Source organism: Castor canadensis, chromosome 1 (assembly GCF_047511655.1).
Source record: "Castor canadensis chromosome 1, mCasCan1.hap1v2, whole genome shotgun sequence".
Lineage (NCBI taxonomy): Eukaryota > Metazoa > Chordata > Mammalia > Rodentia > Castoridae > Castor > Castor canadensis.
The window spans coordinates 170,104,216-170,248,394 of record NC_133386.1 but is presented as its reverse complement, the minus strand read 5'-3'; the positions used below and the strand labels follow the sequence as shown (position 1 = coordinate 170,248,394).

At 37.7% G+C, this 144,179-nt stretch overlaps 2 protein-coding genes and 2 non-coding genes across 6 annotated transcripts; 1 reads left to right on the top strand and 3 right to left on the bottom strand.

The window, feature by feature from the left end:
• Positions 1–34,264: 34,264 nt before the first annotated feature.
• On the top strand, positions 34,265–108,232 carry Cstf3 (cleavage stimulation factor subunit 3). Of its 2 annotated transcripts, none has more exons than XM_020157343.2 (21): positions 34,265–34,480; positions 50,919–51,020; positions 51,143–51,238; positions 88,876–88,908; positions 89,779–89,876; positions 90,769–90,835; positions 90,916–90,950; positions 91,035–91,161; positions 92,874–92,951; positions 93,977–94,139; positions 95,947–96,056; positions 96,497–96,613; positions 97,007–97,081; positions 99,062–99,205; positions 99,859–99,961; positions 102,357–102,426; positions 103,621–103,816; positions 105,958–106,111; positions 106,784–106,878; positions 107,020–107,080; positions 107,516–108,232. In XM_020157343.2, exons 1-21 carry the CDS (start codon positions 34,454–34,456, stop codon positions 107,716–107,718), a joined length of 2,154 nt encoding a protein of 717 aa, XP_020012932.1. In that variant the 5' UTR covers positions 34,265–34,453; the 3' UTR covers positions 107,719–108,232. The 2 variants fall into 2 exon arrangements, with proteins under 2 accessions (XP_020012932.1, XP_073900115.1); XM_074044014.1 differs by adding an exon at positions 50,223–50,399 and having other exon boundaries at positions 50,919–51,238.
• LOC141415882 (U6 spliceosomal RNA) lies at positions 77,867–77,973 on the bottom strand. Its single transcript, XR_012440839.1, has one exon. It is a non-coding gene; the product is annotated as a U6 spliceosomal RNA (small nuclear RNA).
• Positions 97,109–97,237, bottom strand: LOC141416686 (small nucleolar RNA SNORA51). The gene has a single exon (XR_012441301.1). It is a non-coding gene; the product is annotated as a small nucleolar RNA SNORA51 (small nucleolar RNA).
• Positions 108,233–109,578: 1,346 nt separating the features above from the next.
• Positions 109,579–139,294, bottom strand: Tcp11l1 (t-complex 11 like 1). 2 transcript variants are annotated; one of them, XM_020157338.2, is made up of 10 exons: positions 139,013–139,294; positions 135,220–135,406; positions 131,745–131,877; positions 129,752–129,872; positions 128,568–128,788; positions 124,635–124,771; positions 121,687–121,883; positions 118,076–118,257; positions 116,297–116,469; positions 109,579–113,410 (listed from the first exon to the last, which is right to left on the bottom strand). In XM_020157338.2, exons 2-10 carry the CDS (start codon positions 135,380–135,382, stop codon positions 113,208–113,210), a joined length of 1,530 nt encoding a protein of 509 aa, XP_020012927.2. In that variant the 5' UTR covers positions 135,383–135,406; positions 139,013–139,294; the 3' UTR covers positions 109,579–113,207. The 2 variants fall into 2 exon arrangements, with proteins under 2 accessions (XP_020012927.2, XP_073900129.1); XM_074044028.1 differs by lacking the exon at positions 139,013–139,294 and adding an exon at positions 137,329–137,892.
• Positions 139,295–144,179: the final 4,885 nt, after the last annotated feature.

The window sequence follows — 144,179 nt, the reverse complement described above, 5'->3', positions numbered from 1 at the left end:
ATCACAATACAGCTGGGTGGCTCTTCCAATTTAAATTTACCGCATTCTTTTAAATAGCTGCATAAAATGGATGTACAATGATTTATTTTAACTGCCCCTTTTTTAAGGTATTAATTAAGTCATAATTTGTAAAAATAAATGTATGAAAAATAGAAAACAGCTGGAAGGGATGGTACGCACTTATAATCCCACCGTGGGGGAGTACAAGAGTTCCAGGCACTATAGAGTAAGACTCTGTCTCAAAACTATATTTATGAGTGTGTGTGTGTGTGTGTGTGTGTGTGTGTGTATGTACACTGTGCTTTAACACATACTTTCTAACATATCTTTATGTGAAAGAAATTTGCATTTTAGCGGAATTCTGTATAAATGAAAGACTCATTGCTAACCTTGAAAGCAATCTACATATTTAATTATCCCATTAAATTATCATTAGTGACTGGCAGCTGAAACTGAAAGCTTTCAATATTAACCAGCACAATTGTAATTAAATTAAATTCCATTCTGGAACTCTGGCTGGACATGTGAAAGTATTTTTCACAAGTTCCAAATAGTAATATTTTGCTAGTACCTAAGAAGGTATATGTAGATCAGCTATTTATTTTTAAATTAGCTTCTTACCTGTTTAACAAACATTTTTGTTCTTACTAAGAGGCAGATACTGTTCTGAGTTCATTATTAATGTTAATCTTTATAATCCTAGGAAATAAGTACTGTCTTCATCTCCAATTTACACATGGGGAAACTGAGGCCAAAAGAAATAAGTAACATGGCCAAGATCACATAGCTATAAACTGACAGAGCAAGGATTTGAAAACAAGAAATCTGGCTCCAGAGTCCACAATCATAGTCACTTACACCATGGAGTCCCCTCTCTGATTATAGTCTATCACATCTCTGCAAAGATGAAGACCTTTGGTGTGCTTCTTACAGAAGAGCTAGTCACCAAAGCCATAGTCTTCACATCTCCATCATTAACAAGAAAATTTGATGATGTGCACACACCACTTAGAGGACACCATTCTGGCACTGGAGATAGGAGAAATACAACATGGCCTCTGCCCTTGAAGGGGCTTAATCTAATTTCCCTGTTAGGTGAAAGAAAATCACCAGAGACAGCATTCTGTGGAGTCACCAGGTCAGTTCCAAGGAAAAAAGAATCCAAATGGAGTAAATAAGAAAAATTCAAGATGCAAATTCAATCATCCTGGAACTGGAGGACAGCTTATATATGAGATGGTTCAAAGCAGCCTAAAGGAAAGAGATCTTGGCCATGGATGACTACCATTGGTCTCTGCAGTAGGTATGATGTGAAAAATTAAAAGAGCTCATTTGGAAAGGATGACACACTTGACCTTCTAACTCATAGGCGGTCCAAGATTCAAATATGCTACTTTAGGTAGTACTCTTTTAAGAGCACACATGAAATTTACAAGCATGATTGGTGGTTTTGGATAAGCATTCAGCCAAGACAGAAAGGGGAAACTCAGATGCCTACAGAGGCCAACCTGGGGATTATAAATGAGGGTAGTAGGTCAGGATAGCAGAACTCAAGATTTTCCTGCCCTGGCCTCCCCAGTGCTGGGATTACAGGTGACGTTCTTGTTTTCACACTATTCAACAACCCTTCTGGTTGCTTAATAGTTTAACTATTCCACTCCACAATCATTGTGCTCGCAGGAATCAACTACACTAGGAAAGGGTACTAGATGAGAATACTTACAGAAAAGATAAATAAACATACTGGGTTTATTCTTGTGGATTATATGGGGACCATGAGGCACCTGAGGGTGGACCATTCTCCCACAAAGGATACATTTCTGACAATGACAGAGATGGCTGGATTGTAGATTCATCCCAATACCCTACTCCTTCCATGTATAAACAGCCTTCATGCTTATTTTCAGTGACAGAAAGGAAGTCAGGGGAGCTAAGCAAACTGGGTCAGACCATAACCAGTTTTGGGTGGGATGAAGTGGAGGAGGAACCCCAGGAAATACAGCAGGTGGTGACAGCTGTGAGGCACAGAAAAATGAATGCTGATCTCTTAGGAGCCAGCTCAAAGCAAGACACTAACTCTGAGGGAGGTGACCCAGAAGTGGGACTGGCACTGGGGTTTCTTAGCCTTGCCTGTGGGATTCTGAGATGGGGCCCAGTGGTAACATTTTTAAAGTAATCAAATCGGAGAAATGATGAAATCCTGCCTGATTGAATAAAAGTAAAATAACAATCAAAATCAGGTAGCCGGTTTAAATGTTTAGGTCATTTGGTTTGATTCACCCAAATTAACTCTCCAAAAGTTATGCTATTTAATATAAAATCATATTTCACTTTTCTTGTCAGTATACTTGCAGACAACTAAAAAATTGCATGAGAATAGCTTACCCACTATTTCCTTTCTTGGAGACATTGGTCCTAAATTTATTTTCTTCCTCTGCTACATATCTTAAATTTTTGCCTTCATCTTAATCATGCCCAAAATAAGCTTCTAAAAATAACACAATGAGAAGTCTTAGGGAAGAAAAGAAAGAAGTCAATAAATTTTATTAGCTTTACAAATAAGAGTCTTTTCAACTTGTAATAGAAGAAGGTTAAAAATTTATACTTCAATACTTTATACCTATTTCATAGTGTTTTGTTTATTTGTTTGAAAAATTCTACATGTAAATTCTAGGAAAAGAAGACTATATGGTTACCATATTTTACTTCATACCCACAATTTTGGAAAAAGTTTTATTATTTTTAGAGCAATTCAAGAAAGAATTTCAGACAGTGAATGATGTCACATAGTTCTTTCTATTGCATATAAATTTAATCTATCATGCATCTAACAAATTCAAATAAATGATAGACATTTCCAGTGGGAAAGAAGATATTCTGCAGTTTTCATCAGTGAAAAAATACACTGGGCCTCCAGGTAACAGTTACTTACATGTAAGGAGATTTGCCAATAAATCCTCTGCATTAGAGTTATCTAGAAGCTTTTATCCAAATTCCTTATTAGGTCACTTAAATGCACAGTAAGGTTTATTAAGTAATTCAAGTTTTCTAAAAAGAAGTTTAATATATTGTAACATGCTACCAAATTAATATAAATGGAACTACAATTTCAAAATGTTTCTGTTTGAAGAATTCATAAATTATTTGTTACCAAAAGCCTCTCTAACTATAATTAAAAATAAAACTTTAAAAGTCAGCAGTGGAAATAAATAACTTGATAATTTTCTTTTGAAATAAATGTAAGCAGTACCTTTTTTTTAGCAAATTATGATTTATGTATTACAAATAGATTATGCTTTAAAAAATAAGTATACTTCATTGAAATGTAGATATTCCTTAAAGACTTTTTTTCTCCCCTTGGATAAATTTAAAAGATTCCAGAATGTGGCAGGTGGGTAACGCATGCAGTCTTACAGTGCAAGCAAAGCAAACTTAGGACCAGATTTTAAAAAATAGATTAAGTGTTTTCTAAGCTACTGCTTGCCTACTCCAGCCAGCTGAAGGCTTTAAATAATTTAATCCCTACAACAACTGCCAGCTCCAACTGGAAGCCTTAAACAGGGACTGGATTCACTGAGACTGCAACAGGTGCAAGTCTAATAGTGATTCCCTAAATCTGCCACTGATCTATGTTTGTACATTCATAGGACACCACATTCTTAAATTCAACAGAGCACTAATTAAATTAATCCAAGTGCCTTTTGTTTTGTTCTATTTTCCACTATCGTATTACTTAAGACATTCTTCTATTTTTCTCTGGAGGAGTACTTAGCACAGTGTGAAGCATATGAGTTTGTTTTCAATGTTGCTTTTCTTAGCAAAAGCACTCTTACTACACTTTTAGTTTTGGAAAGCAAATTAATAAATTGTTTTCTTCCTATTATTGTTGATTTTTAAAATCCAGCTGATTTTCACTTACTGAGAACCATTTCTTTCTAGGGTTGCCTAGAAAGAAATTTCTCTTTGCTTTTTTCACATCATGTATAAGAATGTATTGGTCATTGATTTATTCAAAGATATTTACAGAGAAAATCACACATACTTAACTTTCATATAATCAAAATGAGATAGCTTTCCCCATAAAGTTAAATTTTCAAAGCCAAACAAGAAAAAACTGCTATTATGTCTTCAGTGATGAACATAATATGATATTGTGTTAAGACCTTTGTCAGACATGCAGTAAACAGTTTAAAAACCAATAGTTGACTGGATATCCACATGCAAATGGATGAAGTTGGCTTCTTACCTTACATTGCACACAAAAATCAACTCACAATAGATTAAAGACCTAAAAATAAAGCCCAGAGCAGACACTTGTAGTCCCAGCTACTCGGGAGGCTGAGGCACAAGGATCACTGAAGTTCACAAGTTGAAGACCAGCTTGGGCAACACAGCAAAAATTCATCTAAAAAAAAAAAAGACTTAAACAGAAGATATAAAATATAAAACTCCTAGAAGAAAGCGTGAGGAAACTAGGATATTAGATTTTGGCAATAATTTTCTGGAGATGACACCAAAAGTATGAATGACTAAAGCAAAAATAGATAAATAGGCCTACATCAAACTTTAATACTTGTATGTATCAAAGAATAGTATTGGAGCAGGAGATGTGACTCACGCTATAGAGCGCCTGCCTATCAAGCATGAGGCCCTGAGTTCAAACCCCAGTGTCAACCAAAAAAAAAGAAGTAGAAATATCATATGATCCAACAATTCCACTTCTGGGTATATGTGCAAAATAACTGAAAACAGGGTCTTGAAGAGATATATTTGTACATCCATGTTCATCCTGGTAGGGATGGAAGCAACCCAAATGTTAATCAACAGATAAATGGAAGAAGAAAATGTGATGCTAACCAGGCAAAGTGATGCACACCAGTAACCTCAGTATCCAGCATACTGAAGCAGGAGGATTTTGAGTTCAAGGCCAAACTTGACTTTATAGAGAGAACCTATCTTTAAAAAAAATAAAAAGAATAAAGATTAAGGAAATGTGGTATATACATAATATGGAGTATTATACAGAATCCTATCTTATGAAGGATTAAACATATAAAAGAAAAAAATGAGGAACTGTCCTTGGTTAAGGGAGACCACTAAAAGTCTTGTCACAATCCTTCAGCACCTCCTTCTTTTTTGATACAATGAAGATGCTTCAAACATACCTTGTCTTTGCATGCTTAGTCTTGGAATCACCATTTTCTCTATATAGTTCTTGCACTTTTTACTTTCTTTGAGCACTAATTCCGGAAAAAAATCACCTGCCACCATTAGGTGTGGTGAATAGAAAACAGGGTAAATTAGCTTACTAAGAGACTAGGAAAAAATTCCAAACTACCTTGATCTTTAAGAATCCCTGTTTGGGGGGCTGGTGGTGGGGAAAGGGTATAGGAGGGTGAATATGGTGCAAACACTTTGCACACATGCATATAAATGGAAAAAGAGACCTGTTGAAACTATTCCAGGAAAGGGGGAGAATAATGGAGAAGACATATATCATTCTTGATATATTTGATACATTGTAAGAACTTCTGCAAATGCCACAATGTACCCCCAACCAGTGGAACAATAAAAAAAAGAGTAAAGTACTGATACCTGCAACAAAAGGAATGCACCCTGAAAAATATTATGTTTTATGAAAGAAGCCAGATACAGAAGGCCTTTAAATTGTGTGTTCTGTTTATGTGAAATGACCAGAAGAGGCAAATTCATAGAGGCGGGGAGTAGATTAGTGGTTGCCGTTGAATGAGGGGAGGGAAAAGCAGGGAGTAACTGCTACCACATATGACTTTTGAAGGAAGAGGATGACATAATTGTTCTGGAAATACATTGTAGTGATGGTGAGTTTAATAAAATCACTGATATTTTTATAGTGTCAAAAAAAAAAAGAGTCCCTGATTATAGATGAATCTTTAGATAGTTCCCTCAAGAAAACCTTAGACGTGTGTTTTCATGCAATCTTCCATTGGAAAGGCAAACATGTTAAATGTTGATACAACCTCCTTTGCATTCATCTCCTAACATTCTGAGAATGTTGCCTAACACTGTAATAAGGACATTTTGGTCCAGATCCAAAGAATTCAAACTGAGGCCTAGCATGGTAGTACATACTTATAATCTCAACTGCACAGGAGGTAGAGGTAGGAGGATAACGGCCTAAGCAAAACAAGACCCTATCTGAAAAAATAAACTAAAAGCAAAAAGGGAGGCCTGGCTCAAGTGGTAGACCAATTGCTTATCAAGCACGAGGCCCTGAGTTCAATCCCCAGTACCACCAAACAAAGAAGGAAAAGAAGTAGAAGGAGGAGGATGTGGGAGGAAGAGAAGAAGACTTCAGATTGTTTTTTTTCTAAGAAGCCAACATCTTCTGATCTTCCTACAGACACCTGCTAGGGTTACAGTGGCTGGCCCTGCATCTGCCCAAGTGTTTCAGTTCAGGGATTGAGGGTCCAATCTCCCCTCTTTCAAGCAGTGGGGCAGCCCATGTGTGGGATTCGGTTTAATTCTGCATGGAATGGGGAATGTCTGAAGAGTTTGAGCAATAGAGTGACAGGTCCTGGTGACATTTTAGCAGGATTACTCTGACTATTGTGCAGAGAATAGACTACAGGGATGTGCGTGGTTGTCACTGGAAAGCACTCCGAATGACTAAGGCAGGAGGCATAACTGACTGCAGGATCCCATGGTGGGGACTGACACCATGCCTTCTAAGGCTGCTCCCAGCCAATGATGGAGCCCAGTGAGAATAAATACTGAGACAGGCTGCTCCCAGGAATCACAGAATTCCTCTGATCGATGACTTTGTCTCAGAACTCCCAGTTCTGAGTTACTGAATTTATCAGTAACTACGCACAGAGCAGCCTACCTCTACTCCACCCAACCTTCCTTCTCGCCTTCATTTATGCGTCACAGTCTGGCAGCTCTACAAGCCTCTCCTAATTCCCTGCCATTTTCTCTCACAGGGGTTTTCCATAAGAAATTTCTTGTCCATTAATCCTGCCAGGATGAACACTGAGATCAAAGGCAGAAGCAGGGAGACCGGTTAGAAAGCAACCATAACTATCCAGGTGAGAGGGCTATAGTTTGGAGAAGAGTGGGGATGACAGGAGTGGACAGAAATGATCAAATTTTTGTTTTCTTTAGGAGTTGGGGATACAGCTCAGTAGTAGAGCACTTGCCTAGCATGTCTGACACCATAATTCAATCTCCAGCAACACACACACACACACACACACACACACAACAAAAAAAGAACAAAATAGAAAAAACATAAAATAAAAACAAATAAAGATGAAATTTACTGGATTTGCTGTTAGGATGGAATATGAGAGAAAGGGATAGGTCAAAGATGACTCCATTGTTTTTGGCCTAAGCAACTGGAAAGTTGGAGTTGCCATTGCTTTTTTTTTTTTTTCCATTAATTTTTTTTATTAGGATATATTTCTGTACAGGGGAAATTCATTGTGATAATTCCAAATAGACTTTTATTGTACATTGGTTAGCTCATTCTCAGCATCTCTTCCCTTAACCCCTTCCCAGATCTACTTAACCAACCCTATTGCAAGAGGTTTCTTTATTCATTTCATATAAATATATGCAGTCCATCCACCATATTCCCTCAAGTTAATCTCCTTCATTCACCCTCCCCTCTGAGTTAGCATTTTCTGAAATGGTAAAGCCTGGGAGAAGAGCATGTTTGGGGAATACGAGTAAAACCTTGCTTTTGGACCTGTTAAATTCGAGATGCTCTTAGATACCCAAGTGGAGATATCCTGGAGTTCAGGGTAGAGGTATTGCTGAAGACTTGGAAGCTGGTATCTAAAGACTACAACTGAATGTGATCACCAAGAAAAAGACTGTGCTAAAAAAAGTTCCAAGAACTGAGTCCCAGCGGCATTCTAAATTTGGAGGTGAGGAGTATTCATCAAAAGAGACAAAGAAGGAAGGTCATACAAATTTAGAATGGCCATAACTGCCTGGTGAAATTAACATTTTAACATAGAGTGAACTCCTTTAAGAGTAATAGTTTTTTTGTCTTAAAGTAGGCTCTGTGTGACTTAAAAATAGCTACCTCAGGATCTTTCCCATAATAGTCAGTATGTATTTCCCCATGACTTCATCCCAATCTTTCTATGTCTTTGTTTTGGATGTGACCACTCACACAGGTTAATTTGCTTCTTAAAAATATAGTTTGAAAAAAAAATATGGTTTGACAATTTTTGTTTTTTATATCAAGGGATAGAATAACTTACAGTGATTATTGGTTTATTTGAATTTGATTCTTCCAATTTATTTTATTTGTTCTGTCATTTTTGTTTTTTTCCTACATTCTCCTTTCTTCCCTTTCTCCCATCTTGTTCCCTCTACTTAATTCTCATTTTCTATTATCCCTCTTACTTAAATTTCTTTTTTTTAATGCAATTCTGGGGTTTGAACTCAGGGCTTCACACTTGCTAGGCAGGCTCTCTGCCACTTGAGCCACTCTGCCAGCCCTTTTGGGTGAAAGATATTTTCAAGATAGAGTCTCATGAACTATTTGCCCAGGGCTGACTTCGGGCTGTGACCCTCCTGATCTCTGCCTCCAAGGTAGCTAGGATTACAGGCACAAGACACCAGAGTCTGCATTAAATTTTCCGTATCTTCCCTTTTAATGATTACCCTTCGTATTTTAACACATCTTCTCAACAAAATCTAGACTTAGCATTTAACTCCTTTAACTTCGTTGACCATAGTGCTAATTGAAATGCTGCTGTGCCCAATATCTTAGTTCTGGCCTTTCCTCCCAAAGTCAAATACCATGTTATTGAATGTTTCTGTCACAAACTCACTACTATCATTGCTCAATAGTCCCACTTACATCTCAGACTTTCTATATAGAATAATTTCCCTCTTCTTGAGACAATTTTTTTCCTTGGCTTTTCTTTGGCGGTACTGAGGTTTGAACTCAAGAGTCTCCTCGCACTTGCTAGGCAGGCACTCTACCATTTGAACCACTTTCCAGCCTGAGATATTCTTGAGAACTTTTGTGGATAAACTATCCTGTTTTTATTTGGTTAAAGTGTGTGTGGTTTTTTTGTTTTGCTTTGTTTTGTTTTGGTAATCTGCCATATGTATTTTTTTTTAATTTTTTAAATCATTTTTATGTACACTTACTTACAGGTATATACATTATTTGGGTCACCTCTCCCTTTCCTTCATTCTTGAAAAATAGCTTTTCTGGATATAAAATGTTAGATTGGTAGTAAATTTCTTTCAGGTGATTGGAGGACATTATTTGTCTTCTAGCTGTCTCTTTACTTCCTTTAAATATAGTAGCTTTATAGTCAGTGTCTGACTTCCAGGGATTGAGTTTTATTTATTTATTTGTTTGTATGTTTACTTATTTATTATTTACTTTGGCATTATTGGTGTTTGAACTCAGGGCCTCATGCTGCTAGGCAGGCACTTTACCTCATGAGCCACTCTGCAAACCCTTCCCAGGATTTAAATACTGAGCAGGCCACCTTGGTCAAATGACCATAACTAGCATTGAATGTAATGACCTGACGTTATTTGCCTCATGATGGGATAGGATGGGGTCCCATTATGATGGGATGATGGGATGTAGTACAAAGAATCCAACAATATCACCTATCAGATGTTGTTGTCAACCCTCTAGAGTTAACTTCCATCTTAGGACAAACAAGAATGGAGGTGCAAATCAAATGATACCATGAGGAAATAATAAGATACATTCAGAAAGCAGGATGCTTTTAAAAACTAAATGGCCTGAATATTTCAAAAAATAAATACCATAAAGAAAAAAGTGAAAAGACTGAATTTTCATATGAATCAAACAAAGCACATCTTGAAACAACAGATGAAATTTGATTATGAGTTGCATATGAGATGAGATTACCAAATTAAACTGAGATATCAGAAAGTCATCAACTGCTTTTCAAAAATATTAACATAAGTTGGGTGTGGTGATACAAACCTGTAATCCCACCATGCAGGAGGCTGATGCAGGAGGATCATGAATTCAAGGTCAGCCTGGGCTACATAGTGAGACCTTATCTCAAAAAAACAAGCAGGCAAACAAAATATGCCAGGTGCCAGTGACTCATGCCTGTAATCCTAGCTACTTCAGAGGCTGAGATAGGCCAGCTCAAGCAAACAGTTCACGAGACCCCATGTCCAAAAAAAATCATAGCAAAATGGACTAGGCTCAACTGGTAGAGTGCTTGCTTTGCAAGTGCAAAGCCCTGAGTTCAAACCCTAATCCCCCCACAATAAATAAAATACAAAGAAAAGAAAAAATGAAATGCATATGCCCACATATAGAATATAAGAGGAAGTATGGCAAAATATTTATAATAGTTCAATGTAGGGAGGGGAGAATAATAGTATTATACAATTATTTTTGTTTTCTTTCCTTTTTTTTTTTTTTTTTTGGTGGAACTTTTGATCTTAGGGCTTCATGCTTGCAAAGCAGCAGGTGCTCTACCACTTGAGGCACACCTCAGTCCACTTTCTCTGGTTATTTTGTGGTCTTGAGAACTACTTCCCAGGCTGGCCTCAAACCCCAATCCTCACCCTCCCAAGAAGCTAGGATTATAGGATGAGCTACTGGTGCCTGGCCCCTTAATTCTTTTTAGTTTTATCTGAGTCAGGGGCTCACTAAGTTGCTCAGGCTGAAATTATTATTGTTATTAGCAGTACTGGGATTTGAACTCAGGGCTTCATGCTTGCTAGGCACCACTTGAGCCACTCTGCCAACCCAATCCAGGCTGATCTTGAACTCTTGTCTCTCCTGCCTCAGCCTCCCAAGTAACTTGCAATTAAAGGCATGCCCCACCATGCCTGGATGTACTCTTCTTTTACCTGATCTGTGTATTTGAACATTTCTATAATTTAAAAAAGCTCTTAGGGAAAAAACAAACAAGTAATTTTATATCTAAGGGTCAAATGACTGATGTTAATAGGGATTGTTCATTTCAGCAACAGTATCCTAAAGAGACTATCTCAAACTTCTCTGTATCTCTCTCTATTTAAATTAGTCACAGTAGGCTTCTGATACTACCACCAAAGAAACCTTGTTATACAGTGGTTATTTTCCATTTGCCTCACCAGAGCCATGTTCCACCACTCTTTGGGATTTCATATTCTAGCTCCCTGACTCTAGCCTCTTGTTTGCTTCTGACCTGTAGGTTAGGCAATGACTGCATTCCTCTACCCCTGGGCACAGCTTCTGTTGAATGTCCTTTCACCCCATATCCCCCATAGTTCTTGCCAGAATCTGGTTTACTGGTTGCATCCTCTTACTCTCTGGCTGATGAGTTCTTGTGTGTTCCAAGCTATGGAACACATAGCTTATGTTCTCTTAACCCTGTCCACACTTCTACTCGTAGCCATCTCTTATTAAACTTCCTTCAGTTGACTGTTCTTTGTATTTTTATGGCAGTAAAAAGCACACAGGATTAAAAATACTACTGAACCATTTTGAGTGTGCAGTTCAGTAGTGTTAAGTATATTCATATTGTTGTGCAAGAGATCTCAAGAGCTTTTTCATCTTGCAAAACTGAAACTCTACATGTGTTAAACAGTAATTCGTCTTTCCTGCTCCCCTCAACCCTTAGCAACTACCTTTCTACCTTCTCTTTCTATTTTTTAAACTATTTTAGAACTTCATGTGAGTGGAATTGTTCAGTATTTATCCTTTTGTGATTTGCTTATTATACTTACAGTAAATCCTGAAACTTTATCCATGTAGCCTATGATGAGAATTTCTTCTTTTTGGACTAGGGGAGTGTGGTTCAGTGATAGAGTACCTGCCCAGTATTTGAGAGGTCCTAGGTTTGATCCCCAGCACAACAAAAAAAAAATCCTTCTTTTAAAAGGCTGCATAATACTCCATTGTGTCCATGTACCACATTTTCTCTTTCCATTCATCTGTTGATGGACATTTTGGTTCTTTGTATTGTTAAAGTTATATACATTACAATTCAGTCTTTTTTTTTATTTTGGTGTGTGGCCCTGACTTTGACAGGTGCATAGAATCATGTAAACACCATCTAAATTGCCATACCATCTAAAACCTTCCTCATATTACCCCTGTGTAGTGAAATAGTCCCTCCACCATTGCCTACTAATCTGGTCTCCAGCCCTACAGATTTTCCTTTTCTGGAATGTGACATAAATAGACTCAAGAAATATATAGTCTTTTGAATCTGGCTTCTTTCACTGAGCACAATGCATTTGAGATTCATCCACATGTACCAAATAGTATTTCGTTATTTAAAGGTTGCCACAGTATTTATTCAGCATTGGTTGGAGATCATTTGATTTGTTTTAAGATTATGAATAAAACTGCTACAAATATTTGTGTATGGGTCCTTAGAGGAACATATATTTTTGTTGTCTTGAGAAAATACTTATGAGTGTAATTGTGAGATCACACAGTGGATGTAGGTATTAATCATGTTCTCCAGAGAGATACAGCCAATAAGATATTTATATAAATATAGGAAAGGGGAATTTCTTAGAGAGTTGGCTCCTGCAGTTATGGTGGCTGAGAAGTCCCACAGCAAGTCATCTGCAGGCTAGAGACACTGGCATGTTGACACCTTAGCTCAGTCCACTTGAGTCCTAGACCTAAGAATCATGGAAGCTAAAGGTATAACTCACTTCAGAGCCAAAACCCTGAGAAGCCAGGGAGGGTCTGCTGGTACAAATTCTGGAGTTCAAAGGATGGAGATCCTCACTTCCAAGGCAGGAGGCAAGCATGCGTTAGCTCTCAGTGGAAAGGGAAGACTAATTTACCTTCTGTGTTTATTCCCTTCCAAATCCCAGCCAATGAGATGATGTCCACCCACACCCAGGGCGGGTCTTCCTCGTCTACTCAGACTCACATGCTGACTCCTCTGAAAACACCCACACAGACGCTCCTAATTCTTCTCCAGGTTTCTAGTATCCCTGATCTGTTGACACCTAAAAATTAACCATGGTAGCAGATGTTTAACATTATTAGAGACTGCCAAACTGTTGTGCAAGTGCCCGAGCCATTTTGCACTCCTACCAGTAGTGTGTGAAGATGGTCTGCATCCTCACCAGCTCTTGGTACTGTCAGGTGTTTTTGTTTTGTTTTGTTGTCATTCTAATAGATGTGTAGTCATATCCTGTCTGGTATTAATTGGCCTTTCCTTGATGGCTAATGATATTGAGGACCTTCTCATGTGTTTATTTGCTATCTGTGTATATTCTTTGGTATGTCTGTTCTTATGTGTTTGCCTATTGTTAAGTCAACTTATTTCCCTATTGTTATATATATATGTTCTGTATATATTCTGTATGTAACTCCTTTGCCAGGTTTATCTTTTCTTAATGATGTCTTCCAAAGAACAAAAAGGTTTTAATTTAACAAGGTCCAATTTATCAGTACTTTTCTTTATGGATTAAAGTCCTGTTTGGCATCATATCTAAGAATTCGTGCCTAATCCAAGGTAAGAAATTTTTTTCTTTCCTTTTTATTATCCCTAACTATGTTACAATTTTTCTTAGTTGTGTGATCCCTTTTTGAGTTAATTTTGTGTAAAGCATGAGGGCCAAGATTTACTGTTTTGCATGTGGATTTTCAATTGTTCTAGTACCTTATGCTGGAAAAGCTATCCCTTTACTTACCTTTACACTTTGGTCAAAAATTATTGACTATATTTCTGGACTCTATTCTGTCTCATTTGTTTTTGCATCTTTGCTTTTCTTAATACCAAATGATTTTAAATAAGTCTTGAAATCAGTAATATAAGATTTACAATTTTGTTCTTTTTTTCTATATAAATTTAATTTATTATTCTTTTTTTTTTCTGAGACAGGGTCTCACTATGTATTCTAGGCTGGCTTCAAACTCAGGATCCTCCTGCCTCAGCCACCTGAGTGCTGAGATTACAGATGTGTACCACCATGCCCGCCTCCATATAAATTTTTAAATTAGCTCATCAATATCCTCAAAAATATGCTGGTCATTCTGATAATATTTGCTTTGAGAGATGAATTTGGTATAGATAAAGTTGGGACAATTGGCAGCTTTGTATTTAGTAAGTCTAACATTGTCAGCAAGCTTACTGTCATCATTTTTTCTGTGTGTGTGTGGGAGAACTTGGGGCTTAAACCCAGGGCCTTGTGCATGTTAAGCAAGTGCTCCTGCATGGAGCTATACCTCCAGTCCTAAAATTGGGTTTTATCATTTTATTTTATTTTTTTGAGACAGGGGACATTAGTTGCCAAGACTGGTCTCCAACTGATGAGTCAAATGACCTACCACCTCAGCCTCCCAAGTAGCTTTGATTACAAGTGTGTGCCACCATGCCTGGTTCATCATTTTCTTTTTGGCAGGACTGAGATTTTTAAACTCAGGGCTTCATGATGGCAAAGCAGGTGCTCTACCACTTGAGCCAAACCTCCAATCCATTTTTCTTTGACTATTTTGGAGATGGGAGGGTCTCACAAATTATTTCCCCAGGCTGGCCTCAAACCTTGAATCTCCTGATCTCAGCGCCCCAAGTAACTAAGATTATAGGTGTGAGCCACTGATGCCCAGCTCTGTCACATCATTTTTATAGTTGCATCCTAATGTTCAAATACCTTAGTGCAATTTAAATTTATTTGTATTTTTTGGGGGGGAGGTGGTACTGAGATTTGAGCTCAGGGCCTCACGGTTATTTGGCAGACACTCTACCACTTGAGCAACTCCACTAGTTTAAGATAGTTTTTTTGAGATAGGGTCTCATGAACTATTTGCCCAGGCTGTCTTCAAACTACGATCCTCCTGATCTCTGCCTTCCAAGTAGCTAGGATTATAGGTGTGAGCCACTGACACCTGGCCATGTTTTATATTCTTAAAGGACATTTAACCTTAAACTATGACTCACTAACAAAGACTTCCAAAATAAACAGCACCTTGTAAGCATTTTAAAAATCTGTAAGTTTCTAGAAGTAAGAGATTGTTTGCCACTTATCTTTTATATACAGAAAATCTAAAGTATAGAGTAGGGCCTCAAAAAAGGTTTGTGAGTTATTTAAACATGAAGCTTTGCGTATAAAAATTTTTAAAGAAAAACTAAATTAAAAAAGTTAAGAAAGGAGGATGGGGACAAGGCTCAAGTGGCAGTGCACATGCCTAGCAAACTCGAGGTCCTGAGTTCAATCCCCAGTACCAACAACAGCGAAAAATTGTTCATGGTGATAAATTTTCTCTGGGGCATGGCTGAAGCAGTAAGCCCCCACCTAGCAAGAGTGAAGCCCAGAGTTCAAACTCCATTCCTCCAAGGTGGGAGGATAGCAGTTCAAGGCCAGCTTGGGCCTTGAACCCCCCCCCCATTTCAACCAACAGCTGGGTGCAGTGGTTCATGCCTGCCATCCCAAGCTACACAAGAAGCTGAGACCAGGAGGATCATCATGCTAAGTCAGCTCAGGCAAAAAAAAAAAAAAAGTTTGTGAGGCATGATGGAGCGTGTCTGTCATTCCAGCGTCTGTGGGAAGCATAAAACTGATAGAGGTCCAGGCCAACCTAGGCAAATAGCAAGACCCTATCTCCAAATAACCAGAGCAAAAAGGGCTGGAGGTATGGCTCAGTTGGTAGAGCCCCTGCTTAGCAAGCATGATGTTGTAAGTTCAAATTCCAGTACCACCAAAAAAAAATGGGATTTTAAAATAATTCTTCTTATATCTTCAGACACAATAAGAGAGCGAGCATATGGAAATTTCCATGGTGCAAAAAGAAACAACTAGGCTGGGCATGGGAGCTCATACCTGTAATCACAGCTACTTGGGAGGCAGAGATCTGGAGGATCACACTTCCAGACCAGCTTGGGCAAAAAATTAGCAAGACCCCAGTTCTTTAAAGAAGCCAAGTGTGGTGGTGCACATATGTGGTCCTAACTAGACAAGAGGCCGACGTAGAGCATATTGGTCAGAGGCCAGCCCCAAGCAAAAAAAATAAGACCCTATCTGGAAAAATAACCAAAAGCATATTTGCTGAAGAGTGGCTCAAGTGGTGGAGCCCCTGCCCAACAAGTACAAGGACCTGAATTCAAACCTCAGTGCCACACACATACACACACAAAAAAACTACTCTTTCTTTTTAAAATAAAATGAAATAACCACAGTAATGGGCCATAGTGAAAGAATGAAGAATAGTAGAAACTATCCTAAAACTTTTCACCCATTAAAAGACTTACATTCTCAAAATATGAAGACAAATTATTTGATAGGTGAAACTTAAACAGTGACACATTGTACCTAACATCTTGTATGTCAATGTGCACCTGCACAAATTTTTTTTTTTTTTTTGCAGTACTGGGGCTTGAACTCAGAGCCTTTACCTTGAGCCCTCCACCAGCCCTCTTTTTTCTTTCTTTTTTTTTTTTTTTTGAGCTAGGGTATCATGAGCTATTTGCCAGGGCTGGCTTCAAACTGTGATCCTCTCTTATCTCTGCCTCCTGAGTAGCTAGGATTACAGGAGTGAGCCACTGGCACCTGGCCTGCACAAAAATTTGATAGAACAGGGTAAGTTTGTCATTCATTTAAAAATTACACATTCCTTTATTTGATTCCCTTAGTGAATTTATTTTTAAGATTTCACTTTAAAAGAAAACTCATTGCATAATTATTTCACTAAAAACCTTATATTTCACTTTTATTGTTGAATGATACAATGACAGTCTTCACATAGTTGTAGTTCCAAGTTAGGTGCTAAGGAATATGTCATATCCTTTCTGACACACAGATGATACCAAATTATTTTAGTAGTAATTATGTGACTGAGGTAGCCAAAGGAGTAAAAAAAAAAAAATAGAGCTCAATCTTCATTTTTTTTCCTGCTGCTATTTCATTTAATGTTTTTCAAATTAATGGTTTTGAGATGAAAGTAGAGTACTTGGATTCTTAATCATTTAAAATCTTTCTGGTTTTTTTTTTCTGGGCTCTGAACTCAGGGATTCATGCATGTTGGCAAGGGCTCTACCACTGGACTATATTCCCAGCCATAGCACTGTCTTTTTAATAAGGCTCTGTCTATACATTGATCCATACCCCATGAAATGTATTTGGGAAATCTCACCATCATTAAGATGGATCAATTCATTATTCATCTGAGAATCACTTAGAAATTGTTTCATCAAAACAGTGCCTTTGTAGCTACTACTAATTAAAGTCTAGATGAAATGGTAACCCTACTAACAAGTGTTTTAAATTTTTTTCCAATTATAGTGGCAGATTTGCATAGATTTTTAAAATTCTCTTTGTAAGGCCCCCTTTTGCCCAAGAAAAGACATTTGTCAAGCAGTTGGCTCGGGTTAGGATGCATGCTATAATTAAGGAAGCTAGTAGAAATAAATGACACATCCTAGGACAAAAAGTATGACCTCACTGATAAAGAGTTCCAACAAAGCAACAGAGAGATAATAAGTACATACTTCTTGGAACTGGTCTTCTCTCTTTTCCACAAGTGTTTTCTTTTTAGTCACTGAAGTCTGAAGACATTTTATTCTCTCTAAACTTCCGCAGAACTCTTCATGCCAGGGACAGCACATTCCATCCTCTGTGTACTATCACTAGTAAGCAATGGCCATCAGGGAGTCTAAGAATTTCTTGCCTCACACAAGGAATTTTGAAGCATCTTTGAATGAAAGTCACCACACACAGTAAAGTAGTGGTATTGTACTATGTGCACAGTCTTATCACAATAAGATATGAGGCACACATACTTTACTGAGAGTCCTTTGTGTGTCAAACTTATGTGCTGAAAACAGACACGGCATTTTAAATAATGTAAATTTATGGAGATTATAGATTTTTTTCCTCCCAGAAAATGAATAAATCCTTTATATAATTTCCATGGCAAAGGATAACAATGAAACTTGTGGAAGCAAAGTTCTAAAATATTCATTATTTTTAAACAATACCAAGTTGTTTCCAGAGAAGTGAAAAATCTGCTTTAAAAAAATTACTTCTACCTCAAATGAATCATTAGGTGAACAGGTTCACATAAAAGGCAAAGGAACCCAGAAAAAGAGGATATAAATTGATGACCTATCAAAATTGATTACATCACACTTCAGTTTGCAAAGAAAAGTGTATTCCAGTTTAAGGAGTGAGGAAGTTAATTAAGGATCTGTGTGTTTTGATAGTTATAAACAACCTCATAACCAAAGGAATTACTGAACTGATCACATTAGTGTCTATATTCTCTCTCTCTCTCCCTCTCTCTTTCTCTCCTTTGAGTAGCAACCTTTCAAGTGGGGAGCATAGGATTGGATTGTTTAATTCATCAGTGTGAAGTGTATGTATTGAATGGATTCTGAATTAGGTACTCATTCCTGACCAAACCATTTAGCTTCTTTCTTAGGAGGCAATAGGAGACAGTATAAAGTCTGTGTCATACTGGTTAGTGTAGGCCCCAATCTTTTAAAACCAAAAATAACCCTCCACATACATCAAAATGGTATTGTGTCCAATGTCTACTACAATGGGAAAAACATATGATTGAATACAAAAAGGGACTGCAGAAAATAAAAATAGTTTTCAAAGTAGTGAGATTATGATTGTTTTGTTTTTCCTCTCAATTTTCTTTTTTCTTTTTTTTTCTTTTTTGTGGTACTGGGGCTTGACCTCAGGGCCTTCATCTTGAGCCACTCCAAAAACCCTTGTGAAGGGTTTTTTGAGATAGGGTCTCACAAACTATCTGCCTGGGACTGGCTTCAAGCCACGATCCTCCTGATCTCTGCCTTCTGAGTAGCTAGGATTACAGATGTGAGCCACCAACGCCTGGCTCCTCTCAGTTTTCTTTAATATTGTAGTTCTAGTGCTTTGATTTAATTTTTTGTTTTTGGTACTGGAGGTCAAATCCAAAGCCTTGTACATACTGAGCAAGTACTCTACCTCGAGCTACAACCCCAGCCCAAATTTAAATTTTTGTGTGTGCTTTGATTAATTTAGCAAAGGTTTAAAGTACTTAGAATAAATAAAATTTAATAACACCCAGATGCTTTTAAAACTGATTGTCTCTAGTTATTTTCATTTCGAATCATTTTAAAGTCAAGCAAGAGAGTTAGATTAAATTTCGGAAGGGTGTAAAAGATGTGTTTAATCAACATTCCAATTTAAGATGAGTCAGTAATAGTCATTCTAGTAAATTCCATCATGTACATGGAGAATTCATTACTTGGAAGTGCTACACTTACTTTAAAAATAAAATTCCAGCTATATCTGTGTTCCTCTCACACAGGCTTTTAAAATATTTGCCCATCCTTCTACATAGCTGAAGTCATGTGCCTGTCAATCTTTTCTGTAAAATAAATCAAAATAAAAAAGGAAATTTTAGGAAAATATAGCTGAGAGAGGGAAGAGGTGGGCGTACATGATGCATTTGTAGCAAGTGTGTAGATTGTAGCAAATATAACACATTTTCTGCATTTTAGGACCAACTTTTATTATATGAGTTTTAACTTAGAAATAACTGTAGGAATCCTCAAAGGATTTTATTTTTTTTTCCTTTTTCTTTTATTATTCATATGTGCATACAAGGCTTGGTTCATTTCTCCCCCCTGCCCCCACCCCCTCCCTTACCACTCACTCCGCCCCCTCCCTCTCCCCCCCAATACCCAGCAGAAACTATTTTGCCCTTATTTCTAATTTTGTTGTAGAGAGAGTATAAGCAATAATAGGAAGGAACAAGGGTTGTTGCTGGTTGAGATAAGGATAGCTATACAGGGCATTGACTCACATTGATTTCCTGTGCATGTGTGTTACCTTCTAGGTTAATTCTTTTTGATCTCACCTTTCCTCTAGTACCTGTTCCCCTTTTCCTATTGGCCTCAGTTGCTTTAAGGTATCTGCTTTAGTTTCTCTGCGTTAAGGGCAACAAATGCTAGCTAGTTTTTTAGGTGTCTTACCTATCCTCACCCCTCCCTTGTGTGCTCTCGCTTTTATCATGTGCTCATAGTCCAATCCCCTTGTTGTGTTTGCCCTTGATCTAATGTCCACATATGAGGGAGAACATATGATTTTTGGTCTTTTGGGCCAGGCTAACCTCACTCAGAATGTTGTTCTCCAATTCCATCCATTTACCAGTGAATGATAACATTTTGTTCTTCTTCATGGCTGCATAGAATTCCATTGTGTATAGATACCACATTTTCTTAATCCATTCGTCAGTGGTGGGGCATCTTGGCTGTTTCCATAACTTGGCTATTGTGAATAGTGCCGCAATAAACATGGGTGTGCAGGTGCCTCTGGAGTAACAGTCTTTTGGGTATATCCCCAAGAGTGGTATTGCTGGATCAAATGGTAGATCGATGTCTAGCTTTTTAAGTAGCCTCCAAATTTTTTTCCAGAGTGGTTGTACTAGTCTACATTCCCACCAACAGTGTAAGAGGGTTCCTTTTTCCCTGCATCCTCGCCAACACCTGTTGTTGGTGGTGTTGCTGATGATGGCTATTCTAACAGGGGTGAGGTGGAATCTTAGCGTGGTTTTAATTTGCATTTCCTTTATTGCTAGAGATGGTGAGCATTTTTTCATGTGTTTGTTGGCCATTTGAATTTCTTCTTTTGAGAAAGTTCTGTTCAGTTCACTTGCCCATTTCTTTATTGGTTCATTAGTTTTGGGAGAATTTAGTGTTTTAAGTTCCCTATATATTCTGGTTATCAGTCCTTTGTCTGATGTATAGTTGGCAAATATTTTCTCCCACTCTGTGGGTGTTCTCTTCAGTTTAGAGACCATTTCTTTTGATGAACAGAAGCTTTTTAGCTTTATGAGGTCCCATTTATCTATGCTATCTCTTAGTTGCTGTGCTGCTGGGGTTTCATTGAGAAAGTTCTTACCTATACCTACTAACTCCAGAGTATTTCCTACTCTTTCCTGTATCAACTTAAGAGTTTGGGGTCTGATATTAAGATCCTTGATCCATTTTGAGTTAATCTTGGTATAGGGTGATATACGTGGATCTAGTTTCAGTTTTTTGCAGACTGCTAACCAGTTTTCCCAGCAGTTCTTGTTGAAGAGGCTGCTATTTCTCCATCGTATATTTTTAGCTCCCCTCAAAGGATTTTAAAAATCCAGTCAGTTGGTTAACAGATTTTTCTTGATCAGTGATAATTTATTTTGTTTTTCAGATCCCAAGAAAAGACCAAAACTAGTCTTCATGACCAGAGACACATTTATAATTGTGTGTGTGTGTGTGTGTGTGTGTGTGTGTGTGTGTGTGTGTGTGTGTGTGTGTGTGTGTGTGTGGTGTGTGGTTTCTATGCAGTACTGGGATTTGGACTCTGGGTCTACACTTTGAGCCACTCCACCAGTCTTTTTTTGTGATGGTCTTTTTTTTGTTATAGGGTCTCAGGAACTATTTGTCCCGGCTGGCTTCCAATCTTCATCCTCCTGATCTGTGCCTCCTGAGTGGCTAGGATTACGGGCATGAGTCATGGGCACCTGGCTATAATTGTTTAGGGTAATGGAAGACAAAGATATTTATTTTTAGAATGCTTAATTGCAATGTTGCTCAGCAGTTTAACAATTGCCATGTATGCTTCTAATAAAATTCTTATGTAAATTTTTAGAAGTTAGTTATTTAACTGTATAGTAAATATACTTGGAGTATACTTTAGAATTCTGATTAGCATTTCTGATTTTCAACAAGGAAGCAATGGTCTTACCAAGTTTGTTTAATCATTCGGTGTAAATTGTGATTGTCTGCCACCTGGGGGATTCATGGAACCATTGCAAGTAGCAAAGTTCATAGGAATAAAAATACTGGGACGTATGTGCTAATGGTTTTCTTCTCTTACAATGTTGGCTGATACACACACATTAACATACTTATGGCCAATGAGATGGTAAAGAAACTGTGGATTGGTGTTGGAGGATGAACTGGGAGTAGTGGCTCGTGTCTGGAGTCTCAGCTACTCAGAAGGCCGAAATAGAATTGTTTGAGCCCAGGAGTTTGAGATGAGCCTGAACTACATAATGAGACAAATAAATATATTATAAACAAAATAATATAATATAAATAAATAAACATAAATGAAAGTGAAACATAGAATATATGCATGCACACACACTTCTGATATAATGCAATTTATACTTTGCTAAAATAACTTCACCTTCTGCAAATTTGCCTGCTTAAAATGAGAGGACATATGGTAAAAAGGTAGAGGCATCATAAACACCTTAAAACTCTCTTCCGCCTGGTCATGGGCATAGTTTAGTGACAGCCCCTTGATTCAATATCTAAATGCACAAAAACAAAACCGTATGTAAAAATATCAGCAACAATGGCTTACACCCATAATCCCAGCTACTTGGGAGGCAGAGGAAGGAGGATAATTATTCAAGATCTGCTGAGACAAAAATTGAAAGACCCTATATGAAAAGTAACTAAAGTAAGTACAGGCCCTGAGTTCAAAACCTAGTTTTGCCAAATAAATGAATAAATACCAGCAACAGCTGGGTATGAGAGCCCATGTCTGTAATCCTAGCACTTAGGAGGCTTAGGAAAGAGTAAAGGCTTAAATGTAAAGGATATATATATATATATATATGCAACTTTTTGTGGTACTGGGGTTTGAACTCAGGGCCTATAACTTGAGCCACTCTGCCAGCCCTTATTTTTGTGATGGGTTTTTTCAAGATAGTATCTCATGAACTGTTTGCCTGGGATGGCTTCGAGCTGTGATCCTCTTGATCTCTGCCTCCTGAATTGCTAGGATAACAGGCATGAGCCACTGGCAACCAGCTTCAACATTTTAATTTTAATTTTAATTAAATCAGGACTTGTGGGTGCTGAGACAATGCGGACTGAAGAGGAGCTCTGAATGTGTGGGGCTTTTATTAAGATGTGGGACTAACTGGGTATAGAGAGCACTTCACATGAGAGAGGACTGGGGTTCGATCCCCAGCACCTGGCAAAAGCAGTTATTAAGGATAGATCTAGAGGACACTGTGTCTTGCTATAGGAATGTCTAAATTTCTCTCTGGGTGTGTAGAAAGTCACAATATTTCACGTGCTTCTCCAATCCTTTTCTCACTCTCATTCTCTCATGAGTGTACAGTGGAGTTTTCCAGAGGCCACATAACATGTGAACATAATAAATTCAGAGGGAGGATAAGAATCTAGCCAAACATAAAGAAATTTTCAAAATGCCATTTTTAGTAATTTTTTTATTTTGAGAAATACAGTTGTCTTTCATAAAAATGTTATTTATGTTAGCTTGTAATTATTTCATATTTAATAAATTGGTTAACATTTAGTAAAGTTTAATTTCCAATATAATGCTCAATAATTTCCAGGAGTGTGTAGAAAGCAGGAGTCCAAAAAGTCTATGCCCTTCTGCTATAGAGAAACTTTAGATTTCCTTCATTAGTGTGAATTTTTTTTGGAAACTAATAACTTTTTATTGTGATAAAATACACATAGCTTATCATTGGTGTGATGGATGATATTTTGCTGATATTTGAAAATATTTTCTTAAAATTTTTCAAAGATTTTAGGTCCTGGCTTCTCTAACACTTTTTTGGCTTGGTTTGGTTTGGTTTGGTTTGATTTGTTTGTGGTGCTAGGGCCACACGCATGCTAAACAAGTGCAATACACTGCACGTATACACTGGCCCAATACTCTTCTTTTTGTAATTCCTGTTCCTTTCAATTTACATTTAGAAAAACCTTCCAACACCCACACTTTTTGATTTCTTCAACTCACCTCTGATGATCTTGTCCTCCAACCTCCTCTACCCATTCATTTCTACCATCATACTCTAGACTTAGACTGTCAATAACAAAGTGATACTGTTTGTGCAATGAGGTCACCCATTGTGATCTGACTTTTCTGAATTCCATTCTCTTGATCACTACTTCTATCTTTTTAGAGCACTATCTTTTGACTCCCTTTTTATTTATTTATTTATTTTGGTGGTGCTCAGGTTTGACCTTAGGGCCTACACCTTGAGCCATTCCACCAGCCCTTTTTTGTGATGGGTTTTTTTCGAGATAGGGTCTCTCAAACTATTTGCTGGGGCTGGCTTTGAACCTCGATCCTCCTGATCTCTGTCTCCTGAGTAACTAGGATTACAGGCATGAACCACTGTGCCCAGCTAGAATCCCTTTAAAGTGTCATAGATCATGTAATCCTACTGTCCTTTACCCTTTTGTGTGCTTAGCCAGCTTAAATTCCACAATCAATGATTATAAACTCTCCTTTGCACAGACCTTTGACTTATTTTCCTCTCTTTCACTTCCTTATACTCAGTTGATAAAACTAAAACCCTGGTTAACCACTTCTCTCCTGCTATTTCCTATATGTACTTGTGCAGCTGAATACTGCTGAAGGAAAACACACAACCAAGCTGGCTGGCTTCCGTAAATCCACAGCCACAACCCTCAAGTGAACTCTACAGATTGCCAATCTGTGAATTTGCTCTCAGTTTCTCCCATATTATCATCTTATACCTTTTCTTCTCTTCTCAAACCTCCAAATCCTCATTCCTAAAATTAATTCTTAACTGATGACCTCACTTCTCACTTTATGAGAAAATGGAATTAGCCAGAAGAGAACTTCCAAAGTTCTCACCACACACTTAATCACATCCCAGCAACTGCACTCACACACTCCACTATTCAGTCTGTGGAATTATTTATGCTCCTATCTCAAGCCAATGCCTCCTCAACTTACCACAAACTCCTTTTACCTACTTTCAGCAATGCTCCACAACTCTGTTTGCTTTTAAAGCAGGAAAGGCAACAACAAAATTGCATACTCATGGGAATTATAAGTAGCATATAAAACATTAAGAGATAAGGGAAAGGGGAATGGGATGTAGGTCAAGGAACACAAAGTAGGGTGAACCAGTCTAAAGGACCCAATAAGGGCTAGAGGTAGAGCACTTGCCTAGAGATCTAATGAACGACATAAGGACTATAGTTAATAAAGTTGCATTGCGTTCAGGACTCTTGTCATTAAAAATTTAGAAAGGTAACTAGGTGTGAAAGATATGTTCATTTGCTTGATATGGTAACCATTTCATTATCTATATGTGTCTCAAAACTACATATTGTACACTTATACAATAAAATTTGCTTAAGAAGCAACCAGGCTGGAAGTGTAGCTCAGTGGTACAGTGCTTGCCTGGAATGTACAAAGACCTGGGTTCAATCCCCAGCACTGCAAAACTCAATCAATCTGTTGGGCACCAGTGGCGCACCCCTCTCATGCTAGCTATCAGGAGGCAGAGATCAGGAAGATCACGGTTAAAAGCCAGCCTGACCAATAGTTTTCAAGACCCTATCTCAAAAAACCCATCACAAAAATAAGGGCTGGTGGAGTGGTTCAAGGTGAAGGCCCTGAGTTCAAGCCCCAGTATGGCCAATAAATAAATAAATAAATAAAATAAAATCAATCGATCAAGGCAAGCAACCAGCAAACATTTCTCTTGGCTCTGCAACCTAAAAGTTAGTGCCTTCCTCTCCCTTTTCCTGATTTATTTTGCAAGAAATCCCTTCAAAGAGTTACTCTCTAATTCCTCTCCATCCTTTCTTCAGCCCATCTATCACATATTTGCCCTCATAACTGCTCAGAAACTGATAGGATCAAAATCACCAGTAACCTCATTTTGTGAAATCAAATGATCAGTTCCTAATCTTCATCTTTCTTGACTTAGCAGCAGTATTTGACACAGTTGCTCACTTTCTGCTCTTTGATAAGCTTTCTTCACATGGCTTCTAGGACAACACACTTTCTTACTTACGCTTTGTTGAGAAACATTGACTTGCCTGTGAAAATCCTGTGAATCTGAAATGATACACAAAATAGAAAAGGGCAGGAAAAAATTCATTTCTCACCATTTGAAGTACACAGTGCTAATTTACTTCCTTACTGAAAGTTGGAATTAAAAAATTAAGCCTTTAACCTACACTAGTAAACATAATAGCCCCAGTTCGTGAGGGGAAATTCTTCCAAAGAATGCTAGTAAATACCACATGTTTGTAATCCCCACACTCAGGAGGCTTAGGCAGGAAGATTATGCATTTGAGGTCAGCCTGGGCTCCATAGGAGACTGTGTCTCATAAATATAAAAGAAATGATAGAATTAGAAAATGATAATGGTTACCTTTAATTAGATTAATAAATCAAAGATTACCAATTGGTATGAGAACCATTGGATGAAGGATTGATGTAGAACTTTACATTGTTGTGGTTCCAAAAACATTATACAGACTATTTTCTGGTTGAAAGAGAAAACAATATGACAGTACAAAGGTTGGAATCAGCTGGGGATGTTGCTCAGTGGTAGAATGCTTGCATAGCATGGGCAAGGCCCTAGGTTCAAGCCCTGGCACTGCAAAAAAAACCAAACAAATGTTGTAATTGTACTGTCTACCCTCTAATCCAATAGTAAATCTTATCTTACTCAAACAGACCATAGCCATGCCTTTACAGGAAACTCATGGGATGACATCACCAGAAAAGGAAACAAATCCCTAAGGTGGAACATTCTAAAAGACTACTGATTTGGTCTCTTCAATAAGTTAGTGTTGCAAAAAATGAGGATCCTTTTTTTTTTGGTGGTTCTGGGATTTGAACTCAGGGTTTCATGCTTGCAAGGCAGGCCACACTTCCAGTCCCAGTGTTGCAAAAAATGAACTGTCTCAGATTAAAAAGAGACATAAGGAAAACAAAAAAACAAACACAAGATATGGTCCTTGATTAGCTCTTGATGTAAACAAACCAGTTGTGAGGAAAGTTTGGAGGCAATTATAAAAATTAGAGTATGTACTAAATGTTAGTGCTATGTTGTTAAGGTAAGAAAATGTTCTTATTTTTTGGAAATGTAAAACACAGCATTTGGGAACAAAATGTCATATTGCCATTAATTTATTTTTATTTTTATCTTGGTGCCAAGGATTGAACCCAGGGTTAGAGCAAGCCAGGCAAGCACTCTACCATTGAATTATATCCCCAAACACTCAAAAAGTAATTTCTTAATGAGAATAGTTTAAATTAATGGCTGCAAATATAGAGTAGTATATGCTTGGAATGCACAAAGCCCTGGATCCAATTCTCATCACCATCAAAAGGAAAAAGAAAATACTTTTTGAGATGAATGCCAGGGACTCACACCTGTAGTCCTAACTACTCTTGATCAGGAGGCAGAGACCAGGAGATTGTGGTTCAAAGCCAGCCTGGGCAAATAAATAGTTTGCGAGACCCCATCTCGAAAAATCCATCACAAAAAAGGGCTGGTGGAGTGGCTCAAGGTGTAGACCCTGAGTTCAAACCTGTACCACGGGAAAAAAAATTACTTTTTGAAATTGGAACTTGTATTTTGAAGAAGTTAAAATTGCAATCATATCTCTTACTAAAAACCTGTGTGTATGATAGATTCAAATATAGGATTGCCTCTGGGGACATTCTTATACAAAAAAGCATTTGCTGTTTGTCTGAAATTCATATTGAGCTTCATGTCTTGTATTTTTATTTGTTAATGCTGGTATAATGGCATAAGGTTTAACTGGATACTTGCTGCCACCCAATGGAGTCAATGAAAGAAAAGTGACAGAGAAAGAAAAAACTTTATTATCAATAAGCCGGCATGACTTTTCATTTTTCAATGACCATCTTACTCCTTTGCCCTAAGGGAGACTCTCTTGCCTTTAAGGAAAGGTATGTGGATCCTAGATGGAGAAGTGCCTCAGATGTCCATTGTTTCCAAAAGATGCTTTTTATCTTGTGTCACATATGTCTACAACAGTGCAATCCAACAAATGATCCAAGTTTCTGTGTCTGGTTCTTGTGTGGTCGACAATTCTGGCAAGCATCCTTCCAGTTGTGGCCTGCTGCCATAACTTGGGATTAGGGAGTACTCAGGAAGGAAGGGCAGGTATATTCCTAGCTAACCTCAGTGTGTAGTTAATTAATATAAGGTAGACTTCTTTAAGAGACAGCAGACAGATTGGACATATTGGTGTATGCCTGTAATCCCAGCAACTTGGGAAGTGGAGGTAGTAGGAGCCAGGTCAGAGACCAGCCCAGTTAAAGCTCAAGAAAACATAAACTAAAGAAAAAAGGGCTTGGAGCATGGCTCAAGTGTATAGTACTTGTTGTAGGCCTTGAGTTCAAACCCCAGTGAGAGAGAAAGAGAGAGATCAGGCAAGAGCCAGGAGAAACTTTTTTTTTTTTTCTGAGAATTGGAGGGGTATGAACTTTCATTGGCAATGCTATCTAAATGAAAAAAAAAAAAGAATCATAGGAAGGAATACTAAAATCATAGACCAGTTTCTTTATAACCTGGGAGCCAGAGAAATTAATTTTACCTTGGACTCAAACTGCAGAAGCAATAGAAGCATAATTAAAAGAGAAATAAGGATGAAATCTGTAGAGAAACCAAAACACATAGAAAATGAACAAAAGATATGAATAGACAGTTGAGAATAAAAGAAAGGAAATGACTCTTACATGTCTGGAAAGATACATAGCTTCACTGGGAATGAAAAGGAATGGGAATAAAACTATATTGAGATTCTACTTTTTACCTATCAGATTGGCAAAAATCCTATTTTGACAACACACTATTAAGGACACTGTCAGAAAACTAGCACAATATTGGAAGTGAAAAATAGCACAATATTGGAAGCTCTTTGGAAAGGAATATTATAAGAGCTAATGAAATAACACATACATTTATCTTTTGACTTCGCAATTCAAGCTTGGAATATACCCTGAGGATACAACTTCACAAAGGTAAAGTTTACTTGCTGAAATATTATTTGTATAGCTGTCAAAAAAAAAGTGAAAATGGAGTAGCATTGGTCTGGGGCACTTAAAATGGAATCAGGAGGCCATTGTTAATCAGATCTCAGACATGTTCACAGCTGAAGACTTGAACTGGGCTGCAGACAATCCCAAACCCCAGATGTGAGCTGGCCTTTGGACGGAGCCAAACCAGCAGTTTCCTAAAACATTAATTTCTGTTCACCTTCTGAACAACAGACTCCTTCCTCCAAACTATCCAGAGAATGAAACTTCATCAAGTTCCATTCTTACAATGACAGCTTAACTTTTGCCACTAGTCATAACTGCTGATCAGTAAGTGTTGCCATTTCAAAACCCTCACCATTTAAAGTTATGAATAAAGCTGACATCTCATAAAACCCTGCACACATTTTTCAAGATTCTTTCATTCTGTTTTCCTGGTTTGCAGGAAACCAAGCCTAGCAAGCACAGACTCTGTGTTCAATCCCCAGTAAAACAAAAACAAAAGTGAGTTTGGCAGCTACTTAGCTCCCAATAAGTGCAATTTTCTTTGTTCTTTTCTAGGTTTATTTTTATTTGGCTAATATAGCAAAAGATTGGAAATCACACAAATACCCACCAACAGGATTGGGTAAACTTACACCACGTCCACCTGGTGTAACTCTATGCAACTGTTAAAAAAAAAAAAAAGCCAGTGCTGGTGGCTCATGCCTGTAATCCTACCCACTCAGGAGGCAAGATCAGGAGGATTAGGGTCTGAAGCCAGCTTGAGAAAATAGTTCCATGAGACCCTATCTTGAAAAAACTCTTCACACACACAAAAAGGGCTGGTGGAGTGGCTCAAGGTGAAAGCCCTGAGTTCAAGCCCCAATACCACACACAAAAAAAAAAATTCCCTATTTCACTGGTAGAGAGTGATAATATACTAAGGGAAAAAAGCAAGTACAGAATTATGTAGTTTTTTTGTTTCTGTTTTAACACAGTTTTATGCTATTTTGGTTAGGTTGACCAGACTGGCCTTGAACTCCTTCCTGCCTCAGACTCCCACGTAGCTGGGAATACAGGCACACAGCACCTGGGCCAGCTTAACTTTTATGTAAGAAATAAGGCAAAATATATGTAATATTCATTTCTGTAAAAAGAATCACTGGAAAGATTAAGCTAGAAACTTACATTTTCTGCTGAGAATGGAACTGAATTTGGGTGGGTGGGAGAGAGAGAGATTTAGGTGAAATTTACCTGAGGATAATGCAATACACTTTTGATTCTTGAACCATGCAGTGACGCTAATGTATTTTTATATTTAAAAGTAAAATTGCATCTAAAAAAGAGCAAGCATTAAATTGAAAACAGGATTGGGGTGTAGCTCAATGGTAAGTGCCTGCTTTGCATGCATGAAACCCTGGGTTCAATCCCCAGCACTAAAAATAAAATACAACAGTATAAAATAAAATAAAATTGAAAGTAGATGGAAATAGATGTATGTACCTAACTATATATCAATGGGACATATTCTAAGAAAATAAAGTACTTCAACTAAATCTACTCAGTAGATTTCTACTCAGTAAATGCATTGTTATTGATAACTTACTTAGTTTTTAATTTAGACTTACTTTGTGTGTGTGCTGGGGATTCCCCTGCTAAGCACTCACTCTACCACTGATCTATACCCCCAGCCTAGAATGTTTTTCAGGAATCAAGGTTTTTCAGGGTAAAAGTCATATAAATTAGGGCAGTGGAGTAACTGAAGTAAATGGTAGAGTGCCTGCCTATCTAGGAAGTTGAACACCCTAAGTTCAACCCCCAGTACTACCAAAGATAAAAGACATATAAATGTAAAATTAATGAAGTTAAGAAATAAGCCAGTAATATTAAATATGAATTGGAAATCCAAACATGAACTGGTGATTAAAATATATATATATATCCTGTCTCTGAACATTGGAAAGACCTAGAAGCAATGACATTCCAGTAGCAAAGAGAAAGTATATTGTCCAGATCTTAGTTCTAATTATTCTTCCTAAACCAAAAGAATCAGTTTAACTTAGAAAAATGACTTGAGTTCTACTTGTGACAGGGAAAGTACATAGTAAGCTTGTGACATATTAGTAGACCAAAATGTTTTCCAAGACTAAGGGCATCATCCCCAAGATTAATGGCATCACCAAGTATGAAGGGGCTTATATTGAACCCCAAAGAATAATGACTGCAATTGATTAAACAAATCTTTTAAAAGAAGCCAATGAGCCCAGCATAATAGCACATGCTTGAAACCCTAGCACTCAGGAGGCCGAGGCAGGAGGACCAGAATTTGAGGCCATCCTGGAATACATAGTGAGACCTGCCTCAAAAAAACAAAAACAGGGCTATGGATGTGACTCAAGTAGAAGTGTGCCAGCCTAGCAAAGTGTGAGGCTCTGAGTTCAAACCTCAGTACTGCCAGAAAAAGAAAAAAAACAAAAAAACCCACAAAACACCAAAAATAAAAAGAAGCCAATGAATCCATAACAATACTCAAAAGGTAAATAAAATATCTTATTATCCATTATAGGTATTTTCCATATATAGGTATTAAATAAAACTTTTTACTCTGAAAATTGGCTTTCAGGGGAAAAATTTAACATTTATCTTTTAAAGGTTAATGAAGTTAACAGCGCATTCTATTAATATGGAATGGTTGAATTAGAAAAGTATTGGTTTAATTAAAAATATCCATTATTAATTCAGGACAGATTTATTAATGGATGACTAAACCATGATAAATATTCATTGAGGAACAGGAAATTGGTACTCTTTAGAGTTTACTCTGCAAATACTTGCTAACTAAATGGAAGAAATGTTCCTCATGGAGCAATCTGACAGTTACCACCTTAAAAAAGTGGTCAAATAGCATCTTAGTATTTTCTGAGGTAATACAAAAGGAAGTGCATAGCTGTATCTATGGTATATACTTGACAAAATGTTTAACTGCAATCTAATCACTCCTGTAAGGTATGCTTTCAATGTATAGAAAATACACAAGGAGGAGGAATAAGTTAAATGATATTACAAGAGAACAGCCAGATATATACAGGATGTGGGACTTTCCTAAAGATAATTCCTAATAAATTCATAAAAGATGAGACAGTTAGGGGGGGAGATGGTGGTGTGGCCAAGTCGTAGAGTGTGTGCCTACCAAACATGATGATGGGAACACTGTTTCTAGAATAAAAGAGATTGAAGAGATAAACAATTAAATGTAGTGCTTGAAACTTGGCTGAATCCTGATTTGTAAAAATGTCCTATAAACACGTTTTTGGGACTGAGGATATAGCTCAATGGTAGAGTTCACACTTAGTATGTGGGAGGCAGTAGGTGGATTTGATCCCAACACACACACACACACACACACACACACACACACACACACACACACACCATTTTTAAAATGTGAAAATTTCGGTATGGACTAGATAGTAAATAATATTAGGAAATGATTAGGTGTGATAATGGTATTGTGAATATGAAGGAAAAAATCCTTATTCTTAGAAAATATAATTGATTTATTTAGGGATGAAGTATCATGGTATCAGTAATTTATTTTCAAATTACTTTGCATAACTCCCCGCCCCAACTATATATGTAAATACATGCATATAAAGCAAACATGCCAAAATGTTAACCTCTGGATCAAGGTAGTAGATGTATAGTTCATTGTATTATTATTCGAACTTTAAGCTCTGAAGTTTTTAATTAAAAGTTGGAAAATGGCATTTGAGTGGACTTTGGATAGAGTGTGAATACAGAATTATGCTTTGTTGTTTGGTTGGTTTGTGATTCTGGTGCTTGAACCCAGGGCTTCCCACAGGTTAGGCAAGCACTCTACCACTTGAGCCATGACTCCAGCCCCAGTATTATGTTTTAAGACCTTGTTTTTCTTATTTCAATTCATTAAAGTCAAAATCTAAAACAGATAAAAAGAGGACGTGAGTGGGTATGGTGGCATCCACTTGTAATGCCAACCAACAATGGGTAGGCTGAGTTGCTTAGTGAGACCATCTCCAAAACAAACAAACAAAACTCAAATAGAACACATGTAACATAACCTCTTTAAATGTTTTTTTTTGAGACTATACATGTTCACATACTATTTTGTATTCTGCTTTTTCACTTAATATCGTGGATATTTTCCCATGTGAATAATTATATATTACCACCAGTTAAGAGACTGGTATCACATTATAGTAATGACTTATGATGTATTTAACTAATCTCTTTCTTTTTCTACCCTTTCCGCCTCCCCCTCCCTCTGATCTGCTGTATGCTGGGCAAGTACTGTATCACTTAAGCAATGCCCCCTTCCCCCATCTCTTAATATGCATCTTTCGTTCATGCGTTTGATCATTTGGAAAAGAAAGTGGAAATGTGAGCAGAGGTACAAACTGAAAGGAATAAGGCGTGTATGTATGGCAACAGGTGAATTGTTTAGAGGCATAGGGCTCTGTAGGCAAGAAGGATGGAATGAGTCGGGTTTTTTTGTTTGCTGTGTTTTGTTTGGTGGAACTGAGGTTTGAATTCAGGGCTTCAAACTTGCAAAGCGGGAACTCTACCGCTTGAGCCACACCTCCAGTCCATTGGGCTCTGGCTGTTTTGGAGATGGGGGTCTCACAAAGTATGAGCCTGCGCGTCGAGCCACAATCCTCCTGATCTCAGCCTCCCAAGTAGCCACAGGCGCCCAGTGAATGAGGCATCGTAAAATGATCATTGAATAGAAAAGGAGTTTAAGAAGACTTGATTTCACTTAATTTTGGACTATGCCAAGTACATTTCTAACACTTTTTCATGTTTTAATTTAAATTGTGTTGCTGTTATTATTATATCTATAGGCAAGGAAACGCACAAATAAGGCGAATTGCCCAGGTTACTCATCCAGTGAAAAGAGGAGTCTGGATTCAAACCCGCCCTGGCTTCAGAAGATTACCCACCATTTCTCAGACGAGAAACCACCGGGAGATGCTGAGCTCATTAATCCAGGTTTTACAGATTTCTACTACACAATAGGAGATGGTGACGGCGAAAATTAATACGATCTTGATTTGTTCCTCCCGTTCCCAAGAAAAGTAAAAAGCATTAGCCAAGACCATAGAAAACTCTGACGAACGCCTTATCCTCCAAATACTGGAGGCATTTAACACTTCGCATTGCTGCCTAAGACTGGGTCAGTTTGCCTGAGCTGAACTGATTGGCAGCCGGGCTTCCACAAGGAGAAACCGGGCTCTCCAGTTTGGTAATTAAATTCCAAGAAGCGCGCGAGCTTCCTAGCCAATAGCTTTCCCTTCCGAGCCGGAAGCAGTCAGCTAGGCTGCAGCCTCACTAGTCTAGGGCTGTGTCGTCAGCGCACGCATTGGGCCCGCCCCCCCGGGACAGCCCTGCGTCTGCGCGCTCAGAATAACCAGCGAGTTGAGCTCTTAGCCCCGCCCTTTGCCCCGGAAATTAATGCATAAGCCACGCCCCTCCTCAGCCGGCTGGGTCGCAGCCATTTTAATTCATAGCTGAGTGGGCGGTGGCGATTAGTGTTGGCGGTCTGGCTCCGCTGGGCAGGGGGTAGCTTTACTGGTTTGGGGGGTTGTTTTTAGTTTAATTTTTTTCTTTTCTAGCGTCTCGTCGCTGGCTAGTGCGCACGTTGGAATCATTTGTGGCCATGTCAGGAGACGCAGCCGCGGAGCAGGTGAGGAAGAAGAGTGGTGGGGCCTCGTGGCGACCTCTTCTTTCTGTCTCTGTTCGTCCGAGTACTCCAGCCATGTTCGCTTGAGCAAGGAATCTGCGAGTCTAGTGAACCGGAGGGACGGGGTACAGAAGAATGGTGGAATATGGTCTGAGATTAAAAAAAAAGTTGATTTTTCTGTCTTAGGCGTTAATACGAACAAGTATGTGACTTTGTCCGGGGAGATGGTTTCGTTCCTTTTAGATTATCGGGAATTCTGTGGTTGGGGTGCCTCTATTTGATTATTTTGGCTTTTGGGTGATTAAGAATTGGTTATTCAGCGTGTACCTGCCGTTTGCGAAAAACGTGGTAATGTCTCCTCCGCGCGCCCTGCGTACACGGGACCCAGAAATAGAGTGGTTACTAGTTTGAGAAATAATTCGGGACGGAACTAATCTGGAGAAATAGACCCTTCAGAGAGCGACTGTAGAAAGGTAATCTAGAAGTCGAGCGTGGTTATGTTGAGGTTTTTGGGAATTTTGTGGGTTTTGTCTGGCTTCCTTTTCTAGCAACTTTGCATTTTCGTTTCTGTGGCTATACAAACAATGTGGAATTTGCTTAATCGAAAACGAGAAGTTTGTTTTGGTCACTGTAGACAAAAATACTGGGTAGTATGAGTGGCATTTAAATATTTTCAAATTAGGATTTTGTAAATAAATTGATTTGCCTTGCTCCTTATATTGTGAATTTTGTAGAGTAGTCTTTACCTTTTAGTGTGAAAGAGGAAACTGATTTTTATGAAGATGTCATTAAGTGTGTTTTTCGATCCAAGTCCTGATTAGATACACAGTTTTTAAAATGGAGGCTACGTAGCCTGCAAAGTCTCGGTTTCCTGAAATTTCCAATTGCCATAGCAACGAATATACTGAATATACTTAGGATTTTATTTTTTTCATATCCCCAGCTTATAACGTGGAAGCTGAGGTTGACAAAGTTGAGGTAAAATAGCACTAGTGGTTATTGAATAGTCTGGGCAACTATAAATTTCATTATGTTGGGAAAGTTGAGCAAAATTGAGTTTTTAGTGTTTGCTTAAGACTGATTTCATTCCTGAAATCTTTGCCGTGTTTACATTTTATCCAACTTTAGGATACCCAAGAATGCAGTCTTTAAACTGTACTACTAAAACTGTTTATTGGGCTGAGGGCATGGCTCAAGCGGTTCTAGAGCGCCTAACAAGCCCAAGACCCTAAATTCAAACTCCAGTATTGCCCCCCCCAAAAAAACCTACCTGTTGATTTTATGCACCCTTTTCTGGCCTAGTATTTTGTCATCTGAAAGTGAAGGTTTCATTAGATGTAGCCAAAATTCATTGTTAATGCTTAAATTTATCTAAAATTGTAAAGACAGAGAATGTTGCCTTGGCCTTGAATATTTTAGAACTTGGGGAGGTTTGTTTTTGTTGGATGATTGTTTTGTGGTGCTAGAGATTAAACCTACCTTGGGTTTAATCTCTAGCACCATAACTGATGTTTTAGTGAGAACTCACAATGATGAGAATTTACAGAGAAAAAAGAAATGCCCCTCCCAGATCTTATTGTGCCAAGTTTAAAGCACAGAAAAGTTGAAAGAAAAGTGCAGTGAACACTGCAGTGCAATTTTTTGCCAAGAACCAACAATTGTTAGAAGTTTTTGCCCCTCTCTTTTGTCCCCTCTTCCCTAGGGCCCAGTGCATGCTAGACAAACCCTGTACATCCCAATCCTGTTATATATTCTCCTTCTTCATACATATTTCTTTGAAAGTAGGTTGACATATATTTCAGTTCCAACTATTTCAGCATTCTGTTTTGTAAGGATTGTTACACAACTGCTATACCATTACCCCATCTGAGACCAGTAGTAATACTAATTTTCTAACATTTTTAGTGTAGTCCCATATTCAGATTTCCCCATTTGCCCCAAGAATGTGTTATATAGTTTTTAAAGTAAGCCAGAATCTTACTTAGGATCACATACTGAATCATTTATTTGGTTGTATCTCATAAATAGTCCCCCTATTGCCTGTTCCCCAACCCCAGGGTATTGTGTCTGAAGAGTCCAGGACAGGTTGTAGAACTTAAACTTTCCTTAACACTTTTCTGGGTTTACTTGCTTTGTTTTTGGTTTGGGGAGAGTTTTTTTTTTTTTTTTTTTTTCCTTTGGTGGTGTCATTTAACTTGTCACTTCATACTCTGTATTTCCTGAAGAGTCTACTCTTGTTAATAATCAGGTTAAATATTTTTGAATAGAATCTATTACATCAAAAGCACTTATTGCTGTATTATTCCACCATTAAATGTGTTCAGTTCATTTTTCTCTGTGCAGTTAGTAATCTGAGTCAATTCTGTGTTCTTCAATAATCTTTTACCTAGTTATCATTTGATACACTTTTAGTGAATCAGTTACTACATTGGAGGTGGGAAATGGTGTTTTTCTTTTTTTTTTTTTAAATTCTATTGTCTCTACTTACTGGCTTAACTTTTTTTTTTTTGTAGAGATTCCCTCCCCCATTTATTCTTTTTAAACATTGAATATAACTATGGACTTACATGTTTCTCTTCAGTGTGTTAAAATCAGTGATAGCCATTTTTCTGTCACTTTTTTTTTTTTTTTTTTTTTTTTGGTGGTACTAGGGGGTTGAAATCAGGACTTCTGAATTGTTCTACCACTTGAGCCACTCCACCAGCCCTTTTTGTATTGGTCGTGTTTGAGATAGGGACTCCTTCTTTTTGGAGACTGTTCTGGACTGTGATTTATTTGTGCTTCCTGGAATGACAGGCATGTACCAACATGCTCAGCCATTGGTCAAGATGGAGGGTCTTGGGGAGCATTTTTCCCTGAGCTGGCCTCAAACCATAATCCTCCCAATGTCCACCTCCCAAGTAGCTAGGATTACAGACTTCAGCCAGCACTCCTGGCACCATTTTTTTTTTTTTTTTAGGAATTGTAGCTTGTCCAAACATTTATGGGGCCCCCTATCTTCCTTCAATCTATAGCACATTTTTTTAACATCTGATTATCAGCAAGGAGTCCTTTTCATATAACCTTTCCTTTAACTTTATTGATTTATTTTTTGGCAGTACTGGAATTTGCTAGGCAGGCACTCTACTGCTTGAGCCACTCCTCCAGCCCTATGATGGACATTTTCAAGATAGAATCTCCTGAACTATTTGCCTGTGTTGGCTTTGAACCAAGATCCTTCTGATCTCAGCCTCCGAATAGGTAGAATTACGGATGTGAGCCACTGATTACTGGCTTCTTTAACTTTTTGAAGATGCATTTCTAGCATGCTAAAGGGAATAATGTAATGTATGATGTACTTATCATAGAGCTTTGTTTTATGACTAATCTTTTCTCCATACTATCACTCACTTCCTCTACCTGCATTACATTATAGCAAATCCCAAATAGTGTGTCATTCAACTGTAACTGAAGTAGTAATTAAATGATAGTTTAAGGAGTGATATGGTTTAAAATATGAATGAGCTGTACTTTTCTTGATGTATAAGATAATGGCCAGTGAAAATCTGGAGGAAAAGAGTGTCTAAAATGACCTGAAATTATGGATGAGAAAAAGAAAACTAAAGAATAATAAGAACCAGGCATGGTGGCACATGCCTGTAATCCCACTACTTGGGGGAGGCTGAGGCAGGAAGATCAAGACTTAGAGGCTAGCCTGGGTTTCTTAGCGAGACTGCCTCAAACAAACACAAAGAATACTAAGGGAAAAAAATCAAAATCACTCCTAATCATTGATTTGCTTTGGAAGATGACAAGGGATGGACAGAGTGGACAAAGAATCTGCAAGATAAGTGGTGTAGATTTCTTTTAGCCTTTTAGTAGTTCAGAAGCTTAAGTTTGTAAAGTAAAATTGATAATATCTTAAATTTATCATTAAAAATATATGTGCTTGTTTCTTTTTCTACTCAAATTTGTGATTTTGTGCCCTTTGAAATAGTTGTAGACAAGAAAAGTTGATAAGGTTTATTGTTTTTGGTTTTTTTTTTTGTTTTGCTTTAGTAAGGAAGTTCAATTTTGTATTGTGTTCAAGGATATTTTTCTGAAGCTCCTTCCTTGTTTACAGGTTTTGCTAGTGTGATTGTGATAAAACTAAGACATATCCCCTCCACCCAACCCACATACATCTGGTTTCGGTGTGGAATTATGGCTATATTTTTGTAGCTTAATTTAACCTGTTCACTTTTGCAGCTGTATTTAATAGGTTATTAATAGGGCAGTCTACCCCCCTCCCCCCCTTGTTTTTTTGTTTTTTTTTTTTTTTTGATGTGCTGGGATGGAACCCAAGGCCTTGTGAACTTTAGACAAGCTCTTAACTACTTCATTATTTATTCAACTTTATATCTCATAAACTTAGGAAGTACGATTTTGATTCCTAACCATATTGAGTAAATGAATGGATTTATTTTGTATATAGTCTATATGTAGTACATTACAAATTTGTTCAAGAATTTAAACTACTGGAAAGACAAGTACATAAATAATTAATAGAAAGTATAGGATGTGGGACATAGGAGTAGGTGGTTTTTATTTATTTAATTTTTTTTTTTTTGAGGCAGGCTGTCTCTGGAGTAGCTCAGGATGGCCTTAAAAGCTTAATCCTCCTGCCTCAGGTTTCCAAGGTTTAGGATTGCAAATTTGTACTACTACTCCAGGAAGGGGATGGATTTTAAAAACTGTTTGGATAAGAGAAAGGAGAGAAATGTGTTTGACCGAGTCAATTTATAAGAACCTTTAAGGTTCTATTTGTATACTTTTGCAAATAATCTTTCACACTTCCCAACGTGGGGAATTAGGCCTAGGCCCTTGCACATTCTAGGCAGGGGCTCTACCACTGAGCTACACCCCTAGCCCTGTATTTCACTTTTGAGACAGTGTCTCACCATATAGTCCAGGCTGGCCTGGAATTTACTGTCTTGCCACAGCATCCCACGTGCTAGCATTTGCTACTACTCTTGGCTCTTTGTTTCACTTTTTAAACAATATATAGATTATCCTGGATTTAGGAAAGAAACTGTGTGACTTTAAGAAGCACAAATTAAGTGCCAATAACTCTCAACAAAGAGGATAATACAGAGCCATAAATCGGTGTTTCTTATTAGTGAAAAATGGGTGCTGGGCACCAGTGGCTCACATCTGTAATCCCATCTACTCAGGATGCAGGGGGATCAGGAGCATCACAGTTCCAGGCCAGCCCAGGGAAATAGTGAGACCCTATCAAAAAACCCTATCACAAAAAATTGGGCTGGTGGAGTGGCTCAAGGCCCAGCACCACCAAAAAAAAAAGGGCTTAAGAAAATGTGAAAAATATGCATTCTGTGTTATATTACTAATTAATGAAGAAAGTTGAAATACCCACAGTGTTGAAACCTGAAAACTAGTTTATTTTATTGGGTAACCATTAGTATTTGTAGATTATTCAAAGGTAACAGCATCATCCTTGTTCAAATCAGAGTAGATATGTGGGTTGGTAGAGGGCTCAAGTGGTAGAGTGCCTACCCAGCAATCAGGAGGCCCTGAGTTCATACCCCAGTGCCATTTTTAAAAAACAAAAAAACAAGGATGTGTGTGGGGTTAGGAAAAAAGATGAAGAGCCAAGTATATTATGTTGGACAATGTATTCTTTGGAGATAGTTATTTTTGTTCTTAATAAAATCTTTCCATAATAGCCCTTTCTTTTCTCCCTCCTGTTTTAAGTTTGGTTTAATTATTTTGGCTGTACTGGAGTTAGGCACTTTATCACTCAAGTCACCCCTCCAGCCCTTTTTGCTTGGGTTATTTTTGAGATAGGGTTTTGCTTTTTGCCTGGGCTAGCGGGCTGGTCTCCTACTGTGATCCTTCTGTTTACCCTTCCTGCTGTACCTGGGATGATTGGTGCATGCCATTGTGCCCAGCTATTGGGTGAGATGGTGTTAATCACTTTTTTTGCATGGGCTGGCCTCAAACTGTGATCCTCTCTATTTTAGCCTCCCAAGTAGCTAAGATTATAGGAGTGAGCCACCATGTCTGGCTTAAGTTACATTTAGTGTAACAGTTTTGAACAGGCAAATTGATCTGTATTAGGGAAACTATATTTGGCAGTTACTGTTGTTCCTAACTGTGCTTAGTGTTGGCTTTTTCTCATATACCTAGAGGTATATCAGAAAGAAACTGTTGGAAGAGATTGTGTTGTTTTAACATCAGGTTGTTTCAGGTAATATAGGAATTTATATCCCAGATATCTCAATCTGTATTTCTTTTTTAACAGGACCTGGTTGTGAATTTGAACCATTTTGTCTAGTTGAACAGTTGGTAATAGTGTGAGAATTAATTTCAAAAGGGATTTTGAGTCAGCAGTTTTGGGAAATTTTATTTTTTGGTTCTTGTTTGAGACAGGGTTTCTGCATAGTCTAGGCTGGCCCGGAACGTGCCTTGTAACTTAGTCTGACTTCTAACTTGACCTCCACCTCTGTCCTCCTGCCTCCTGAGTTAGTGCTGTGATTACAGGAGTGCACTACAATGCCTAACTCTTTAAACTATTGTTAGATTAATGGACAATTTTTGGAATAGTAAATATTAATAAAATCAGGACAGAACTTCTAATTGATGTTTTTCTCATATTTGACTTAGTTTAGTTTATCTAGTGAATTAATATCTTCGGGGTTGAACTCAGGTCCTTTTGCTTGTTTGGCAGGCGCGCTACTACTTGAGCCAAGCCACCAGTTCTTTTTACTTTCAGTTATTTTTGGTATAGGCTATCGAATTTTTGCTCATACCAGCCTGGGCTGCCATCCTCCTGCTCTTCACCTGCTAAGTAGCTAGGATTACAGGCCCAGCAATCTTAGCTACTCTTGGTTGAAAGAGCATTCAACTTCCAAAAGATTTAAGATTTTTCTTTTTCTTTTTTGGTGGAGGTAAGTACTGGGATTTGAATCTGGCCTTTTGTTGCTTGAACCTTGCCCTTTTGGCTTAAGGTTTTGTTAGTTTGTTCATGTCCAGGGTTGTCCTCAAACTTCACTCCTCCTTATCTCTACCTCCAAGTAGCTGGGATTACTTGTGGTTTAAGATTTTTCTTTATAGTCCCCGTCCTCCATTTGGTAAGGTACTGGGGATGGATCCCACAACCTTGAGCATGCTAAGCACATGTCCCAGTCCTTTATTTGTATTTTGTAGCCATTTGTTTCCTAGAGGATAAGTAAGCAAATATGATAGACTTTAAGTTACTTGAAACAATACCTTATGCCTAGATTTTTAAGTTTCAAGATTGTCTGTTTAGAATTTTAGCCTTATGGAAGGGTCAAGGGATTTGGTTCATGCAGGGTATGTGTTCAGTTTTTTTTTTTTCACACAAAAAAACAATAGTAGAGTTCAGTTTCATTAGTAAAGGAATATAGAACTTAACTGACATTTTGTGCTAATGTCATAATACTTTATTCTTTTATATTTTGAGACAGGGTCTCACATAGCCTGGGGTGTTCCTTCTGCTTTAGCTCCCTCTGAGTGCTGGGATTTATAGGCATGGACTGCATGCTTGACAAAATGCTTTATTCTTTGGGCATATGAGCTGGCTTAGTGAAGTTACTACTCTAAGAAAGTCATATAATGCTATTCGGTTGTAGTTTTGATTTTGAAAAAAAAAAGGTTAAGTACAGAGAGCATATTCAAGTATGTAGAATATGCAGTTTTTTAATAGTTTAGCAAAAATTCAATTAGAAATATACTTGGGTTTTGAGGCACTTTTTCAGGATAATCTGGTATTTGGAAAACATGTATTACCGAACAGCTAGATTAGGTAATAGTCATGTTGCCTAACAGTGGTTGTTAGGCAATTTTGTCATTGTATGAACATCCTAGAGCAAGTGTATTTATACAAACTTAGATGGTATATATAGTCTATGGCTCTGCGAGTTGTGTGTATAATCTATTAGCCTGTTGCTCCTATGCCTGTGATGAACAAAAGAACACAAAATTATTTAAATAAAGCACAAGAGAAAATGATGGAGTCAAGAGCTGGGGCTGTGAGGGGGTATGTGCTTGCCTAGCATGCACACAGAATTGGGTTGAATCCATGCCACTGAAAATAGAGATGGAATGGGAGGTGATATAGGAGACAGACAGGAGGCTGCTTGCTGGTTTTACAGTAAACTTTTTTTGAGAGAGGGTGTGGCTCTATAGCCTAGGCTGGCCTGGAATTTGTGGTGCTGGCATTACCTGCATTTGCCACCATGCCTAGGTCAACTTTTTAAATAAACAATTCACTAAAAATGATGGCTATACATTGTTATAGTCATTACTATACTTTGATGAAATGTATAGTATTATGAATACATAAGACCACTAACATAGGTGTTTATTACCATTCTAAAGTATTATGTACTGTAAGTGTATGTGCTAGATTTTTACATGACTAGCAGCAAATAGGTTTCTTTACACCAGTATCACCTCAACCACACAAGTAATGCATTGAGTTACTGCCATGGCCAAGATGTCACTAAGATACAGTGTAGTGCAATTTTCCAGCTCCATTAGTCTTAATGGGACTGTCATAGTGTATGACATTGACTGAAACATCGTTAATGTGGTGCACTACCATTTCTTAAAATATAGTCCATGGCTCTTTGGATCCAAAACAATATATTGCAGTAAATTGAAAGCAGAAGCAGACAGTTCAGCCAGACATGAAAAAGATCACCAATATGAAAACAGTGGTGTGGGAGTATAGCTCCGGTAGTAGGATGCTTGACTAGCACACACAGTGCACTGAGTTTCAGCCTCAGCACTGCAAAAAAAGCAAAAAAGTAAAACACTGCCATTCCTCCCCAACTAACCCCCCCAAAAAAACAAAAAAGGGCCTCACTGTGTTCCAGACTGCCTCTGCCTCCCTGAGGGCTGGAATTATAGGCTTGTACCACCATGCTTAGCAACTGCCATTCTTTTCACTGTTTTGTTTTGTTTTGAAGAATGTATTTTCACAAAATATGTTACTTATATTGACATTTGAGGTTTTTATTATTTTCTTTGCAGTGCTGGGGATTGAACCCAGGACCTTGACATGCTAGGCAAGCACTGTACCACCAAGCTATATACCTAGCTTAAGGGGTTTATTTTTAAATGAATTTTGTTTATTTTTAAACCCTTAAGTTTATCTTTCGGTTTTAATTTCTAATATAAATATTAAAAGATAAAACCCGAATCTTTAAAAAATACCTTTGGGTTTTTTAAGAGTGTAAAGTTTTTGGGTTTTGAGAATGTAAAGTGGTTCTTTACAAAGTTTGATATTATAGGAATAGTACTTGATGCCTGTGAAACCAAAGTCATAAATTCTGTTTCTCAACGAGTTAGTTAATTTCACCTAACAGGCATACTTAAACGTGGAACGTTGACAAGGCCGCCCACATAATAGGAGAAATGTTTTTTTTTTTTTTTTTTTTTTTTTTTTTTTTTTTTTCGGTGCTGGGGACCGAACTCAGGGCCTTACACTTGCCAGGCAAGCGCTCTTCCACTGAGCTAAATCCCCAGCCCCAGGAGAAATGTTTTATAAATCATGTCTGATAAAAGACTTGTATCTTTAAAATACATATAAAAAGAACTCTTGTAGTTCAGTAATAAAAATGTAGCCTAGTTAAACAATGGGCAATGGACCCGAATAGAAATTTCTACAAAAAATATGTGCAGATGGCCAATACAATACAAAAGAGGCTCCACTTCTTTAGCCATCAGAGAAATGTAAATAAAAGTACAGTGAGGGGGTTGAGGGTGTGGATTAGTGATAGAGAACTTGCATAGTATGTAAGAAGTCTTGAGTTCAATCCCCAGTGTGGGAAGGGGACAGACACTACCAGTACAACTATGCTAGGTCATCAGTGACGTGCCACTTCACACCCACTAGTGTGGCTGTAATCAAAGGGACAGATAATAAGTGTTGCTGAGGATGTGGAGAAATTGGAACTCTCATATATTATTGGTTGGAACATAAAATGGTGTGGTCACTTTGGAAAACAGTCTGACAGTTCTTCAGTGTTAAACACAGTTATTACATGACTTAGCAGTTCCATTCTGGGCACATACCCAAGAATAAAGAAAACACACAAAATGAACTCCAGAAAATATTTGTATACAATTATTCGTAATAGCCCCAAACTGGAAACAATTCCACATCTATCAACTGATCAAAAAATAAATAAATAATGGAATGTTACTCAGTTAAAGAAAATCCTTGATATCTGCTATGGCGTGAATCTTGAAAACATTCTAATTGAAAGCCAGAAACAGAAATACATTATACGAGTTTCATTTACATGAAATACTGGCGCATCTGTAGAGACAGAAAATGGACTAGTGGTTGCCTGGCGCTGGGTTATTGAAGGGAAACAGGAGTGACTGCTAATAGATGCAAATTTCTTGTGGGGGTGATAAAATGTTTGAAAATTTGTGATGGCTGTACAACTGTGGATACATTCATAAAAACCATTGAGTTGAAAATTTTAAATGGGTGAGTTATATGTGAACCACATTTCAATAAAGTCACTACTAAAAAAGAAATTTAAAATATTAGACACATATTTATCGTGTCTCCAAACTTTTAGCCAGTACTTTTACTATACCCCCAACTTTAGCCAACAGCATGTTATTCACAGAGAAAATTAGAAAATTAAATAACTGGGAAGGTGCATGTCTTGACAAGTAGTCTAGCTTTTGTTCTACTCATTTGTTTTTTGGCTCTATCCTTTCCCCACTAGCATCTTCTGAAGAGTTACAGTGGAATCATAAATTATTCCAAAAGAGAAAGCTGGATTTTAATCCTTTTTTGTGGTAATAAGTTTTGGGAGCATGGAAGAATGGGACAGCTAGCTGTTCTTTTGTTAAACTAGGCAAAGTTATGACTTAAGTATGTTACAGATGGGGGCTTGAAACTTGCCCTAAGTTTTCTTACAGTGACCTATTCTTTGCTTTAGCAGTAGACTCAGGAAATAATAATATCAATCTTATAGAGACCCAGTTTCTCTTCTGCTGATATTAGAAAACTGTTTAGTTTTCCTCTGCCGGATTGCAGTATGATAAGTAGGCCAGAACACAAAAATGTCACTCTCAACTTTGGTTACCCTGCTACTTTATAACTGTGATGATGTAAGACTTTTTATTACGGAAATTAAATATCACCATAAAGTATCAGGGTGCACTCCTGGCCACTTTGGTTAGCTTCCTTTGTTAATATAGTTGAGAATTGCCTATATAGATTATTTCATGAACTTTTAACTACATCGTTGGCCAGAGCAAAATAAGTGATACTCCTGGTAACCCTCCAGGTGTGTGTATCAAATTTTAGGGGTTCCGTGAAATTGGATAAGGGGAAAGTTTTTTTTTTTTAACGTTTAACTGAACATTTTCTTATATTAATGTTGGTCAGAAACTATATCAGTAGTGTTAACTACAGTAGTGCAGTAAATATTTAAAATGTTGCTTGTACTTATAACTGAACTGGCCAGTAAAGTTTGTTTGATGTGTTAAGTATGTTACTGTATATGAGATGTTGTCTTAAAAATATTTCAGTAATTTTGTAAAGCAGTAGAGTGCCTGCTTCACAAGCAAGAATTCCTGAGTTCAAGCCCCAGTACACCCCCTCCCAAAATAAGCGCCAGTAATTTCAACAAAATTGGTGTCTTTTGAAATCCTTCAGAATTTATGTATTTATGAACATTATTCTGAGAAAGGGAATAATGTAAGCTTCACTAGTTTGCAGCACCAAAAACAGAGTTTTTTGGTGGTGTTTTTAAAGAGGCAGGTTCTACTATATAGCTAGCCTAGGCTGCCCTCCATCTCTTGCCTCAGCCTCTGTGGGGTGTTGGGATTTACAGGTGTGCTTCATCACACCTGGTTTAAGGATCTTATTTTTAAGTTTGTCTGTACTTTTGTAAATTATGTGCTATATATTACTTAATTTGGGAGATTAATTTTCAGCTAACTGGATCTTGAGTGCCATAAGAATACCCATGAGATTTATAAGGTATTTTAAATAACTTTGTAATTGCAAAAAAATTTTTTTAATACATCAATAGACCTTGGGAGTGATTTTTCTTTTCAGTCATTTCCTTCCTTGAAAGGGCACAGATAACAAACCTTAGTACCAAGTAGAAAAACAGCTATCATTATTTTTCAGCAAAAAATTTAAGATACTGTCAAACTTATTCTATAGATTTGAACTTCCATGCTACTAAAAGGCTAAAAAATATCTACACCTCATATCTTAAAGGACTCTGTCCATCACATCCATCTTTTGTTACCTTTCCAAAGCAAATCCATGATTCAGAGTGATTTTGATGTTTTTCTTATTCTTTATTTTGTTTAGTTTCTTTTTCTCATCCATGACTTCAGGTAATTTAGGTACTCTTTGCACCAGTTTTTTTTGTTGTTGTGTGTGTTTTTTTTTTTTTTTTTTGGCTGTACTGGGGCTTGAACCACTTGAACCACTCCACCAGCTCCTGAGTAGCTAGGATTGCAGGTGTGAGCCACTGGCACCTGGCAAAATTTTACTGATCATTGTCTTATTCATCAGACAAGATGCAGTTATTCATTTTTTTTTAATTACTAGAACTGATTACTCAAGCAATGTGTGTATACACAGACACACACACAGATTTAATTGTGTTTTAATTCTAGGATTGAATTCAGGGCTGGCAAGCACATTACCAGTGAGCCTCGCCCTTGGCCTTAGTTTTGTTTGCTTATTTGCTATTATTATTTCATAGTTAACTCACAAACTAAAATTCTAGTTTGCTTGAAAAGTTCGTTTTTTCAAGAAGCAAACCTATGAAAGAAGCTTTTGTTTTGTTGTATCCCAAGAACAGCCTAGTAGCTATGTTTCCATATACATCTCTGTGTACATGAGCAATTGGAAAAGTTACTAGAAGTGGAATTCAGAGTCACACATTCATAGTAAGTTGTATTGTTAGTTGTCACCTTCCCAAGAAAGGTGAGAATGTGTTTCTGCCTACTCTTGCCAATGTAGTGTTAATTGTAAAATGTTTAATCTCTGTCTTCCGAATTCTATTTGCCAAGTTTTTGAGTGCTTAAAAGTTATTTGTTCTTCTTGGGGGAGGGGATTTTTGGGCAGGGTCTCACTATGCAGGTTAGACTGGCCTGAAACTCTATCCTGCCTCAGCCTCCCTGAGAACTGAGATGGCAGGCATGAACCACCACACCTGTCCTATTTTTTTTCTATGAACTTCCTATACTTTGCCCTTTTTTCTAAACCCAAAGCGTTGTCCATGCTGGCCAGGTGCTCTGCCACTGGGGTCTATGTTTACTTCAGCCCCTTTGTCCATTCTCTTTTTGAGTCACTGTCTTTTTACCTTACTGACTAGACATTATAAGTTTAGTATTTTGTCATACATCATATATGTTGGAGATATATTGTTTGTCCTTTTTGTATGTGTGGTACTTGGGGGGGGGGGTTGAGCTCAGGGCCTGAAGCTTGCTAGGCAAGTGCTTTACCACTTGAGCCACACTTCCAGACTTTTTCATATAGGGTCTCTTACTAACTTTGCCCAGGCTGGCTTCCAACTGCAATTCTCCTGTGTTCACCTGCTAGTAGCTAGGATTACAGGCCTGTACCACCATGCCTGGCTTAAGTTTGTCTTTTGACTTTGATGCTTTTCTCATGCACAAATTTAAACTTTTTATGTAATTAACTCTTTAAATGCTTATGATAAGTTTTTCTTACACAAAGTACATTTCACCATATTTTCCTTTAATTCTTTTGTGTGTGTGTGAGAGAGAGATTTAATTGTGTTGGGGTTGGAACCCACGTTCTCACACATGCTAAGCATGTACACCACTGAGCAACATCCCAACTCCCTTTTTTTGTTGTTTTTTCATGTTTAAGTCATTGTTCTATCTTTTATTTTGGTAGAAAGGGTAAAACAGGAATTTGACTTTATTTTGATAAAGTAGACTTTACAGTTACATGAACAGATGATTGAAAATCCACCATTCTTACATGAAACACTGCCTTTATTACTTACTGAATTTCCATATATTGCTCTTTTTGAATCATCTTGGTCCAGTGATTGGTTTGTCACCATTGTCAAACTTCAGTTTTATGTTTTAATATATGGGACTAGTACTTATTTATAAAACTTTTTTTTTGCCCAGTTTTAGTTCCTTAAGCTATTTGTAAACCACCTGTATATCAATAAAACACAGTTTTGATTAATATTACAGTAATCTTTTAAAACATGTTTTTCTTCCTAAATAAATGCATATTAATCAGTGGTACAAGCTAATTTATTCCAAAGAAAAGAGTATATTTTTCCCAGGTGATTTTTTTTTTTCTCTGAACAAATGACTTTTAAAACTTTCCTAGTTGAGCTCTGGTGGCTCATGTGTGTAATCCTAGCTACTCAGGAGTCAGTTCGAAATCAGCCAAGGCAAAGTTCGAGAGGCCCTATCTCAAAAAAACCTATCTCTCTCTCTCTCTCTCTCTCTCTCTCTCTCTCTCTCTCTCTCTCACACACACACACACACACACACACACACACACACACACACACGGGCTGGTGGAGTGACTCAAGGTGTAGCTCTGAGTCTAAGCCCCAGTACTGCTCCCCCCCCCACCAAAAAAAGCTTTTCTAAACTGGCATTTTGACAGAATTCCATTTTAAAGGGGGAGGGAAAGCCGGGAGTGGTGCATACTTATAATCCCAGCACTCAGGAGACTGAGGCAGGAGGATGGTGATGTCCAGGTCAGCCTGGGTTATATAGTGAGACCTTGTCTCAACAAAACAACAACAACAACAAAACCCCAAAAAGATGATAGGGGCAATTCTTTCTCCTTTGTCCTTGAACATTGTCAGTGTGTATTGTCATATTACAGATTTCAAGAAGTCCTGGGAAAAAGGCAAACCAAAACTATGTAAGTTAAAAGTTCACCACTTTTTTTCCTTTGTATGCAGACATTTTCTGAACAACAGTTTTAGAAGTAGTACTAGTATTTATGCAAGTACTACTTGCATAAATACAACTACTACTATTTCAGATTTTTTCTTTTAAGAATTTTTTCTCCATGCTCTGTTGAGGATGGAACTCAGGGCTCAGTAATGCCCAAGAAACACTTTACCGTATCTCTAAGAAAAATTTCTGTAGTAAAAATAAAAACACCTTATTAAATAGTTTGGAAAAGGGTGGGGATGTAGCTCAGTGCTGGAGCAATTGCCTAGCATGCTCAAGCCCTTGGGTTTGATCCCCAGCACTGCAAAAAACAAACAATAAAACCAGTAAAACAGCAACAAAACAGTTTGCAGAGTATTTCAACTCCCCATCACCTACACATGACCACTGTAAGTGTCATAGCTTTGTTTTGTTTATTTGAGGAAGAGTCTCACTATGTAGCCCAGATTGTCTGAAATTTTTTTTTTTTTTTGGTACTGGGCCTTGCCTGCACCTTGAGCTGCTCCACCAGCCCTTTGTTGTGAAGGGTTCCCTACCTCCACCCTCTCCTGCAACTGTTTGCCTGGGCTGTCTTTGAATCGCCATCCTCCTGCTTCAGCCTCCTGGATGCTGGTATTACTGCTGTGTAACACCATACCTGTCTTAGTATGTTTTAAGAAATGTCTTATTGCAGACTTCCTTATAATTTACATTATGCTGTATATACAATTTGTGAATTATATCTTTGAATTGTTTACATTGAAATAAATTTTCTGTCATTTCATGCTTTTTCTTTGTGGCTCAGGATGGATGCTCTAACAGCAGTGCTCCTCAAAGTTGGTCCAGAGACCCTAGGAGTTGATAAGACTTAGAGGATCTGAATTCAAACTATTTCATATGAAGTCTAAGATCTGTGCCTATTGTCCCAGCTACTAGGGAGGCCAAGACTTGAGCCCAGGAGTTCGAGACCAGCCTGGGGAACGTAAGACTTAACTGCAAGGGGGGCGGGGGGCAGCCAAGACATCATTTGCCTTTTTACCCTTAGTCTTTCATGAGTGTACAGTGCAAATTTTCGGCATTCATGTGACCTGATATGGCAGCAAATTGAATGCAGGAGCAGATATGCAAATCAGCTGCCTTTTAAAAACTCAGAAGATGTACAAATAGGAAAGACAAGCATATTTTTTTCACTGAATTTTTTTTAACAGTATAAGGGAGGGGGTCTTGAGACCATAAAGTTTGAGAACTGCTGCTGTATACTATTTAATATGAACATGGTATGTAATATAAAAACCTTTTAATTGAACAGAAATATGTGATCACTTGATTTCTTTTTATGCAGGTGACTTCTTGTAAAGTATACAGTTTATATATTCCAGGACATTTTAATGCTTTGTATTGTGACATTGGATCCAGGGACCAATATATTATTCTTGAATTAAGTTAGGCATGGAATTTTTAAAACAGTAATTTCAGTTTTTTTATTTTTTTTCTCCCTCAGGCAGCTGAGTATGTCCCAGAGAAGGTGAAGAAAGCGGAAAAGAAATTAGAAGAGAATCCATATGACCTTGATGCTTGGAGCATTCTCATTCGAGAGGCACAGGTTTAGTGATATAGGATTACATTTCCTTCTCTATGGGTCCAATCACACTACTTGGTTCTGCAGTAAATAATATTTTCATAGTCCTAATATTGTAAATGCTATTTATTGATTTTCAATTTTAGAATCAACCTATAGACAAAGCACGGAAGACTTATGAACGCCTTGTTGCCCAGTTCCCCAGTTCTGGCAGATTCTGGAAACTGTACATTGAAGCAGAGGTTAATATTTTATTTTATTTTTTCTTATATAGCATCTGATGGGAATTGCAGCATACACAATAGTGATAGAAACAAGTTAGGAGCATAGAACAATTAGGACAAGGAGGATTTAAATGTCTCTTGCCTTTATTTTGTAAAATAGGTATGAAGGAGTAATTAAAATGAATTTTTGAAATTTGGGTCTTTTACAAGCTGATGATTGTTGCATTTTGGAGTTGCAACAACATTAAAACAGTTTCAATGGTATTTGGAGTGCTTTAGCCTTTTATTTACTTGTCATGTGTCAATTTATTGCCTCCTGTGTCATTTATTTAGAACTCATTTTACTTTTTATTCCTACTGATGAACTAATATGGATGGGATGATATGAAAATGCAGAAATAATAACTTAGTTTCATAGAGTATTTCAAATGTCTCATGAGATTAAACATTTAAGAAAAGAATTATTTCAAATTTTAATTTTATGAAAATGCATGGTTTGTCAGTGAAAGTACTTCAGTAATATAGAGAAAATTTTTTCTGAAAGTTAAAGTTTACATTATGCAGGAATAAGTTAATGTGACTCAGACTTTTTAGTCATTATTTACCCAATGATACTTTGATTTTTTTTTTTCCCTTGCTTTTTATTGTCTTGAAATTTGAGGTCAGGCATGTTTATTTTAAAGAGTAAGGACCCCATTCTTGATTATGATTAGACAAAAAATGCTATTTTTGAAGACTGGAATTAGCAGCCATAATAATAATAAATTGTAAATGTGTTGATAACAATTGGCATCAAGTAATCATTCTGAGGTTATAAGTTAATTGGGTAGAAAGGTAAGATGAAAATAATTGACGTCCACATTAAGCCAAAAATGTTAACAATTTCTTACTTTATTAGCTTTATAATATAAATTCTCAAGGTAGTTAAGTACACTGCAGCCTCAACATAACATTTTCCACTGTAGCTGAAATTTAACAATATGTGGGTCTGTTTTGGACCTTTTCAAAGGACTTTAGCCATCAGCAGTACTGAACAGACTTCACAATACAGTGTCACCTGTGATGTGTCCTCAGAATGGACTCGGCATATTTAAATAGAGGCTACGGTGTACTCGTTGATTTTGTGCTGTAGTTAGATTTTATTACTTTATTGGGAGGGAAATTACTGGAAGATAGCAGGCACATTGTGTGTGTTTTATTTTTGTGTGTGTGGTTGTATATGTGGTCTGTATGTTTGTGTTAGTATATGTGAGTGAGATTGTTAACTTATGTGGAGTCTGGTAGTTTGGCCAATGACCATATCCTTAAGGTTTCATCACCTGTCCTCTGGAACCTTTTCTTTCCTTTATATATTTAAATCACCAAAGTAGACAGGCATGAAATTCAAACAATGAGGCTTGTATGAAGTGTGCCAGAGGCAAAGCTGCTTCATATTATTCCTTAAAGCAAGGAACCTGGATCACTTGCACATGCTCTACAGTCTAGTCTGACTTTACAAACATATTAGCTTATATTTAAGCTCACCAGAAACAAACATAATTGAAACATAATTGTTTTTGAATAATGAAATATTTTGTTTTGAAAAGGTTTAATATTCAGATATTAATACATTTTATTATAGCATAAGTCAAACTGAAATAGTATCTAACTGTACTACGTTCTGTATTGATAAACACAATGAGTTTGCTTCTCCCTTTTCCTAACTAGAAGATACAAACTACATTAAAAAAATCCCAAAAAAACAACAGATGTTATTCCAAGGGGCTGAAAGTTGTCTAATAGGCTTGTTTCATATAGTACTTCAGAGCTGATAGCAGTTTCCCGATTTATCTAGTTGGTAATATTTGCAGTTATTTTTCACTCACACAAATACATATCTGTGTATAAAACACATGCAGAAATATATATGCATAAATCATATTGAGAAAGATGGTTATGTATATTTAAATTTTTATATTTCTGGTTTAGAAATTGAGGTGTTAAAATTGAATGCTGGTTTCAGAAATGCATACCTGAGCTGCCTTTTCTCTTTCCTGGTTTGCTCTTTTTGTTTTCATTTTCATTTGGCCTGTGAGAGGCTAAAATTTTCTTTGGTCATGTTATTCAGTGTGGCCATAATTTTTGGTGAAGACACACACCTACTTACAATATTAAAATACTTGAATTGATGATAAGAATGTCTTTACAATGAAAATAATTCTACAGTGTTTATATAACATCCTGTATACACTCAAGAAAATAAAGTTTTGTTAATACATTGTTGTAAATCAGTACTTCATGGTGAGAACATTGTGATGTTTCATTTATTTATGTTCAGCTAAGCTAATGTGTCTATCTCTAAATACATTAGTTTTTTTTTTTAGTAGAAAATACATCTTTAATAAGAAAAGATAATTTGCTTTCTTAGGAACATTTCTTGCAAATCCTGCTTAAGTACAATGGGGCAGAAAGGAAAAAGATTTTTAAATTATTTTTTAATTTGAGGCATTAGTTGAAAATGAGTGCATATGATAAATAGTTTAGAAGTTAATGATACTAGCAAGTACTAAATGATATGCAAAACATGAATTTTAAAATGTCAAACTTAATTTATTGCCCACTTTTCTTGTGTGTGCTGCAGTATAGAAATGGTTGGAGATAAAATTCTCCTGCTCTGGTGAATAGGCATTTAGAATTAAGCTGTGCATTTTAATGTAACTTTGAAAATTAGGCCAACTTACTTTAGTGTTGTATAAAATATTTAGGGGATATATATCTCAAGTCCTTGAAATGTATTGCTTTACTCTTGCATTTCAAAACTGCTGCTTCACATGATTTAATAATATAAGCAATGGTATGACTATTCATAGAGATAAGTTATCAAAGATAGAGGCTAAATGTTACTAATATGAAACTACTGCTGCTGCATTCTACTTTTATGGAAAGGCACCATTTTGGTATATCTCCAGTTCTATTTAATTGTATACAAATGTCTAATACATTTTGGTATAAGAAATGGAAGTGTTTAAACATCCCTTCTCAGCCTCAGTGCTCTTTACAGAACCTCTTTTTTTTTATAGGGATCTAAAAGATCACTCTTACCACAAAATCGAGGGGTGTTAAGCAGTTGTGCCATATTCCCTTTTGTTTCCTTCCCCTCTGTGGTTTCTGTAGTTTTTCATGTAGTTAGGTAATCACTGTGACAACATGCAAGCTACACTATTTTATTGTTAGAAGTAATTTGTTTTGAATTGAGCCACATTCATAAGCTTTCCTACTGATGTTTTTATTGGTAGCTGAAGGAGAAATGAAGAAGGTAATGCTCATTATTAGCAACAATGTATCTTTCTATCTGTGAAAACTGTAATTCTTTAATAAAAGCATATAGAGAATTGATGGCTTTTTATTTAAAAAGTTTTAAATGTGAATTCTTTTCTCTATACTTGGTTTTTCTTTCCTTCTAAATAATAGGTTGTGAAGTATAAGTTTCACTTTTTTCAAAATAACCTTTCTTCTTGGAAAATGGAAATGAACTCAGGATGGAACATGAGTGATCTAAGTTGAAATAAACTTTTCCACTCTTGATACTGTTTGAATGCCTTTACAAAACAGTTTTCAATTACTGTATTATAATGTTTTGTATATATTGAGCAATGTGATTTTAAAATGCAGATGAAATTATTACACTAACATAGGTTGTGGTAATTTCTATACTTAAACGTGCAGACCTTTTTTTTAAAAAAAACAAAACAAAACTGTACTCTTATAGATCTACACTTTTCCTGTTTGTAATAAATGTGGTCCATGTCTGTGTGATTATTCAGATATTACTCTAAAACTGAATATGCTTTGCCTACAGTTTCTTAAATGCATAAATATAGAATAGAGGTGTAAAAACATCAGGAAGTACTTGAAAACACAAAAGTAATCATACTGCTGTTTGATAAGTAAAAAAGGTATTTGCATGTTCACTATTACAAATAGTAAATCTTTCAGGTTTATTGACATCTTACTCCTTTCCCCCCCTCCATTATTATAGCAGCAACTACTAGGTGCGTCACTTCTACTAACATTGTTTATACATTTTTCGCCCTGTGACCTTTCCTCTTCATCCAAAGCACTTCATGCTAAAACTCTGCAAAAGAACATGGTCACTTAGATGACAAAAATTTCAAAAATAAAACCTATGTTTTCTGTCTTTATATCATCTACGTAATTTATACTTTTATGTGAAATTTAGCCATTTATTTGCATAGTACCATAGTAAGCAACCCAATTTCCTTTATATTTCTGAGCTTTATGAAGCAAAATTTTAATCTCTGTAAGTCATTCCATAAACATACTGAAAAAATAGGGTCATTTTCTTTTTTCTGTAAAGACTTAAAGTTTTAACCTGGCTTCTTTATATTGTATTATTTTGTTTAATAAAAGCTACATATCTGAAAATGTGGGGAAAAGATATCTGTAAGCATTTATGATGTATTATGCACATACGTTCTAAAATTAGTTGTGAAATGGAATCATTGCATCATGCAGTTTGATATTTTCCAGAGGGTAGTAGTGTTTTAACTTACATTTCTTAGACATTTATGGAGTAACAATACTTAATATGTAATATCTAATACTTTAAAAATTATTGATAATATAGTCATTAAACTCATAGGGGATAATTTTGGTCTGAGTTTCCCCATTCCTATCCCAAGAGGTATTAAAGATATGTTTTAACATAGCATGCATGAATAATAAACACACTTAAACCTCTCACAATATTACAGAGCTAGAAATTTCTGTACTTGGAAATAGAACTAATTCCAGCACACAAAAAAGCCTTTTCAAGAGCTGGTAAAGTGGTTCAAGTGGTAGAGAGCCTGTCTAGCAAGCATGAGGCCCAGAGTTCAAACCCCAGTACAACCAGGAGGAAAAAAGTCTTCAGAGGCCCAACATTGAGCTTAGGAGAAGCAGGTAGCAGTTTCTCAAAGAAATCACTGAAAGTCAAAGGCTCAAATAGATTCATTGTTTTTATTTATTGAGTCAACTTTGGAATAACTTCCTTTATTTTGTGGGGGAGACAGGGTCTCTGTGTAGCTGGCTTTGGAACTAGTGATGTGCCTGAGCCTCCTGAGTGCTGGGTTTGTAAGTGTGCACCAGCATGCCTGTGAGTCTGTCCAAGGTTCTCCAGCAAATGAAGATGTTCTAAAATACCACCTATGATATCGATAAAAGGCTGCACTTCTAAATGTGGATGTAAATGCACTCATTAAACTTCAATTTTTACCACTTAACTGGTTTGCTCCTAGCAAATTTCTATCAGAAAACAAGTAGTTCACTAGTGTAATGGTGTAATAGGTTCAAATCTCTATAGATCTTCCCCCCACATACTGGAACAAAAATGATGAATATTTGCTTTAAATACAAGTTGTTGAGAAACTCATCTGCTTTTCTAAGGCTCAGGGAAGCAAAATGTGGGTAAGTTGCCATTTTGTATGCTTAAGAGACCTCCAAAGAAAAGTTCTGTTTAGAGAGATACTATGTGATAGTTCTAAGGGCAAATTTATGTCACAGGCAAGACTGAAAATGTAGTTACAGAATAATACATTGAAGTGTAATAGGTCCCTCAGCTGTTTCTGGTCTTTGTAAAAACAATTCTATGTGATAGGATGGGTTCAAATATAACCTTTTTATTTAACTATGAAATTTTAGCCTTTGCATATACATAGGACATTGTAAGTCTTCCTTTACCCAAATATTCATGCATGAGAGATGGCCTTTTTTATGGTGATAATTTCTACACCTTTCATTCTGGATTTGAAGACTATTGGCCATTTAATATTGATAGTTTTCTTGAAATTTTTTTTCACTCTCCAAATTGATTACTGCATTTTTTAAAAAATGCATTTAAAGTATTGCATTTTAAAAGCTAAAGTGGATATTGTTTCAACTCTGAAACTTAGAACCAGGAGATTAATTAAGTTTAGGTCCCTCATTTTATTCATGAATAAATCAGGAAATTGCTGTCTTTTGGAGCCAAAGTTAACACACTTCGCCTGCTTTAGGATTATCTAAAGCTTATGTCTGATTTAATTTACCAGTATTCATGATTTAGTCTCGAAAAGATGGACACTTGGTATCTATATTTCTTAGGTGTTTATGGCAGCAGCCAGTTTTGGGAATTGAGACATTAGAAGACACTATTCAAATCTTGTTAGTATGTTTCATGTCTAACAGAACAGTTCTCTGTACTGTCACAGCAGAAAATTCCTGGTTTTTTTTTTTTTTCCTCTTTAATCAAGTAATCTTTGAGGCATCTACCATGTTCTTGGTAATACTGTGATTATTTCTTAGATCCATGATCTCAGGATTATGTATTTTGTTGTAACATTGGTAATTTTTTTACTCACTGATTTTTTTTGCTGGGCTTGAAACCCAATTTTCTGGCTCCAAAAGCTTTTTAAAAAACAAAATAATGTAACATCAATGTTAAACTTCTTAAGAATCAGACAGCCTCTAATCTAAGGAAGTCCCAACTGTTACTGGAGTGTCTCTTAACTTGAAGATGTGACTTAAAAAGAATTGCAGCTTTTTGTAGTAGATAATTTTTACCGTTTGTCAAGTTCAAGGAAGAATGCCACATCTTAGTGTTTTAAGTTAAGTACCATACATTCATTCAAATGATACTTGTTTCATAAATACATTGGTACTTTTTTTTCCTGCAGTACTGAAGTTTGAACTCATGTGCTTGCACTTGTTAGGCAAATGCTTTATCACTTGAGCCATACCCCTGATACATTTTTGCTTTTATTTTTTGTCTATACTATGGTCCTGTTATTTATGCCTTCTGCATAGCTGGGCTGACAGGCTCATAGTGCCACCACACTATGATTGACATAATTTTGATCCTCCCAATCTGCCATCTGCATAGCTGAGATTACAGACATGCACTACCATACCCAGTTATATCAGTCCTTATTTTTTAGGGAAAGTGGAATGAAGTTCTTGAAAAATATTTCTTACTGTATTGAGGTTTCAATTAATTTCTGAATTTTTCACTAGAAAGATGGGCAGTGTTTCTCAACCATTTTGAACTAATGTCCTCTTATTTTTCCTTAATGGCTATTGACAATTTTCAAATCAAAAAATGACTTAAAAAAAAAACAACTAATTTTAGAAATGGTTTATGTTGGTATAATTGAGAATCACTTAAGTTGTCTATATTTTCTAAAACATCAGGAATGATAATAGCGTGGGAAGATTGACAAAATAGCCTTTGTATATTTGTATTTTTAACTCCATTCTGCATTTTCTTTTGTTAATTTTGGCTTTTATGTAGGAATTAAAATTTTGAAGGTCTTGTGATTCACAATTGGGATATAATAAGTGATGTCTTATTACAGACATGCAACACTACCTGACTAAACAGTTTTTACAATGAATTTCTGGTTCATCTATTTTTGACAGTGCTGGGATTTGAACTCAGGCCCTTGTGCTTGTTAGGCAGTCATTCTACCACTTGCCTCCAGTTCTTACAATGCATTTCTTAACTTTTTGTGTGGGGGGGACAGGAGTTTGAACTCAGGACTTCCAGCTTGCAAAGCAAACACTACCCCTTGAGCCACACCTCCAATCCTTTTAACTTATTTTGAAGTGACTAAAACAAAAAGCAAGATGAATACAAAAAATAGTAACCTATACGCTTTGCATTGATTAGTTTTTGACATCCAGGACCCAAAATCTAGATGCTGACGTTCTTTATATAAAATGACAGGGCATTTGTATCTAACTTGGGCATATTCTTTCATATACTTTATGTCCAAATTGCTTATACCTAATACAGTATGAGTCCTATGTAAATACTTGCTATACTGTATCACTTAGAGAATACTTGACAAGCAAAAACAATCTGTGTGTTCACACAGTTTATTTTTCCTGAAATCTTCAATCCACAGTTGGTTGGATCCATGGAGGCAGAGCCCATGAATTGGGCTGACTGTATATGCTTTGTGGTACGCTCTTTTCCTGAATTACAAAGGATTGCGTTGCTATGTTAGTGACCTTTAACATTTTAATGTGTCTCTATTAACATATCCTTTTTTGAAGGATATTCTTACATATTAAGCACACATCAAATTCAGGAAATTCAACAGAATTATTTGTAGTATATATTCTTTTGTTATAACTATGACCTTTATATCAATTTTCTTCTGAGATAGAAATCCAAAAATAATCTCCATTCCTCTCTAGTTTTTTGATATGGAAGTTCTTAAGCTGAAGTCTGTCTGATTATTTCTCATCAGATTTAGGTTTTATATGTTCTAGCTGAAAAGCTACAAAAATGGTCCCTTGCCCTTGATCTAACTCATCTAGGGACAGTATGATCATTTATTTGTCCCTTATTGTTGATACCAGTTTTAGTGATGAGGTTCCTTTTGTAATAAGTTGAAGAAATAATGAGATACGGTGCTGGAAGTATAACTTAGTAGTAGAACCTGTGCTTATCATATACAAAGCCTTGGGTTTGATCCCTTGTACCAAAAAAAAAAAAAAGGAAAAGATACCTGGAGATGGTAATATTCAACAACTGCCTACCTTATTTAGGACCTTTTGATTCTTTCTAATCATTGATTTTTTTCATCAAGTTAGTGTCTTTTAATGCATATTATTGAATATAATTGGTTACTTTATTAATGACTCCAGATTTAAGTTTATTTATACTTAAAACTATTGGAAAGCACTAGATTCCCTCCACTGTTTTTTTCCTTTGAAAAAGCTTACTGGTGAGTGTCCTTAGGAAAAATTGACTTACAGGATTTTAATGGGTTTTGAGGGTAGCAAGTTTCTTAAATACAAAATGATTTTCTTTGAAATGATGCTTGTCACTCAATCGTACACACAGTTTTTTTGAGACAGGGAGGATCTGGTCTAGAGCTCCATCTTCCTGTATAGAAACTTAAATTTAGAAATATTGATTTACTTAGTTTTTCAAATGGCAAATTATATGTCTTAAAAATCCTTCACTTCAAAAAGAAAGTCAAAAAGATTGTAGGCAAAATGATTTTTGCCTACACAATATATAAATTTATTTTGAGACAGGGTCTTGCTACATAGCCCAGGCTCTCTTGGAATGTGTTACGTGTGATCTCAAACTGGAGATCATCCTGCCTTAGTCTCCTGAGCCTGAGATTCCAAGTGTGTACTACCACGCCCGGCCAGATGACTGTATTTTTAAGCAACCTGTTTACTCAGTTTGAAGCCATAACTCAGAAGTTAACATTTAAAAAAAAAATTTCTTGGGCTGGGGTAGCTCAAGTAGTACAGCATTTGTCTAGCTTGCAGTGTCTAGCATGTGTATTTAATCCTCAGCACTGGAAAAACAAAACATTTTTATTAGCATTTAAAGATATTGGAAATAGTGTTTCCCAAAAAATTTTCAGTGTAAATTTGAATTTCCTGAGTTTACAGACTAGTTCTAAGAACCTACATTCCAAATTGAGAACTTTGTTTTTAAAAACCTAATAATCTTTTAATGGTTAGTATGTCAGAAATTTGCTATCTGTGTTGCTATAAATAGCATAATAGTTTTTCATAGTGTGAAGTAGAAATGTTAAAGTTCTTTATTTAAACAAATCCTAAGAATTTTCAGGTTGCTCCATAATGGTATGTAAGAATAGGAATGGTAACTTTTGGAGTCTGGGGACTTAGGATTTCCTGCACATACCTCTTCTATTGAGTTACTATGACTTTAAGAAAGTGATTTAATCACTTCCCAGGTGACTATGAAAAATTTCAAACACATTTGAAAGAACAGTGAATACCAGTATTCCTCCCACTTAGGCTCTGTTATTTATGCTTTGCCATGAATGCTTTATGTTTCTTTGTGTAAAAAATATTGTCCTTCAAACCCAACCATTATCATACTTAAAAGGAACAGTAGTGTCCTAATATAATTTAATATCCTACTTGCTTACATTTTCCCAGCTGCTGTAGATTCATTCTGTTCTCTAGAATTCTATATTTGTGATTGATGAAATTACTTGAATATTATGTCCAGTAATGGTCCTTTTTGGGTATCTTCTGTTTATCAGTGGGCTGTTTCTAATTTCACTTAGAAAACTAATATGAGCTCAAATGTTTCTACTAATATGTGTATTAGGGCATAAATGGAAACATACAATGAAGTATTCCTTTAAACTATTGCTATTATACTAGGGGGTTAGGAAGGGAACCTTAAAGACATTTTTACTAGCTGGGTACTGGTAGCTCATGCATGTAATCATAACTACTCAGAAAGCAGAGATGAGGAGAATCGCAGTTGGAAGCCAGCTCCAGGCAAATAGTTCAGGAGACCCTGTCTTGAAAATATCTAATGCAGAAAAGGGCTGGCAGAGTAGCTTAAGGTATAGGCCCTGAGTTCAAATCCCAGTACCAAAAAGAAAATTTTTACTACTGAGAGACAACTCATTTTAACCTACTTTACTCTGAATTTTATTATGTTTACAATAAATTGTAATTTTTGTAAATCTTGCCAAAGGTATACATGGAATTGTATTGCATTTCTTTCAAGTGTCTTTTGATTGTTACATTTTAAGTGTACATCTGCAGTTATTTCTTAATTTTATGGGAAAGTAGATGAGGAAGATGTTTCTGGAGGTAAAAAAAATTTTTTTTTTTTTTCCAACAGGGTCTTGCTGTGTATCCCTGGCTGGCCTTGACTTGTGATCCTCCTGCCTTACCCTCCCAAGAGCTGGGATTATAGGCATGAAACACCATATCCAGTGTGAAATGTTTTCTAAATTCAGATTTTTAAGAAGTAAATAGTAAACATATTTTAAAAATTCCTTGTATTTAGTTGTATCTTGTTGAAAGTTGTTTTGTTTTATTTAATTATCTCACTAGTAATTTGTCATTTGATGTAGTTATATGTAATTTTTTTTTTTTTAAGATACTCAGTTCTGAGAGAGGAGTTTAAGTTTAAGCTACTGGGAAATAGAAGGCTGGGGATTTAGGCATATGAGTTGTAATTCCTTAATCTGGATTCATAATCCCTCACCACTATACTAACATAAGAAACCTAGAATATTGGATAGGTGTGCAGGTAGGTATATAGTAGGTTCACGCCTAGTTCCGTTTCTCTTTTGCTCGAGGGTTTCTTGTGTTCTTATTTAGCCATCTTTATAAGTCCATTAGGATTTTGGTGTACACTGGAAAAACATAAGCCACAAATCTTTTAAAAGTTGGCATGATATAGTAACTTCCATGCAACCTCAAATTATGCTTTATATAAAATCTTGTTTAAAGGTCTACTTGCTGCTATTCTGTGTACCTTTAACTTTTTTTTTTAAATCTTAACTATGCATATGGGTCTAATTTGAAATAGAAAGGAATTTTGTACACATAGGGGCAAGTCTTATAATTTGGGGCTTTTAAGAATTTTGTGAGAACATTTATTATGACTCTGAATATTCATCCTTTTAGTTTTGAGAGATGGGGGATACTATGTAGCTTAGGGTGGCCTCAGACTCCTTCAGGGGAAACTCCTTCCTCCATCTTCTGAGTGCTGAGATTACAGGTGTTTATGACCACACTCTGTTTTTTCTTTCTTTCTTTTTTTTTTCTCCCAGTGCTGGGGCTTGAACCCTGGATCTCATATATGCTAGGCAAGTGCTCTACCACTAAGTATACTCCTCAGTCCTGGATATTACATTTCACATTCTGAGAATAATAATATTTATCATTTGCTTGTGGTTTAGCAATTAGAAGTAGTATTAAAACAACATTTTCTTAAACCAAGACCAAAATTTAGGTAGAGTGTGCCAGGTAGAGACAAGGTCTCTGTGTAGCCCAGGTTAGCCTCAAACTTGCTGTCCTCCTACCTCTACTTCCCAAGTGCTCAGATTACAAACTCAGGTTACCACCTAGTTAGCCTTTTAATATCTGCTTACAAAATTCTATTTCATAGAATAGAAATTTTGCAAAATATGTTTTCTGATAGGATAGACTATTCATTGGATTTTTTGGGGGGGAAGGGGAGATCTTTAAACTATTTGAAATTATGAAAGAAAACTTCATGAAAAAGTAGAAATGAAAGTTAAGTTAGGGGCACAATAGCTGTTTTAAAAAGTATTACTAAAGAATCTTGTAGTTGATGGGAAAATCACATTTATTAAACCTTGACCAGTATTTCTACTTAATTTGTTGTTTATCTGGGTTAGAGGCTCAAAGGAAACTTTTTTAGTACATTGGAGTCTAATGTCACTGAGAACTGAAACAAGATCATAGAGGTACCTGATACTGCTCACTTGATTTCAGGTAAATCATATTGAAATTTGAATTATTTACCTATAAATTTGCAATTCCAAGTTACCCAAAAGTGAAGAACTGTAAATTTTTACTGTAATATATTCAGTAATGCTTATTTTAAAGGTTTTTTTTATGAGTAGAAAAATATGAGCTGTAGTTTGTAACTTTTAGGACACCCTGCAGACTTAAACACATGCAGAATTGTATCAGCAAACCCTCTTTAAAAACTGTCTTTTTAGTAGAATGAAACCGATGCCTTTTGATGTATTTGCCGGCATTATATTCAGATAAAATTGCCTAAAGTACTTTTTTTCCAGTAGTACAATTAATTATTAAATTTATAGATTTTCAACAAAGGCATCTGGTACTTTTTCAGCCCCCATACCATCTGTGTATTTTCATAGATTTGATTTGGCTACAAGTAAAAGGTAAATGAAATCATCTTGTTTCAGATTCTTGCTTTTTTATTTTATGTATCAAGGGAAGAAGGTTGGAGAAATTGCCTTCCTAAATTGTTTCTAAAATATATTAACTTTCCACTACTGAATAAACATATTCTATACAGTTGCTATGGACACCTCAGTGAAAAAATACATAGTTTTGTATAGCAGACAGTTATATGAAGAAAACGTGGGGAGAGTAGGTCAAGGAAAACCTCTAAAGAACAAGACTTACATAAAACTGAGGTATGAGGTAGTTCACAGAGAATCCCTGGCAAAGAGAACTGTAAGTACAGAAGCCTTAATGAAGGAGAGAAAGCATGCTTTATTTGAAGATTTGAACAAGTTTGGATAGATGGCCTTTAAGCTGAATTTTGCTTCTAGTCATTCCAGTATTTTAAACAGGAGACTTCTGACTATTACTTAGAGTTTTTGTAAGTACAGAAACATGAATGTAATGTCCAATAGTTGATTGAAAATTATACCTAAACTTTTAGAGAGTAACATTGGAGAAAAAGCATGAGCACTTGAAATTTTATAATTGCTAGCCAGAAAGTGAACATAATTTTGCTTTAGGAAACTTTAGGTTAAGATAATTCTAGACACATTTTACTCATATTTAGAAGTTAACTGACAGTGGAAACTTCTTACTCAATTCTCAAAGAAAAATTGTATATTGGCTAGAAGTTCTCGTTTACTTTCAATAATTTTTTCCTTTGTATTCAAGTCTTAAGTAACAAGCTATAAAACCTCTTCTTTAATAGTATTCATACAGTTTGAGGAAAATGTCATTAATTTTGCCTCGGTTTTCATATTTTGAGAAGAAAAAGCCTTTCTAAGGGGGAAAATAAGTTGCTTTTCATTAGTAGGTAAAATTTGAGCAATTGCATCAAATAATTTGATTCCTAGAAATACTTTCACCATGAGGAACATTTTTTATTGAGTCAAGGATATCACATGGTGTCTAGTTAATCCAGTGACATAGTTTCCAAGCTTAGTCTGCAAAGAAAAAAATCATTTGTGGACTGGGGGCATGGTTCAAGTGAGAGTGTTCAATCTCCAGTATCAAAAAAAAATTGTTATGCATTTTAATGAAAAACTCATGAACCCTGAATTCCCCCCTTCCCCAGTTAATATGAAAGTATACATTAAAAGGGACGGTTACACCAAAGGGACAAAGATAATTAAGATTAAAAGATAACCACCTTTTTTTATCTTAACATCAAAAGTTGGAAAACAGTTTTAAGTAGAACCCTGAAACTAATGTCTTGATGTCTGCTGAGTATCTTTGAGGTCCCTAAATACCTTTGGAATACCAGAATACTTCTGCAATACTTAAATATGCATGAGTGGTTTCCTAACATTTGTTAAAAGTCAAGTTGGGGGCTGGAGGCATGCCTCAAGTACTAAGTAGAGTGCCTGCCAGTAAGGTGAGGCCCTGAGTTTAACCCCCTTCTCAGTATCACCAAAAAAAAAAAAAAAAAGTGCAATTTGGTAGATCTTACAAGTTCTAAATTTCAAATTTTTATTGTTTCATAAAATTTAGAAGCTTAGGGGAAATTGCTTCCCTGAGCAAGATGTATAAGGAAGGATGGAAGTATTAATAAGAATTGTATTGACATAGTAATGATAGTGTGTATTTTTAGAAAGAGTAGTATTTATGAAATGGATAACAGTGAGAGTGAGTGAGGGAACTAGAGGTGTGACTCAAGCGGTGGAGTGTCTGCTTGATAAGCACAAAGCCCTGAGTTCAAACTATTAATACTACCAAAAAACAAGTGAGTGAGGTTATACTGGAACTTTGATCACTGAATTTAGTGAGTGCTGATTCCTTATAAGATTTGGCTACTTTGTATAATCTCCAAAAAACATTAGGATAACAAGGGACAGGGCTAGAGATGTGGCTCGAGTGGTAGAGTGCTTGCCTAGCAAATGCAAAGCCCTTTGTTCAAGCCCCAGGACAACCAAAAAAAAAGCACAACTCAGGGTTGTATTCCAAATAGAAATTGCATATTTTCCAGAAATTGGTGCATTTTTAATGACTTTATGTCTTATATTCTTAATAATTATATGAAAACCTTAACATTTGAATCAAGCCATGTGCTGGTAAGCTCACATCTGTAATGTAGCTACTTGAGTGGCTGAGATTGGGAGGATCAAGGTTCAAGGTCATTCTGGGCAAATAGTTTGGTAGACTTTCTCCAAAATAACCAAAGCAAAATGGATTGCAGGTGTTGCTCAAATTGTAGAACGCCTGCTTTGTAAGTGCAAAGCCCTGATTTCAAATCCCAGTCCCACCAAAAAAAAAAAAAAAACAAACATTTCTTATTAAGCTCAGGTAGACTGATTTGTTATTAGAAAATGAGGGCTGTGGTTGTGGCTCAAGTGGTAGAGCAAATGTGAGGCTCTGAGTTCAAACCCCAGTACTGCCCAAAAGAAGAAAGTAATGAGTGAATAGCAGGATACCAATTTAAGTATAGAATTTTGAGCAGAGTGTAGTGTTACATATCTATAATCCTAGCTCTTGGGGGCTGAGGGAAGAGGATCACAAGTTCTAGGCCAGCCTGGGTTACATAGTAATCTGTCTCAAAAAACGTAAAATTTTATGTATATTGTCTGCATGATAGATAATGTAATGAAGTTGCCTGGTTGCCTCCCCACTCACGCTAGCCTCTTTGATGTTCCTTAAACCTATTCCTAACTCATTCTCACTTTAGAGCTTTTCTTTACATTTTATCTGCTCTGAGTTTCTCCAGAGAGCTCCTTTGCTTTATTCAAATTTTTATAAAGGTGTTATCTTCTCAGAGCATCCTATTTAAAATTGCTACCCCATTTCCCACATCCCAGAGTTCCTCATATTTTATTCTGCCCTCCTTTTCATTTATAATGCCACCTTCTAATATACTGAACAGTTTACTGAGCTTATATAGCTTGTCCCCTTTGTAAATTGATATGTTCTAGGAACCTAGCATATAGTAGTGCTATAAATGTTTGTTGCATGAAAAATCCATGGGGGCCGGGGGTGGGTGGGCAGGGATTGGCATGTGGAATCTTAGCCCTTGGGAGGCCATCAGCGGCAGGAGGATGGTGAGTTTGAGGCTACATAGTGAGTTTGAGGCCCACCTGGGCTATGCGGTGAGACTGTCTCAAAAACCTAAGAGAAAAAAAGAAAAATCATCAGTGGTAGATAATTGTATTTTACAACTTTAATTTTAACTTTTATGTGTGTGGTTCTGAGTTACTGAACCCAAGGTTTCTTATATGCTAGACAAGCACTCTACCATTGGTCACATCTCCAACTCCTGAATTTTCATTTCTAAAAACTAAATTATTATTTTATGAATATAAAATTATAAGTGACTAATATCTTTACTATTAACATAACTTTTTGGAAATCTGCCTTTATATTTAGAACCCTGAAAGAAAGTGTTCTTTTTAATTGTTTAATACCTCCAGCATTTAAGAATTTTAGAGTAAGCTTCCCTGACATTTAGAAAAATGTCAAAAAAATTTTTGAGACAAAGTCTTGCTATATTAACCTAATTGGCCTGGAACTCTTATCCTCCTGTCTGAACCTCTCAGGTGCTAGGATTACAAGCATTCACCACCATGCCTAGCTTTAGAATTATCTCAACATAAGAGAAAGATTTTATTTCTTCAAAAGATTAGCCATTTAAGTATATTACTAGTAACCTTGCATTTTGAAATTCCATTAAAAAAATAGTTGCTCATGATTCTGAAATACATTCAGATCAAACTTAAAAAGCTAAACCTGATAATTGGAAGATAAATTCCCAGTTGATAGCAGTAAAATTTTGACATCTGTATTGGAGTGACATTTCTGAAGTATTTGTACATGTATTATAAAACCTTGAGTTTTCACATGTTGATTTGTCAAATTTTATAGTTTGATTTGTTGAATTAGTAAAGCATTGAAACTTTTCTCCATTTCCTTTACAAATAATGACTAATTATTTATTTGCATAATACCAACATCCAGCTGATGAGTGGAAGATTATTGGAACATTTATATATTCACAAATACTAAAATTCTTGTTTTGACTTAACCCATAAGCATAACAGTTAGACTTCAAAAATAAAAGATAAGTTACTCTAGCATTTTTTAAAAAGTATTAGAAGTTTGTGTTTAATTTTATTTACCATTTTTTTAAATCTTGTGGGCATTTTTCACCCAAACCTTTAAATTAACCTTTCAGCTTTGTATACAGTATTAAAGATAAACTCAAATTGCTGGGTTTATAAAGTCTTTCAGAGAGCTTAATTATACTTGTTTGCATTAATTAATTAGTTCTACATATTTGCATTAATTGTATGTATTTGTTTAATTGGATTTTTATATGTGGGAGTGGTAATAGGATTTGAACTAAGGGCTTTGTGTTTGCAAAGCAGGTGCTGTACCACTTGAGCCACACCTCCTACTGCATTTTTGCTCTGGTTAGTTTGGATGTGGAGTCTTTCAAACTATTTGCCTGGGCTGGCCTTGAACCTTACTCCTGATCTCAGCCACCTGAGTAGCTAGGATTATAAGTATGAGCCACAGTCTTATTTTATTCTCACTATATTTTTTATCTTTGGACTTTAGTGTTTTTGGTTTCTTTTCAAGGTATAGTGCATATACAATATTTTCCCTTTTTTTTTTTTTTTGAAAGTTTGGTGTTAAAATGCAATTGTAGACAACTGGATATGATAGCACTCACCTGTATTGGTAATATGATGAACTAGATTACTCAGATAAGCAATCTTTTTAAAAATAAGGCTGCAGGACAGAATTTTAAGGACATTTTACCAAGTATTGAAGAATTGATGGCATAGTAAGAAATTTCCAGACCAAAGCCTGATTAGAAGAAATGCAGGGAGATAAGCAGTCTTACTTTTTTTTTTCTTTTCTTTTCTTTTTTTACTCTGAGACCATTTGCCAAACAGAGAACTTGAGCTGCAATTTTGAAGGCTTGCCCCACTTGCCCAGGGCAGAATGTCCAATGGGACATCTTAAAGTTGTGTGTCCAAAATGCTACACTCAGAGTGACAGTAAACCAAAAGTATCTGCCATTTTATAACCCATTAGGTATTGTGGAAAGTTGCTTTAATCTGACGAGTGGAATGGGAGAAATCCTGAGGTGTTAACACAGTGGTCCTGGTGTGGATTTGGGTGATCAGAAAAACTCAAGCTATGAATTTAAAGTGGACTGAGCCTGAATTATTTGCCACTAGGTGCTTTGTGGTAATTTCTTCAAACCCTTTTCTGGAGTAATGCACTGCCATACTAGGTCACAAAGAATCTTCACAATCCTGAGGAAAAAGCAGTTCAATTTAAGACTAAGCATATAAGGAAGTCACCTATAGCAGAAAGACCTCTCAAAGACTTGAGAAATTATAATTAATATTGTATTAGGTTAATAACAGAATAGACACAAGTAAAGTGAGAGTTGAAGAACTGAAGAAATCAACTTTGAGGCTTAAAGAGACAAGACGAAAAAAATGAAAGAAAATAGAGTGAAAATTTTCTAATTGAAGTTCTAAAAGAAGGGAGATACTGGGCAGAAGCAGAATTTGAAGAGATAGATACTAAAATTTTCCAAGATTATAGACAGCTTTAATCAATAGATTGAGGATGCTCATAAAATTCCAAGAAGGATTAAAAAAAAAAAAAGCCACACCCAGACATATGAGAATAAAACTGGAAAACTAAGCAGGTGGATACAAAACATCTGACCATGGAAGGAATGGCCGGTTGACAACTTCTCAACAGCAACAAGTAAAGTCAGAATATAACAGTGGACTTTCCTCTTCAGTTTGCTGAAAGAAAATATCTGTCAAAGTTCAACACTGAGGAGCAAAATGTTTATAAATTATGAGGATGAAATAAATACATTTCTAGGCAAGGTTAGTAAAGTGTCAAAGTTACACCTGCATATTTAGACATTTCCAATTGTATGTAAACTGAAAGAAATGTATTTGTATATTATTTCTGTGTGTATACTTTAAGAATAATATTTAATAAGTGTCCACTGGATTGCTCATATTTGTGGGGTGGTTTTGTTGTTTCGTGCTGGGAATTGAACCCAAGGTGTCATATGCTAAGTATGAGCTCTGCATCTGACCTATATCTAGCTCCTATATTTGTTTTCTTAAACTTTCTCCCACTAAACAGTCCTGTTCTAATCAAAGTTCACATAAGTAAGAGGACTTTATTGAAATAATTTTAGCTCCATTTTTTTCATGGTAAGATTGATTATGAATTTTATTTTTGTTTGTATGTAAATAGACTTATAAATCATACTTGATTGGTTTAGTATCAGAAGTTTATAGTTTGTGACATCAAACAAATAGTTTCCTAAAGAAGATGTTGACTTAAAGTCAAATTTTTACCCATGCATATTACTTAATTTTATTGTTATGTGCTTAGTACTTGAACACTATGACTAGCTCTTTGTTTTATCAGTTTGTGTTAAAATTGTTAGTTTTAAATTTTATTATTTCATTTCATGTATTTAGTTAGAGATAGGGTCTCCCTATGTTGCCTGAGCTGGTCTCTTAACTCCTGAGTTCAAGCCATCCTCCTGCCTCATCCTCCTGAACAGCTTAATTGTCATACATATTTTTTCTTTACGGTACTGGTATTTGAACCCAGGACTTCATGAACCAAGCCTCCAGCCCAGATATTTGGTCTTCAGTTTTTACTTTCAAATGACAGGGTCATAATACCCTCTCTCCAGTTGTTTGTGTTGCTCCCTCTTCCTTTTCTTTCTGACATGATTTTTTTTTTCCCTACCATTTTCTGTAGTGTCTTAATTGGTCCTCACAATAGCTCAGTCTCATTTTACAGGCCAGGAAACTAAGGCAAATCCCAGTTGACAGCAGAGCTCTGACTCAGCATGCAGGGAGCACTCAATATCATGCTCTGTGCCTTTTCTAAGGGACTACCATCTGCCAAGTAGAACCAAACTAACCAAGCCAGGCTTCAAATCCTTGGGTCCTTCCTCGCTCTGTGCTTTAATTCTGGTATGTGTTTAGAGACTATGAAAGAAATCTTTTATCTTAAAAAATATCCTTAGCAATATTGTACATGTAATTTCTATATACATAATACACATCCTATTTCTTTTGTACATTTTTGGACTACTTATAATACTTGTCTTGAAATCCAGTGGTGGAAATAAAGAAATATGTTTAAATGTAAAAGAAGCAAAAAAAGTTACATATCACATAAAGAAGATTTTCAAAATATATTTTTAAAAGATACAAAAGCCAGAAGATACTGAAAGGCATCTACAGTGAAAGGTCACCTACCTCTACCCTTGAGGCACGGGGTCCATCCCTAGTGACAGCGTTCAGTTTCTTATGAACCTAGTGATGGAAAAATTAGTGCATTTATATGCATATATGCATATTGTTCTTTCCTTATACACTAATGGATGACTATTTCATTTGGTTTTATACCTTTTTTGTGCTTAAAATTTGTCAATCTTTTTTCCCATTGATACCCTTGAAAGAGCCCACCTTCCTAAGTCTTTTTTACATAATGTATGCTTTTTAACTTTCCTCAGTACTGGTGGATTAAAAAAAATTATCTCAGTTTAGTTTTCATTTGTATTTCTCTTGTTAATGAAATTGAGCATATTTTCATATGCTAAGAGCCCTTGGGTTTCTTTTTTGAGGGGGGAGGATGGTACTGGGGTTTGAACGCAGGGCTTCACGCTTGTGAGGCAGGCATTTTATCACTTGAGCCATACCTTCAGCCTTTGAATTTCTTTTTCTGAGGTCTAAGTCCATTCTGTACCTCCCCTTCCCACCTCCACCATCTTATTTGTAGGAACACATTAGGAAAGTTAAGGGAAAGTTTTAACTTTAGCAGAATTTACTGTTTAGAAGTTCAAATGATTTTGACATACTATTTAAATAATCAGCCATGCTTGTATGTGCGTGTGTGCATGTGTGTGTGTATGTATTGCTTAGCTTGTGTTTCTCAGTGACAAGAGTGGAGGAAATGATAAATATGTTCTGAGATGAAAACCCAGTATTTTCCTTTGTAATATTGTTATTTGTATTTTTGCTAATTCCATCATACTTTAATTTTTCAATTATGTTTTGTGCTAAGGTTTTTAGTTGATCAAACCCCTAATTTTCTTTTAAAATTTAATCTTATGTTTGCAAATTAGTTTTTAAGCTTTTTATATTCTCATGGAAGACATGAGAAGATTTGAATATCCTTATGTAGTGAAAATATTTTTATATAAATTTTACAAGGGCACATCTATGCTAGTTGTGTTTGTTTCCCCTGAAATTGATTTGCCTGTAAAATACATGTGAAGAAGAAGAATTCTAACTCCCTGTGATTCTTTGAGCTACTAAATAAGGTCATTTTATTTATTTGTTTGTTTATATTTTGGTGGTGTTAGGGTTTGAACTCAAGGCCTCACACTTGCAAGATAAGTGCTCTACTGCTTGAGCCACTCTGCCAGCCCAATAAGGTGATTTTATAGAAAATAATAGTAGATATCAATATCATAAAGGCATCTTTGAAGAACTATAGGTATCTCTTTGAAGTAAGTTTTATGTATAAGGATTGTATTTGTTCTAGTTAACGTAAACATTTCCACACTGATTTTTCCATTTATAAGGTAATTAAATACTTAATAAAATATGTTTTTTCAAAGTACAAACCCTCCTATGGAACAATGCATCTTAACTGACAATTTGAAAATTTGTCATTAAATTATTTCATACATTGTGTGCATATCATAGGGAGATGGTGGGGTGAGGGAAGAGGAGCAGAGCCAAAAACATGATCTTGGGCTTGTTCCCTGTCCTCCATCACATTTAGTAATGAAAGAGAAAATACTACCAGGGACTTCACTTCTTTGAGTAACTGAAAAATAATGAGCTTTCTGAAAAAACTTATTTTCCTGTTTTTGGTAGTACTGGGGTTTGGACTGAGGGTGTCATGCTTGCTAGGCAGGCGCTGTATTGCTTGAGCCACTCTGCTAGCCCTATTTTCCTATTTTTTACATGTTACATCTTTTGATAATCTGACAGCCCACTGTAATGACTTGTTAAATTAGAACTGGACAAAATTAAACCTGTGTATTAAAATCAAGTAGACAGAAGGGCTATTTTATTTATTAGATTATAGAAGTCTCCCCCATAGATTTCAGTCTCCTTTTACTGGCAAAAGTATCACCATCTTGAGCTAGAACTTGCTGTTCGGGACTTTTTTCCCCCTCCTCAACATTCTTTATATTTTAGTAACCAGGTCACCACTTTGCCAGCCTTTTTTTCTGTTTGTGTATGTTGGATATTTTTGAGATAGGGTCTCACTTTTTGCCTTGGTTGGCCTGATCTCTGCCTCTCAGGTAGCTGGAATTACAGGTGTAAGCCAGGCAAAGGTCCTCTTTCTTAATAGCAGAATTTTAATAAAATCTTGATTTCATTCTTATCTATTAAAACCTTAATTGCAGCATTCCATGTATGACTTGAACATAATTGTTTACTTTTTGTGGAATCACTTGGAAAATTTCATCACATATTTGGAGGAAATAAAATGTGAAATACAAATGAAGCATTTCAAAGTATATAAATAAAGTTCTAGGGAAAATAGGACATTTTAAAAAGTCTTTAAATATAGCCCTGATTAAAGAAATGCATGTAGGAATTTATGAAGTAAGGGGGAAGTTTTTTTTTAAGTACCTAGTAGATTGTTTCATAAACATTTTATAGAGAAACTCAAATGTCAAATTTGGACCTAATCCATTAAAATAAAGCCAAAATTTGAATTTTGGCATATGTCTATCACAAGAAAACGCATGTATACATCTTGATTTTTCTGGAATTTAGTATTTTTACCAGAATTTTTCTTTGGTTTCCATAAAGATTATTTGTTAGTTATGTCTAACTTTTTACACCTACCTCTACCTTCAAAGTCCCTAATTTCTCATTTGTTACATGCTTTTTGAAGTAGCGATCATTCTTTATGAAATAGAAACCATGTTTCCATTTGAGAGAATGGGAAATGGAATTGATTTTGTACTCATGTAAAATTCTAAATTATATGAAAATCTAATTTTAAAAGTCCTCATTAAAGTTTCAACCAGCCTTCTATTTTGTAAAATTATTTCAGTCTGAATTGACTAAGAGTATAATACTTAGCACTCTTTCTAAAGCTTTTTAGTAAAGTGTGGTTTTTTAGAAAATATTTTAGCAAGGATTATAGAACTCATAATGAGCTTTCTGAAAAAGTAATGTTTACATTTTTACATTTTCCTTGATAATTAAGTATTTATAGCACATGAATGTTCATGTTTATGAATATGTGGACAGTTTTTTTCTACATTGGTTTAGTAAATATTATCTCCTATTTTTAATACTCTGTTCTGGGTGCTGTGAAATAAAACAAAAGTCAATGCCATGTGGGCATGGTGGTGTACACCTGTAATCGCAGCACTTAGGAGGTCGAGGCAGGAGGATCCCGAGTTCAAGGCTAGCCCTGAGTGACCTGTCTCAAAAAAATAAAAAAGTGCCTTCATAGAATTTTTTAAACTGTGTTGGCTCACTTGTTTTCTAATGCATAAGCAGAATAATACTTAGACTACTGAAGAGGTAACAGTTATGATAGGCTTTCATTAGCAGTTATCACTGAAGCTAAATAGATGAATAATATTTTTGGAATTAAATGACTAATTTTAAAAGGCAAACATAATGAAAGGCATTAAATAAATGGAATGTGAAAAGAGATGTGAGGAAAAGCAGAACTTGTCATGATTCTTAAAAGGTAATATAAGTGCTTATCAAAAATTGGAAAATTATAAACAAAGAAAAGTCCATATTTTAACTTTTGCTTTTAATTTATGTGTTTATTATTATTATCATTATTACTATTTTATTTTATTTTTGAGAACAGGAACTCACCATGATTGCCCCAGGCTTGACCAAAAGTTGCAGTCCTCCTGCCTCAGCCTCTCCAATGCAGGGATTACAGGTCTCTGCCACTGTGCCCGAATGCCTTTTACTTTTAAACTATAACTTAATGGCTGATGACTTTTCCAGATCTGTCTATAAAATCTTAAAGCTCTGAGCTGGAGGGATGGTTCAAATGGTAGTGTTTTCCCACCAAGTATGAGACCCCAAATTCAACCACCAGTATCGAAAAGAAAAAAAAACTTGAAAGTTCTTTTTGCCGCTTGTGTTTTACATATGGTGTGTGGGTTTTTTTATTGTTACAAGCTCACTTTTACTGTTGGCATGCTAGCCCCTTCTCCATATGTGCTATTTAACCAGTTTTATATTTCATATTGTTTCCAGGGTTTTGCTTTTTAAGAAACTAGCAAATATAATTTTACTTCAATATTTTGACATAATGTTTCTTTAGGTTTACCCTTTAGAGTTTGTATTTCACTATCAAAGGTTGCTGGTATAACCTTTCAAATCGAGCCAGGTAATTGTTTTTAATAACTACTTCAGAATTTTAGAAAGAATGGCCAATATGTACTTTGTCCAAGAGTACAAGACATGTATAATTTTGGCACAAAAAATGATTAGGTTATTTGAAAAGCATTTTTAAAGGTACTTAGAATTAAATCATTTCAATAATAATGTAAGAAAACTATTCACATAGGGCTGAAAAAACTAGAATTAGGTCATAATAGAAACATTAATTATGTTTTCTTGGGTAAAGCAGAGTTGTGGAATAATTTCTGACCTAAAATTAAAAATAGTTGAGTTACCAGTATTGATTTTAAAAACATAGAATATTTTAAACTACAGAATGTACTATGAATTTTATAGATTGAAGAAAAGCTTTATTTTCATGCTTGCACATCTTTGTCAATAAGTAAATATGGGAGGAATGGGCAAGTTACTTAAAAAGTAAAGAAAGGTGGGCTGGTGGCATGACTCAAGTGGTAGAACAACTGTTTAGTAAAACCCAAAGACTCTGAGTTCAAACCTCAGTTCTGGGAGGGAGGGAAGAAAGGCTAACTAAAGTATTAATGACATAGAAATCTAGTATAAATGTTATGCTTGATTCTCTAGTATAAAAGTGTAGGGAGAATTAGTAATAAAGAAATGCATAGAAAAATATGTAAACTCATTGAATGTTGTTGAAAATTCAGTAAGCAGAATGATATTCTGATGAGATTCTATCAAAATTAGGGGGAAATTATCTTAATTATTGAAATTAGAATATGGAAATGATTTACGATTCGAGAAGTTGCTAAAATAATGCTCTTGTCCAATAATTCAACCTCTAATATTTTTAAATAACGATTTTCAACTTGAATTCAGTACAAAGTGTAGTGACAGATGAAAGAATTCTAAAGAGCTTTAATTAAAGTTTTCCCTTCTGCACGTGTGTGTGCACACACACACAAAACAATGTGTGGCTTTTTGGGGGATTAATTCTAATGGCAAAGTAACTTAGTAGTTAAGAGTAGGGTGAAATTTTCTAAGGCAATGTGGAAAATTCATGTTTAAGTACTCTTGGAGAAATTGTACCCCTGAATAATATTTTAAGTTTGCTTGGAGGTATTTTATTAAGAGGGCAATTCATAAAAGCTGTAAATTAGGGTAGCAGGAGGAAAGATAAGGCAGTCTGTGCAGTAAGCTAATATTAGGCATTTCAGAGAAGCACATCAGCATTTCTATTTGAGTCCCACTCTGTACAATTTTTTCTTTTTTTTTTTTTTTTTTTCTTGTTGGTACTGGGGTTTGAACTTTGACTCTAGCAGTGCAGTATGGAATTGAGGCAGTTTTTAAGATTAGTGGCTTATAAACTTGTTTTTCTTTTTTTTTTTTTCATTTTTCTTTTATTATTCATATGTGCATACAAGGCTTGGTTCATTTCTCCCCCCTGCCCCCACCCCCTCCCTTACCACCCACTCCGCCCCCTCCCTCTTCTCTCCCCCCGCCCAATACCCAGCAGAAACTATTTTGCCCTTATTTCTAATTTTGTTGTAGAGAGAGTATAAGCAATAATAGGAAGGAACAAGGGTTTTTGCTGGTTGAGATAAGGATAGCTATACAGGGCATTGACTCACATTAATTTCCTGTGCATGTGTGTTACCTTCTAGGTTAATTCTTTTTGATCTAACCTTTTCTCTAGTACCTGTTCCCCTTTTCCTATTGGCCTCAGCTGCTTTTAAGGTATCTGCTTTAGTTTCTCTGTGTTAAGGGCAACAAATGCTAGCTAATTTTTTAGGTGTCTTACCTATCCTCACCCCTTCCTTGTATGCTCTCACTTTTATCATGTGCTCAAAGTCCAATCCCCTTGTTGTGATAAACTTGTTTTTCTGACCTCCCTGATAGCTCAAGGATCTCTACCCTTTGTACTTATTTCTTTCTCAGTTTTGATTTGCTTTTTAGAAAGATATTTGCCAGATAACAATTTTGAGGTGATGATCTAATAGGAGGTAGAGTAGGAAAACAATTTGAACTGTGAAGTTTTCCTCGTATTTTTCTGAGTATTTTTGATACTCAGACCAAATTACACCCATGTGGTGTTTAATGATGGGTTAAATTCTGAGAAGTGTGCCTTTAGTCAATTGTTCTAATGCAAACATCATAGTTACTTGTACAAACTAAAAGGGTTATGATATCACTAGGTGATATAATCTTATTGGACCACTCACTATTGTGTATGTGCTCCATCACTGTTACGCGGCACAGCACTTTTCTTCTCAAAAAGTTAATACCCTCCTGAATTTTTCTTATTAAAAATTGAAGATTAATTATTCATTGAAAGGTTTGGAATGGTGTTGACAAACTATTTAGAGTTTAGACTTTATTAAGTCAAGCAGGACTGAATTTAAATGATAAGTGATGATTGTTTTGTTTTGTTGTGGTACTGAGGTTTGAACTCAGGGCCCACACTTAAGCCACTCTGTCAGTCCAAAGTGATGATTCTTTTTTTTTTTTTTTTTTAAATATGGAACGCTTCACGAATTTGCGTGTCATCCTTGCGCAGGGGCCATGCTAATCTTCTCTGTATCGTTCCAATTTTAGTATATGTGCTGCCGAAGCGAGCACCAAAGTGATGATTCTTGATAGAGGCCCTATAAGTTGGGACAAAGTCAAATTTATGCCAACATTTTGCCTTTGATGATCTTGGTTGGAATCAGTCTTGCCTGATAACACTTAGCAACTATTTAACTTTTTTAGATTTGTAGGCCTGAATAAGAATTGGGGAGCATTTAAAAACAGTTAAAGTGGGGATGTTTGCATATAGAGAAAAAAATGCCAGTGATGCTTCAAAGGGGAATTTACTGCCCAAACTCAGGTATCTCTTTAAAAAAATTCCCCAACTTTCTTGACTGTTGTGAAATTATTATGGAAATAAAATGTTACAAAAATATGTAACTGTAACAGAAAAATTATCTTAACCCTCCCAGTGGTGTCACTTTGGTCTACAGTTTTGTGTGCATTCCTCCTGTGTCACTTGCACTCTGGATAGATAGGTAGACATATAGACAGACATATATCAAATGTGCAAGGCTGGTGGAATGGCTCAAGTGGTAGCCCACCTTGCACAGCAGATGTGAGACCAAACCAAAAACAAAACAAACAAAACAAAACAAATGTGCATACTACTCAGTATTTATTTATTTATGAAATAGGGTTTCATAGACCTCGAACTTCTGAGCTCAAGTGATCCTCCTGCCTCAGACTCTTCAGTGCTGGGACTACAAGCACAAACTACTGTACCCAGCTACTATATATATATTTTCTATAATTCTACTAATTCTAAATATTGTGCCATGGATATATTTCCATTCTGTGTTATAAATGTACATCATTGTTTTTAAAGTTTTATGTGTGTATGTAAACCTATTCTGTTGTTTTAGACAAACCATAATTATCATTCTGCCATTGGTCATTTCAGTTCCCTAATATTGTTATGAGTATTCTTTCAATGAACATCCTCTGACATACATTGTTTTTGAGATCAGTATGGTGAGATGGTTAAGAGCTCAGTTCAGGAGGCTGAGTTAGGAGGATTTTGAGTTCAAGGGTAACCTGGGGCTGGCAGAGAGGTTCAAGTGGTAGAGTGCCTGCCTAGCAAGTGTGAGGCCCTGAGTTCAAACCCTAGTACCACACACACACACACATATGTACATATATATACATATATATATGTATATATGTGTGTGTGTATATATATATGTATATGTATATATGTGTGTGTATATATACATATATATATATATATGTATATATATATATATATATAAAAAGGCTAGCCTGGGTTCCATAGTGAGACCATGTTGCAAAAATAAAAACAATAAAATAGAAAAAGAAAAACTATCTCAGCTGTGTGATCTTGGATTACTAAACATCCCTAATGCCTTAGTTTCCTCCTCTTTTAAGTAGGGAATCGTAGTATTTGACTTGAATGTTGTCCTAAGAATTGAGTTAATGCACATAAACTTGAGTATTGCTTACATATATTAAATATTTAATAAATTTGCTAGTATTAGTATTTTGTTACTCAACTTTTAAATTTGTAATAAGTAAGCAATGACTTATTGCCAGATCCACTTATCTTTCCTGTACTTGTTCATATGGAAAATAAATGTCTTGGTTTTTTGCCCCTATATTAGTTTTTTTCCTCCTGTTTTCCTTTCTCCCAAGCCCAGGCCAATATTCCCCCACAGACAGATGACAGTACCAGCATTGAAGCTGTTCTTCATCTCACAGCACCAAAAACTACCACTGTGTGTACTCTAACCTGCACTCCCAACACAGTACTGATGAGCCATCCTTTTTCTACTTTCATCATTATTATCACCTGCCAGAAAAAAATATAGTGATGTCTTGTTTTTTTGTGTATCTCTGCTTGCCTTTTTTTTTTACACTGAGGTTTGAACTCAGGGCTTTGCACTTGCAAAGCAGGTGTTCTACCCCTTGAGCCACACCTCCAACCCACTGCTTGACTTTTTATGCCCTCCATAATATAACTTCACCACCACTAGCCAACTTAGTTTTCCAACAGAAATTTTTTTTTTTTTTTTTTTTGTGGCACTGGGGCTTGAACTCATGGTCTTGTGTTTGATTGGCCAGCACTCTTACCACTTGAGCCACTCCACCAGCGCACAAATTCTTTCTTAACATGGATGGCTCACCAATCCATGGAAAGCTTCAGAAGTTCACATAATTTCATTGACTTGCCCAAACTCCTTTTTTCATAATGGCCTGGATTCCATCTGTTCAGTGAAACTTTCCTTGTTAGCTCTACATAGAACTCTTTTCCTCTGAATTTTATAGGCTATGGAGTATGAGTTTTATGCCTCCAACTAGGTTATAAGCTCTTGATAGTGTTCAGATCCGTATTCCCATACACACATAGTAAATTCTAAGAACATGTGATACTTTTTATTATTATTTTTTATTTAGGGATGTAAAGCATGTGCATGCAAAGCATGCAGTCTACCCCTGATCTATATCCCCAGCCCCCAATACTTTTCCGTAAGCTCAGCAAAGTAGAAGATTGGTTAATGTCTAATGATTAGTACAAAGAGTCCAAATGAAAGTTAATTTAGTACAGACTTAAAGATAATCTTAATTGATTATGATTTGAGAAACATTTGAGAAAATCTGACTTAAAATTTCTGAGGCATCAGCAGGCTTTGGTCAACCTGTTCAGTCTAAATTAGTATTATACCAGTGTGGGTTATACATTTATGTCTTTTTTTTTTTTAATTCTTACAATGCTGAGGATTGAACCCTTCCCCTCACACATGCTAGGCCTCACACTGAGCTACCCATTTATATCTATCTTTAATAGGAACATTATAAATTATAGAAAATAAAATTTGTTGTAGGAAAATTAGGAAATACAGACTTATAAAACTAATAAACTGTCCATTTTCCTGTTGACCTCACCCCCACTGAAACATAGCTAAAATTAACTCTATAAGGCTTAGTTTAATCTACCACTGTACCTGTAGTGCCAGAAAAGGGCCTGCCACACAGTAACATATAATTATGTGTTAGTTCAAAATGAATTTATTTGCAGACACATCTCTCCTTAAATTTACCTTAAGACTAGGGGCGAGGTAGGAGGAAGACTGTTCTGCAACCACTTTAGCTACTTAAAAACATGTTTGTAGTTCTTAAGATGTCACTCTTCTTATTTCTCAAATTCCTTAAAGCTTTATATTCTTTTATCTTCCAAGAACTAATTTTGAGGGTATAGAGCATTAAGAGAGCAGCCAAAAAGAGTAGTAAAAAAATAATTGTGTGATGGTTTTATTTAGGATTCCATTGCTTTCAGGTTTCAGGATTAAGGCTAAACTTTTGGGATAATTAGCAGAGAGTTGTCCTAAGTCCTATAAAGGTGTGTACGTTATACTTTAGAGTAGAAAAATGCAAGGAATAAATTAGAAATGAAGGTCTGTTATTAATTTATTATTATTGTAAACAACTACCATGTGAACTCAGAGGGATCCCAGCTCTGCCTCTGCTGTGTGCTCAGTACTGTTTAAAAACACAAGCTTTGACGTATCCAAAATGTTATTGTGTGAAAATTTATTCTTAAAAAAGGTACATAAAACTTTTCCTTGTTTTTTTTTTTTCTTTTTTCCTTTTTTGAGACATGGTCTTGCTATGTAGCCCAGGCTGGCCTTGAACTTGGTAGTTGTCCTTCCTCAGCCTCCCAAATGCTGGGATTATAGGCCTGTACAACCACACCGAACTTTTTTCCTTCTTTGTCTTTCTCTGTGCAGTTATGTCAGTTAGGATCATTTGTGAAATATATTTTTAAACCATTCCAAGTTAATTATTATTAATGATACTTATTTATAACTGACAATTTTTTTAATTATGGGATTTTTTTTTCAAGGAATAAGGAAAACATTGAATTTGAGGAAAATGCTATTGACACAATTTTTATTTCTCTGGTGAGAAAAATGTTAATTTAAAGGCATTGGCATAAATTTAAAATGTCCACAAAATGTGAAAAGTATTATAAATATTAGTTAGGAAATACTAGTTTATTTTCGAACAGCTAAATAGTATGGCTTCATATGAAAATATTCTATGACTGTTTAAATTGTGTTAGAAATGAACATTACTACAGTTATTTAACTGTTACTAAAAGTCTAATAAGATTTTTGACAGAGTTTGTAATTTACAGAATTAAATAATCTACTTAAAGTGAACATTGGGTATAATAACTCTGCAAAAGATAATTTTGGCATCATTATTATTATTTCCTGGGAAATAATTGAGTAAATTAACAAAGGGCTAGAAATTTTAAGTGTTCAAAAATATCAGAAGACATCTGTGTTTATTCAATGTTATATTCATTTTACTTTCCCCAAATAACTGCTTATTTGACTCTAATAAAATTTAATGTTTAACTAATCTTTATATTATTCCAGTTATCTTAAAAATAATTATTAGGAAGTTGTCAATTAAAAAATTATTTTCCCTCCACAGCAACTTTTCATGTCTTAGCAAAAATTCACATGGTTCATTTACAATAACATTAGCAGTGGAGGACATGGCTCAGTGCTAGAGAACTTTTCCAGCATGCATGAGGCCCTGGGTTCAATCCCTAGCACTCAAAAAATACATATGTCAGAAAAATAGGTATTAAAAATTATCTTTGTTTTTAATGTAATGATTATTTTTTTTAACTATGAAAATTTCCAGGCATCTGTAGCCCAAACCTGTAATCCTGGCTATTCAGGAGCCAAGATCAGCAGGATTGTGGTTCGAGACCAGTCCAGGCAAAAAGTGAGATCTTTTCTCAAAAATACACAGTACATAAACTGAGGAGTGGCTCAAGCAGTAGATCACCTACTTTGCAAGCGTGAAGCCCTGAGTTCAAACCTTAGTACCAGCCCCAATTTTTTTTTTCTTGAAAAAGCACTCATTTCATCACCCTATCATTTAAAGTATTTATGTTTTGGTATATTTGCAATCACTTATAAGTATTCATTTTCCTATTTTTTACATGTGTTAAGTAAATACCTGTTAATTTTATAGGTTAGGGCTACAAAAGTGTGGCCCCATTTGTGATTTCCATTAAAGAACAGAAATCCAAGGCCAATCTTGGTGGTTCATGTATGTAATCCCAGCTACTCTGGAGATGTAAATTGAGAGGATCGCAGTTCAAGGCCAGCCCAGGCAAAAAGTAAGACACCATCTCAACCAACAAGCCAAGCATGGTGGTGTGCATCTGTCATCCCAGCTACATTGAAGGCTGTAGGTAGGAGGATTGCTGTCCCAGACAAAAAGCTAGACCCTATCTGAAAACCTAAATAAACAAAAAGGGCTGGAGGTGTGGCTCAAGTGGTAGAGCACAAGAGCAGGTTCTGACCTCAAATCCCAGTACCACACACACAAAGGCAGGCACTAGTGGATCACACCTGTAATACTAGCTACTTGGAAGACTGAGATTGGGAAGATCGAAGATCGAGGCCAGCATGGGCAAATAGTTTGAGAGACCCCCATCTCCAAAATAATGAGAGCAAAATGGGTGTGGTTCAATCGGTGGAGCACCAATTTTGCAAGCATGAACACCTAAGTTTAAACCCCTGTCCCACTCAGAAAGAAAAAAAAATCCACATTTTTTATCATCTAAGATGATTATTTATGATTATTTACACATTGAAGTCTGAGAGCTACTATTAAAAGAAACTTTAAAATTTATCATTGTCATTATTTTGGTGCTAGGGATTGAATCAGGACTTTGTGCATGCAAAGCACATGCTCTTCCTCTGAGTTTAAACTCCAGCCCCCAAAGGTGATATTTTTTTAAAGCATTGAACCCAGGGTCTCAAGCATGTTAGGCAAGTGCTCTACCACAACTACATTCCTAGCCCAAGTTGGTTTTATTAACAGCCCCTGCCACTAAAACTTACATAATATTCCTCTGTTCCCCACCTCCTCCCAGCCCTATAACTTTTGTTTTGTGATAGGCGCTCCTATGCATCCCAATCAGGCCTCCAATTCAAGATCTTCCTTTCTCTGCCTCCCCAGTGCTGGGATTGCAGGCATGCCACCAACATGCCTGTCCTATAACATTACTTTTAATAAATTAAGATACAAGAAATGTAAGCTTTTCAAAATTATATGCATATACTGGGCTTTAAATATATACATTTTCTATTAATGACAATGATCTGAGAATCTCAGATGTCAAAATAGCTCAATATATCAACAATTTTTATTTTTAAAATTTGAAACAAGTTTTAATTACCTAGTAGAATAGATTCCTGTACAAATGAACGTGACTATGCTAAATACATTTAAGGATATTTAAGTCATAGGTAAGATAAATATTAGTAAATAATACTTATGATAATATTCTTAAAGAAGAAAAATGGTCTAGTGATAGCCTGATTAAAGACAGGGTATGTGTTTCTCACCAATAATGGAACTTAGATGGGACCTGGACCATATATGGGGCAAGTTATAATAACAACATTGCTTTCTGGCTACAAGTTTAAACTTTTTTGTTAGTTGGTAGGATTTTTCAGCACCTGAAATGTGTAGATGCTTTGTATTTTCAGTCTTTGAAACAGTCCTTTAAAGTACATATTGTTATCATTCCCATTGTGCAAGTGACAAGGCTGATTCTGTGAAAGATTAAGTCATTGATAGAATGTTATCATATTTTCATTTTATCACACTGCAGATTTTATCCTCCAAACAGATTGATAATTTTTTTTAAAAATAAGACTAGGCACAGTGGCTCCCTATAATACAGCTACTCAGGAGGCAAAGATTGGGAGGATATGGTTCAAGGCTAGCCCAGGCAAAAAGTTAGGGAGACCCCATCTCAATCAAAAGTCAGGTGTGGTATGTGCCTGTGTCCCAGCTACATGGGGATGTCATAGATGGGGAAAACTCATAGTCTAAGTCCTGCCCCAAGCAAAAATGGGAGAACCAGGTGGTAGAGCACTTTCCTAGCAAGTTCAAGCCCCAGTACCACCAAAATTTACATATATATATATATATACACATATATATATACACATGTATATGTATAAATGAAAGATATTTTTAATGAGATTATAAATCCTATGGTAATGCCACCAGTTTGGTTTCTGTAGACGGAACCTTGAATAATATTTATTAGTTGAATTAATAAATGACAATCAGTGCTCATGTATTAAGGACCAAAAAGTCTTATATTAGTCAAAAGTGGTTTTTTTTACATATTAAAAAAAGACAAAAAATTTGTTAATTGATGAGTCCAGGATACAGAACCAATTTGTATAGGGGAAAAAGTGAAGTTATATTTTGACATAATATTAATGAAATGTATAAATGAGGTCATATTGTGTAGTCTCTTTTCTTCTCTCTACTCTTCCTCCACTAATTACTATGCCAATCATTAACTATTTTTAACAACCTTGTATAAATTCCATATTTTTTCTATATGCTCATAAAATCTACATAAATGTTCATGTGGATTTATTTTTGGTCATTGTCTCATAATGGTGGACTTTATTACACACATTTAACTTTTTTCTTTTCAAATTTGTTATTCCATTTCAAATTTTGTTACTTTGTTTTGTAACTGGATTTTTTTGGGGTTTTTTTGGCAGTACTAAGGGATTGTATTCAGAGCTCTCTCACTTGCTAGGCAGGCACTCTACTACTTGAGCCACTCTGCCAGTCCTCTGCCAGTCCTTTTTAAACTTTTTCCATTGAAGATCTTGTGGAAATCCCTTCCATTTACCTGACATAGCCAGTTCATTTTAAATAGATATGCAGTATTTCATGATGTGGGTACATCATAATTTACTAAGCTATTTCCCTGTTGTTGAGCATTTACTTTGGTATTGTTTTTGCTCATAGAATAAATAACAAATACCTTTATAGCTTCGTGCTTTTTTTTTTTTTTTATGGGATAGATCCCAGGACTGGAATTGCTGGGTCACTTTTTTCTTTTTTTGAATAGCTGTTTTTTTGAATAGTGGCTTTCCATAAAGACTAATAGGTCACATTTCATCTAGCAATGTAGATCTCTTTTCCTTACTTAGCTTTAGTGGTGTTAATACTCTTTTAAGATTTATCATTCTGATGAGTACAAAGTAATGTCTAAAGTTTGTACATTCTACCATAGAGTTTTTAAGTGGATGTTTTCTGGGAATTGCCTATTCATAGTTCTTGCTAATTTTTCCAGTTTTGGTTTTCCTGACAATTATAACAACTGTATGTGATTTCATCTGGTGACTTGAATACATCCTATTTCACTCCAATCCTCAACTCTCACTCTTTTTTTTTTTTTTTTTGGAGGGATTGGGGTTTGAACTCAGGGCTTCACAACTCCCATTTACTGTCAAATGCTGGTTACAAGGAGGCCTTCAGTTTTCTGTGAGTCTTAAAGAAAAGGGGCTGGCAAAGAGACCAGAACCCCAGAACCAAGCTGAGCTATATTAATACTTAAAACCTCTCAACTGCTTTTCTACCCTAGAGGAATATTTTTTGTTGTTTGTTTTTGTGGTACTGGGGATCAAGCTCAGGGCCTCACACATGTGAGGCAAGCACATCACCACTTGAGCTATGCCCCCAGAGGACCACTGATGCTAACATGGCCTCTAAGGAGCCAAAAAGGGAGTCAGGCTGAGTCCCTCTACTCTTGAGGAGAGATTTCTCTCTGTTGTCTTGGCAGAGGACAAGCAGTGGCCTGTTTGCTTCCTACACCTGCTCCTCAGCTATCATGTAGAGAAGGGGTCAATCTCTACTACTCTAGGACTGACAGGACAGCTTCAGTGAGTAGGCAGGGAAAAAACCACACTCTAAGGCTCCAGCAACTAGTAAAGAATACAAACTAAAACTGTCAGGCAGGCTCCCAACAAAATAGAGCTGCTGGAGGAGAGAAACAACTGAAACATAATAATGTGAACACAAAATTCAAAGTGCAGCATTAACACAAATCACTGGATCCAGAAAGCATTATTTATGAACCAAATACAGCATGAAGAATGGTCACATGGAGACTTTAGTAGCCTAGAGAATGTAGTAGGCACATTTTTAAAACCTCGAGCAAAAAAAAGTCAAAACAAAAATTAACAGATTTCCAGGAGACCTAAAGTGTATAATAGGAATTGTAGAAAAAGAAAATGAACAGATGGAAGACACCATGATTTTACAAAGAAGTTTGTTTTTTTGTTTTTTTTTTTTTTGGTGGTACTGGGGTTTACATTCAGGGCCTCACGCTTGCTAGGAAGTGTTATACCACTTGAGTCACTCTGCCAGCCCAGAAAGAAGAAAATTCTTGAACTAAAAAATGACCTAAATTTTTAGGTTCAAGGGCATGCTGTATTCCAAGCAGAATTCATGATAATAAATGACAGTTACTGAGTGTCACTCTGCCAGGCAATATTCTAAATATTGTCATTGAGTCCTTTCAACAGCTCTGCAAAATAGGTCATATAACCTCCCTTACTCAAAGGAAGAAAAAGGCAGGTAAGTAGATAGCCAGATCATGAAGGTAAGAGATCTGACCTCAGGGCCTTATTAAACTGCAATAAAGAGCAAGCACCTATGTTTAGGAACAACACAGTAGAATTCATGAACACTAAAGATTAGGAGAAAATTTGCAAGTTCTAGGGAGAAAGAGCAAGTTATAAAGAAAAGAAAAAGGCTGTCATTATTCTCATCTGCAGTAGCCTAAGCCAGAAAACTGGCTGTTTGAAAGGACAAGTAAAAATTTCTCAAGCCAACCAAAATATTAACCCATGAGACATAAAATTTTGCCCATATAACATGGTAGATCTGATGAAAATGCTCACAAAGAAAGGGAAACCTAATAATATTTAATCTTAGTCTCTGTACATGTTATTCCTCCTCCCTGGAATAATTCCCTTTCTTCAAGAACCTCATCCTTAAGATCTTAGGTCTTAACTTTTTCCAGGGAATCTCCAACTCTCCAAATCTGATTTTTGCTCCTTGTAATGCACCCTGTATTTCTCCCATCTTAGTGCTTGCCACAATCTCTTATACTGATCTGTTTCCTTATTTTATTTAGCTCTGTGTGGACAGGACAGATCTGCCTATCTTATTTGCTGCAGTATCCTCAGTGCCTAGAAGAGTGCCTGCAATATGGTGCCTGAGTCACTGAATATTTATGTGTAGTCAAAATCTCCTTTTTTTGTTGCTATACTCAAATTTTTCCATAATAGCTACTTAGGGAAAACAAATCTTCAAAGTTTGTTTTCAGTAGCAGTAGGTACATAAAGCCCTACTTGGATAGGTCTTAATTTCTGAATTCATCTCATAGCTAAAAATGTTATAGTCACAAAAGTTCAATGTAAATGAGTATGAAAATTCATATATAATCAATTTACATAAGGTATATTTATAATGAATATTATTGGGTTCTAACTTCTATTCCTCATTTTTTGGTGGTGGTGGTACTGAGGACTGAAAACAGGATCTTGTGCTTGCTAGGCAAGTGCTCTACCACTTGAGCCATACCCGAGTCCTTTTTGCTTTAGTGTTTTTGTTTTGTTTTTTTAGTATTTGATGGGACTAGGTTTTGAACTCAGGGCTTTGAGCTTACAGTGCAAGCATTCTACATCTCCTGTCCTTTAGTTTGTTTTTAATACGGTTTTGAGCTTTTGCTGGGACTGGCCCTGACTGACATTCTCCTACCTCCACCTCCCAGGTAGCTGGGATTTCGGATGTATGCCACCACTTTCAGCTTTTTTGAGATAGAGTTTTGCTAACTTTGCCTGGGCTGAATTCTTCCTGTCTCATCAAATAGATGAGAGTACAGAAATGTACCACCATGACCAGAGCTCTATTATTTGTTATTCTTAAAGAAGAAATTTAGTAAGTATAGGGATAAATAAGTGCAAAGTTGGTTAAAAAATTATTAAAGTTAGTCAAAAATCCCAAAATAGTGTTTTTAGTGTTTTGGTACTCTAAAAAGAATAACATTGTATATTCTTCTTTGTTTCTTTTTAGATTAAAGCTAAAAATTATGATAAGGTTGAAAAGGTGAGTTTCCTTAAATTAACTTTGAATTTTATGCTGAAGTTTAATATATATGTGTCTCTATATATACATATGGCAAATACAATAAATATTAATAGTCTCGAATCTAGGTAATGATTATGTAGGAATTGTAATTACCCAGTTGTTGTTGTTTTTCCCCGAGTATTGGGATTTGAATCAGGGCCTTGTGCTTGTTAGACAGGCCCACTTACCACTTGAGCCACAATCCCAGCCCCTTTACTTTAGTTATTTTTCATATAGAGTCTTTTATGCCTAGGCTGGCATAGACTTCAGTCCTTTTATTTATGCTTTACACATAGCTGAAGTGACAGGCCCATGCCACTGTGCTCAGTTTTTTATTGGTTGAGATGAAGTGTCTTGTGACATTTTTGACTGGACCACCTTGAACATCAATCCTCCAGATCTCTGCCACCTGAGTAGCTAGGATTATAGGTATAAGCCAATACACCTGGCAAACTTTTTTCTTTCTTTTTTTTTTTATAGTGGTGGTACTGAGGTTTGAGCTTAGAGCCTTGAGTTTGCTAGACAGGTGCTGTACCTCTTGAGCCACACCTCCAGCCCTCAGGTTTCTCATATGACTAATAACATTTACCATAGAAATGTTGGAGAGGGAAAAGAGAATAGTTATTTTTGTGCTGGGACAAAAAAGAAAATAATTATACACTTCTGTCCAAAAGCGTGATGATTTTTTAACTATCTAAAATTGAAAACAGAAGGGAATTGTTATTTGCCTTTTATAAGAAAATTAATTCCTGAAAAGATTCTGGATTTGTTTTTTTAATGTTCTATTTCACTCATGTACACATGAAATTTATTTAACTGGATTCTGATAATATTTTCTTGTGCTTAAAGCTATTTCAGAGATGCCTTATGAAGGTTTTGCACATTGATTTATGGAAGTGTTATCTTTCCTATGTCCGAGAAACCAAGGGTAAATTACCCAGTTACAAGTAAGTGAAATCAGGATCTTAAGAATGCATCTCCAGGCACACAGTCAATTCCACATAAATTCACATTATCTGTCTCTTGTGTCTTAGCTCAGGTGGGAAGAGACTTAAATATTTGAAAAGTTAGGATTCTCCAAGAAATCAGGAAAAGAGCTTCAAAGAAAGCCACTGTCATGGCCTTATTCTGGAAAAATGAATCATACAAAGCCTTTCTTTATTGAAGCACTGTGTATTTGCAACACCAAACCAATTTGGTGACAGGCTTGTCAAACTTTTTCAAAAAGTATCTTCATACTTGTCCTGATACCACTCTAGGCAGGTTACAGTACAGTGTGCCACTGAATCAACCCAAGGCGATTGTTAGTAGTTGCCTTCCCCACTGACTTATACCAGACCTCGCTTCGCTGTGTCTAAATAGTGGACCTTCCCAGACCCTACTTTGCATATAGCAAACAGCCAAGTCATTTCTGTGATTAGAATTCTATCTTTACTATCTTTTCTTTATTACACTTTCTTGTCTTATTTGAAGTTCTTCTACCCCAAATTTCACTTCCAAGCTAATAGATCTTCAGACATTACTTTCCTCCTTAATTAGAGAACCACTTATTTCCACACCTAAATCAGATATATATGAAATTAGGCAAAGTAACGGATATAAAAATGAATAAGACATGGGCCTTATCATTAGGCTTATAAGCAGTAAACAAAAGAAGCAAAGTACGTAAAGTAATGACCCTGACAACACAAAAGAACTCCATATACTTCCAAAGATGTCTTTTTTGCTTATAAAAAAGGTTCAAATAGTATTCTGATCATATGTTTGGAAGTTATATTTTAATTATAGATACGTGTTGATGACAAATTTTTAAAAATGTGGCTTTCACATTCATTTCAGAGAAAAAATGGCTCAAGCATATGACTTTGCACTGGATAAAATTGGAATGGAAATTATGTCCTATCAGGTAGAATTAAAAATTTTAAATATTTACATTTGAATTTGAAAATATCAAGACAAATATTAACATTTTGTTTTATTTCTTAGATTTGGGTAGATTACATCAATTTCTTAAAAGGCGTGTAAGTATTTTTATAACTTTTAAGGATATAAACAGTTGATTTAGCTATAATATAGTTAATAGCATTTTTTTTATCCAATCTCAGGGAAGCTGTTGGATCTTATGCAGAAAATCAGAGAATAACGGCTGTTCGAAGAGTTTATCAACGAGGTTGTGTTAATCCAATGATTAACATTGAGCAACTCTGGAGAGACTACAACAAGTATGAAGAGGTAAATTAGGCTAGAGTAGTTTGTTATTATAAACCAAGCCATCTTAATTTCTAGGTAAGTGCTCTACCAATTGATCCATTCTCAGCCTCAAGCCATTTTAATGTATATCCATGTGAATTTGTGAATATACCCTTTCTCTAGTATTAGGTATCTGGATATGAGTGTTGCATATTGTCTGTTTCATTGTTTTTATTTTACAGTGCTGTGGATCAAACCCAGGGCCTGGTGCATACTAGGCAAGCCCTCTACCACTCTACTACACCCCCTACCCACATTGTCTGTTTTCATATTGATTATAATGAAAGGGATATGTTTTTTTGCAAGGCTTTAGGAGTCTCCATATGAGTGTTGTTATTTTTTAGAGGATACTCTAGGAGAACTATAATTCTTATAAAACTATTTTTATTCAGTGCTAAGCCATATTTACATAGTCATACATACCCATTGCCCTTGATCTTCTGTGAAATATCTTTTTAGAATTATTCTTCTAGTAGCAATGACAGGTGCTATATGCTGTTTTCATCTAATTCTAGTGATGGGATTATTGTTTTCAATTTGTGAGATGTGGGACTACCATCTAAGATCTTTGTGACATTGTATATGCTTTAACCAGCTAAGCTAATCAGCCAAATACGTAAATATGCATGCCAACTAAGCTCTCTCATAGTTCCTCACACAAACACTTGATTGGAAAAATTAGATAGGGTAGTGGAACTCTTTCTTCATAGGAACGAGCAGTGACTTTCAAAGGTTTTGGTCTTCGTTTATGTTTTTGTTCTTTTGTGATACTAGGGATCAAACTGAGAGCCTTGTGCATTCCAGGCAAACACTCAACCACTGAGCTACATCCCTAGCCCTCATTTTTCGGTCTTGGGATTTTGAAAATTATTAAAGATCACAAGGAACTATTAATTTTAGTGTAGCTAATGTGGCTGTATTATCTATCAATATTTGACATATTGGAAGTTAAAACTGCAAATTTTTCATGATATTTATAAAATCAATTAAAAATAGCAGTAATAAGCCCCGTATATTTTAGCCTAAGTAGCATTTTTTGAGGGGGAGAAAAAAACCTATGTTTTTCAAAATAAGAATGACATTGTTTTATATTTTTATAAATCTGTAATTTCTAGCTTAATAGGGAACAGATTTTCATATTTGCTCCTAAATTCAATCATTTATGATATTGAATGTCATGTAGCCTCTGGGAAACTCCATTGTATATTAGTGAGAGAGGCAATGACTGTCTTAGAATTATGTTAAAATTATTTTGATCTCATGGGCCCCCCCAAAAAGCCTGAGGGCTAAGAATCTTTAGACTACACACTGAAAACTACTATGTATGAATGGCTATTTTTTTCCCTTTTAACCTATGTAGACTTAGCAAAAGGATAGATAGATAGATAGAGTCATGGCTGTTTACCCTGATGAGTCTGTATATCGTTCCTCATTAGTAAAATTTTATATGAAATAATTGACTCTTTCCAAATGGCTTCCTGTTCCTAAAAATTCCTGATACATAGAAACTTACTGCCATCTCATTTTTAAAAGTAGTCTACTTAATTGAGAAATAATATACTGTTTTAAGGCTGGGTATGTGGTTACCGGTAGATCACTTTTCTACTTTATTAGCATACATAAGGACCTGGGTTTGATCCTTAGAACTGCAATAATAACAATAATGCATAATTTTATTTTTGTTTTGTTTTTAGGGCATCAACATTCATTTAGCTAAAAAAATGATTGAAGATCGGAGTAGAGACTACATGAATGCTAGGCGTGTAGCAAAGGTATAAAATCTCATAAGGCCATTTTATTTATTTTTTTGTTTATTTATTTATTTTGACAGGACTAAGATTTGAACTCAGGGCCTCATGCTTTTTAGGCAGAGATTCTGCCACTTGAGCCACTCCACCAACCCTGTTTTGTGTTGGGTATTTTCAAAATATGGTCTCAAGAACTATTTGCCTGGGCTATCCTAGACCATGAGCCTCCTGATCTCTGCCTCCTGAGTAGCTAGGATTGCAGGCTCGAGCCACCAGTGCCCAGCTAAGGCCATTTATTTTAGTGATTGTTGAATCTGTTTATAGCAAGACTTTCCTGTCTGGTATTACTTTTGATACTTTCAATCAGTAGCATTTCTAGCCAATGACTATTAATTGTAGTTAATTAACATTATGTCATCTATCTGAGAGATGATATATTTGACATAAAATACTTCTTTGCAATTATGTTAAAAGATGAAATAGAATAAATTGGACTTGGAAAAAAAATTTTCAAAATATAGGAACAGAGGATGTAGAAATAGAATTTACCTAGAACTGATGAAGTAATTGATATCCTTTCCCTCATATCTGAGTACTGACCACTCTGTGGTCAGCATATGGTTATAAAATAACATAGCTCTCAGAGAGATTTTGTATTCATTCATTGACACTCTTAGAAGTTAGGAAAAATAGTCAATTAATACAAACTTGAAATTTTAAAAGACACATTTCTCCAAAGATGATAATAATAATGCTACCAGATTTTCAGTCGTGTTAATTTGTCAATTCCTACATCCTGAAGAGTGACCCTCCTACATCACCTGCAGCGAGGGCCTGTGTTCACCCATTCCTGGGAACCTGTTTTGTTGTGGGTAATACTGCTATCTTTTTCCCTACTCTTAATTTTCCCTACTCTTTGTTATATTAACAAAGCTGTATTTGAGAATAACAGGCATTTTTCTGAACAAGTATTCCAAGGTGATCAATTCCACATCATGTATCTGACTTGTTCCAAGCTTACCAAAGAATTTGCAATGCTTGTTGCTTAGGAATATGAGACAGTAATGAAAGGCTTGGATCGCAATGCTCCTTCGGTGCCTCCTCAGAATACTCCTCAAGAAGCACAGCAAGTAGACATGTGGAAGAAGTACATACAATGGGAAAAGAGCAACCCTCTTCGCACAGAGGATCAGACTCTCATAACCAAAAGAGGTACTAGGATTAACCCTTCTGATACTCAGTTACATCTATGGTAGGCCACTTGACATTACCCCATAGATTTCTTAAGGCTCTAGATATTTTTGGTTTGGTTTTGTCTTCCCAGCAAGTTCACACACAGACCAGGCTACACTCAAATTAGTGATCCTTCTGCTTTGGCGTCCCAAGTGCTGGTCTACAGGAATGCACAATAGCACCAGCTGAGGTTGATTTTTATCCCTGAATCTTTTTTTCTCTTACATTCTTTAGAATATAAAGAAATAATAATAATGTCTAGATTTATCTCCATGTTCACTAACCCTTTGTTTTATGATGTCCTATTTGCTGTTAAGCCCATCCAGTACATTCTTCATTTCGTATACTGTGTTTGCAGTTCTATAAAGTTTGCTTTGTTGAGTCTCCATGTATTATCTTTTTCTTTAGATCCTTGAGCATACTTATCATTATAGTTATGAAGTCCTCGTGGCCATCAGCCATCGTGGAGTTGCTTTCCTTTGCTTTTTCTCCTGACTATGGGTGACATTTCATGTTTCATCACATGTCCAGAGAGTTAAATATTTTTCTTTTATACATTTTACAAATGTACAAAGATTCTGGATTCTGTTATGTTTCTCTGAAGAATGTTGAGTCTCATTTACCAGGAATTGAATTACTTATAGACCATTTGGACTTTGTGGAGGCTTGTTTTTATACTATTAAGATGGGTCTGTTTTAGTTTTTTATCTTTGATCTCAGGGTAAATTCCTTAGTCCTGGGACATCGTCTTTACTCCTAAAACGTAATGGAAAGTCCAACGTGTTTACCCAGACCATTTAACTGAGTAGGATTCCAATTCCAAATTCAGTTTCCTATAGGTATCTATTGAGATAGCTATTCAACTCTTTCAGCCCTTCAGCTTTGTTTTCTGCTGAACTCTATATTCTTTCCTGTGTTTGTACATTTCAAGAATCAGCTAACTATTTGAAGATGTTTGTGCCCAGACTTTTAAGTTCTGGCTCTTTCCTGTTGGAGATTTCCCCCCTCAGTTTCCAGCTGCTGTCAGCCTAGAATTCTATGTTACTTTAACTCAGTAAGACTGTAGAATTTGACTTGAGTTCCAGGTAACTGAGCACTGCATACACATGGGTGTACCTTTTAAGGAAAAGTGTTCTTTTTTTTTTCAAGGGCTCAATCTATTCTGGTTTCTGCTTCTTTTTGGTCACTTTCCAGTATATTTTAAACGTTGGGGTATATATATATATACATAATTTCTTTTTTAGTTTTCAGTATATTTGGTGGGGGAGGAGAAGTGCTGGGAATTGAAACCAGGACCTCATACATATTAAGCACTTGTTATACCACAGAGCTGAAGCCCCAGTCTTCAGCTTATAATTTCTATTTCCAGGAGGGTTAGTCTGACACAAAATACTCTGCCACTGCTAGACTAGAATTTGAAACTTCATTGAATTCGTTTTGCCTTGCTCACTCATTCACTGTAGGAAAATACCATTTCCTTTGCCTACAGCAATTTTGTATTTCTTCCTGGCCTTTCCTTGATCCACTTGTTTCTCATCTGACCAGCTTCCATCCCTTCTTCAGGTTTCACTTTAGATATCAGCTGGTGCTCAGTAAATATTAACTTAGTAAATAATGGACAGATAGAGCTTTGGTGGATGATGGTGCCGGAAATGTTTGTTTCTAGTTTTTCATTCATTCATTGAAGACCCTATCTGAGCCTAGTAATTTCGTTGTGATGCTTATATTGATTGTTTTACAAAGAGTATTTCTTTTAATTGAATGTTGTTTGTGTCTCTTTCCTTAGTTATGTTTGCTTATGAACAGTGCCTGCTAGTGTTGGGCCATCACCCTGACATTTGGTACGAAGCTGCCCAGTACCTGGAGCAATCAAGTAAACTGCTTGCAGAGAAGGGAGTGAGTATTCCTCCCCTTCATCATTAGCTTTCTTGTGATTTTCATACAGCAATGATTTCGGTGATTAAGTATAGGTGTTGAAAAATTTAAACTTATATCAGTATGAATCTTGGTGACATTCGTGATTAGACTTCCTTAGTCAAAATTAAAATATAATGGCTGTATTAAAATTTTATAAAACATTTAAAGCTTTTGCATGAGTCTTCTGTAAGAATAGTGGAGACTGGAAGTGTAGCTTAGTGGTAGAAGCCCTGGGTTTGAAAATACCTATACTTTCCCCCAAAAAAGAAAGAAGTCTTTGGAATTTTTTTAAAATCCAGAAATGAGTGAACGAGTGTCTGTGTGTGTGTTTAGATAACATAAATAAACTAAACAGTTTTATTAATTTTATTCTTTTATCTATATTAAAATTTTTGAGAGTAAGCTTTCTTTTCTTTTAGGATATGAATAATGCCAAATTATTTAGTGATGAAGCTGCTAATATATATGAAAGAGCTATAAGCACTTTATTGAAAAAGAATATGCTCCTTTATTTTGCATATGCAGATTATGAAGAGGTGAGTATGTTTAGGACTTTTCTTATAATTTGATTTTTTTGTTGTTGTTGTTGAGACAGGGTCTTGCTATATAGCCCAGGCTGGCCTCAAATTCATGATCCTTCTACCTCAGCCATTTGAGTGCTAGTTTACAGGTGTGTACTATCACACCCAGCACTTACAATTTGATTTTTTTACTGCAAAACTAAATTTTTTTCTAGATGCTTCTTTCCCAGACATATTGCTTTTGGTAGCCAGAAATAATATAGTGAACCTCAGTTCATATTAAATTTATGCTCGATGTAGGTGCCATTGTGTTGGGAGGGGGGGTGAGTGCAGTTTATGGATTCTTTAAAGCTCAGATCATGCTTGCTAATGAATGTATTTTTTTTCACTTCTTCTCTACCACCTTAGAGTCGCATGAAATATGAGAAGGTTCACAGTATATATAACAGACTTCTGTCAATTGAGGATATTGACCCCACTTTGGTGAGTTAACTGTTTTTTTCTCCTACCCCATGTCTTCCCATTCACAATACAGACCATGCACAGGGCCTGGACCTAGGTGTATACGGGGTAGGTTTACTTTCCCTCCTCCTTCTATATAGTATAAGAACACATTCTGTGGTAAGGCACCCGGAAGCCATAAATAACTTTTTAAGTCTTTTTTTCCCACCTTTGCAATCTGATTTAACAACATAAAAATTTAATTTATATGAAAGTGAAATTCACTGTTTTTGTTGCCTTGAAAAATTAACATTGATCATGGGACCGCCATCACAATCAAGATACAAAACACTTCCTTCACCCCCACAAAATTCCCTTATGTGACCCTTTGTAGGCGACCCTTCCCATGCCCTAATCCCTAGCAAATACTGATATGAACTCCACTAGATTCTTTTTCTTTGGAATACAGCAGTATAAAATAGTCACAGAGAGGTTTTCACTCACATTTTACTTGAGGTCATGGTTTTGAACCACTTTATGCCATATGATGTTGCTTAATAAACATTGCTTTGCACCCTGCACATATGATGCAAAAGTGTAGTCCCAGCTGCTTGGAAGATTGAGACAGAAGGATTGTTTGAGCCCCTGAGTTGGAGAATAGCCTAACTGATATAATGGGACACTGTTTTAAACTTAATTATTTTATTTTAAAAATAGAGGCAGGAGAAACCAACAGATGGCACAGAACTCACTTTATCCTGAAAACTGCTGTATGGTAGTGGCTTTCAAAGTCTGAGATTCTGCAGAAGTGCACTATCGTTCTTTCAGTGGTAGGCGAGGGTCAGGCCTGCTGGCCGCACCGCAGACCTGCTTCCCCAAGTCAACTACAGCTGCACTGCCATTTTGCTTGTTTATGTTGGGATTGTACTGTTCTAAATGTTCATATTTATTCATCATTTTAAAATTTACTCAGCAAATATATAGACTGCAGACATGCTGGAGTCTATTCATTGTTCTAGATTCCAGCAATATAATGACAAAGCAGGTTAAACGCCTTTCCTTCAGAAACCAGTAGTTCATTCATCCATGCTTCGAAACTGAGCAGCATAGCTGGGTGCCAGTGGCTTGTGCCTGTAATAGGAGGCAGAGATCAGGAGGATCATGGTTGAGGCCAGCCCATGCAAATAGTGCTCAAGACCCTATCTTGAAAATACCTGGCACAAAACAGGGCTGGTGGAGTGGCTCAAGTGGTATAGTGCCTGCCTAGCAAGTGTGAGGCTCTGAGCTCAAGCCCCAAGGCCGCCAAATAAACCCCAAACAAAAAAAAAACCTGAGCAACATAGCTTGACATCATCAAAATGTGCAAATCAGGACCCTACAGTTGTTTGTTCATAAACAAATGTTAACTTGCTGGGAGCAAGGTGTAAAATGGCTCTTAGTTTATCAGTGAAGTTCCATTATATGGCCTTTGGAAAAACAGAGGAGTAGACATTTTAAATAAGCCAAGAAAATGTCAAGTTACACATATATTGTAAAACATCCTTGGATTAAGTCAAGTGTTGAGTTTTTTAGATATCAGAATTCATGGTGTGTTTTCTAGTACTTTCACTTTTTCCCCCCTTAAATTTTATTTTTTTAAAACTTATTCTGGTGCTGGGATCAAATTCCCCCTTAAAATTTAATTCACTTAGTCTAGAGTTAGTGGCAATAATTGTACAGTCTTGTGATTAAACTGAAAACCACTGAATTGTACACTTTAAAAAGATGAATTTGGGGATAATATATAAATTATGTCTCAGTAAAAAGTAAAAGCAAATTAACTAGCATGTATCTCTAAAAAAATAATGGATTTAAGTAGTTTACTATCTATACTCCTGCTTTCTAATTTCTTAAATAGTCAGAATTGCTTTGTTATACAGGAAACATTAGCATAGGAATTAGGTGAGCTGGTACTGGATACACATTCTGTGTAACTTGTAGAATACAAATACTTTTTGTTTTTGTTTTGTTTTTTTATCATAGGTATATATCCAATATATGAAATTTGCAAGGAGAGCAGAAGGTATCAAATCTGGAAGAATGATATTTAAAAAAGCAAGAGAGGATACCAGAACCCGCCATCATGTCTATGTTACTGCAGCACTCATGGAATATTACTGTAGTAAGGTAAGTATTGAAATACATACATATAAAGATGAAATAATTTCCTTCATCTGAGATGTATTAATTAAAAGTAGTCCTAATTCTGTCATTATGCTTTAACTGTTCCATTTCATAAAGAAAGTCTAAGTGTATCTATATAAAATTATATGGAACATTATCCAAATACCCATTGTATGCTAATTTATGCCTAAGTAAACTCCACATCTCATTTGTTTTCTTTTATCCATGTTGAATTATTTGTTTATTTATTTATTATTGTACTAATGATTTAACCCTGGGCCTCAAGCATACTAGGGCAAGCACTCTACACTGAGCTCTACCTCCAGCCCCTTCTTTTCCTTTTTTTAAACCTACAGGGTCTCACAGTATTGCCATGTTGGTCCTGAACTCCTAGATCCAAATAATCCAGTTGCCTCAACCTCCCAACTAGCTGGGACTATGCGCATGTGCCACTGGGTGGAGCCTTAAGCCCCATATTTCTGGACCTGATTCCCCTTAACTGGTTTTTAGCTTGGCAATTTTTACTTAACATGACTTTAATTTCCATTTTAATTCTTTTGTACCTTGTCATATTTGGGTATTGTGGTTTTAATATTCTTTTGAGACTCTTATCTGAAATTTCATGGAAATCAGTACTTTATTATCTTCGCTTCTAGGATAAATCTGTTGCCTTTAAGATTTTTGAGCTGGGACTAAAGAAATATGGAGACATTCCAGAATATGTTTTGGCTTATATTGACTATCTCTCTCACCTCAATGGTAAGTTGATTCTAGAATCTGTAATAGTTAATCTTAAACCATCTGAAATTATGTTGCTGGCTGTATTTTTTTCTTGAACATATTATAATTATGATATCACACCAGAACTGGGTACTTGATAGGTACCTAAGAAATAATTTGTAGCCTATTAACCATAAATTTGTATTTTTTGAATAATGGTAGATTCCTTTTGACTCTGAAGAATGATTTTTGATCAGAAAAGTACTATTAGTGCCAGACAATGCAGCAGCAAAGGGGGAGTTAGGAGACACGGAGTTGTTTATACCCATCTCTGATAACTCTGGGCAACTTACTGCCTGAGGGGGAGCAGACAGAAAAGCCTTTTAGGGATGGGGATGTGGCTCAGAGGTAGAACACTTACCTAGCATGTATGAGGTCTAGGGTTCTGTCCCCAGCACCATAAAAAACAAAAAAAAATGAAAAACAGAAATATTAAAACAAAAACCCTCTAATGCTTTGAGCTAATGGGGAAGAATTTTTAAAAGAAACATTTTCATTAGCATCTTTATTTTCCTATTCTGTTGTAATAACAGTAATACAGCTATTTATTATTTTTTTGGTGGTACTGGGGTTTGAATTCAGGATCTTGCACTTACAAGGCAAGCACTCTACCACTTGGGCCACGCCTCAAGCCCAATACAGCCATTCTTTTTTGAATTCTTACCATGTATCAGGCACTAGGTAGCTCATCTATTCGTGTGTGTGTGTGTGCATGCGTGTGTTTGTGTAAATAAAATTTAGTGTAGTTATTGGTCATTCAGGAAACCAAAAAATTTTAATGTTGTATAAAAGTTGGTTTAAGAATAATCACTAGAGGGCTGGGAGTGTGGCTCAGTGGTATAGAGCCTACCTAGAAAATTTGCTGGGCTGGGGGTATGGCTCAAGGGATAGAGAACCTGCTTTGCAAGCATGGAGCCCTGAGTTCAAACCCCAGTGTCACAAAGAAAAAAGAAAAATCAGATTTACACGTACATGAGATTAGGTGTATAATCTTAAATCGCAGTTTTCTCATCTGCAGACTAGTCATACTAAAAATACCTTTCATAGGATTCATGAGAAAACTGCAAAGACTTAGTACCAAAAAAAAGAATATAAAATATCTTCATAATTTTTCATATTGTTTACATGGTAAAATGACAATTTGGATATACTGGGATAAATACCTTAAAATTAATTTTACCTCACTTTACTCTTTTAATTTGGCTAGTAAGAAACCTAAATTACATATTTGGTTTGCATAATATTTCTGTTGGACAGTGCTGTCCTAAGGGCGTCACAGAGAAGGGCACGAGTTGGGTCTTGAAAGATGAGCAGTAGTTAGTTAGGCAGGTAAAGAAAGAGGAGTAGGCATTACCCAGAGAGCAGAGCACGTAGTAGGCAGGGGGAAGGTTGTATGGAATGGGAAAAGATACGTTTGAAGCAAAGTTTAGAATAAAGCAAGAAGGATAAAACGTAAGATTTACTTAACATTTAAAAAGTATGGTATGTTGAATTGAATGGCATGACTATGGCGCCGTCTGCTTTGGCTGAACACAGTTAATCTCTCCTGGGTTTATCTTGCTTATGAACATGTAGGAAATTGAATAACACCCTGAAGCAATAAAAACCAACCGCTTTGCAGGAGTTTTTATTTTACGTTTATTTATTTTTTCTGCTAGATTTGAAAAAAAATTTTACCGAGATATAATTTATGTGTCATAAGTGCACCCATTTTAAGTGTACAATTTAATGGCTGTTATAGATTTACTGCAAGATTCTTAAATTTTAAAAAATCACTTACAATTTAGGGAAGAGTCATTTTCATACATTCAGCTACAGAGGAGCTCCTAAGACTTAAAATTTAACCTACTCTGGCAACTATTCCCTTAATTCATTTACTATTTGCACATTTACCCCCCACCCAACCTGGATATTATTTTATCTCTACAAGGAAGCAAAATATAAAATAGCTAAACATAGTCTTGGTGCCGTAAAATAAGAAAGTTAAAATAAGAAACTCAATTATATCTAACTTTGAACTTACCTTCGTTCACACTGGATGTATGTTTAAAATATCAGTAATCTGACTGTTGTAATATCATTATTTTAAAAAGGCAAATAGGACCCTGGTTCACACATCACAGTATGCATTACAACTGCACTGTAGCACAGAGGAGAGCTAAACTAAACTACAGACAAGTGGACAGATGTTAGGCAGTAACAATGAGCCAACTCACTGTTGGTTCATTTCCTCATCTGTAGATATCAGGTGTAAAAATAGTTACCTGTCTGCATAGGACTTTTGTGAGGATAAATTGCGATTATGCTTGTGAAAATACATTGTTGAATTGTAAAACTGATTTTTTTAATATTTAAATTTTTAAAAATATCCTAGAGGACAATAATACCCGAGTTTTGTTTGAACGAGTTTTAACGTCTGGAAGCCTTCCTCCCGAGAAGTCTGGGTAAGCCATTGTGAAAATGTGTTGGTCAGGTTCTAAGGGCAGCTTTAATACTCGATCTGTGATCTGTGGGGTGAATGTTTGCTTGACTGAATTTCAGGAGAAATTTCCCTTCTCTCGCAAAGCTCCTACTTTCAATGTTTTCTTTCTACCTGTTTAAGAGTATTTTCTGCATAATGATTAGAATTGTTTTGAGAGATGCCTTTGTAATTTATTATTGAATATTTCAATGTTTCCAGTTTAACATACCTTTAAAACTGCTATGTATGTTAGAGATGCGTTCTGAAATTTATCTCCGTTACTGAAAAGCAAAGCTTCTTCTTCTGTATTAAGACTTTTTTTATATATTATGTCCCTGATTTATGATTTTGTCTCTTGTCAATTTACCAGAGAACAACACAGTATAGCAGTTACATGAACTAGTAAGGCTTTGGCATCATAGGTTCAGATTCCAGCTCAGCACACAAGACAGTGGGCAAATTTCATAACCTGACTAATCTTCCCTTTCTGACTGAGTCACAGTTATAGCTATCAGCGTAAAGTGTTTTGCAGTAGTCCTATATGCACTATATTAGTGCAAAGGTGCTTAGTGTCATTTAAGTAATGTCAGAGCATTAGTTTGGGCTGCAAGAACAATGTATGAGGCACCAATTTGTCTCTAATGAGCCAAACTAATGGCAAAAAAATAAAGGAAGCATATTAGACTTTAAAATATATTTAAATTAATACATTGGATGAAGAATGTATTTTGCATCATAATTCGTGCCATTAAATAAAATGATGAAGCCATATTGTTCAGGAGAAACTAGAAGTCTGCAGAGGTTCCTCTTCTAACTTTTCCAGCTGCTGTTTACCTTGCCTAAGACCTCTTTTATTGGCTACAAAGAATAGGACGGTGTGCTAAAAAAGTTAGAACTCAGAAAAGGACTTAAATATTCAAATGTTTAGGGAGAAGTGTTATATCTGTAGTTGACTTTCAAATACTTAAGCAAAAATAAGATTAAACACATGGCAAAATTGGGCAATTATTGAACCTGGGTAATGATATGAAAGTATTCATTATAATATTCTATTTTCCTATAGTTTGGGAAGCTTTATAATAAAAAAGCTTTTTATAGTTTAGAAAGAAAAGAGGAGAAATTAAGACTCTTTGCCCCAAACCCAGAATAACTAAGTAGTGATTAATTTTTTTTACAGGGAAATCTGGGCCCGATTTCTAGCTTTTGAAAGTAATATTGGTGATTTAGCTAGTATACTCAAAGTGGAAAAAAGACGGTTTACAGCATTCAAAGAAGAGTATGAAGGCAAAGAAACAGCTTTACTGGTAGACAGATACAAATTCATGGATTTATATCCTTGCTCTGCAAGTGAACTAAAAGCCCTGGGTTATAAGGTATGTACTTAGGATCAAGATGTTTGTAGTGTCTTCATTTTCCCAGTGTTTTAGAAGAGTTCATGGATAACTTTTATTCTAAAACAAATTCTGAAATACATATTAATAAAACAAGAAAAAAGTTCAGTGATTTTCCTTGGTTTATGAAACATGAGTTATGAGAAGTAGCTGAACAAAATGAAATTTAAATGCTTGAAATGTAGCACACACTTTCATTGTGTCCAAGAAATTGTCAATGTCTTATATATGTTGTGTTTAGTGAGCAGATTGAAAAGGTGTGGGGGGAAGAAAAGCAAAAGAAAATCTGAATGTTATCTTAGGTACTACTTTTTTCTAATAATTTTTATCAAATTGGATGAACATGTTTTGACAGATCTTAAACTAAATGTAGTTCCTGTTGCATATTTTGTAAGATCTAATAAAGAAACATGACAGCTCATTAAATCCATAAAGATCCTTGAGAGATTCATATCCTTAAAACAGTTCTCCTTTGGTGGCCTTCAGGGGAAATGGCTTATCTAGGAGTGGAACTCATCTATGCAGATTACTGAGTCATAGGAAAACAATTCTCCTTGAACCTGTTTAGTCCAGGAGGGAAGATTAATGTCTATGAAACTTGCTAAGAAAACCATTGTTCTGTCATTTTTTAAATCTTTTTTTACCATCTGAACAAAGACACAGATGAAAAGCCAAAGGGAAGCATTATATACACAAAAGATTTTTTGTTTTTGACAATACTGAAGTTTGAACTCAGAGCCTCACACTAGGCAGGAAGTCTACCACTTGAGTCACTCTGCCAGCCCTACACGAGTTCTTGGTTGATCCCTGTAAGCCAACTAGTATCAGAATGTTCTTGACCATTGTTCTTTTCCTCACTGCCCTCTTTTGGCCTGAGTCTCATTCTGTGTTTGAACCAGATTTAAAAACTTTGAGAAGTATCCATGTTTAGTTTCAGACCTTTTCCTTAAGGTAAGCCTCCTTTCCGTACTAGTCCCAGATTCCTATTCTAAACTAAGGGGATCCTGGTTTTCAGGGTAGTACTGCTCAGGAATGGGTGGTTTCTGCTTCTATTTTACTTCTCAAAGGAAAACCGAAGACATTTTAGAACTTAGTTTTGGAATTATTAGAAAAGGCTATTTCAACTTCCCCAAGATGAAAATGAAAATTAAGGTTAATGAAAATAAAAATTATTTTGAACTACTTCTTGAATATGATTTTCCCATCTTGTATTTCTGTTTCTACTCTTTTGTTTCTATGAGGATTAATGTGTTTCGCCACGTGGTGTTGGGTGGCCTGGTACGTACATGTGAGTGGGACAGAGAAAAGCAACCCCCAGTGCACCTGCTCATATATATTTGTGCATTTAATTCCAGATGGCATGAATTGTATTTGAGCAAATCTTGAGAAAATGAAGTGGGAGAGGGCTTCTTCTGTTAACAAACAGGTGGCTGTAGTGCATCTCTGACACACCTTAGAGAGTCTCAGCCCTGGCAGGGTACTGCAGTGTACTGCAAACCTGAGGTCAGATGCTGGACTTCTAGTCTTCTCTTACGAGCTCCATCCCTTCTGTATAATGCAGAAGTTACCAATTGCCTCAAAGAGGAAATGCAGACAATGGCTAACTGCCTGACGTATTAATGCTTAATACGTGTTCCTCTCCTGTACCAGTATTGTGGGAATCATTTTTCATTTCATTAGTGAAATCTTACTAACCAGTGGAGGTGCTGCTAAGCCTTATTTTAGCCTTCATGCAGCAGGACTTCACTTAAACTGAGATGTTCAATTCTTGGAGAAGGGGATGTGAAAAGAATATGTAAAACCTTGTATGTTCCTCTAAGTCGGTGCCCAGCCTCATGACTTCCCACAAAAGCTTGCATCTGTCCCTCCTGGAACATAGTCTAGTGATTCCTAGCTGGGGTTGCGGTTGTTATAAAACAAACACTGGGTCTTCAGAGCCAATAGCTTTCTTGCTGAATATTTAACAGTCTTTATCATTATTAAAACTCTTGCTTTTCCCTCTCCATTCTTTTTCTGTAGTCTTAACCCAATTATTCTCACTGTATCGTCGATTGTAGAATTAAACCATTATACTGTATAAAACCCTTTTTTGGGTTTAGGATTCTTTTGTTCTGCATTTTCAGGATGTCTCCCGTGCTAAGCTGGCAGCTATAATTCCAGACCCAGTTGTAGCTCCTTCTATAGTGCCTGTTCTGAAAGATGAAGTGGATAGAAAACCAGAGTACCCTAAGCCAGACACTCAGCAGATGATTCCATTTCAGCCACGACATTTAGCACGTAAGCCATGAGTTTAGATCCAGTACAGACCTCGGTTTATTTGCCAGTTTAAATCCAGGGTGGGGGGATTAACATGGTCTTTTCCACTGTAGGTTAATTATTAAAGATTACTGTGACAAGTGACTTAGCAGTGATCTATGAACCAGATGAACTGAGAGCGTCCTAAAAACTAAACCCTCGGTGATCCAGATTCCAGTAACCCATTTTAGTAGTAAACGTAAGACTTTTCAAAAATGCTGCTCTGTGCAGATTACTCAAACAGCTGGAAACTTACTTCAGTGATGTTACAATTTATAGTTAGATCTATAGTGCCTCTAGATCTTTTTTGAACAAGGCCCTTCTGATTAAATATGCTGTTGAATAACTGATTTTAAACAGGATTGCTGAACAAATGATGTGTGTGACTCAGCAATAGGCTTTGACAAAAATTTTCTTTAGTGCAGCCCTTTGGTTGCCTTACACAGTCACTTGTCTACCTTCTGCTTCCCAGTGACCAGAGGGTGGAGACTGCATTTCTTATCTACCCTATTGGGTGGGTCAAGCAGGTAAAACACAAAGTATTTAAAAATGTCCAGAATAAAGCAACAGATACATAGAAAATCATTATGGACATGTACTTAATTTTAGCTTTCATTACAGAAGCTCTTCCACCCCACTTTCTTGCTTTCACAGCTCCAGGCTTACACCCTGTCCCTGGTGGAGTGTTTCCAGTGCCCCCTGCAGCTGTGGTTTTGATGAAACTTCTCCCTCCTCCCATCTGTTTCCAGGTTTGTTCATTATTTTCATGGAGATACTGCTTCTGTAGGATACAGTAATTGCACGTTTTTTCTCTTGTACAATGGGAAATATAAAGGGTTATTTTAACTTGTCAGATGACAGGGGATTAAAATTTCTTTGTGTCTAAATAGGGTCCTTTCGTACAAGTGGATGAATTGATGGAAATTTTCCGAAGATGCAAGATACCAAATAGTGAGTAATGAAAGCTCCAGTGCCAGTGTGTAATTCACATTATTGTCTCCTGGGCAGAAGAGATTGTTGTTCTTTGCTATTAAGCCTCTAAAGCCAACTAGCCAATTTGCAGAAGTGCAAAAGCCAGGAGCCAGCTGAGCCCTCTGTAAGAGAGAGGCTTGCCCGCAGTCCAACTCTAAGTAAAATGTTATCACGGTTTATCTTTTCTATTCATGGAAGTGTGCACCATCCCATCTGGCTTATAAAAATAATTTTATTAGTTTTAACATCAGCTTGTCTTTTCATGTAATTTAGCAAGAGTAATACTATCTCATACTTTGCTAAAATTCAGACTATGAAATGAGCTACACACTATCCAAAATAGAACATGCATATTCTTTCACACTGGCGTAATTTTAAACATCCTCTAACATCCATTTTGTTCCATCCCCATAGCTGTTGAGGAAGCTGTGAGGATCATTACTGGTGGGGCCCCCGAGCTAGCTGTGGAAGGCAATGGCCCTGTGGAAAGTAACACAGTACTCACCAAGGCTGTCAAAAGGCCCAATGAAGATTCAGATGAAGATGAAGAAAAGGGGGCTGTTGTTCCCCCTGTTCATGACATTTACAGAGCCCGGCAGCAGAAGCGAATTCGATGAGGCAGTCTTAAAACCTGCCTCTGAGAGGAAACTCCCAGGATTCCCTTTTTGCCTCTTAAGTCATATGTTTAAAAGAGACAACACTTTGTTACAAGATACTTGGAAACAAAGGTGTATTGTCATTGGTGCCTCTATCATATGGTTTTTGAGAAAAAAAAACAAAACCTGTGTGAATTTTAGAATATGGAACAGACCTATGCTTTAAGCAAGATTAGGTTTTACAAAATGTGAGAATAGTACAAAATGGCAGAACCACATTTTGTTTCCTCTTCAAGGGTGTCTTGTATGTGCACTTGAAGATTTGTGAGTTTTCCACAGTTTTATTTTAAAAACTGGATGGCTTATGATGATTGTAAAGCATTTTATCACATTTTCTGAAAAACAGTTGTTCTTAGTTTGCTTATGTAGAGTCCTGCCTTATTGTTTGTTTTTATTTATGGCAGAATGTATGGAGTCTGTTTTGTAGTTTAAAATTTTAAAAGTCCTTCAAAAAATAAAAGTATCTCAAAACATGCTTCCTTCGGTTTCTTTTATTCAGATTTTATTAGGACTTTATATTATTCACCCAACACCATTTTAAATAGTCCACAATACAAGGAAGAGTCATCTTGTACTTACTGTGTGCACACTAAATCTCATGTCCTTTCCTGGCATTTTTTTGGTACTAACTGAAAACGTTTTTAAGAAGCAAATTAAACATTTTATAAATCCTCAAATATTAATGAATTTCCCCTAATTAAATCTGAGGCAGATCAAAATGGTAGAGTGCCTGCCTAGGCAAGAGGCCCTGAGGCGTTCAACCCCCCGGTACTGCTAAAAAAAAAAAAGATTTAATTTTCATCTTTGTTAAAAGCAACTTAAGTGTGGGAATTCCTTCAACTACCCACTGTCTCATTCTATCAGCTATCTTTCAAAAGGTGTTCAGTGTTCAAGTACCTTTTTTCACAAGCTAAACAGATATCAAAGACAATTACAGCCAATTAACCAAATTATAATTACAGTGAGCAAAAAACTTGGAATGCAGAACTGCATTTTGTTCCTTGGTAGTATTAAACTTACCTCCTCTTAACTCATTTATGGAAAAACTACTTACACAGAAAACCAGTTAAGCCTAAAGTGTGATTCAGAATGATAGCTAAAACTCAGAAAGGAGAAAAAGAAAAAGGAAGCTTCTCTGGAGGCAGAAATGTGAGGATAGTGGTTAAAGTTCAGCTTATGCAAAAAAGCAAGACCCTATCTCAAAAATGACTCAGGTATAGTGATACACAACTGTAATCCCACCTGTATAGGGAGGCAAAGGTAGGAGAATTGCATTCTGAGGCCAGCCTGGGCAAAGTTAGCATGAGATCCTGTCTGAAAAACTAAAAAGCAAAAGGACTGGGCATGGTTCAAGTGGCAGAGCAACTGCCTAGCAAGCTGAGACCGTGAGTTCAGTGCCCAGTACTGCCCCTCCCACACAGAAGGAGTGAGGAAGAAATGTATTATGTTAAAGAAACTGTCATAAACCACGAATGCAGCAGTAAATCTAGAACCTGAATTCAGATGTGATTAAATAATCTATTTAAAAATTGGCACCAGGTGTGGTGGCCATGAGCCTGTAATCACAGCACGGGGGAGGCCAGGGCAGGAGGACCACAAGTTCAAATCCAATCTGGGCTACATAGCGAGATCCCATCTCATAAATAAATTAGATAAGTAAATAAATTAAATAGATAAATATAAACTGGCTTTAAACTATAGTCTTTACTACCAGACTTAAAACATCCTTACCAAAGTATAAGCTACAAGTAAAGGAAAATGGAGCAATCTACTTGTGCTGCTGAAAAGACAGAAACACTCCACTTTTGTCAGCATACTGACTTTGGTCAATAATTCTGAATTTATTTAGCAATAGTATAACCCTCTATTGCCCATAGTTAATATGTAAATGTTCAGAATTCTTTTACACAATAGTAAAATATAATTACCATATTCCTAAGTATTTTTTACATTTTCATTCCCAAAGCAAACTTCATTTAAATTGGTAGTTTTTCCTTGACTGTGACTAGCAAATGAACTTATGTTTTATTTAATAAAAATTTCAAGCGTTGTAAAAGATCATTCATACCAGTAACAAAATTTAGGTACTATGCTGATTTAAATAAAGCCAAATATTCAACACTTGGCAGTTTATCAAACTTTAAGCCTAAAAGTCAAGGAGAAAACAGTAGGCACAGTGGTTCACTCCTATAGTCCCAGCTCCTCGGGAGGCTGAGGCAGGAGGATCGCTTGAGCCCAGGAGTTCGAAGCCAGTCTGGTAAGACCCTGTGTCCTCTCCAGCCTCCACACCCCCAAAAAGAAAAACAGAACAAAGTGAGGAAAAGCAACTCAGCCATTTACAACTTTCTTCCCCGAGTACTGACCAAACTGCGCATTAGGAAGGCGGTAGATGAAAAAGCAGAGGCCGAGCTGGCTGAGAGGATCAAGCTGTAGAGGCCTGCCTGGCAAGCGCAGGCCCCGAGTTCAAACCCCAGTGCGGCAAAAAAAAAACCAAAAAAAACCCAAAAATAAACAGAAGCAGCATGAGTAAGACCGGAAATAGAGAAGTGTTACTTTAAGATTACGTTTAAGTCGGAAGTTGCACTGAGAAGTGCTCAATGTTTAGTTGAGATGAACTTAAAAGTGGGCCGCAGGGAATCGAAGTGTGACCGGTGACACTAGCGCCAACACGTGACTTCAAAATCGATGACATGCCATCAGGCCCGGCCTACAGCCACATTTTGTCCCTAGGTTTTGAAGGGAGCATGGCTTCCCCTTGGGCTCCTGAGCCCGCGTGGGGACGGCTCTCCCCAGGGTGCCTGGCATCTGAGGCTGGCGCTCGCAGCCCAGCCGCTGTGTAATGCAAAGCTCCTTGCGGACGCGCAGGCTGTCGCCGCGGGGTTTTGATGGGACGTGAGCAGGGCCCGCAACTGTGACTCTCGCAGCCGTACTCCTTAGCATCCGTTCAAGCACCGCAAGCAGTGGAGAGGAGAAATGGCGGGGAGGAAAGGAAACTGCAGCTGCAGTGCAGATGAGGGAAGTGAATGCCGGCCTGGGGGACACAGGAAGCAGGCCTCCTCCGTAACCTGTGAAAATGTGCTGGACTCCGGGGAGGCCGGTACCGCTGCTCAACCCGCCACCTCAGCCACAAGTTACATGTGGCTTAGGTAACAAAGCAATTTGAAGCTCTTTGCCATCTACAGAGCGTTCTAATCGCCACAAGCTTGGTCCTCACAGCAACAGTGGCAGTTAGTAGTGATCCCATTCTGTACATGAAAATACTGAGGCCTAAGGGAGCAAGGCTAGCCCAACACACAGATAGTGGGCGCCACTGGGGATCAAACGAAAAGCCTCAGGCCTGCTAGGCAACCTCTCTACCACTGAGCTACACCCCAGCCCCACTGAATGGCTCTTATGTCCTAAATCTGTCCTTCAGTCAAAATTTCTGACCACTTAAATAAAGCAGCATATTTTTGATGCAAACAGCAGCCTTGGAGCAGAACTGATAGTGCACACTTGCTCCCTCATCCTCCCAACTGCCAGGGTTACAGGCATGTCACCCGGCTCTCATCATTCACTCTGTGTTTTTGAGGCAGGGTCTTGCTATATAGCTGAGGCTGGCTTGGAACTTTCTCTGTAGCCCAGGCTGGACTGAACTCGTGATCCTCTTGCCTCCACCTCCTGAGTGCTGTGATTGCTGGGATTTTGGTTGCATCACCAGCCCAGCACCTGGTTTCCACCATTCACAGCCTAGAATCATTAAACAGTCTATAGTGCAAACATTCCTCTTTGCCCACTCCCACATTAATAAAGGAATTCCTTGCATTGTCTTTTTTTTTGGGAGGGGGTCACAGTACTGGGGTTTGAACTCAGGTGCTTTACTACTTGAACCATTCCACCAGCCCTGTTTTGTGTTGGGTATTTTTGAGGTAGGGCTGGCCTCGAACTGCGATCCTCCTATCTCTGCCTCCCCAGTAGCTAGGATTATAGGCGTGGGCTGCCAGCGCCTGGCTCCTTGCATTGTCTTGTCCTTGCATTCTGGCAGCTGCAGGTCACTCCAACAGTCTCATGGCTCTGCTTCTAACACAATGTCCCTGTCTAAAATGTACTCTGTGTATACACAGTTTTGTTTTAAACAGGACAGATCATTGTGAGATCCAACGTACCCTCGCAGTCACAGGGCATAGCAAGGATTCAGGTCACTGAAGTCCCTTGAAAATTACTACTCAAATACTGGGGCTTTGTCTAAGACTTCCTCATCTAGATTTGCAAAGTTGGACTATTTTACCTGAAAATACCTCAATGTAATTCCAGAATTCTAATTTAATAAACACATCTTTGTATTGTATCAGAGTGAATTTTTCAATAAAACTCCCACATATTTCTCTTCTTCCTATTACACTATGTACATATATCTTGAAAATTTCCTCCATAACTTCCAATGTTTAAAAGAATTTCCTTTCTTTAGATCTCATGAGTCTTTTTGTTATTATTTTGTTTTAATGTAGCTCAGGCTAGTCTTGAATTCGTGATCCTCCTGCCTCAGCCTCTTGCGTGCTGATTACAGGTATACACCACTATGCCCAGCTCCAACAATCTTAACTGGTATCATCCAGGCTCAGCAGTAATTCTGTAGAAAAGAACACTTGGGGGGGTGGGGGGGAAGATAGATTCTATGTTACCCAAGCTAGCCCTGAACTCCTGGGCCCAAACAATCCTCCTGCCTCAGTCTCTAGAGTAGCTGAGACCACAGGTGTGTGCCACCATGTCCGGGTGTGTGTGTGTATTCTGCAGGGCTGGGAATCAAACTTTGCTCATGCAAGGCAAATGCTCTACCATTGCGCTATATCCCCAGCCCAACAAACAAGCTTTTCAAAGTAACTCTGCTCTAGAACAGAAGGGCTCTGGAGCCCTGGCTAGGCCAGGCCAGAGGAAGCAATAAATGGAGCGAGTGTGGGGTAAGACTATATATAGTCCTTCTAGCCCAAAGTACCTAGAGGGGAGAGGAATGGGAAGGCTGTGCAAGAAGGAACGAGAGGTCAAGTCATGGCTTAGTCCCTTTTACTCTTGGTGGCTATCAACATGGGGCATCTGAAAGGAGAGTTACCCACAGATCACAGAAGAGGGAGGTTCCACCTTCTTGGAAGAACACAGCCGCTACAATCTGATGGAGTCAGAGTGAAAACACAGGCAGTCAGTCAACTACTAAAAGCTGAGTGTTATCTATAAAACTGGAGATAACAGAAAGCTTCTTTGATTTGTAAACTTGCACTCATAAATACAATCCCTCAAAATAGAATTCAGTGCATTCTTCAACAAGTCTTTGCAAAGTGACACACACTATTCTTCCTTTTGGAATCAGTGCTGTTAAGTAGAAATGTACTACATAGCCATTTTCCAAAGCACGGGAGAGTGGAGAACAGGAACTCTGAGGCGAGTGGCTAACACTGCTGCTGTAGGGCACGCTCACATTAGGATGGGAGGCGGAGCTTACTGAGGATTGCATCATAGTAAGGGCAGAAGACCATCTTGTTATAGTTGACCAAGCGAACAAATTTCACAGCAACTTCCTCCAGCTCTTTCTGAATTGGACCCAGTCCCCCAGGCACGGTGGGCAATGGCTTCTGCTGACCGGAGGCAAGGTAGGTTTCCAAGAAAGTCAGGATTCGGGATTCTGTGATGGAAAAAAGTGAGCAGTTGTTTTTCATTCAGTTGACCTTACAAACTTCTGATTACACTTCAGTTCTTAGTTTGACCATCAGCTCTTTGGGGAAGTCTTCCCCACCACCTCTAGATCAGACAGTTGTGAACATTCATCCCCATGGCAATAACCTCTTCTTCTAGATGGCTTGTGTCACCGAGGTGGGAACTACACTTACCTTGCTCATCATTCTCTCCTGCACAGTGCCTGGTATATGAGACCTGACCCCCAGGACAAACTCCAAACATATTTGCAAGGCAAGAACATGTGTGGATGACTATAGGGTGACTGAAGTGTTGACATGTTCTGCTCTTAGAGGAGCAAGGCACACTGAGACCAACATTAGCTATCACTGAAGAACACATACAAAGAAGGAAAAATAAAGCAGGAATCCCAAATTCAGAAAAGAAAAGAGGGTTGGGGGTATAGCTCAGTGGTACAGTGTTTTATTATAAAAGCAATACAGACAATAAGGAATAGTCAAACCACGTCCCAACCCCTACTCTCAGCCTTCTCAGGTGCAAACTTGCGTTTTCTGAATCTAAAAGCACATTGACAGAGAAACTGCTGATGGAAGTCCTAGTGCCCTGTTCCTAAGGATCCCAGAGCTGGAAGCCTCACCCAGAAGTGGAGCTCCTTGTACCATTCCCACCCAAGAGCTGGTTTCTATCCCTGCACCTGTAACTGTCTATCAGGCAACCACCAGAATGGCAGGACAAGAAGTAACTTGGTAGCCACAGGTCTGTTTACAAGTACTTCTACCAAGGTGGAGATCTTTTTTTTTTTTTTTTAATTGTGCTGGGTCGGGGTACATTGCGGCATTTACAGGAGATAAATCTTGATGTTCTGTGGGCCCTTCAGGATCTCCAAGAGCCTCCTTCTCAATGGCCTATAGATTAAACTGTGAACAATGCAGAGCTCAGGTAAAATGAAGGGTTTTTTGAAATTTTTTTAATTAAAAAAAGAAAATCATTGCTGGTTGCCAGTGGCTTGTGCCTGTAATTCTAGCAGAGATCAGGAGGATAGAGATTTGAAGCCAGCCTGGGCAAATAATTAGCAAGACCCTATCTCAAAAATACCCAACACATACAAAAAAAAAGGGCTGATGGGAGTGGCTCAAGTGGTAGAGAGCCTGCCTAGCAAGTATGAGATTCTGAGTTCAAAACCCAGTACTGCCAACAACCCCCTAAAAAAAACCATTCGTTTGTATCATTCATTTTTTATGAAATATTTCTCAATAAGAAGTCATAGTTTTAGAATAAGTCCCATGTCCCTGATCTAGCCTTCTACTCCAACTTAAAATAACTACAGATTATTCAGATTTTGCCTGAAACGTACTAATTTATCATTTTTTAATCAATTAATTAACATTACTCTATTTTCAAAGAATTTAAGGGCTTCACAATTAATTGTGAATTTTTTTAATTAAACATTGTATTCTTTGACCAACCAGAGAATATAATTTTTCTCTCTCTCCTACCCTGCTGGCTGCTGGGTGTGGTGGTGCAGACCTATGAGCCCAGCAATGAGAAGGCTGAGGAAGGAGGATAGGGAGTTCTAGGCCAGCCTGGGCTACACAGTGAGACCATTCCAGAAAAAAAAAAAAAAATACATACATAGTTATGTATGTATATAATTGACAAATAAAATTTTGTACATTACAGTGTACCCAGATGCACATTCTCACAGTGCCAGGGCCATAAAACAGCTAGTAGGGAATATTTTAGATATTTTATAGAGCATTTTATGATTTAAAAAAACTTTTTTGGCAGTGCTGAGGACTGAACTCAGGGCCTCATGCTTGCTAGGCAGGCAACTAACCACCTGAGTCATGCTCCCAGCGACTTTTGGTTTTAGTTATTTTTGGGGGGGATAAAGTCTCATGCTTTTTGCATGGGCTGGCCTTGGGCTATGACCCTCCTACCTACACCTTCCACACAGCACTGAGATCACAGGTGCACATCACCATGCCCAGCTTGTTTGTTGAGATGGGGGTCTTGCTAACTTTTTGCCCTGTCTGGCCTTAAACCATGAACCTCCCGATCTCTGCCTCACAAGAAGGTGTGATGATAGGCATAAGTCACTGCTCCTGACTATGATTTAAAATATTTTAATTATAGATTATAGTAATATCTTAGCATTACTATTTCAGCAGTTTTGTTATATTTAAACTAATGTAATTTTAATTAATAATAGATTTTAACATTTAACTTTTTTTGCAGTACTGGGGTTTGAACTTGGGACTTTGTGCTTGAAAGGCCGGTTCTCTACCACTTGAGCCTCGCCTCCAGCCCTCTGTTTTGTTCCGAGACAGGGTCTTATCCAGGCTGGCCTTGAACTCCTGGGCTCAAGCAGTCCTCCTGTCTCAGCCTCCTGAGTTCCTGAACTAGAGATGCAGGCCACCGTGACCAGCTAATACTTAATATTTTAAGTTTTTTTAGTTTTGCTTAATTTTTAACCAAATGTTTTGTTTTCAGCTACCTTAATAATAGCTACTATTTACTGAGCACTAGTGCCACACTGCCAGTGCTGCTGGGTACTGCAGTCAGCACTTTACAGATCTCACATAGGCAGGCCTCCCAGCATCCTTGGCAGGTGGTTGGTATCATCTTCTTTGTAGAGATGCAGAAACTCAAGTGTCAAGTCACCTGCTGAGCTACACGGTAAGTGCTAGAGCAGGGCCTGTGATTCTGAAGTTGGAGCCTTCAAGACAATGATGGCCATCTCCCACGTGCCTATACACTGGGTTACCTGATCATATGGTGGCAATGAATTACATTCCCTCTTCACCTAGCTGAACTCATAATCCCATTAAAACTCTCCCAGAACTCTTCACTGCATGACTTCCACCAAACTTACCCATGATCCTACGAATGGGGTCGTCGAGGCTAGCCACAGCCTGGATCTGGCCCTTGAGCACGGTCTCTTTGTCTGTGGAGAATGGTGAGGACCCAAGGACGGAGAGGCAGTTGCTCACCTCCAGGCACACTTTATCCCCAATGGCAGTCAGTGCATCCTCTAGATGGAAGGAGCTGGAGAAGGGAAAGGAGTTGGGAAAAAAGTACAAGGTACATACAACAAGTCTATCAGCTTTGCCCTGATGAGAACTGCAGCACCAAGGAGTGGATTTATGGGCTAACGGTGGGGTCTGTGGCTCTCTTCTCTGCTCCTTACCTCTCAGGCTGTGCACACCTGACTTGGAAGGACTTTCTCCCCTCTCTCTGCTACAAAGGACTATGAGAAACATACCAGCTCAGATTATACCAGGACCAATGACCCAAAGCACAACTTCTTGCTAGTGCCTGTGTAATGACTTAAGAATATCTTAAAACACCTCTGGAGGAATACACAAGTAATCAGGAATTTGATGGTTGTGCAATCAGAGTGGAGAGAAAGTTTTCATTGGGTACTCTTTCATACATTTTGATTTATGAAACATGTGAGTGCCTTCTTTTTTTCTTTTTTTTGCCCTGCTGGGGTCAAACCCGGGGCCTCATTCATGCTAGGCAAGCACTTCACCAACTAAGCTACACCTCCAGCCCTCTGCATTAACTATTTTTTTAAAAAGAAAAAATAAAACTAAAATCCAAAAGTTAAAAGGAAATTGCACCTCCATTTCCTGGGCCTTGCAGACTTTTCTAGAGCTCCTGTGGGGTACCCTCCTGCTGGTGGGGTACCCTCCAGCTAGTTTAATAGGTGCTATTTATTGAGTATTTACCATGTGTAAGTATGAACTAAAGGTTGGTCTGGGTCTAGATCCTCTGTACAGAATTTCTGGAGTAAAAGGGAGTAAGCCTGAGGATTGACTGCAGGTACCAACTTAGGGCATCCCTTGACAGCCCAGGCAGATATGGGAGAGTGGGGTCAGACTCCCAGGGAAACCTAGACAGGGCCCTCCTCATTTGTAGCTTTGACAGAGCAGTTCTACTGGCAAGAGATCTGGGTGACAGTCCAGGGCTGTACCTGAGAAAGGATGTTAGGCTTGGCCACAGCCAAGCAAACAGCCTCCTCAGCTGAGTCAAACCCTAGTCACACCACCAGGACACACCCTTCGTGTGCACACTGACCACATCCATGCTTTGTGAATCCCTCATTCAGGAAGGATGAGAGTGCCAGGGAGTGCGTATTCAGAACCATTTGATGTGCTATAAATCATATAACTCATGTGACAGGGCTGCACTGCACAAGACTGCTAAAGAATTCACAGGTGTGAATTTTGCTATGCAACCCAGTGTCTACAAGGAATGCACAAAAAGCAGGAAACTTAATCTTATGGGTCCCCACCTGAAGGAACAGTTTGTTTCTTCTATGACCTTTCTCTTCCAAGAGCTCCAGCTGGAGCAAATGACTGTCCTGGAGCCAAGCTGCTGATCACACTGGTTTCTCTAAGGCTGTGTTTTTTACTGCTAGTTGGTTATATATTCAGTTGGTACTTTTTTAATGGAATAAGAATAGGGTAGAAAATACCATGATGCATTAAACATAATTTAGTTCCATCTTTGGGACTTTTGTTCCAGTTATATAATGTGTGTAAGTACGTACTAAATCACAATGGAAAACTAATTTCTTACTGCAGGTGGTCATCCATGGCTCCCATTCATCCACTAAAGGCCCTCTCCATCATCCCCAGCCACTTACGGCAGATGCATATCAGTTAGCAGAATCTTCACAATCATCTTGAGTTTTTCAGCAAAGTCAGCCTGGCTGGAAATTCCAGGGGCTGCTGTACCAAACGTGACAAGCAAAATGGCTCCCAGGATGGTTAGTTGCTCCAGTTGGAGCTGGAGCTCTTGGAAGCGAGACTGGTCCATCAAAACTGTCTGTAAGGAGGGAGGGGGTATAAAAGAGAATGATGGGGGGGAACTCAACTATGATATCTTGTAAGAACTTTTGTAAATGTCACAGTGAATCCCCCGCACATTTTTAAAAAAAACCAAAACTATCTGAGCTGAGATTCAGGCTGGCCAGCAGAGGGCAGCGGGGCCACAGACCCCTCCTGCCTTTGCAGTTTTCCTCAAAACTTCCTAGTCTTTTTGCCTATAAGCACAGTGGCGTGCGAACACTCCTTTCATCTCAGCGCCCCTTCTTTCTGAGAAAGGGTGTCACTCGAGACACTCATGAAGAACATGAGACACACCTGGGTGTAAATCCAGGCTCCGTCACTTACAGAAATATAACCTCAAGCAAGTCTCTTTAATTCTCTGAGCCCTACTTCGTAGGGCTGCTTGAAAGATGAGAACGATACTCATATAAAGTGACTGGTAGAAAGAAAGCTTAATCCATAGGAGTGATAGCACTAGAAAGGAAAGGGTAACAAGAACAAAGCTAAGGTGACTGACTCCTCCCACTTTGTCCAGGACTGTCCCAGTCCCAAGTCCATGACTCCTCTCCTCACAAATCAGGAAGTCATCCTCAAAGCAAATGCTTATTCACCCTGGCATCCCCCTGGGCACCCAGCACAACGGAGGCTCTCAAGAACTGGTAAGTGAATAAAGAAAAAATAAGAAGCAGCAGTAGACAGAGCAAGACTGACAAACAGCAACACACCACTACCTGGAGAACAGTCATGGAGTGGTGAACTGCCCTAACTGCTTCTTCCGCATTAAAGACAACCCTGGTCATGCTGGGCCAAAGACCCCAGTGTGGGGTGAGGGGAAAAGCAGAAGAAAGGCTGAGTAGCTCAGATCCAGCTTCAGGGCTGAGTTTTTATGGGATAATCATATAAACTTTAAGAATGGGTCTTGATGTAAGAAACGGAGATGTGTCAAATGAAGGCATTAACGGTTTGAGGTCAAAGCCTAAACTTCTCAAGACTTAAAGCTCTCTCTGGTGACTGAGAACCCTGTTGTAAATAGTTTTGCTTCATGGATTCACCAGCACTCTCTCTTTTGACCTCACTGCTGGTAGCAATGACTTCAGTTGGCTTTGTGGCCTCTCAATAGTGTGCAGTATTTAACTAAAGGATGCAAAACATTCCCAAGGATCAATTCCCAGAGTAGACATCAATCCCCAGTGAAACCCACAATCTTCCCCACAGCTTTTTTAAAGAGAAATGTCAGGCCACCGACTTCCCTCCAGAAGATCACATGGCAGTCTTCAGAAGGGAGCACTTTCCCCAACACTCGACACTCTTTTAGATCCTCCTCCAACACAAACAGGGAACTCTCAGGCAAGAGGTGCAATCTAAAGCTCACAACTTTTTGAAAAAAAAAAAAAATAATAATAATAAGGAACTGATAGAATGATATTTAGGGAAGTAGTAGGATCTGAGGCTAGAGATAAGAGGCTTGAGTGTCCTCAAAAGAGAGACAGGAGGAGCTACATACCAAATTAGTTATTTCCAGACAAAATGGGGAATTTCTTGCTAGTTTTCCCCTTTTAGAAGTACTTCTAGTGAAAAACATAAAGAGAAAAACATTGCTCAGCATGGAAGGGGAAAGAAGTTCCTTTAGATAAAGCATAAAGCAACACCAGTGTTTTGTTTCATTTTAAATAGGGTCTCACTATATAGCCCAGGATGGCCTTGGAACTCAATGATTCTCCTGCTCACCCTCCTGAGTTCTGGGATTACAGGCATGCACCACCATGCCCAGTTCATTGTTGTGGTTTTGGTCAAGATGAATAAAAACAGGACACAACCTGGGTAGTGGTACATGGTTGAGGTAGGAAGATCATGAGATGGAGACCAGCCTGGGCTACAAAGTGAGTTTAAAGCAAGCATGAACTACCATCTCAAACAATTAAGGGTCAGGGATACAGGTGGGTGGTAGAGCACTTGGCAAGCACACACAAGGCCCTAGGTCAATACCCAGCATCGCAAAAACAATGCAATAGGAGAAAAATTCAGAAGCTCAAACTTGAAGCCTCATACATTGCTGGTATAACTGCACAATCATGCAGCTGCTTTAGAAAATTTAACAGTTTCTCAAAACGTGAAGCTTGGAGTCACCATGTAACCCAGCAATTCTAATCTTAGATATGAAACCAAGAGAATTTAAAATACATCTATGCAAAATGTGTGCGAATGTTCACAAAAGCATAATTCACAACAGTCAGAAGTGGAAACAACTGAAATGTTCATCAACAGAGGAATAAATAAGTAAAATGCAGTTTACCCACACAGTGGAATGTATCATTCAGCCTTAGTCTGGAAGGAAATGCTGATTTGTGCCTCAATATAGATGAACTTTGAAGACACCATGCTAAGAAAAATAAGCAAAGCACAAAAGGACAAATATTGTATGAGCCTATGTATGTGAAGGACCTAGGATGGTCAGGTTTATGGACTTGCAGCTGAGGCAGTGGGGGTGCTGTCTGATGGGTAGACAGTTTTATGGTCTAGGGAATGGAAATGTTCTGGAGGTAGAGGGTGGTGATGGTTACACACCAGTATGAATGTACTAAGTGCTATTGAACTGCACAATAGAAATGATTAAAATAGTAACTTTATGGTATGTTTATTTTATTACAATAAAAAAAAAAACGCAATGGAGCTGCGCATGAAGGTACACACCTGTAATCCTAATATGAGAGGCTGAGGTAGGAGAACTGAGAGTTTGAGGCCAGTCTGGGCTATATAGCAAAACTCTCTCAAAAAGCAAAGAAAACAAAAGAACAAAACAAAGAAAAAAGAATGGAGAGGAATGAAGAAAAGAAAAGGAATGAAGTTCTGATAACACCCTACAACATTGGTAAACATTATGCTTCATGAAAAAAGCCAGACACAAAGGCCCAGATTACATTTGTAGGAAATGTCCAGCCCAGGCAAATCCACAGAGAGAGAGAGGGAGAGCAGGGGTTGGAGAGAGGGGAGAAGGGTAGTGACTGCTAATGGGTACAGGGTTTCTTTCTGGGGTGATGAAATGTTCTAAAATGAATAGCAGTAGTGCCTGTAACCCTAGCTACTCAGGAGGCAAAGATCAAAAGGATCAAGGTTCAAAGACAGCCCTGAGCAAGTATCTCAAAATATACCCAACACAAAAGAGGGCTGGCAAAGTGGTAGGCAGTCATGCCTGTTGAGAATGAAGCCCTTAGTTCAAACCCCGAGTACCACTCAAAAAAAAAAAGAAAGAAAGAAAAAGAATAGCAGTAATGGTTGCATAATTCAGAAAATATACTAAAAACCAGGGTTATACACATTAAAAGGAAATTTTTGGTATTTGAATTCTATCAGGACAACACTATTCTTTTTAAAAGGCTCAGAAGCACACAAAGCAGGATGAGTAGTTAGGCTCCCCGGCAGCACTGACCTCAGGGAAAGGTCTGTGGAGGTGGTCCCATTTCAGAAGCTTCAGGTAAGCATAATTCTGGACTGCAACTGGGGTTGGTGTGGGAGCATCCCCTGAGCCAGCAGCCTCTTCCCCAGCAGGCAGGGCATTTCTATACTTATGAGTCATAAAGTCATCTGAGGCTTCTTCCAGCCACTGGGTGACAAAGTCCAGGGAATCTGTGAAACACAAAGCTGCAAACAATACTCTGACACTCGGCAGGGATGCTTCTTGAAATTACCTCAGGGAAGATTATTCTGGAAATGAATGAACTTTGAATCAATAGGATTTGCTCCAAGTCACAGTATGGCCCTTTGCTAGCTGAGTTATCTCAGCTAGTTATAATCCTCCTGATTATCAAACTTGTGATGTTCACAAATGTACAACACCTGCCAACTGCAGTGATATAGCACATGGCCAGAGCTTGCCACCCACCAGGTATTCAACAAGCCTCCTTCTCACATTTCTCTCCCATCCTGACCACTGAATGCAATGTGGCTGGAAGCTCTGAATTTTCCAGCTCTGTGAGATGGCGGAAATTCTTGCCCAGAGACAGATGGGATAAGATCCTGGCCAGAGTCAGTCCCCCGTGTAACACACCCTCTACACTGCCGACCTCCAATCACCCGGGATTATCAACAGCCTCACTGCTTTGGGAGCACTGCTGGAGGAGCCCTCAGCTGGGTTTCATCTGCCACCATACTCCCCGTTTGTGTAAGCTCAGTCGTGCTGCAGGTCCTCTGAGGGCTACAAAGAACTGAGGATCCTGTCCCCACATTAAGAGCAAAAGTATGCCTCCCAGGGCCTGGAAGTGATCCGGCCTGCCAGAGGAGTCTCCTTAAAACCAAGTAGGCAGCTAAGTCACAGCTGCTGTCACTCTGCCCTGCTGCACAAGGATGTGCGCCTCCGTTCTCTGCTACACCCTGATCCCCCGCACCCAAGCTCTGACTTTGGTTTTGATTGCTGAGCCATCTGGCCTCCATCTGCAGACAGCATTCTTTGTGGCCCACCAGCTTTGGAAACCTTGAATTGTATGTTGTGGACAAGAATACAGACTCTTGACAACCAGGAATTACAGCAAGGCTTCCACTTCAGCAGTGAGTCCTTCAATGCGCTATAGCCTCTGGTACCTGACTCTAACACTAAAGGTCTTCAGCCTCCAAAATTGTGCCCCTGGGTGCCTCCTGAGGGCTACAACACCAGCTGACATGTGACCTGTGCCGGCACATTTCCTCCTTCCATCGCATCTACTCTGCCCTCTCCTGACTCCTCCGGGCCCTGTGTGCCCTCTGACTCCTCTGTTTGGGGCTGGAGGAATCAGTTGCTTGGGGCAGTGAATTAACTAGTCAGGTAACACCATCCTGACTAGTTAATCCCAACATAATTATTCATCTCTGCACCAGGCTGAACAGAATTCCACATAAATTGTATCTGAAGACTGAAATTTATCCAGAACATTAGCTGCCAAAGCAGAGACCAAAAGAAAATTCCCTTGAAACACAATAGTTTTAGATTCTACACTCATCCACATTCCTGCAGTCTTCTAAGAAGTTCATGAAAATGAGACTTTCCTGATTATGGAACCAAATTTAAGCATACAAATAGAAATAAAGTGAAATTTTCTGCTGTGTCCAATGGGGAAAAGTGAACAAACATTCACAAGAAGTTTGTCTGATTTTTTTTTTTTTGGAGAACAGGGCAGAAACTTTACTCAGTACTTTATATTTTTCCAATTCTGTGCCTTGTGAATGTTTTACTTGTTTAAGCCAAATACATAGATAAATACTGGGCAAACTCTGTAACACTAAGCTACAACCCCAGTCCCATAAATACTTGTTAGTACCCAAACAACTTTGTCATTGGCCAAAGAGCCAATCAATACCTGAAGAATAGTGACTATAAATTCCATGTTTCTCCTGAGGGGAGAGTGTTATAGACAACAGTTCTCTGCTTTTCCCCCCTCCCCCCATCCCCTTCCATTTTTCCTTTTCCTCACCCTCTGTTTCACACTTTCTTTTCATTTATTTATTTAGTGGTACTGGGATTTGAGCCCAGGGCTTCACACTTGCTAGGCAGGCATGAGATCAATCCACCAGCCCTGTTTCATACTTCCTTCAGGTCCTTTTTGTGGCTGGCTTTGCCCTTTGTCTATTTTAGATACTACCTGTTGGGCCCTGCTAATGATGAGTCAGGTCATTTAAGCAAGTTCCTCTCCCTCACCAATACTTTCCCAACATAATTATTCATACACTGAACTTAGTTGCTCTGTTAGTCATCCTGATAACTTAAGCAGTAACCTTGGACCTTTAGTTTTTGATCCATGACTGTAGGCAGTATCTCTTAAAATTGTGTAATTTAGCACTTCTGCCATGTCATGATTTTTAAAACTATTATTTACCTCAAACGGATATTTTCATTAAAAAAACATTTCATTCAGAAAATCTTAATTCTTTTTCATTCCTATTCTCACATCCTACCCACATTGTTCTTGTCAGTTTTCTTTTCAGTGCTTAGCAATTCTAGATATACTCTTAACAGCTTGTGCTTTTCTTTCTTCACACTATACTATTCTCATACCTAATTTTAGTTTTGTTTTGAAAACTATTCAGTTATGCAACAAGCTACAGCAACTAAAATGGAAAAAAAAAACACAATAATGAAAAAGCACCACATTTGGGCACTGGTGGGCGGCTCCCGCCTGTAATCCTTGGTACTTGGGAGGCTGAGATCAGGAGAACTCTGGTTTGAGGCCAGTCTGGGCAAGTAATTCACGAGATCACCCCCATCTTCAAAATAACCAGAGTGAAATGGACTAGAGGTGTGGCTCAAGTGGTAGAGTGCCTACTTTGCAAGTGTGACACCTTGAGAGCAAAGCCCAGTCCCATCAAAAAATATACATAAATAAAAGTAAGCACCATAAAGCCACATACTTGGCTGCTTCTCCAAAAGCTCTTGAAACTTCTTCCTCTCATACTCAACTGACTGCTGCATGAGATGTGGCCTAATGCTAGTGATAGCAAAGTTCACCATGTCCACCTTCATTAGGTCCAACACGGAAAAAATTGCCCTGAAAAAGAGAGAAAGGATTCAGAACCAGGCACTTGCAAAGTAAACATAATTTAAAGGAAAAGAGATGAGCTTTTCATCTCAGAAAGGGTATAAAAACAAGTTTAGAAAATCATGAGAACAGTAGGTTAAGAAAAACAAAATTTAGAAAACACAAACATTTCAATAATCGTTTGTAAAGACTTCAAAATGTTAAGCTGCTTTCTGTACTAACTCTTTCCCCTCGTGCCTGAAGCTCCTACCCAGCACTCATGTTGCAGCCCTGGGTCAGAAACCACAATCCACTGAGTGGTAGGGAGTTCACACCCTGGTTTTTACTCTCCGTAGGTTAATTCATTTTCTTAGCAAGAAAGGAAATGAACTCTCTTTGTCTCCTTTCCTCTTAGCCCTGTACCTCTTAATTTTAGAATGTGCTTTATGCTCCTGTTCAGGTGGCTCAATTGCTAGTTCATCCGGTCAGGGGCAGACCTGACCTAATGCTAGTGGTGCTTCCCAGCCTGCCTGGCACACACCGTGACCACTGTGACCATGTGTCAAGAGTCACTAAGAGTTACAAAGGGCAGTTAAGAACCCAAGGTTCGAGTATAAGTTGTGGCCCTACACAGAAGTAGGAATAGGATCAGATGTCTTCTGAGGCCCCTGCTGCCCTTTGGAAAATCATGTATGGGAAAGGACGTACAGTGTGAGGAATAATCAAACCCACATTCTGCCACCACTGCTCTTTGGCCCATCCCCCAAATCCATGGGCAGCCCACTCTTCCTTGGAGGCATTCTGCTTCTCCTAGAAAGCATTTCCAACAGTTCTCCAGAAACTGCTCACTTCAGGGCTGGAGGCATGGTTCAAGTGGTGGAGTGCTTGCCTAGCAATCATGAAGTATTGAGTTCAAACCCCAGCACCGCCAAAAGAAAAAAAAAAGAAAGGATCTGCCCACTAACAGCTTACTAAGTGAAAGTCTGGAAGTAACCCCAAATACTGAAGCAATGGATCTCCAGTTTTTCTTTCTTTCTTCTTTTTTTTTTTTTCCACAGTACTGGGGACTGAACTCAGGACCTTGCACATGCTAGGCAAGCATTCTACCACTTGAGCTACACCTCCCAACCATTTTGTTTTTGAAGAAGGCTCTCATTAACTTTACCCAGACTGGCCTAAAACTCTTCATCCTCCTGCCTCTGCCTCCTAAGTAGCTGGGATTATAGGCATGCATCACCACATTTGGCTCTCCAGTTTTTCTTGAAAAACCAAAAGAATAGACAACCTGGACCCACTGCAGCAGCCACAATCAGCTAGAACAAATAGGTACTGCTAGCTCCTTTGGACAAGACATCTTTTTTTGCCATTTGCCACAGTCTCCCCCAGTCTTTGCTCTTTATGGTAGGAATGAATTTGCTACAAGCAATTTCTCCAGATGACCCTCTTCCAAGGAATTCCTCATATACCTTTGCTAGACTGTCAGCTCTTTACTATTTTACTTCTGATATCTGGCACCATGTTTAGCAAGAAGGCCTCAATAAAAGCTTGCTGAGTAAATGAAAAATATCAATAACTGTGTAGGTCTTTTAATGCTCTTTCTAAACTCTGAGGTAACCTTGCAAAGCAGAGCATTGAAAGAGGATGCTATCTGTTCTCTTTCACAATGGTATCAATAAAGCAGGAAATGAAAAAAATATTTTTTCTTATAAAAGTTTTAGAAAGCAAGCAACTTGGTAGTAACATGCAATGAGCCACACCTCCCATCTATAATGAGTCATAAAACTGCTCAGACTCTGACATAGTAATCCCATTTAAAAACCAAAACAGTTTTTAGGAAATAAAATACAGGGGGAAATCGTGCATAAAGATATTCATTGCAAGAGCAGGGGTGTAGTCAAGTGGCAGAGTGCTGGCCTGGCACACGTGAGCACTGGCTTCAATCCCAAAACAAAAAACAAGACATTCATTGCAGGGTTAAGTAGCTAATAATTACACATAACATGATTGTGTTAATTCTATCTATGCAAATGAATAGAAAAAAGTCAGGCCTGCAATGCCCCCCAGGGGCTATTCTTGGGTTCAAATGAACATTCACAAGCCACATTTGGCATCACCTATTCACACAGCTTGTAGTAGGCCTGCCCCACACAAACTCTTCAGCAAGAGTTGCAGTAACCACTATAAGCGACCCCTCAGATGTGAGGGGAGCCAATAAGAAGAGTCACCTGGCTTAGCCGGGTGCCTGTGGTTCACGCCTATAATCCTAGGTACTCAAGAGGCAGAGATCAGGAGGCTCACAGTTCGAAGCCAGTCCAAGTAAACAGTTTGAAAGACCCTATCTCTCGAAAATACCCAACACATAAAAGGGCTGGAGGAATGGGTCAAGTAGAGCACTTGCTTACCAAGCGTGAGGCGCTGAGTTCAAGCCCCAGTAACACACACACACACACATACACACACACAAAAAGTCACCTGGCTTAAATGCCTCATGTCCCACAGGAGCCAATCTATTTTATAACAATTCTACAGCACAGCTTGGAGGGTACTCTTAAGGGACATCCCTGGTTATAAAAGTTCCCCCACTTAGGGAAATCCAAAGCCTGATGACCCTTCCTGAATTTATAGCTAATTGTCATTCCTTTCAATCCAGATGGCATTTATGTATTGGGGTCACATTCCCCACAAGCAATGTTCCCAGCATCACTCTGATACGTAACTCATTTATCTGTTTGCAAGAGAATGAGCTAAGCAGTTAACCAAAAATTAAATTCTCAGGCAGCATGATGTCACTCCTTTGCCTGTATTAGCTTAAAAATTATAGAAATTTGACCACAATCATATATTTAAAATTAAACAATGGACGAGGGATGCAGCATGGTGGTAGAGCACTTGCCTAGCATATACAAGGTACTGCAAACAAACAAATATTCAAAGAATAAAAGAAGCTATATGATAATACATGTGTTAACAGGATTCTATTAATGTTAGATTACTTTTATTTCTTGGCTATAGTTTGAGTATATTTAAAAAACGACTTTTTTGGTGGTACTGGGGTTTGAACTCAGGGCCTTGCACTTGCTAAGAAGATAACTCTATGACTTGAGTCATACCACCAGTCTTTTTTTGCTTTAGTTACTTTTCAGGTAGGGTCTCATGTTTTTGTCTAGGGCCAACCTCAGACCACAATCCTCCCTCCAATATTTGCCTCCCATGTAACTGGAATTATAGGCACATGCCACCATGCCTACTTTACTGAGATTACAGGTCTTGCTAACTTTTTTGTCTAGTCTGGCCTTAAATCATAACCCTCCCACAATCTCTGCCTCCTGAGTAGCTGGGATTATAGACATATACCACTGCATCTAGCAAAATAACCATATTCTTAGGAGACAGATGTTGAAACATTTAGGGGTAAAACGTCACAATATCTGCCATTAGCCTCAGAAGATCAGGGGTAAGGGAAGTGTGCACACATGCACATATACACACATCTAAAGCAAATGTAATGAAATGTGAAGAACTCTTGGATCTACATGACAGATATATGTAAGTGTTAATTATCTATTTTTGCAACTTTCTTGTAAGGTTGGAATCTTTCAAAATGAAATGTTGAGGGAATGATACATAAAAATATATATATCAAAATGAAAACAGTGACTGCAGCTCTAAGTGGTAAAATCAGGGGTAAATTTCTTCCTATTCTTCTATATTTTAGATAATATTTTCTTTAATTTTTCTTTTTAATGCATGAGTATGTAGACTTTAGGAAGTTTAAATCTGAAAACAGGTTTTGCATTTCGGTACTGGGACTGACACATTTCCATACCTGAAAAGGGGCACTATTTCCTTAATGTCCTTTAGTTTCTTAACTTCCTCATCTCGAGCAGGCGCACACAGTGTCCCCATCATACCAATAATGAATTCTGCCAGCCTGGAAATGTCTAAGGCCCCATTCTCTGCTTCCTGCTTTATCAGATCCAGATCCAAGACTTCTGTTATCTGGTTTCTCAGTCTGGTGTGACCAGGCAGCAAGAAAGATAAGAGCGTCTACAAGAGAGCACAGCTAAGTTTAATCAATGTTTCCTAGTCAGACATCTTTTTTTTCCCTTTGGCAGCACTGAAGTTTGAACTCAGAGCCTCATATTTGCTAGGCAGGTGCTCTTAACACTTGAGCTATTCTTCCAGCCCCAGACATCATTTTTATTACACATAAAAGAGTGTATAACTATCTAAATAAAGGCTTACCAATTGCTACTATAATACTACACATATTTTAACCTATTAGTCAACAGATCTTCAGAAAAATGCTTTCTAGTCACTTAGACTAGCTACTTTAGCTCTTGTTAGCAATTTCCAGGATATAAGAAAAAACTTATTAATGGTAGGAAAAGGAAAACACACTTATTAATAGGAACTTGTGAGCCAATCAGTAATTCCAATTTCCATAGTTGTGTCTCTTACTTGATACTGCTAAAGGTATTGCAAAAGAAGTCTTTCCAGCTGGGAGCTGGTGGCTCATGTCTGTGACCGTAGCTACTTAGGAGGCAGAGGTCAAGAGCGTCATGGTTGGAAGCCAGCCCTGGGCAAATACTCATGAGACCCTATCTCGGAATACCCAGCACACAAACAGAGACGGCAGAGTGGTGCAGGTGGCAGTGCACCTGCCTAGCAGGCACGAGGCCCCAAAGTCCTTCCACCAAAGCCTTCTCTCGCCCAAAGACAAAATGACTTTGGAGTCAATATAAATTGAATGTGTCCTATTAAAATTTATAAATGACCTATATTTTGTAATATAGCTTTTGTTGTCTTTCAACAATTTTGTTACTAAAAATATGAACTCTTTCTTTGTTTATAAGCATGATGCCTTCAGGTAATTATTATAGCTTGCTTGAAAAAAAAAAAAAAGAGTACAATTTAAGTTTGTGACCCTTCAATATTTTAAAGTCTTCTGGTACAGTAACACGAAGAGGCTGAATGAGTACTCAGGACCACAATTTGCCTTCATCTCACCTCTTTGATCTCTCCTACAAGTTTGATGGCGTGGTCATAGGTTGGGGGATCTTCACTAAGCTGGATGTTCAGACAATCCCAAAAAGCTTTATGTACAATCTCCTTTACTCTCTGACGCAAGCTAGAGACCAGGGGGAAAAAAGAACAAAACTAAAACATGTGAGCTTCAAGTCACATTCAAAATCACAATTCTATGGATTTGGGATAACAAATCTTAAAAATCTTAAAAAATAAGAAGAAAAGATTTCTCAGACACACTTAAACTGATAACATACTTATTTTTAGTGATTTTTTTCCCAAGAACTACCTCATGAGGAAGAATAAATTTCAACTAACTTAGTAGCTAACAGTAGTCTAATTAATAGCACTTGACAGTGCCATTTGGTAACAAAGAAAATTCAAAGTTGTTCAGTTTTAATTCCCTGATATTAACAAGTTTCCTAAAATACATACAAGTAAATAGTTTAAGACAGCAATTCAGAAGATGCCAGTGTCTCATGCCTGTAATCCTAGCTACTCAGGAGGCAGAGATCAGGTGAATCAGGTTCGAAGTCAGCCCAAGCAAATAGTTCACGAGACCCTATTTTGAAAAAAACCCACCACAAAAAAAGGGCTAGCAGAGTGGCTCAAGCAGTAAGAGCACCTACATAGCAAGCATGAGACCCTGAGGGGGAAAAAAAAGGATAACAATTCAGCATGTAACTGAAGGAAGAATTTTAGTTCCTAAAAACACTCTATTACCATGTGACAAATGGGACACTACTGAACTAGGTTCCAAACTATAATAACTTGTACATAACATCTCATTAAAATCAGTTTTTATGTCTTGAGAATAAAACAATTTTTTTTTTTGGTGGTGGTGGTATTGGAGATTGAACCTAGGGCCTCATGCATGCTAAATACACACTCTACCCAGCTCAAAAATTCTTCATTATTAATGCAATAAAGTACTATACTTGTAGACATATAAGAAATATTTGTCAAGTACTTAGAAACCTCCTTGGAGACTATGGTTCATCAACCTGCAGCCATTGCCTTTTCTTTGTTAACAAAATCCCAGTATTTGACAAGGTAGCATAGACTCTGTTTATGAAAATAAATCATGACTCATCTAACAAGCCCATCATGGCAGTTCCACTCCCTGCTGCCAAATTTAAGCTTTTCCAGGCTCACTTAAAGCTAGGGTAGCATGTGACCAGATCTAACTAACAAAATACTAAGGGAAAAACATTCCTCCCTAACAAAAGGAGAACCCTAGTTCAGCCAATCTTTTTCCTCTCCCCTGCAATGGTGGTGCATTAACAGGAAACTTGGAAGTTGTAGCATTCACCCTGCAACCACAAGGAACAGGCCAAGAGAGTCACAGACATACTGATCCAGAGTCCTGACATGGTGAATTGTTAAAAGGGTACCTACACTCAGATTTCCTCAATTCTAAAACAAACTTTTTTCATATTTTAACATCTGTGAAATAGGGATTTTTCTTAAAATCAATGGCATTTTTACAATTATAATAGGCAGTGTTTCTTTCAAATGACAGTACCTTTAAAAAAGGTGCTTGGTACAATCAAGAATCTTAAATTTAATTAAAAGCTGGTATTTTCCAGGCACTAGGGATCCAGAGAATAACCTATAGTCCTTGTCTTCATGGAGTTTAAAATCTAGCAAACCAACAAATAGAGTACAACAGACAGCTATAAAGAAATGAATAGAACAATGCAGCAAAAACTGAGATGAGGCAGCTAAATCACACTGTGTATGGAGAAACTGATGAAAAAGCTTTATAGATCTCCAGACCTTTATTTGCATTCTAAAGCATCAGTGGCCTTGCATTCCACTCCAAATTAGTAATTGCTAGTCTACAATGCTTTTTAGTACTAATGTGCAAAAGGAAAATTGTATTTGGATATACTGTCATTGACTGAAGGGAACATTTCCAGACCTCGCAAATAACAGTGCTCTAGAAAACAAGATCATTCAGTAGCTACCTCACCTGTTTTCTGGTAATTCAACTGGTTTGATCCGAAAGTCTCCATTTACTACAATTTCATGGGCTAGGGCCATATTGGTGACTCCTTTCGCTGTCTCTAGAAGTTCTTCTACTGTCACAAACCGAGGGGGACTAGCTGTAACAAAAACCCAGTGAAAGAGACTTAGTTCTCTAGAAGTTCTGCTAAAATAAAGAGAGGGCAGTGGTTCTGGTAGAAGGCAATAATTTTAGTTACACCTGTATTAAAATGTTCTAGCATTTCCAAATAGCAATAGCATTTTAGCTATTTCATGTTTTCTTTCTACCTAGACTCCTAATAGTACAGATCATTTACAATACTCAAAACATCTGTTTTTTTACTGAAACAGGTTAATGGAAAATCATTAGTGTAAATTGAAATGGATAGCTTAAGCTATAGGTTTTCTTTTCCCAGCAATCTGACGGTTGATGCTCTAGCCCTTCTGCCTCCTGTCTTTCCTAGAAGAAAATGAGAAACTGGATTTAAGATCTCTTTTGCTTCCATCAGCTATTTATTTCTATACTGCCACTAACACTATGCCATGAATGCATCTCCCCAGATTAAAATAACATTAGGTCTTTCAGATGCTATTTAAACAAGGTGAAAACCAATACCCAGGATATTGAGACAGATTAGGAACTCTCTGAAGCCTACCAGTAAGTAGACCACAGGAATGTGATACAAGAATTTTATAGAACGCAGGCCCACTAAATCAAAAACTTTCAAAGAAAGAGTCACCTTAACGTCTCCCATTCCCACTGCTCTGTTACCCAAGTTCTATAGCTACCTCTGTATCAGCTGCTGTGATGGTCTCATAACTGGTATCTATACTTCCTCTCTTTGGATCCAGCTCGAGATTTATCTTCCACAAAGAAAGTTCTTGTGCAACTCTACCCGGCTATCATCAACCAAGAACAGGGGGCAATTCTTACTCCTAAAAATCTGACAGCATTCTCAAACTTTAGCTCATGTGGAATGAGAAGGAGGGCTGGTGAAAAGAGACTGCTGGGTCCTCTCAGGGTTTCTATTTAGCAGGTCAGGGAAGGGCAGGGAGTCTGCATTTCTGACGTCTCAGGTTGATGTTGCCGGTCTTAAAAGGCACAGCCTTGCAAGAGGACTACATAGTTTTATGTGATGGTGATAAGATTTGGGATTAAAATCAGATAAGTAGTGCTACTGGTTTGCCCAGGGTCTAACAGTTACAAAGTTCTTAGATTAGTGAAAAATAACTTTCCTTCTTCTTTTACTCTTTTCTTTTGCTCCCCTCCCCCCCAAAAAAGGAACCAAATCTAGAAGCTGGTCACATCCTGTCTGGAAATTTTATTTGGTCACATAAAGAGAAGTTGGGAAAATGCTCAAAATTCCTCCTCACAAAATTCTTCTTAGCATTTCCAAAAAATATTAATAAGAAAACAAAATAAGGGCTGGGGACATGGCTCAAGTGATAAGGATGCCTGCCGAGCAAGCGTAAGGCCCTGATTTCAAACCCCAGTACCGCCAAAAATAAATAAATAAATAAGTAAACTTGAAGAAAGGAAGGAAGGAGAGAAAAAGAAAAAAACAAAACAAAACAAAAGGCCAGGCACTCTGGCTCATGCCTATAATTCTATCTATTTGGGAGGCAGAGGTCAGGAGGATCATAGTGTGAGGCCAGCCCTGGTAAAATGTGACCAAAACCCCATCTCAACAAACAAGCCACATAGTAGGGCCTCCAAAATGCAACCCCAGCTATCGAAAGAGACAAACAGGAGAATGGGGCTCTGAGGCCTGCTGGCCTGGACAAAGATGTGAGATTCTACCTGAAAAACACCTAAAGCAAAAAAAGGTTGGAGGTGTGGATCAAGTGGTGGAGCACCTGCCTATCAAGCACAGGCCCTGAGTTCAAACCACAGCACCATCTCCCCTCCAGAAATCTGTATGTATTCTATCTACATTAGTCAGTTTTCCATTGCTGAAGCAAATACTTGAGATAAGTCAACTTAAGAGCAAAGCTTTATTTTGGCTCACAGTTTGGGAAGTTCCAGCCCATGATCCAATGGGTCCATCTCTTTGAGTCTGTGGTAAGGGAAAACATCATGGCAGGAGCATGTGATGGAGCAGAGTTGCTCATCTCATGGCCAAGAAGCGAAAAGGAGGAAGAGGAAGGGGCTAGGGTCCCAATATCCCCTTCAGGAGCATGCCTCCCATGACCTAACTTCCTCCCATTAGGCCCCACCTCCTAAAGGTTCCACCACCTCCTCACAGGTACCATAGGCTGGGTCCAAGCTTTTAACACATGGGCCAGGGTTGGGGAGGTCAGGAGACAACATTTTTGATCCAAATGAAAGCATACCCAGATTACAGTAATCAATCCCGGCTGTATTATATCAATCATTAAGTTCAATGGTAACATAATAATAGTAGCAGTAATAACAACCACTAGTGTTCATTAGGCATTTATTATGTGCCAAGCACTATTCTAAGTGCTTTGCATAAATTCATTTAATCTTCACAATGACCTTAAGAGATAGGCATATTTTCCTTATTTTAAAGAGGAAAGCAGAAGCTTCCTAACTGTACATATTGGAGACAAGATCTGACACATGCACAATAGATTATGCTATTAATAGGGCATGTTTTCCTGGACACACTTTGCCCTAGGAGTTCATCAAATATATGTGATAATAAAATGAGGTTGACTAATGTTTGCTATACTTTTATGTTGACTAATAAATTAGGAAGGGTTTGATCATTTTAGAAGAAACACACCTCAAAACCCAAAAATGTTTGCACTTCTTCCAAAAATGCAGAATTACTGATCATCTATACTTTAAAGAGATAACATCAACCCACACATTCTTAGACTATGATGCTCCCTCTTAAAACTTTCATTTTTGGACTCACTTCAAAAAGCTTAAGTATTCTTAATAAAAGACACGAGTTAGGGCAACTGCTGGGAATACAAGCAGAAATTGCCACTTTCATCTATAGGGCTTGCTTCCTGCCAGGGATCTGAAATGATTTCACCATGCTCATTCAGCAAATTGAATCCCCTCCATCTGTGGGAACCAAGCCCCCCTAGGGTGGTGATTTAGGGTGTGGCAAACTCACTCATATTTTTTTTAACCTGCATAAACATAAGCACAGTCCTGGCTGGAATCAGCCTCAGACTTTTCACTCTTTTAATTAAAGCTGTAATTTGCTCTCCACCCTTCTGTTTCTCAGAGCACTTAAGAGAATCTGGAAAGTCACTGAGGCTAGAGAAAGATGGGAACACTCTGGACATTAAAGTTTTAATTTCTCATGCAATTGAAATCCTCAAGTAACTAGGCTGCCCATGGAGAAATCACTGCTATTCTTAGGTGCTAATTATTGTCATATTAGAACCTAGCTCAGGGCCATGTGCACAAGGAAGCCTAATTAAAATACCATGGGAAGACAGTGACAATAGTGCATGTAGTCAAAGTTGGATTTGCTTACAGTGAGGTCTTCGCACTCTTTGTGGACTGGGAGAGTCCGAGTTTATTTTTTTCTGTACAACTTCATCAGAATGTTCCAGAGCACCTTCCAGATCTTGCTTAGAATCATTTGACTGTGATTTTCCTGCTTCATTTACATGGGACTTGTCAAGGTTTTCAGACATTCTCAATTAAGTTTATTTACTTTCCTAGGAAAGAAAAAAAAGTGAGCCAAAGTGTTCTAGCTCTGTCAAAAACAAGCAGTGTGATTTAGAGCAAACCATTAACCTGTTTTTTAGTTTTCTGGTCTGTAAAATAGCCTTGCTAAGATCTTATCTATATACAATATTTTACTTCAATGATTAAACAGATACCTGTAAAATGACATCTGTAATTTATCAAATTTACAGACCTCTGAGAATATAAATTGGAATATTGTTGTCCTGCTCCTGAGTAACATGTCACAAGAACACAAAGCCTTAAACTAATAGAAGACAACACCATAAACTGTCTGTTTCTGTTTTAATCACCTTTGTGATTAAGACTGCTTCAATATTAAATTTTTTTTGAGATACATCTCGCTATGTAGCCCAGGCTGGACTACATACTCATGACTGTGCCAAAGTGAGGACCTCATGACTGTCTTGCCTTACTCTCCCAAGTGCTGGGATTATAGATGTGCATCACCACGCCCAGCTCTGCCTTAAATTCATTTTTTTTAATTTTATTTTTATCATTTTTACATTTACTTACATGTGTATACATTATCTGGGCCACCTCCTCCCCCTGCCACCAATCTTAAATTCCTTATTTCCACCCCTAAGAGCTGATAGGAAAACTCCTTGGAAATAATGCTTTTAATCACCTTCCAGTACACTGAGCTCAAGAGATGGTTCCTTCTGGAGAACATAATTCTGAGTGAGGTTAGCCTGGCCCAAAAGACCAGAAATCGTATGTTCTCCCTCATATGCGGACACTGGATCAAGGGCAAACACAACAAGGGGATTGGACTTTGATCACATGATTAAGCGAAAGCACACAAGGGAGGTGTGAGGATAGGTAAGACACCCAAAAAACTAGATAGCATTTGTTGCCCTCAATGCAGAGAAACTAATGTAGATACTTTAAAGTGACAGAGGCCTATAGGAGAAGGGAACCAGGAACTAGAGAAAAGGTTAGTTCGAGAAGAATTAATTTAGAAGGTAACACACATGCACAGGAAAGCAATGCAAGTCAACTCCCTGTATAGCTATCCTTATCTCAACTAGCAAAAACCCTTGGTCCTTCCTTTAATTGCTTATATTCTCTCTTCAACAAAATTAGAGATAAGGGCAACATAGTTTCTGCCTGGTAGTGAGGGGGTGGGGGGGGAAGAGGGAGAGGGCGGAGAGATAAGGGAGGGGGTTGGGGGAAGGGGGAAGAAATGACCCAAACATTGTATGCACATATAAATAAAAGAAAAAAAATGGTTCCTTGATCCTATCATGTGGATAAAAATACCTTAGGACAACAAATAGAAGTACTGTCTAGATTCTTATGAAGTATTTAAGAGAAATGTGTGGGGCAGATATTTTCATTAATTTGTTGTCAGTCATGAGGAAAAGATGAGTAAAATAAGAAGTTGCAAACAACCAAAATGTATGTGATTGGGTGAAGTTTTCATTTTATTATTTTCTCATTAGAATAGGAATATCACTTTGCAACTTTGGTTTGGGTCAGTTAATAAAGGCCTCTTAATTACAAGAAAGTTTCTGTCAAGTTTTTCTCCCCCTCCTGGGGTTCTCTATTCCTAGAGTGTTTCTAATTAAGGGAGAAGAAAGACACAACTATGCATTTACAATAATGAAAATAATTAACATTTGTAACATCAGCACTTGAAGATCACAAAACATTGTCATAAACACTAATGAGACTTTTTCACACCTGGAAGGTAATCAAGAGATGAAAAGAAATACCAACTGCTTTAAAGAGGTTTGGCAGACTACTGCACATCAGAGAAAGAATCACTTTGTATAATTATCTGAAATTTCAGAGATCTTCATTAAATAAGTTCCTGGAATTGAATTTTTCAGGCTTGTATTATTAATATGAAGGCTGTTTTAATGTATTTCATCTTTCTCGTCCAACTTACCTTCCAACACCCATCTCCTCAATATCCTAAATCCCATTAGGGTCTGAAAATGCTCCAAGAAAGATCCAAAGGATAACATTACCAGAATATTCTATGAGAAAAGGCAGACAAAAGCACTTCCAACTTTATTCTCTTTCACATGCTGAGAAGAAGGCCGGAAAAGATGAAGTAATTCACTCAGTGCAGTGAGGAGGAAAGGCAAGATTCCCAGGTCTCTAATGCTCAGTTCAGTAAACTAACCCTGCCCTTTTAAGATTCAGCTCAGGTCCAACCTCCTCCAGGGAGGGTTTCCTCCAACAGTACCAGTGTTTGCACTTTTCTTTAGACATTTGGTATTTATTACAGCCTTAAGTTCAATTTCAAAATATGCTCATTTAAATAGAAAGATGAAAATACTAGGCTAAGACAGACATATTTACAGGAAACCATAATGAAACCCAAGCCTGGATGGAATTTTGAAATTGCTATCATGTACAGCAGAGAAAGAAACTACTGCCTGGGAGGAAGTTGGGAAAACCTTCCCAGCAAAGATGATGTGAGCTGAGGGCCAGGCATGGTAGTGCACGTCTCTGTCTCTGCAATCCCAGCTACAACCGGGGAGACACAGGTAGGAGATGGCAGTCTGAGGTCAGCCTGGGCCAAAAAACAAAACAAAACAGACCCTATCCAAAAAGTAACTAAAGCAAAAAAGGGCTGGGGGTGTGCCTCAAAAGGCAGAACACCTGCCTAGCAAGCACAAAGCCCTGAGTTCAAAACAAAACAAAAAACATGAGCCCATCTTTGAAAGGAGAATTTCACCCAGTTGTAAAATGCTTGGAGTGGAAGAGGAAGAGAGAACGAGGGGTATTTCACCCAGAGGACAGAAACTAAGGCACAAGGAAATGACAAAAGTGGCAGACGGTGAAGGTGGAAAGATGGGTGGGGGGCCTGAGGAGAAAAGTGCTAGAAACGTTTTGTATTTTCACAAAACTCTTCACTTAGATGTTGAGCTTCTCCAGGGCAGGGGCCACATATGCTCCATCTGAATACGTGTACCCCCCTCGCCCCGGAACCACTGACAATCTGTGTCATCCCTGTGATGTCACTGTGGGTTGGCGGGGCTGGGCGTCGATCCTAGACACAACTGGGGTCCCAGCCTGGCTCTTGACTGGCTGTGTGACGTCAGTTTTCTCCTCTGTAAACAGAGCTCTGTTCCTCCTGGCTTGGGGGATGGGGAGATGAAACAGGGATCGTGCCTAACATAGGCTGGCACACGCCCACTTTCCCACAAATGGGAACTATCATTAGGGCGCCCTAAGATGCAGCCAGGAGCCATTTCATTGCTCTCAGTGCGCTCATTCATTCATGCAACGACCATCAACCCCCAGGAGGATGCCGGCCCCGGCCGGCACACCGCTTCAGTGGCGCAAAGGCACTTCGGCAAAAGCTGGGCTCAGCTCACTTCTCGCGCCCAATGTCCGGATTCCGTTGGAAGCCGCGGTTGGGCCGGCGAGGGAGTGGCAGGACCCCGAGTGGCTGCCTGGAGGGTGGGCCTCAGCCGGTCCACCGTCCCCGTCTCATCCTCGCCTCCACCCGACATCACCCGGCCCCGACCCGACCGGGAAACGCCGAGAAACGCCTGCGCTTCCGACCTCGCGCGCGCCTCCCGTGCGGGCCCCGCCAGCTCCGCACCCGCGCCCCTCACCTGGCGGCGGAGTCAGCGTTCTCCCTCCTGCCGCTCCCGCCGCAAATCTGGCGGAGAGGGTGGCTTGGCTAGGTGCGGCGCGGCGGGCAGGGGCGGTTCAGCCGCGGCCTCTCCGAGGTCACATCCCTCACCGAGCCGCGGGGGGCCCTCACTGTCCAAGCTGGCGTGGGCAGCAGTCAGCACGGCGACTCCTTAGCGTCGGGAAACCGAGCCGGCTGCTAGCCGGAAGACGCTTGCCCAGCGCAGTGCGGCGCCATGTCGTCGTACGGACAGTACGGCGGCTGTGTCCCACACTTGCAAAGGGGCTCAGTAAGCAAGCGGGGGCTGGGAGCTAGATGGCACCGTATTTCCGTATGGAAAGGCGGGAGGCGGGACTGGATAATGGCCGAACGCAGCGGGCGGTGACTCGGCACCGAGAGCCACCCGCACTTCTCCGGGAGGCGCCATGTTTCCGTACGGAAAGGGAGAGGCGGGGCCTGGTACCGGCAGGGGCGCCGCGAGAGGAAAAGTGAGGAAAGAAGGCGCGGAGACAAGAGAAGGGAGGAAAGGTTCTTTAGGAGCAACCGCTCTTAAAACCTTCCCCGCCAGGGTTCTGAAACACATATTCCACCATCCTTAAAGCTAAGCAGAGTTTACTCCCTTTCCCTCCTTTTGGCTGCTGAGAGCCACGCCCCCCACCTGACGGCGTGTAAGTCACTTAGTGGGCTGCTGCACCGCGGCCAACGACTCCCGGGGCTCCGTGTCATTCCGCGTGGACGGACGGACGGACGGACGTACGGACGTCTGCCTGGAGGTCAGGCAGTGTTGCGGGGCCACACGTTCCGTCCCAGGAAACAGCAAACTACACGAATTGAGACAGGCTGTTACCGTGCCTGACCTTAAATAATAGAAGGCATGTGACTCTCAACTGTTCATTTGAAAGTCACACTGTAGCCTTAAAATGAAAGCGTGTTTCCTACCTGTTGCCTACAGAACTCATTTAAGTAACTAGAAGAAAACGGATGGAACTGATGCTTTCAAACACTACTAAATCCTAGAATATTGAAGCCTGAGCGCAATGCAGCACTCTCAACCCCATTTACCAATAAACATTTTTCCTTTTTAAAAAAATTGCCAGATGAAGATTGACTTTAGGAGAAAAACAAAAACCGTAACATACTTAATTGGACTTGTTAGGACTCACAAAACACTGAAGTGTCCTCACCCCTGAGTCCACACTAATATGCACTAATGATGTCTCTGGTGTTTCTCAACCCTACTACACTTGGAATGTGAGGAACAGGGACTCTAAAACTATCATTTGAAAACTCTAGGGATGATGCCAGGCAGTCAGGAAGTACTAACAGCTTCCCAGGTGGCTAATGTGCTGCCAGGGCAGAACTATGTCCATGCCCCAGAAAGACCCCCTACTCTCCTTGAAGGGTTATTGTCACCAAGTTTCACTTGAAGATGACATTGACGGTGCCGAAACTTAATTTTGAAATTTAATTTCGAATGATTTACCTGTAATCTTTTAATATATTTTGAAAACTGCTTCCTCTAAATATTAAAACCATTAGCATATGTTCCAGTGTGATCTTTGGCTGTGAGGACTAGAAACTCAAATCACCTGAAGGAAAGGAGTTCACTGATAGGTTTCAGACGGGTGATGGAGGAAACAGATGGTGGCTCCTCTGGAGGTGGGCTGCTACTGTCACCTCCCTGGAACACCCAGATCTCTTTCATCTCCAATTCTTGCTGGCTTCTGTTTTCTTAATTGCTGCTCCTGCATAATTTAGTTTTACCTGTGTAGAATTTTGCAAAGCAAATTTTTGCACAAAGTCAAGTCTCATTAGGCTACAGGGAGGTTGTCCTTGGACGAAATGCTCAGCCCTGGTTTAATAGGATGGTGACAAGGCTCATGGTGACATCAGGTATACACATGCAGATGGGTCTCTAAGGCATCGTGGAGGAAGAAATGAGGACACCCAACTAACAATTCACAGTGATAGTCATGCAGGAGGAGAGCTGTCCGAGGTTTTTGGGGTAACAGTGAACCAGCGGTTTAAAACTTTGACAATGCTTATAGTAAAGATGCCTTTTTTTAGGGGGGAGGTGTGTGTGGGCAACCGGAGTTTGAACTCAGGGTCTTGTGCTTGCTAGGCAGGAGCTTTATGCCCCCAACCCTAAAATATCCTATTTTTCCTTATAAGGTTTGAGTTAAAGTGGTTTTACTAGAATTTTTTCCATTAAATTATCATTAAGAATGTTGCTTCTTGGAGCTGGTATGTGGAGAGCAGAGTATGAGAGGCCTATGAGAACTTGACCTAGGCACAGCTATATCAAATAAACTGCAGGCTGAGTTGGGCACAGCCCCAGCAGCAGAAGAGGGCAAAATGCAGCACAGCTGTTTTTCCTAAGATGTTTACATTCAGAGAGCAGCAGTCACAGGTTCCTCCCCAAAACTGTTGCTCCATGGCTGGAGGTGGATGAGGCTGTGAGCACCCAGCCCACCTGGCCCCAGCTTTTTTTTGCATGTGTGTCTTTTGTCTTTTGTCCTTTCCACACCTCCTGTTGTCCTCAGGTTTCTAGGATGAGCTCCTTCAGGTCTTAAGACAGGTAGAGTGGCTCAAGTGGTAGAGCACCTGCCTGGCAAATGTGAGGTCAACTTTATTTTATTATTCATATGTGCATACAATGCTTGGGTCATTTCTCCTCCCTGCCCCCACCCCCTCCCTCTCCCCCCTACCCCCTCAATACTCAGCAGAAACTATTTTGCCCTTATTTCTTAATTTTGTTGTAGAGAGAGTATAAGCCATAATAGGAAGGAACAAGGGTTTTTGCTGGTTAAGGATAGCTATACAGGGAGTTGACTCACATTAATTTCCTGTGCGTGGGTGTTACCTTCTAGGTTAATTCTTTTTGATCTAACCTTTTCTCTAGTTCCTGGTCCCCTTTTCCTATTGGCCTCAGTTGCTTTTAAGGTATCTGCTTTAGTTTCTCTGCGTTAAGGGCAACAAATGCTAGCTAGTTTTTTAGGTGTTTTACCTATCCTCACCCCTCCCTTGTGTGCTCTTGCTTTTATCATGTGCTCATAGTCCAATCCCCTTGTTGTGTTTGCCCTTGATCTAATGTCCGCATATGATTTTTGGTCTTTTGGGCCAGGCTAACCTCACTCAATGATGTTCTTCAATTCCATCCATTTACCAGCAAATGATAACATTTCATTCTTCTTCATGGCTGCATAAAATTCCATTGTGTATAGATACTACATTTTCTTCATCCATTCATCAGTGGTGGGGCATCTTGGCTGTTTCCATAACTTGGCTATTGTGAATAGTGCTGCAATAAACATGGGTGTGCAGGTGCCTCTGGAGTAACCTGTGTCACAGTCTTTTGGGTATATCCCCAAGAGTGGTATTGCTGGATCAAATGGTAGATCAATGTTTAGCTTTTTAAGTAGCCTCCAAATTTTTTTCCAGAGTGGTTGTACTAGTTTACATTCCCACCAACAGTGTAAGAGGGTTCCTTCCCTCCCCCCCCCCCATCCTCGCCAACACCTGTTGGTGGTGGTGTTGCTAATGATGGCTATTCTAACAGGGGTGAGGTGGAATCTTAGTGTGGTTTTAATTTGCATTTCCTTTATTGCTAGACATGGTGAGCATTTTTTCATATGTTTTTTTGGCCATTTGAATTTCTTTTGAGAAAGTTCTGTTTAGTTCACTTGCCCATTTCTTTATTGGTTCATTAGTTTTGGGAGAATTTAGTGTTTTAAGTTCCCTATATATTCTGGTTATCAGTCCTTTGTCTGATATGTAGCTGGCAAATATTTTCTCCCACTCTGTGGGTGTTCTCTTCAGTTAAGAGACCATTTCTTTTGATGAACAGAAGCTTTTTAGTTTTATGAGGTCCCATTTATCTATGCTGTCTCTTAGTTGCTGTGCTGCTGGGGTTCCATTGAGAAAGTTCTTACCTATACCTACTAACTCCAGAGTATTTCCTACTCTTTCCTGTATCAACTTTAGAGTTTGTCTGATATTAAGATCCTTGATCCATTTTGAGTTAATCTTGGTATAGGGTGATATACATGGATCTCGTTTTAGTTTTTTGCAGACTGCTAACCAGTTTTCCCAGCAGTTTTTATTGAAGAGGCTGCTTTTTCTCCATCATATATTTTTAGCTCCTTTGTCAAAGACAAGTTGGTTATAGTTGTGTGGCTTCATATCTGGGTTGAGGTCAACTTTAAACCCCAGTGACACACACACACACACAAAGTCGCTTCTTCAAAAGTACAAACATCACTAAACAAGTCAGCTCCACCTTTCCCTGAAGGAGTTAGTTTTGGTTGCCATTACATGCAAAAAAGACTGCAAATCAGATAGCACACACAGTTGCTGGGCCAAAGTGGACATCATTACTGTTTCAAGAGCCTGTTTCTGAAAACTGCCTCTCACACTTAAGTCATGAACAGCCCAGGCAAAAAGTTCATGAGACCCTATCTCAATAACCCAGGCATGGTGGTACCTACTCATTCAATTGGCCACAGGTAGGAAAACTGTGATCTAAGACCAGCCTTAGGCAAAAACTCCAGGTCCTACCTGAAAAATAATGCAAAACAGGGTTGGAAGCATGGCTCAAATGGTAGAGTGCCTGCCTAGCAAGTATAAAACCCTGAGGGGCAAACTTTAGTTCCACCCCCTGAAAAAACAAAAAAGCACATTAATCAATTGTAACTTATGAACACCATTTGGATACATTTGAATTAACTGTCAAATTCATTTGAGATCATCAGAGAATCTGAGCACTAACTGCATTCTTGATGGTGATAAGGATCTAGTGGTTATATTTTAAATGTCCTCATCTTTTGGCCACAGATACTGATTTTATAGAGGGAGTGATGTGATGTTTGAATTTCGCTGTCATGAGAGCAAGGAAAGGGTGGGGATACAGATTTAAGACTGGCCCTAAGGTGGCAACTGTCAATGTGGTTGGGAAGCCATATGGAAAAGTTCATTATTATTTTCTCCCCACTTTTGTATGCTTGAAAGCTCCCACAGTAAGTTTAAAAGATGAGGTTTTTAGAAGCATTAGGACAGTTAAATTTGTGACTTGTGTACAATTTATGATAATTAGCAAATTCACTGTATCATAGCCTAAGTTTTCTATTTTACATCTTTTAAGAAGTACC

Bases quoted from the DNA above. Each gene is read 5' to 3' on its own strand.
- Cstf3 (XM_020157343.2), top strand. From the start codon at position 34,454: ATGTCAGGAGACGCAGCCGCGGAGCAG. The intron at 90,951-91,034 runs GTAAGTATTTTT...ATCCAATCTCAG, and splicing joins ATCAATTTCTTAAAAGGCGT to GGAAGCTGTTGGATCTTATG. The intron at 92,952-93,976 runs GTATAAAATCTC...CTTGTTGCTTAG, and splicing joins ATGCTAGGCGTGTAGCAAAG to GAATATGAGACAGTAATGAA.
- Tcp11l1 (XM_020157338.2), bottom strand. From the start codon at position 135,382: ATGTCTGAAAACCTTGACAAGTCCCATGTAAATGAAGCAGGAAAATCA. The intron at 124,772-128,567 runs GTATGGAAATGT...TCTCTTTTTCAG, and splicing joins GAAATAGTGCCCCTTTTCAG to GGCAATTTTTTCCGTGTTGG. The intron at 113,411-116,296 runs GTAAGTTTGGTG...TTTCCATCACAG, and splicing joins CCCCATTCGTAGGATCATGG to AATCCCGAATCCTGACTTTC.